Below are 144,179 nucleotides of genomic sequence, written 5' to 3' on the forward strand. Positions count from 1 at the left end.
AACAATTTATATTTATTAAAAAAAATAAAAGATGAATAATAATCATTCAGATTCGGTGTTTTCCTACGAAATGTATGAGAGCTTTCAAGAAGGCAGTAAGCTTGTTTATGTACCAGAAACATAACAATCGTACAAGGTAAAATCAAGCTCCTTCTTGTGTAAAAGGTACACGTGCTACGCTAAAAATTGCAAAGCAATTGCAGTGATACATTTCGGGAATGAAAACCTGTTGCGAATCCCCAAAGTAAGTGCTCCTCACAACCACACAACACAAGATACAATTTTTGAAAAATTAAAAGTTGTGAACCATATTAAAACCGAATATGCTAAGGCCTCGATTAAAAGAAGCGGAATTCACGACATCTTCGATGAAGTTTGCAGACGCGCTGAAAAAAGTAAGCCCTTGGTACAGTTTGGGAAAATGAGAAAACAATTAATCAATATTTGAAATAACGAATTTCCGAAAACACCAACATGTGCAACAGAAATTTCTCGTATGTTTAAAGATCAAAGTTTAATGCGTAGGTTCAGAATGTCACTTTATGATAGTAGTCAACAGTTTTATAGGTGTACTGTAATAGAGCCTACGTTTTCGTACACTGTTGTCATCTCACCTACTATAATTGCGGAAATAAACAAAATCCAAGGATCTAAATTTATAATATACGGAGGTATGCTTAATAACTTTTACTCCACAGACATTTCCTTTCATCTATATACTGATGAGTAATAAATGTGAAAATATGTATTACCATGCATTTTAATACATTGAAGCTAATTTTTTTAAATTGAAGCCCAGTGCTTTTGTAACAGATTTTGAAAAAGGCTTGAGGAATTCATTAAAAAGAATTCATGCATCTGCTGCAAAATATACCACATGCTGGTTTCATTTTTGCCCAGCAATTAGAAAAAAATCTGCGCATTTCACTGGATTCAAGCAATATTTTTTTACTCTTGCAAGACCAAGCTCAGCAAAGAGAAGTCAGACGATCGGTATAGAGAAATCATATGAATTGAAAGTTTCAATATTGATAATATTAAAAAGTATACACACGATGCCTATGTATGTACATCTACAACATCAAAGTTAATGGTTAAATATTTCAGTTTAAGTTTTTGAATGAAACAGAAATATTTAATTATTAGCCTTGATGTTGTAGATGTACATAATTAGGTATAAGTTCTATACTTTTTAATTTTAATCAATACTGAAACCTTCACTTTACGTTTCTTCTCTTAACTGATATTGGTCTTACCAGAATCAAAAAATGTAAACAATTTTAAAACAGAAATAGTAATGTTAACATATTAATAAAATAACAAATTTATTTTAAATGTGAGGAGAAAATGTTTTGTTAGTTCAATTTTGTTTTGCAAGAAAAATGAATTATGTATTATTCATTTTGGATAAAATAAAGTTTTTGAAAACCAAAGTTTTGTTAGAGGTCAATGCTTCCTAAAACACTGTTTTTTTTTGTATTTCAAAGTATAGAAAGTGTCATTGACACCTGGAGAAATCTAGATCTCATTTTTTTTTGGATTTTTTCTAGTTAAAATGCCAGCAAAATCTCAAAATACTTAGATTTGAGACTAAGATGTAATCAGTATTTTGCATAGGACCAAAAGTGAAATAACGCCGAATCGGCATCATTTCACTTTCAGATAGTAAAATAAGGCCGAATGCTAAAATTCGGCGTTATTTCACTTTATTAAAGTCAAATAAGGCCAAATTTCAGAATTCAGCGTTATTTCGCTCGGCGTTATTGCACGGCACCGTCAAAATCAACCCGTCCTTATTCGAAAACCCTTTATATTTAATTATCGTGTCACCTCGACAAAAAGTAAACTTTTTTTGAGTCATAAAACAAAACATCTAAATATTACTTTTTTTTAAACATTACCAAAAGCTTTCCCAATCTTAAATAATTGAATTACAGAGTTCTTAAGAAGATTACAGAGTTCTTAAGAACCAACTTGAAAACATTCTCTTGGTCAACTTTGACAATTTAAAGACTCTTATTTCACGACCTGATTTCCTTCAACAGAAATTTGTTACCTAAAAACTCATCACAAGTGCTGACAACAAGACAACAACGGACTTGTTATAAGTCCAAGAATAAATCAATAAGGAGAGATTGCGATGCTAAGGTCACCTAATTGACACATCTGTAGTACAATCATTACAGAGAGTAAAAAACTGTTAAAGCTTCGATATTTTTTCAAAAGCGTTTCCACTCAAATAAAACAAAATTTTAATTGCTATGCAATAAGTAACTAAGTTCCAGCCTTTTCATCATAAGTCTTGAAATGATATGGTACCGCACAAGAAAATCCACGCCAATTCTTGAGATTTCCACTCGAATGAATTTCCCCAAGGCAAGCTTATATCAATAAAGACATTAAAAATTAACTCTACAATATCATTGATCTGATGAAATGGGCGTTGTGGGCAGACACATTGCAATTTAACAGCACTTGATCCATACCCAATACTCGTACCTAAATTGCTTATTGAATTGATTGTCCGCATATCGGTCCGTTTGGTCGTCCAGAGCTCTATGATGTGGATTTTTCTGCTCTTTATTAAGTGTCAATAAATTAACAGCGCGCGGCAATAGCAAGTTAAAAAAAAAGCAATTTGATTGAGTATTTCATCAAAACCCTGTCTAACCAAAGCGATATTCAATAGAAATGTTATGTTGTATGGCTTACGTATGGAGTGTACGTAAAAGGCTTGTTGACAAGTTCAATCATTTGTTGTTAATACTGCATACATAGATTCAGGTACAAATGGCGTGGATAAATAGGTGACTTATTTTGTTTTATTTTTAATTTTTAATTTTTAATTGTGGATATTTTAAGGTCATGGTAAATGTTAAGCTTTGAAAACCTTGATTTTTAAAGATACTTTTAAGGTGTTCTATGATTTTAATTGCAGTTCTAAGATTTAGCCATAGCTGTGGTCTGTGGAGCTGTTAAGGTTAGTCACGCGATCACGAAAATAAGTATTTTTTTTAAGTTTTTCTTCTGCACACGTCTCGTCGGTCGTGTCAACCTTAAGACATCAGGTGATGATGTGTCCTTTCATATTGTCAATCTTAGAAGAAATGTTACATATTTTTTTGTCAGAGATCATGAAAATAAAACCGAAACTATCCAATCTATAATTTAATAAAATTAATCAAACAACTTATAAAATAAAAATAAATAAAAAGATGCAATAGTACAGAAATTCCCTCGACATTGTACAAAAAAATGGAAGAAAGTCGGAAATTGAAAAAAAGAAGTCTTAAAGGAATAATCCTCGCTTAAATGCATCGGTGTTATGTCTAGCGTACATCGGCGCCATATACTTCTTATTGTCCTTCTTGATCATTGACTGCACCAATCGAGCTGATGCGGCCGTTTGTTCGTCTTCACTCGACGGTGACGGAAAAACTACGGGGCCTTCAACTTCGGATGAAGGTTTTCGATTTCGGAAATTTTTCGGCTTGCGTTGGAAATAATTGGCATAATCATTTTGAGGTCTATGATGTTGTTTACTGTTATATTGTTTGGGGAATGTCGAGTAGTTTTTCAGTCCGGGTGTTGTGTAGACTCCTTTCTTTAAAACACCACCACCACCTCCTCCTCCACCATTATTATAATTATTTTTGAGATACTCTGCGTGGTGATTTCGCAGAGCTACTGGCTTCGAAGATATAAAGTTCGTATGAAGAACCTCGGTTTGAGGTTTCTTATTGGGATGAAGTAGTTCAGGGCGTTTCTTTGGTTTCTGCAGATGTGGGAGTTGTTCTTCGATTTGGAGATTGTCATTGAGATAAGTCTGCTTTTGGTAGTATTGATGTGGTATTGAATCGGCAGTTGCAATTGCCTTCCATTCGGTCTCATCAATATCATATGGCACTGCCTTGGGTTGGAATCCATATTCACTTTCCATATTCGTATGATATTCCTCCCTGGGGCTCTTCGGGTTGTCATTCATTCCTTGCATAACCATTTCCATTGGTATCTGTTTTATTCGTGCTTGAGGACGTAATTCAATCAAACTAGGCACTTTGGGATGGGAGTGTGTTAGATCTTCTAAGGGCTTTTTACCTGGGCTCAAATCAGAACTCAAGACTATGTGTTCTTGATCTTTACTGTAATGATTGATCTTAGACTGTGATGAGTCGTCGTTATTTCCCAATTCCGAATGAGGGGAATCAGTGATGGGATGAGAATTTGCTCCAACTGTCTTAACGACGGCATTGAATCCATTCTTAGAATCGGCTGTATAGTCAACCGTTCGAATTGATCCATCAGGCTCGAGAACACTATAGTGACCCTTGATCGTATCACCTTCCCGTGACTCCCATTGTGACTTAACATCACCAGTGTGCAAGTCTTTTACGCCATAGCTGAATGCATAGCCTGGATGATCCTGAAATAAAAGAGAAAAACAAAAGAACTATTAAGTTTAAAAGTTAAATTTTCGATTTTTATAAGACCTGTAACTTTCGAGAAATTAAGTTTTCAATAGAACAAAACTAAGAGTAGAGTAAAATAGCGATTTGAAAATGGACATGGATTGACAATTCTTTATTCACAAGTTGCCCTAAGTGGATGTATTAAATACTAGGACTTTTTTAAGTAAACGATTTTTAAAGGATAAATGAAGTAACACAGAATAGACAAAAGTCAAAAATAGTTCATATTAGAAAACTGCAATGAGGAATCGAAATGTGGAATTGGACCTCATCACTCAAGATATTACTAGTCGGAAAGGTTAACTTCCTGGAACCAATGGATGTGGCTATTTTTAATTGGCTTAATAAATGTACAACGTAATATTTTTGAGATTTTTGAGGCTATCTAAATTTAAGAAGTAACTTTTTTCAATAAAATCCTTGATGGTTTCCCAAATTTATATTCTTTTTCTTCAATAGTCAGTTTATGTACAGGGTCCGCTTAATACCTTTTTTTTGTAAATTCTATAAAAACGTTGAGTGTAGCTTCGGCTGTGTGGCACATTTCGCCGTCCTGCTTAAACGAAATAGTGCCATACCCGTCAAGATCAAAATGGGTTTCATCTTAAAAGATGATTTTTTTTGGCAAAATCTTAAGTCTTAAGCGTTGTTCATATATTTTTGTCATGCAGTTGTTTATTGATTGAATAGAAATCATCATCATACATATATATATTATTTCGTTTGCATGTCTCCCTTTTTCGGCTTTCATACGGAACTAATTTCAACAAATAAGGTGTCAAAACAAAGAGAATTTTTCGTAGACTATGCGAAATGCATTTTATTAAATATTAATTTTTATTTTATTGAAGAAACTTAATTTTTTATTAAAATAAAAATATGAAATACTCTGAAAATATTATGTTAAGGGAAATGGTTTGTGTATTTGAATGAACTTATCGAATACACAACATTTTTTGTCGGTAAGCTAGTTCAATCCCAAGACACAACTCATCCCAGAAATGAAAAATACTCTTAAGCATACTCAACGAAAACAATTGTATGTGTATTCAACTACTTCGTTCAAAGCTATTTTCTTTTTACAGCTTTATTTTAATTTCATATTAGAAGAACCAGGATGAAAAATAAATTATCTGAAGATGAGAAAGAAGCAGAATATGTATGTTTAAATTGTTAAGCAATCGCATAATTGGTTGTGTAATTAGGTAGGTGTCTAAAACGGATAAAGAATAGTTCATTGCCCTGTACAGTTTTATGCAGATAGATAGATAAAGACATGTTTATGATGATAATGAAGGAATGTTATTGGTAGGTAGAATGTACTTACTACAATCCAATCACTTTCCTTCTTTAATACAAGTTATCAGCGCAAACATGGAGCTATTACGTTCAGTTTATTTTTTTCGTTAAAGCTATAGTGCGCCGTTTTGATACCAAAAACTCGTTTGACCTTTAATTGAAAGGGATAGATTTATAGAGAAGCTTCATAGCGATTATATTAGAGCCATTTTGTCGCATTGCTTTGCCAAAGCAGGACATTTGCAGAGGAAATGGATTATCGTTTCACTTTCTCTTTGGTCACTACAGCTACGGCAAAAGGTGTTGTAAGAGATACCCAACTTCTCTTCATGAACACCTATAGGCCAATGTCCGCTACAAACCGCAACAATCCCGGCTATATCTTGTCTTGGCCTGCATAGAAGATCGTTTGTACGGGTTTTATTATAGGTGGGCCATATCTTCCTAGATATAATGGAGTTGGGTAAATTGCTCCACCTTCGGTTTGATTCAGTTTGGTAGATAGAAAAGATTTTACCCTTCAAAGCACCAATAGGAATGTTAACCATTTCCGCAAGTGAGCTATGAAGGGCCGATTCTTGCCTGGCTAGCTCGTCAGCCCGTTCATTTCCCACGATACCACTATGTCCCGGAACCCAGATCACGGTGACACCGAGGTTAGTATTCAGGCTCGCAAGCTCATCGCGACATTGCTGGACCAATTTAGATGAAGATATGGCCAAGTAAATGGCTTTGACAGCTGCCTGAATGTCTGTAAAGATAGCCGCATTTCGGTTTTGGTTTAGTTTTTGTTTAAGTATCTTACATGCCGCCCTTATTGCCAGCAGTTCAGCCTGAAAAACGCCAGCAAAGTCAGGAAGCCTAAAAAATTTGGCTACATTTAGGGACTCAGAAAAGATCCCAGAACCAAGTGGCAGTGGCGCTACACGGCCATCGTTGGTATTTATAATAGCTTTAGTTATAAAACATAAATACTCGTACGTACCAAATGCATTAATTCGGATAAAAGATGGGAATGTAATTAAAATTTTGTCAAAATAATGCGCTCTTTCGGGCTCATGCAGAGTGAGATGGGAGGGGGTTACATTCGATACAAGTAAAATAATTTAAAAATAAATAATTTAAGATTCAAAATTTTACCTGAAAAATAAGTTTTTCTTCAAAAATTTAAATGCCATTTTATAAATCAAAAAACCCTTGATTTTTCAATTTTTTTTTCGAAAATCGTTAGAGAGGTTTTTTAAAAATTAATTATTTATTTTGCTCTAAAAACATTTTTGGTATGCAGGTGTTAACATACGCTCTACATTTGAATTTTGTAAAAATAGTTGAACCGTTTTTGATATATAGAATTTTGAAACAAAAAAATCCTATTTTTTAAAAATCCAAGCAAAAAAATTCAATTTTTGATAAATATTGTTAAGGCAATAAAAGAGCTCATTAAAAAAAATTATTGAATTTGGAAAATTAAAAAAATCTATGGGTTTTTTGAGAAAATTTAAATTTTCGTTTTTTGGGAAAAAAAAATTGTATGAGCGTGGACAGACAGGCAGGACAGACGAGCGGAATCGCGGGACCCATTTTTTTCGACTACTCTACCATCGTAATATTATGTTTGACCTGTCTTACAAAAATCTAAAAGACACGCTTGACCAATTATGCTAAAACGGTTTTCAAAAGGAAGAGCGTTTTAAAAGTAAGTTGTTTTTGTAACTTATCTGTTGTCCAAGCAATTCTGTTAACTTGAGAGCAAATAGAGAACAAATTAATCAAAATCAGCACTAAAAATTGAGTTCATTTTTCAAAACTATGAAAAAGTTTTTTCAAAACTTTATCTTAATCATTTATAATATTTAGTGTTTTGTTTGTGAATAAGAAAAACTTAATTTTGCCGACCACTAATTTAGGGATGCAAATCTAAATCATTTCGTATGCATTTTACTAACCCAGCTAGCGAAGATACGGCATTTCTGATGATTTACCGGTTTGAAATGACGTCGTAAATGAACTTTGAAAGCGTTAAGACCTGAGACTTGATACAAATGTGGTTTGTAGAATGCCTTAAAAAACATCTGTGAGGAATCGACGAACCATATGAATTATTCCAACATCTTAAATTTATCAACAGTTTCATTATTGCCGGTCGAGAAAACAAGAAGATCCAAAAGTGATTTAGTTCTGCCAGCTGTGATTGGAAAATGTTTCCAATTCTTGTAGTGAATTTAAACGATTTCAAAACTTCAAATAGCGAGGTGTTCGAAATTAAAAATTACTTAATGGAAATCTCATAATAAAAAATACTGCGTTGTACAAAACGTCTTTGAGGTAGTTGAGGACTTTGTCTACCTAGGCATCGCTATAAACTCAGACAACGACACTGGTGATGAAATCGAACGAAGAATAACTTTTGCAAATCTCTCCTTCTTTGAACTTAGAAGGCAATTGAGAAGTAAAGTCCTCTCTCGAGCATCTAAAATCATCATCTATAAGACACTCATCATCCGGGTTCTCATTTATGGCGCTGACGCCTGGACCCTGTCAAAGAAAGATGAGAGCGTCTTCGAGAGAAAAATTCTTGAGGAATGGAGAAGAATATGTAACGATGACCTGTATAGGCTGTACAGCGACACTGACATGATTAACGGAATTAAAGTCCAACAACTTTGATGGACAGGTCATGTGGAGCGAATGGACATCAACGCTTCAGCCCGAAGGTCTTCGAATCCAATCACGAAGACGGCGCAGTAGAGGAAGACTGCCACTCAGGTGGTGCTTGCAGGTGGGTGAAGACTTCAAACAACTTGGCGTGCGAAAGTGGAGAAAGCTTTAGCTAGGGACCGAGCTGGCTGGAGACGCATGTTGGCTAAGGTCCAGATCCACCCCGGAGTGTAGCGCCACTTTAAGTTTAGCAAGCATTAAAATATATTTGGAACAGTTAGATCAGTTAAGCTCAACTTTGAAATTCCGTAATTTGTTGGTTCTGGGTTTTCCGGAAAGAAGATTTTAAAAAGCCTTAAGCGACTTCTTACAGGGAGCTACTAAACCTACAAAATTAGGTAACCACATAACATGTGATACTAAAAAGTTGTTGGTGCTTGTTTTGAACCCTGGGAGAATAACCCGCTGTCCTGTCAACTTATGTTCATTGATTGATTTAAAAGCGGTTACACCGCATCAACAGTTATATACAATTAACATCACTTTCAAAATAGCCGACACATTTGTCATCGCATATACACTCGTAGCTACATATCCAATGCAGCTCTTAATTTAATTCAAGCAACTTGTGTGATTTCGCTTTCATGTTGAGGGTCACCGAAAAAGCCAAACATAATGCCCATAAAAGCTTAGTTGTTGTTACGAGTTACGAGTACGTTAAAATATAAAACAAAACAAACAACTAAATAAAACAAAAATAACAAAAAAACTAACCTGTCGATTGTTCCCTGAGCGTAAAGCTACCAAATTAAATTCAGCCTTTCATGTAAAAATACCCAGAGATTCAAATTACATGTAAAACCCCATGCTGCTTATCTCCATCTTAATTCAGTCTTATAGTCGTTTCTGTGGTTAGGAGTATGGGGTTACATATTGCTAACACGACATTATCTTTTATGCATTCTAAATTTTGTGGAAAAAATAAGGCGTTATCGCTATTGAGTGAAAGGAACTTCTCGGTGCGTACACGCAAATGCTTCAGATAATTCGTTCGACTCCTGCTGCAGGCCCAAAACGAAAATGGCTTTTGTATGACTGCGACGCACGGACGTCAACCTGACTGCATGGTTTTAGTTTTTGCCATAAACCAAACGACATGGTAACAGAGCAAGATCGTCGACGACTACGACAACGACGACTATGACGACCCATAATATCATTGAACCGATTTAGAACGAGTTCCATGGATAAGCTAAAAGAAAAAATCAAATTTTCCGTCACCTTTCGTTAATAACATGCGAGTAAACTGCACACGACTCCCAACTCCCATCATGAACGTACCACACCGACCGACATGTTGCACGTACTCGGAGCACGTAGGTGTGGGCACAGTGCTGGGCTTGCCAAAATATCAACTGAACTGTGATCTAACATAGATTTATTAACTTCTAGAGACAAAGTCGGGAAAAAATGCTCCCATTTTTATTTTTAAACTCTTACCTTCCACGAGTACTTAACTCAAGCTTATGAGTTATACTTTTTTTCAAATATAGATTCAAGATTCAGAAAAAAAAACTTTGAACTTATTTATGGTCGATATACGAACCATTACCATTGCGATGAACGGCAGTTAATCTTGTTTTGTTTTGCTTATCAGAGAAACGATCTATCAAAAATCCCGTTGCGAATCTATCTTGAACGATATTGATTCGCTCAGATGCGTGAAAAATGTATGGCAACATAGCTCTGCAGGATATTGCATAAACGACTCAAAATGATGCTGTGACTATGAGCTTGGACATGTCTTTCAAATATAAATCGGTCAACGATAACTTTAAAAATGCGTGATTTTCGAATTCGGACATCGGTCGGGTGTGGTTTCATGAGCTTGGCGGCGAAGCACGGTTGAAAGAATTTTGAAAGTAATATCTATTTTTAGAATTAATAAAGAGATTTTCGATTTTGTATGATTGTTACTTTTAGATTCAAACTTGTTTGGTTTGATGGTTCAACCATTTTCAAAACCTTCTATAGCTTTCAAGTAAAGTCGTTTATATTGTTATGAATTCTTAATGGATTTCCTATTTGCAAATCTTCTCAACTCCTCTACCAAGCGATTCAATGCCCAGTAATCCAACAAACGGTGTCATCTATGGTTATGAACTTAGAGTTCCTTGGTCAATTGGATCTTGTATGGGTGTAAGCCTGAGTCCTGACCTAAAATTCGTTAAGTTGAAGTTTGCGAAAGGCCGAATTTTTGTGCACGGCGAGGAATAGACTGCTCTCGGGTTCTGCCATACACTCTTACGGACCGGATGATGTTCTCGGCCGATCTTGCGTTCCTTGAACGTACAGGTCGGCTGATGGTTTACTGAACCGGTCATCTCAAATTTGCCCCCTAAACGTTAAGAGTCGATGGTGAAGTTCCACCACGTGAACCGTAAAATGGGAGCAATGCGCGCAACGTTTGCGTGTACGAACACTAATTTTGATAAGAAAGTTTTATCATTTGAACGTGCTTTTCAAACTTGTAAATCGCCATGATAATTTGGCATACACAACCGAATAATGAACACAAGATCTGACAGATGTCACCAAAACAAAATCGCAGCCACGGGGCGCCAAAATCTACCCGCGCCAATTTAAAACCCCCATATAATAGGGTGAGCCATGTAGAGGCTTCAATTTTAACATTGACAGCTATTTATTTCAAAAAGAGTACTCAGTAGCCCAAACAGTGAAGTTTTGGTCAAAATGAACCCTCATGTTTTATGCAAGTTATTGCAAACATTTGTGAGACCACAGTCATACTAATGAACAACTTTTATAGTTCCCGTTCGGGGTACAGCGGAGGGGAATATGCCTGTTGTAACCGATACATGTGTGATGCTCAAATCACGAACGTCAAAGCACCATATCGATCTCAGCATATCAACATTTCACGACCTAGCCTCATTAGAATTCTGAATTTTGATGGATTCAGCAATTGAAGGTTGCAAACAATCATACGCTTTATTATCTCTTCGCAGTTGGTAGCCTACGGAAACTGACAATTGATAACGATTTTGGTGAAAAATCATCTTTATTAACGAACGTGAATTTTTTCTTTTAGTCAGCAACGTCAATTAGCAAAAACACTCAAGTTAAAACGTTTCTCGTCAAGGTTGGACGTTTCAGAGGACTGTAATTCACCTCCATCTTTGAAACTACTCGAACACAGAAATGGTTGATAGTTGTAAGTCACTAGACTCTGGTTCCACCGCCTAAATTATTTATTTCTGTATTTGTAAAAGTGGTCAGTCTATTATCATTATATTCTTTAATAATTATATTAAGTATTTTTGAGCTTCATCTGAAAAGATGATTTTTTTTTGGCAAAATCGGCATCTTCAGTAAGCGTTGTTCTCAGCGTTGTTCAAGCGTGTACACAACCATATTCGTTCAGCGGAAGGATAAAACTAATTATTTGTCAAATCAGACATGAGCTAAGTGTACCATTGACGAAATAAGCACGGGTTGGAAAAAAAGTTAGATGGGGACCCTATATTATTAACTTCTCCATTTTCAAAACGGTTTATTTATTTCTACTTGCGACTTTTAGCCAGCGTATGGCAAATATTGCATTCGTATAAAATTTGGAATTCGAGATTTTGATCAAACACGCCATTACGATGGTCGAAGTGGGTCCGTACCGATTCCGTCTGTCTGTCTGTCTGTTTGTGTCACCCCTACACCCCAAAACTAAAAATAATAGTAGTCCCCAAAACAGTAGTTGTCAAAAACGAATCGATATATTTTTATTGAATTTTCTTAAACATTCTATTTACATTTTTTTTGTTTTAAATTGTTTACGACATCTGTAACCAATCCAGTCTCTTAAAATTTCTTCACAGTTTTGCCAATTTCTTGCGTAGTTGGACGACTATGGTAAACCATTATCTCCTCTTAAAGCATGATATGTGGCTGTGTCAGAATCACCATTTTTGCATTAGGTTTTAACAATTTGTATGGGTTGTGTGATAGTTAAGCGATCCATCTTCGTAAATGTCAGACTTTCAAATGAAAAAAAAAACTGTTTTAACAACTTTGCTTGACAGTGATCGAATTTCAGCCTTATATTTAAAAAAAAATCTAAATTTAAAACCTGTTATTTTTTTAACTAAAATTGACTTTTTTTAAAATAAAAACGAAATGGGCTAAAGGTTTTCGAAAAAAAATTTAATAAGTCAAGGCTGTTTTGATAAATGAAATGACATTTATATTTTTTAAGACAAACTTATTTGATTGGTAAACTTTTAATTTTTAAAATTTTAAAATATAAGTTATATTGGTAAACAGAGTCTTTGGATACAGACGTAAGTTTGTGCGATCCAGTCGTGCACTTTATTTTATAATTTGTTTATAATTTTATTATTGATGAAGAAAAAGCAGTACCCATGGAGTGATGGGTAGTGCGTTGGTCTTTCATGCTAAGGTCTTGGGCTCAATACTTGTAACAAAAGTGGCGTAAATTCATTTGGGGCTAATGTCATAACATTTCTTTAATAATTTAATACGTTTTGTTATGACATAAAATCGATGGCCTGATTTCTATAACATTTAACATTATTCTTAAACACTTACAACCCGAAATTCTTAAATATCTTGAAAAGACGACACAAATAACTATCAGTGTAGGCTAAAGATTTATTAACTTCCCATAATAAGTTATGTATTTTAATGGGTCCGATTTGTCGAATTGAAAATGTTGACATTTCTGTACTTTTCAAGGTAGAATCGAAATATCTATATAAAATCTATATAAAAATCGTGCGTCTCTCACGAACCAATGACGCCAGAGACTTGAATTAAATTTTATATTATATATTGTAACGTGATACCAAACCAGTATATTTTTGGAAAAAATCCAATTAACGATTTTTTTTTAAATTAAAAAAACTGAAAAAAAAATTTGTCACCTGGAAATTTTACGAAAAAAAATGGTTTTATCTCCAAAATAATTTTGTGCAACGAAGAATTACGTTTTTAACATTATTATGGTACAATTTTGAAAAAAAAAAAACAAATTGACAATTTTTTTTATAAAAAATGAAAACCTAAAAATACCTTACTCAAAGTTGATAAAAAGTGAATTTCGACTCAAATTACTTTTTAAAAACTTGAGATTATGGCTTCAAACTTATATTTTTTTTTAAGAAATATTGTTTTCAACGTTTAGAAACATTTTGAGAAAAATCGAATTGACCGTTTTTTTTACAAAAAATAAAACCTTAAAAGAAAATTTAACAAAAGTTGGTAAAAATTGTTTGTCGACTCATATATTCATAAATGATCTTATGTCTGCCACTTCTAATCCATTAACCTGTTTCGCCGACGACAGTACCCTCAGCTTCTCATACTCGTTTATAGATTCACATCCTTGTCCTTCGGATGTGGAACTTCAACGGCAGCGTATGATAAGCTCATTAAATTCTGATCTTGACAGCGTTGTACAATGGGGAATCAAAAACCGTGTAGAATTTAATGCTTCGAAAACTCAATGCTGTCTCCTGTCGTTAAAGCGTAACATACCCCCGATGCCACTATCTATGAGTGGCACTTGCATCCAAGAAACTAATCAACTGTCAGTACTTGGTATGTGTATCACAGATCACCTTTTATGGAACGATCATATATTTGATATTGCCAAAAATGCTGCCAGGTGCTTAGGACTTCTCCGACGGTGCAAGAAATTTTTCACCCCTTCTGATCTGGCTGTAATTTACAAAGCCTTCATCCGCCCAAAGCTTGAATATAATTCGCATATCTGGGCAGGTGCCCCCAAAACAAGTTTAAATCTCTTGGATAGAATACAAAAAAGGGCTTTAAAAATGAAAGGCGATAGAACTATAATTGAAACATTTACATCGCTAGAACACCGCCGCAATGTTTCATGCCTTTCGTTGTTTTATCGATATTTTTACAAACAATGTTCTGTTGAACTAGCCAGTTGCATTCCACCCCTTAAACGATTCAGCCGTAATACTCGCACTTCCAGGAATGCTCATCAGTTTACCCTTGAGCTCAATTTCGGGCGTACTGTCAAGTACAGAGATTCTTTCTTAAATCGCACATCGAGAATGTGGAATGCTTTAGCCAACTCTGTTTTTCCCTCCCATTTTGATGTTCAGAACTTTAAGACCAATGTGCACCGGTATCTCCTTTGTAATCCTTCCCTATTTTCCTAATGCTCGCACTGTGTTTAAATATAAACATATAAAGGGTACTAATAACCCCTTGAGTGCCTGCAAATTATAAAAAAAAAAAAAAGCTTTTTAAAAATTAAAAATATTGTCTTCAAACTTTTTATTATATCACAGAAAATATTGGTTTTCCATATTCAGTAGTTTTGGTAAAAATTGATGTTCGGTTCTTGATATCTCTTAGTTTGTAACAACTAATTTTATGATAATTTTGGAAAAGAATACAAGTTTTTCTTATTTTTAGTAGAAATTCTCATTAATATGTACATATGTGTCTTCTTTCGATTCTATTAAGCTTAGGAAAAGGAACAATCGTTTATTTTCAGAGTTTAAGAGTTCGAACAATATTAGTTATAGAGTGAAATTCTGATGCGTGTACAAATTTAAAAAAAATATACACCCTTAACGTTATTCTGATATTTTTTCAATAAATTGCAAAAACTTGGTTTAAAAGCCTAAGTTGAAAAATTGGTTCGTTATCAGAAGAAGCAATTACTTTTAAAACGTTTGTGACTATTTTTTTTGTGAAGAAAATTATAGGCATAAATTGTCGGTGTTTCTTTTAAAGCACTTTATAAAATAGGTGAAACGTTTTGAGGATTTTTCAAAAAATGTTATGAATTGCTAGAAACATTTAAACGAAAAACTGAAGATGGGACTATATGTGGATAAGGAAAACCAAGAATACTACTTTTTAAAAAAGTTGATAACTTTAATTGATAAAGTGATTTTGATGCTTTTTCTTTGTAAGTAACGGGCCGTAAGGGGTTATTAATACCCTTTACATGTTTAAAGTTTAAACACAGCGCGAGCTTAAGGAAAATAGTGTAGGATAACAGATAAGATACCGATGTACATTGGTCTTAAAGTTTTGAACATCAAAATGATAGGAAAAAACAGAATTGGGTAAAGCATTCGACATTCTCGATGTGCGTTTAAAAAAGAATCTCTATATTTGACAATGCGTCCGAAATTAAGCTCAAGGTTTAACTGACGTGCATTCCTAGAAGTACGAGTATTAAGGCTGAATTGTTTGAGGGGGGAATGCAACTGGCGAAAGGAATGAAACATTGCGGCGGTGTTCCAGTTGCCTATCATTTTCAAACAAAATAGTTATAACAGCCAGATCAGAAATGGTAAGCAATTTTTTGCACCGTCGGAGAAATCCTAAGCACCTATAAGAGGTGATCTGTGATGTCAATACCGAGTACTGAAAGTTGATTAGTTTCTTGGATGCAAACGCCGGGAATGGCTTACGCTTTAACGACAGGAGACATCATTGAGTTTTTGAAGCATTAAATTCTACACGGTTTTAGATTCCCCATTGTACAATGCTGCCGAGATCAGAATTTAATGAGCTTATCATACGCTACCGTTGAAGTTCCACATCCGAAGGACAAGGATGTGAATCTAGAAAAGAATATGAAAAGCTGAGGGTACTGTCATCAGCAAAACAGTTTAATGGATTAAAAGTGGCAGACAAGAGATCGTTTATGAATATGAGGAAGAGAGTCGGAGACAAAACGGAGCCCTGTGGAACAAGAGCGCTTATTTAATGAATTTGAAACAATCCAATACAACTTATATTGAACGGTTAGAAAGGTATTTTATAATCCAATGAAGAAGGGATTCATCAATTACAAAAGCAAGAATTTTCGATAAGAGAGCTTATTGCCAAACTCTATCAAATGCCTTTAAAATATCAAGAGCGATAATCTTAGTTTCTCCCAAACTATGTAAAGATTTGTTCCACTGTTCGGTGAGATAAACTATGAGATCACCAGTAGAGCTATTGCTACGAAACCCATACTGCCAGTCATTTAGAAGCTTTCGTTCTTCAAGATATTTCCTAAGCAGATAATTAATCAGCGTTTCCATGACCTTGGAAAGAAGGGACGTGAGTTCTATTGGGCGAAAGTTGGAGGGGGAGGATGATTCGCCTTTTTAGGAACAGGCTGTTCAAATGCTGTTTTCCATCCGCTCGGAAAGAGACCTGTAGAGTAGGAAACATAGAAATACTTACTCATTCGTTTTGCAAGCGTTTAAGAACACCTCTTCAAAACAATAGAGGCACGCAGTTAAGGAAACTCTCATAATCAGTACTTGAAGTCAAAACATTACGAATAAACATGACAGTGACACTATAAATTTTTCTTCTAAACTCAATAGTCTGTGTCCCAAATAATAGTCATTTCAAATTATAAGAATGATGGAAACCTAAGAATAATAGGAATAATAAAGGACACATATGACCGCCTTCTGGAACACCAGAAGTTACCTTAATTTCTTTTGAGGAAAAGTCTCAGATCATTTCATCAGAAATCTTGATGACTAGTGAATCAGTTAAAAGTTTAAAAAACACTATAAATTAGTTCTTTTCTGACGTAGCAGTGTCTACAAAATTACACGTATGATCAAAAAAGCAGGTCTACTGTTTAAAATTGGGTAACTTGTACTTATAGAAACAACATTCATTTTTGCGGCATCAAAAGCTTTGTGGGCTTGTGCAATAATTATGTATACCCTACATAATAATTTTGGTCGTTAGACAAATGAAAAACAAAACAATGAAATAAGTAATTTTAAAGACTCTTTTTGCCTTACTGACAGTATTGAGGGGCTTACCGTTTTAGTCTTCTAATTTCTATAAATTGCATTAGAACAAGTTCTGGTCGTTACAAGTTCATACATTTCCATAAAGTATATGTGTGAGACACGATTCAATTATTCTGCTCCTTCAATAAAATATCACAGCAATGACCAAGATCACGAACTTATCAGCCACATAGTCCGATATACTTTTACTAAATATAAGGGACCATAGATGTATAAACCCACCTTTAAAATATAAGAATTAATATAAATTCAAAACTTTTCAAGCCATTGTTGTTGCGTAACCAAATTTCAGACATTTCAATACTGTTTTGAAAAATATTAACATAAGATTTTTGAAAATTTCCATATTTCCCATGATATTAATAATTTGTATGGACATATTACACAATAAGCTATCTTTATGCATACGAAGGGATCTTAAAGTAAAATAATAAGTATAACGCAGAACACCTTCCCTCTCTAATCGTCGTATCGTACATACCAACATACATGTCAATTAAAAAGTTGTACATATTTTAATTTGTTGGCGCCTACAATTATGTTCAACAGCAACTCAGTGCACGTTTATTGAGTGCAATATGATTTATATTCCAACTCTGCCATATCGATAGAATTTATATTGATATATTAGCAAGCCGAACACGCTTGTTCTAGCTCCTCAAATCCCGGCTATTATTTCCAAATCTCTTGATTTATTCTTGTTCTTTATGCAAGTAAGTTCTATCTATTATGTATTTGACTTGACTCAAAAACTCGTACGCAACAAATCGTCAAATTATCATTCCTATTCAATTCTGATGTGTTTTTTTTTTTGTTTTTTGAAACCTCAAGAGACTGTGACTACTTAGAAATTGTTATAAATTATTTGCTGCGTGATGCAGAACAACACAATTCTGGGCCAAAATTTACACACTTTTATACAAGTACAACTCATGATAGTGGTGGGCGGTGGGCGGTGGACAGGCAGTGGATGCAATTGGGCCGGGGGCAATTTAGCTACATATATGGACCTACCCAGAAAAACGCATTTTCAAAATTTTCTCAATCAATAAATCTTTGATTATGTGCTAAAGCAAAGCACGATCAAGGCGGTGCATGGTGTGGCCGTGCTGTAGATAGTATCCACGAGTATTGTCTGTAGATTAAGCTCTTTGATATACTTACACATGCTTGCAACCTTGGGAGATCAAGATTTCGATTACTATTGTTGCATTTAATGAGTCACTATATTGTTGGCTGCTGTAACATGTCAAGCTTTTTGGTCGGTGACCAGATCATAGCAAACCATACAGTGGTTCAGTTCTTGTTAATTAACAGCTCATAGAAAGAATCATTTATCGGAGTTAACTGATCCAAGAAACAGAAACAGAAATAAAAACAACAAACAGAACGAACAATCCAATTGATCGACATAGATCCGAATCGACTCGAAATCCAAGCCCTCGCACAATCTATTTTAATTAATCGGCTTATCAATATCGAATAAATCAATTTTCGCCGCTCATACCGATCGGTCAAGTCTCTGGTGCCGAAACGTGCACCTGACAAGCGACAATTATTCAAAGCTAATAGCCATCAAGCACTTTGAATTTTTTGACTGCATACGTATGTTTGAAGATATCGGTGGGTACCTATGGTGGCAACTTAGACGGCCAGCGGCTTGAGCAGCGGCTTGGCGTTCTCCAAAGCAAAAGACAAATGAACGTAAATCCGTAGTTTGAACGACAGACAGGTCGATAGAATCGTGATGAATATTTCGTTTGCGATTAAAACGCATTTTAGATTTTTTGTTCATTAATTAGCTTCACAAAAAGAATATTCATTTACGCGAACATATGTATTTACGAGTAGTATGTAGGTTGGGTTTAGAGTTTAGATTTATTGTGGACAGAACGAAATATTGGTCAATTGTAATTTGATAAAAGCTTTATTGTTTTAAATTAAATTTAACCTACAATTTCGCATTAAGAATTGTTCATTTTATAAAACTTATAATTGACAAACATAAACTGCTTTGGTTTAGTTTAATTGCACTCTTTAAAATTAAGATCAGTAAAAATAGATTTATCGTATTAAATAGTTTTTTTTTTATAAAATGTGTTGTAACCATTTTTTGTTTAAGTCAAAATTATTGTATGTTGATGTAATATACGAGAAATTAGTTATATAACCTTATTTTACTTACATATTTTGGAGCATATTCTTGTAATTCTTCCTCAGCTTGGGAACATTCAAAATGTAAAATGTAAACCAATATTATGATTAATCTTAAGCCGAAACAATGCGGCCGGATCTGAAACGAATTACAAACAAAAATATTTTATTTTAGATATGAATTAGTAAAATTGGTTTATATATTTTATAAAATACATTTCTGGTTATAAATACAAAAATTAACAGTGGCTTCATTTTAAATCTTAAGTTATTTTGACACTAACCCACTTGAAAACAACAGACAGTCAATAGCATGTCTCCGCGAAACAAAATGAATCGTTTTAAATTTGAAAACATTTGGAAACTTGTGTAAATTCACAAACGCATCACTGCAGATATGATTTGCTATCATCTCTGTAGCACGTGCATAAATACAAATAATTGGCATCACTTTAAATGTCAATTTTTCATTATTTCAAAGTTGGATAAACTGATGCGCAAATATATAAAAAAGCATCAAGAATTTTCTTAATAGTTGCTGATGCCGACGCGATTTGAAGCAAAAAGTGCGCAAAAAGACAATGAAAAGTATTTTAACAAATTCTAAATTGTTTATAAATTAATAAATTTGATGAATCTTATCATAAATTAAACTATTTATAGAAAAAAGATTAAAATATTAATTGCCGGCAGAAAAACAAAATCAGTATTGTGGAGAAAAGCTCTAGAGGAGATAAAATGTGTGGTTCCAGATTTTAATTACAACAAAAAACAAATCCATCAAAAGTTCTTAAATATTATGATAACCTTCCAAAAAACAAAAAAACAGAAATAAGGAAACTGGAAAAGATGCGACAACTTGGAAATATTTCGATAGATTGGACGAAGTGTATGGAACCATTCAGCCTCCTGTCCAGGACTTGCTCTCCTCAATACCAACCAAATTTGTATGAATGTTTGCATTCTCTTCAGACGTTTTACTCTCGAAATCATCTCTTATGACGAGGTGCATTTTCATCTTGGCAGCTACGGTAGGATTAGAAAATTAGGGTCTCATTTTTGTGAAATTAATTTCATTCCATAATTTCAAAAAAAGCACTTGCTACTGGACTGTAACTTTATTTTGAACCAAAAAATTGTAGAGTTTACATATTTTAGCTTGGAAAAAACAGCCTAAAGTGCTGTGGGCTTTTAGTCCACCCGCATTTTAAGAAAAAGTATGGTCATACTCGTTGGTTAGTGTGATGGACTGTCATGCGAGAGGTCTTGGGTTCGATCCTTGCCTATGCCACCTAAAGTTTTTTTTCACGGGTACTGCCTCTTGCGAGGAATTGACAAATTCTCCAAGAGTAATTCTTGTCATGAAATATGCTTTCTCAAATTTGCCGTTCGGATTCGGCTTAAACAATGCTCGCACACAGGAATGGTTGAGAGTGTCAGTCACTAGGCCCTAGTTCTCAAACGGACTGTTGCGACACCCAATAACTTCTCTGATAACTTCTAATTTTTAACCGCTAAACATTTTGAAATGGTATTTTTTCTAACGAGTTAATTTTATTATTCAGAAAAACTATTGAAAGAGTAGATATGCAATCTTGAACTTAAGTTTAAACTGTTTTATGGATCCAAGTATCACGTTCTGCACGATGCATGAAAGGTTGTCAGATGATTATGAAATACGAAGCGGAGTCAGACAGGCCTGTATTCTGTCGCTAATATTGTTTTGCTTATAAGCGATGTATTGCGTGCAGCTTTGTCAGGTAGCGGAGGGATCCCATGGACTTTTACATCCTATTTAAAGCATTTGGATTGCACGGACGATGTTTGCTTACTCTCTCATAAAAACATGGATCTCCATTAAGTGACAACAAGTGTGGAGAGAGAAGCCTAAAAATCTATTGTGGCAAAATACAAATTATCACCTTCGGATCCCGACCATCCTCTCTAATAAATATTTCCTCACAACCGGTGGAGAAAGTAGGCAGCTTCCAATCAAAGTATCGTCTTCATCGAAGGCGAAACGGAATAAGACGTCATCTGTCGCATCGGTAAAGCAAAAGTGGTGTTTGGTATGCTGTCAAAAATTTGGAGGAATACTCCTATCAGCTTAAGATCAAAGCTGACTGTTTCACACAAATGTCGAATTTGTGCAGCACCTGGAAGGTGCATTCTTCCATTACAGGGAAGCTTGCATACCTCCGTGAATTGATGTCGTCGCAACATTCTAAAGATTTTCTGCCCAAACCGAATATCCCATAAGCTTTTTTATAGAATGACAGGTCAGAAACCTATAGACTATAATATACGAAGGTGCAATTGGCAATGGTTTGACATACGTTTCGAGAAGGTAACGACTACATTGAAGGTTAAGCTATGCAGTGAAATCTGCTAACATAGGAAAAATTGCTGGACGACCCAGAAGCATATGGGGCAGGACAGTCGAGGAGGAATCAGCGTCACTATGCAAGATTTGGAGGAAAAATGTAAAAGTAATTAAGTAAGTTGTTGAGGAGTTGAATCAATATGTTTGTTTTAAAAAAAAAACACTGTGATTAAATATTACAAAATTTAAAGCCTACATATATCTGTATGGCATGAAACAACTTAGAAGTCAGTATCTTCTTTTATTCTCAAGATATTTTACTAAAATTGTAAAGTTCAGGAGCCCTACTATGTATCTCAATTATACTTTTGATTCTATTCCAAACATATTTCCGATTCTACTTTCAAATCGTACTACGTATAAAAGTAGAATCGTACGCTTGTTATACCAACTTGTTTTCAAAAAATTCTTTACTTTCGAAAGTGTATGGAGGTGTTTGACGGTTTTAAAAACAAAACAAAAATAAAACATCAAATTTTTGGGCAAGAATAATTATTACAAAAATGGACACCGTTGGAATTTGGTTTAATTTTTAAGGACATGAAGAACAGTACGAGCAAATTGAACGCAGAAGAATAAGAAATGATTCCAACATAATGGAGATGAGTGAGAAAAGGTTTGTACATACATATACATATATGTATGTATATGGTAGAATATTTGGACGCATTCTTAATGAAAAATATATATTTTTGTTTTGGTTTTGATAAGAACTATCGATTTTCTAAAGAAGGATTTATGTTCTTACTTAAGAGGCGTTCAATATATTCTCGGTATCGGGGTGAAGCTGTGGTTGTATATATAAATTGACTTATTTATCAAGTAATACTATTATTTTAGTGCATTCATGTAAAATTTCATATAAATGTGATTATTATTTACCGTTAAATCTCTATTTAAACAGAATCATAATGGCAACTGAGACGATGATGGTGAAAATTGAGCATCGCGCTGTAATTAAATTTCTCACTAAGCAAGGAAAAAGTCAAAAAACTATTCATGAAGAAATGGCGACAGTTTACCAGGGTTCCGCACCTTCATTATCAACTGTGCAAAAGCGGTCAAGTGAGTTCAAGAGAGGCAGAGAGAGCATTGAAGACGGCACCCGCTCCGGCGCCCGGCTAGTGCTTGTACGGGAGAAAGCATCAAAGAAGTCGAAAAACTTGTTCTCGAGGATGCCCGAATAAAGGTGAAAATGATGGAAAAGATCACCAAGCTTTCGACGGGTACCATTTACACCATCCTTCATGACCATCTTAACCTTTCAAAGGTCAGTGCAAGGTGGGTGCCATGAATGCTCACAGCGCCTCAAAAAAAAGTGAGAATCGCATGCTGTAGAGAGCTTTTGGAGATGTGTAGTGAGAACGCGGACGGTGTTATGCATCGGATTGTTACTGGGGACGAAACATGGGTTCACCACTATGACCCTGAAAGCAAACAAGAGTCCATGCAGTGGCATAAAAAAGGAACAGACCACCCGAAGAAGTTCAAAGTCACTCCGTCTACCGGGAAGCTCATGGCCACTCAAAGGGAATCTTACTCATTGAGTACAAAAAAAAAGGTGAAACCATCAACGCCAAATCCTACGCTTCCACTTTGCATAATTTGCGAAAGGAAATTAAAAAGAAAAGACGGGGTAAACTCGCAGCGGGTGTGTTGCTGCTTCATGACAACGCTCCTGTTCACACGGCGTGAGTTTCCAAGGCTGCTGTGCGAGATTGTGGTTTTGAAGAAATTTAACATCCACCCTATAGTCCAGACCTTGCCCCTAGTGATTACTTCCTGTTTCCGGATTTGAAAAAATGTCTTCGTGGAAAAAGATTTTCGGATGATGAAAAACTCAAGTCGGCAATAAATGGGTATTTTGAAGGGAAAGAGGAAACTTATTTTTTTGAGGGTTTAAAAAAGCTTATCTCAAGATGTAACAAATGCATTGATGTTAGGGGAGATTATATTGAAAAATAAAAACAATTTAAATTGAATTCGCATTTTCCTTCATAACGATACCGAGAATATATTGAACGCTCCGTAACACAATATCATCCGACATGAAATGAATGAGGAAGAGAAACAAAAGTCCAAACGCTGTTTTTGAAAAAATCACGAATTCCAGGTGTAATTGGGGTGGAACTTATATTCAACATTTGAAGTACACCTTGAAAAAAAACTCCCCTCGCAAACACATTTGTTGTAGAGTGATTATTTTCGATTTTTCCTTGTTTTGAATTCTACTTTCGAGTTACGTAGTTTCTCGTTTATTCGAAAGTTCATAAGAATATAGTTGGCACTTCTAGAACTATTTGATTCTCGTTCGATCGAAAGTAGTCAAAAAGATAAATAGTACCAATATTTCGAATTCGAACAATTTCATTAAAAAATAGAGTTGCATAGTAGGGTACCAGTACTTTTAAAAATTTGTATGTTTCAGGTTTTTATTTTTCCCCCAATTGGTAATAACTTTACAAAATTATAATACTTTTTTTTATAAAATGAAGAGAGTTTGACGTCAATAATTTGTTTTTATTAAGGTACAATAGTCGAAAACCAACTTTTACGAGTTCTTAGTTGTTTCTAGCACGCTTTTATTTTTGTAAAAAAATAACAATAGAATTTTCCACAAAAATTAAATAAATGCTAACAACAATCAAATAGTTTTTAAGTTGATGCTCTTATTTGTTTTCAAGATATTAGAGCTGGAAGTCAATGTTAGCTTGATTTTAAATGTATTTTTGCAGGTTTTTATATATATAAATAATGTTGTTCATTGCCTTTTTTTTAAATAATTTTTCAAATGGTAGCAACATCATTTGTAAAGTGAAACTATTTAAAGTAGACATTTATTTATCTTTATTTTTTCAATTTTCCAAACATTTTTCAGTTTCTTGGAACATAATTTTTATTATTTTATATTATGACTCAATACCGAACAAGTATATTTTTAGAAAACAATCGAAAAACAGGTTCTTTTTTATAAATTAAATCTAACTATAGATTTTATTTTTATAAATAAGAAAAACTGAAAAAAAAATATTCTCCTCGAATATTTTACTAACAAAAAATGATTTTATCTCCAAAATAATTGGCAAAAATAACAACGTTTTGAAAAATTTTGAAAAAAAATCGAATTGACACTTTTTTACAAAAAATAAAAACCCACAAAAAAAATACTAAAACTTATTAAAAATTTACTTTCGACTCGAATTTCTTTTTAAAAATTAAAAGTATTGACTTCAAAATAATTTGTTTATAGAAAATGTTGTAAAATGTATAAAAATCCAACAGTCAGCTTTTTCATAAAAATTATAACATATAAATAATAGTACGCAATATTGATAAAAGCTGAAGTGCGGTTGATGTCTCTTGAATAAATGATGTGATTGACTTCTAAATAATTTAAGATATAAAAACTTTTAAGAAATTATTCTATTAATATTGGTAAAAATTTGATTTCGACTAAAAATCGCGTTAACAAAAATAGATTTTACAATCAAACTATTTCATCATATGCAAAATATTGTTGGTAATTTTTAAATTTTTAAGAACAATTAAACACACAACTTTTTTAACAAAACTCGAAAATCTACAAACCCTTTAAGCGAGACAAATTGACAGACGGGATAAGAAGTTAGCAGTGTCGGTCGCTTTTAAGCCTCTTTTTTAAATTACTTTTGTAAAAAACCATAAACTTAATGATTTTAAAATGATTTTCTACATCTTTCGACTTATTATCTGTAAAACAAAATATATTTAAAGTTAATACTCAATGGCTCTTTAAGTTTTTGAGATATAGACGACGAAAAATAGTATCCCAAACATACGTACACAAGTTTAGATTCTAGGGATTTTGAAACATCAAGGAGTTAATAAGATGCATATAATTTAATGTTATGGCTAAGAACTTAGTTTTATTGCAAAGATAAGGGTTTGCCATTATGTTCAAAAGATGTTATTGGGTGAGTAGCTGACGCGACTGGCCCAATACAGTCGAGTCCCAATTTTGAATAATTTTTTTTTCTGCAATCGGATCCGTATGTCAGCAATAACTCGCCGAACAATCTTTTTCAAAGCATCAATCGTCTCAGTTTTATCCGCGTAGACAAGCGACTTCACAAAAAATACCCAGTGGTATAAAATCGCATAATGATGAGGCTACACCAAAACTCACCAAAAGTTTCGTCCAAGAATTTTTTTGGATGGATGGTACATGGTACATGGTTATGTTTTTCTTTTCTTTATTTTCGACAGTGTGATTGATTAAACACAGCGGTTAAGCAAATGAAGAAATGTTTCAGGTAAAATTTGTAAAAATTTTTAATAAAAGGTGTTACCATCATTGCATCTATAGATCCGGGGATAATATTGTAGAATAGTGATCTTTCATATTTATAATTTAAAATGCAGACACGTAGTACTTTTTAATAAGGATAAGAATACTTAAAAGTACCCCTTGGCTTTGACTGAATTGATCATGACCATTTTTCTCGCATTAGCTATTTAGAACTTATTTTAAAAATAAAAACAAGTATACGCCCTAATCCCCATCTAGGATTTTATGTTTAAACATCACTATCGCCCCTTACTTCTTTGACTATAAATGTTGCGAAATCATTTTAAGGGTAACATTTTTTTACAAACAAATTTCTTAAGAAAACTGGTGGTAAAATTTATTTAAAGGCCTTCAGTACAAGTGATTTCAGTATGAGTAATTCTGCATCACTTAGTCACCACCACAATGTTTGTTATCTTAACTAAAAAGGAAAGTCATCTTTTATAAAGTGAGAAAATTATATTAATATAAATTTTTTCACTTTGAATTCGGATTGGGATTTGGAATCTTGTTAAAAAATATGGCATTTTAAATAAACTCAAATTGCCTAAGGAGGATGAATAATTACGAAGTATAATGTCATACGCATGTTATTCATTCATCTGTTATTATTTCATGATTCCTTTTTGATAAATGACCGCAATAAAAAGTGGATTGCGTTCACTTCCTTGCTTTTTAACATACATATGCCTCGCATAATATATGGATTGCATACATATACGAAGTCGTATACAGTGTGTCTTTTGCCAGGAGCTAGGCTTTACCTTGTTTAATACTCTCCTACAACTTAACATGCGAAAACTAGTTAAAAATATACATATATATACTATACAAGCCAATAAACTATATCTCTAAATAGTTTATAGAAAACATACGACGCTTATTAAGTCCATGCCCAATGCGAACGTTTTTCAATTGGATATCTAGTGGATAGTGAATAGTGGCGTGGATATACTGGACATTCAAAATCAGATGACAATTTATTTCATAACCACTCGCTGTCAATATATCGGTTACCTTGCATTTGCTACTAAAGAAATATATCAATCTTTAATACAAACATACATATATAAAAAATAAAAATAGAAACAAATCAAATTGAAAGAAATTGTGTCGTTAAATTGGTCTCAAAGCTAAAAGAGTAAAACCAGAAGCCGGGCTGGGGACTCTTAAGTGATACTCGTAAATGATCAAAGATCCGACGTGTAATTTGTTTCCAGTTTGGTCTTTGCCCAGATGTTGGTGTACCAGATATATAGGTACGACTATGAAAACATACCCTACCTCCTCCTGTTATACATTAGGACGGATTTCTTGAACGCAAGCTTAGATTGGTTTGGCGACACAACGCATGGTATGGATGTGAACGGACCACGGACGGACTTTCAATTCAAACCCTCACCTCCAACTCTCCATTTATATATAGATAAGTGCGTTTCGTTCGTCCATCGCGTCGTTGCGTCGCGTAGCGTTACGGTCGTTCGCTTACGCAGTGCGCGCGGTCTCTCTATCGCTAGTTTGGAGCAGCTGAGATTTGTAGTACAGCATGTTTATATTAATTAAATTGTACAACGCTAGAATGTGCGATTTGCGCGTGAATTTTTATTTCATATGCCAGCAAACTTTTTGTCTTCTTATTTTCTATCCCAACTAGACTTAAGATACAGCTTCGTATATTTGTATAAATAAATTTGAATATACTTCACTCGTACTTTTGCATCTGCATCTGCATCCAGTTGAAATCGATCGTAAATCTTTCTTGCTGAAGTACCAATGACTTATCCTTAGTCAATACCTTTCACATATTTTTTAAAACTCTTGAATTCGCTGAATTTAAAACAACAACAACAACAAAAAAAGGAGCAAAAATAGAATTAAATGTCTTGTGACTTAAAGGTAGACTGAGTTGCACAATTTAATAGACAAAAGTTTAAAGTGTTAAGTGTTTTTCTAATCTGGTTTTAATTTAAAACAAATTTTCCTAAGGTTGCTATAATATAGAAGTTAATTGAAGCTAATATCTTAACAAAATGTCGTTTTGAAGAAGCGGGATGTGTATTTGTTAGTCTTCAAATTACATAAGTTTTTTGTGGTTCTACTTTAAATTTTGATATAAGTTAGATGCGTAAGTATCTATTTTTTAATTCTAAGGAGTTTTGTAGGCGTTTTGTTAAAATATTCTATAAGAATCACCATTGATAGTTTCCATTCTATTTTTCTAACTTTTAGAGATTTGCTAAATCTTTATGACATCTGTATAATTATTTTTAAAAGAGCAGTGGATGGAATGGTCCGTCAACAGTTGGGAATTCCAATTAATATGTCCATTTAATCGTGCTCTGTTTATGTTCACGAACTGTCATTTTTTTGACAGGTTTGGGTGCTCGTTTTTTAATAAAAGGTAATTAGCAATTTACTAGTAACGAAATGAAAGGTTTAAAATTTTGGACTCCCTTGCTAAATATTTAGCCAGTTGTTAACTAGTTAATTGTTAAATTCTTAACAATAGGTTGTTTAAAATTTTGTGCCTCTTTTTTTTGGAGAGACATGCAAATATAAGAAAGTTAATAGGGCTAGTTTTAACGGCAGCGTCGATTAAAAAATATTCAGCCTTGAGTTTAAGAGTTTTCAATTGGTTTTTAATGTGTGCACTTTTTTATAATTAACTGGCACTTAAGGGGTTTTTAATACAATTTACATGTTTAAAGTTTAAACACAGTGTGAGCTTAAGGAAAATAGGGAAGGATTAAAGAGAAGATACCGATGCAGCATTCAACATTCTCGATGTGCGATTAAAAAAGAATCTCTTTATTGACAATACGTCCGAAATTTAGCTCAAGGTTAGACTGATGTGCATTCCCAGAAGTTTCAGTATTACGGCTGAATTGTTTAAGGGGGGAATGCAACTGGCTAACTCAACAGACATTGCGGCGGTGTTCGAGTCGCCTACCATTTTCAATGCTTCTTTTTTCGATCCTGATGTGCAAAATACTTAAACTTGTTTTAAATACAGCCAGATTAGAAGGGTTAAAACATTTCTTGCACTTCCTAACCGCCTAACAGCATTTTTGGCAATATTGAATATGTGATCATTCCATAAGAGATGATCTTTGATACACATAGCGAGTACTGAAAGTTGATTAGTTTCTTGGATACAAGTGCCGCTCATGGATAGACACATGATCGTTTATGAATATGAGGAAGAGAGCCTGAGTTATATTGAACGGTTATAAAGGTAATGTTTAATACACCGATGAAGGGATTCATCAATACCAAAAGCACGCATATTAATAAACGATGCAAAGATTTGTTCCACTGTTCGGTGTGATAATTTATAAGATCACTAGGAGACTTATTGCGACAAAAACCATTTGTTATGAATTTGAAATATTGAGTCTGGTTAAGCACTCCACAAAAAAAAGAATCCCTGTACTTAAAAATACGTTAAAAATTGGGTTTAAGGGTAAACTTATAAGCATAGAAGTATGAGTATTAAGGTCCCATTGTTTGAGGGATGGAATGCAACTTACTATGTCATAAAAGTATTTCTTGTGAAAATATCGATAAACAGTGGTATTCCAGAGAAAATGTTTTAGGAAGAGAACGATCGACTATCATTTTTTAGACTCTTTCTATAATTCTTTCGAAAAAACTCAAGTATTTTATTGGACCCAGCCTTGATATAAATCTATAATCGAGGTTTCGACGAATAAAACCTTTGTAAATTGTCTTTCATTATTCAAGATAACTCTACAAAAGATGGTTTCTTATGCACATAACTAGAACTGAAAGTTGTTCAGTCCCCTCCATGAAAGTATCATCAATGGGTAATAGCATTGAGGAAGATTTACGCTTTTGAGACACTAAACAGAATTGGGGTTTTGAAACAATAAATTCTACACGGTTTTTAATTCCTCAATGCTGTGAAAATCAGAATTAAATAAGCTTATCATACGCTGCCGTTGGAAGTCCATATCCGAAGGACAAAGATAAGAATCTAGAAACGAATATGAAAAGCTGAGGGTACTGCCATCAGCGAAACAATTAAGTGTGTTTAAGACTCAGATAAAAGATCATTTATGAAAATAAGGTAAGTTTTGGAGTAAAATGTTTTTGAAAAAAAAACGTTGGGAAAAACCATAAGATCATCAGCAGACTTACTGCTTCGAATACAATACTACCTGTCATTTCGAAACTTTCTTTCTTCAAAACGTTTCTTAACCTAAAAATTATGCAGGGTTTTCATGACTTTGGAAAGAAGAAAATGAAATTGGATGATAGTTAGAGGGGCAGCAAAATAGCCACTATGCAAGCGATTGTAGCACCATATCTTTTGCATGTAATTTTTCATGTGGAAGTTATACATTTGTTGCTGTATATCCTCGATATTTCTTCACGAAACTAATTTGTAGGGTCATTCTCAAAATTTTTGAGCCTTAAAATGCTAAAATACTCTGACGTGAAAATGTAACATCGCAGAAGACAATTTTTCAATGATAACAAAGAAGTATTTCAATAATTAGCGAAGATACAACATTGCTAGTGATCAAACAAATTGATTTCTTGAAGTAACTAAACTTTAAAACCTTCACACCTAAATCTTTATAAAAAAAAGTATGTCGTTTACGATATTGGTAAAATCGAACAGGATGCAATATTCTTAACTGCTCTTGAATGATGCACACGCTCTCAATTATTTAAATCAATAACTTGTCCCAGAAGAAGATTCATGGCGACTTTAAAGTTATAGACTAAGTTTTGTAAACTATGACTGAAAATTTTAACATATTCCATGCTTCTTTGAAATGTATTTTGTTCTTATTTTAGTATTGGCGTCAAATGTCAAAAGATGACAGCTACAAAATTAGCTGATTATTCGAATTAAAATTTGTTGTTGGAAAGTAGTTTATACAATATATTTTAAATGTTTAATGAAATGTTTAGAAAAAACTAATCGGAAATTTTTCAATGAAAACCCAAAAGAAATATCGATAAACTCTTCCTCGACTCCCATATCTTAAGAACACACAATGATATTTGCTTAAAGATTATTTCATTTGATACAGAACTACAAAGTGTTAGAACGGTTGGATCCTTTCTTGTGACAGTTTATTTCATTTTGCATTGATACCGTTTTCACAAATACTTCGCCTTAATAGCATTCTCCATTTTCGACAACTAAATAATGAAAATAGAAATTATCAAAACTTTAGCAAAATATCCACTCGAAATAGTTGCTGATGGAAACCTAGCAGCTTTCTTTTTTTTCATTTCAATTTTCATTTCAAACTTTCAATCGAATTATTTTCTTCAATCACATAAATTATCAAAACAAATGCATTTGTATATTTTTCAAATAGTTCATAACGATCACCTCGCAAAGTGAGAGTATCCTTGAGAAAGTGAAAAGAAAGTTAAGCTTTCTCTCTCAATATTTAACATCAAATCAGAAAAAATATTTCGACACTTACAAAATATAACATCTTGTCCTTCAACAAAAATTAATCCTTTAATAGTTTGGTTTTATATAACAAAAACACTGAAGTTAATCCTTGATAATTTCGTACAGTTGTGAATGTCTTAAAACTTGTCCAAAGCTTCAAGGGAAAGCTTGGCTATAAAAATGTATTTATGTAGTCACTTTGTTGGTTTTGATTTTTCACTATAATATGTTAACGTTATAAAAATGGTCTATGTTCACATTTCAAGGACAACTTTACAATTAGATTTGACGCTAACCAAAGCGCCTCTATTTATAGTAAATGCTCTTTACTATTCGATGCTTCTTTATTAAAAAAAAAAAACAAAAAGAAGACAAGTTTCCTGTGCTGTCGGTTCGGATCTTAAGACCATCAGTTTCCAATGATTGCCGGTTTTCTATTTTCTATTTATCCGGTTAGTCTAGCGCGCTGGCTGCACTGTTGGCTAGTTGGGTGGTTATTTTTGGCAGGAGTTAGAGTAGAGATTCAAGCAAACTTAACTTAGCTACCTAACCTATGCTATACATAAACGATGCATTTCTTTCAAACACGACAAAATGTGTAACTTGCACTTTTTTCTCTTCACAATCATATTGAGTTCAGGGTCGTTGTCTGAGTTAAAAAGGAGGAAGGCGCTAAACAAAAGAAAAATAAATTAAGCTTTTTAACTTCATCTCGAGCTGTGTTCCTCATAATAATTGTTTTCAAAAATCAAAATTTAAACTGATTAACTGATTTGAATAAAGGAAATTCTAGAATTTTGGTTGACATTTAGAACGAAATATTTTGCTTATGTCAAAATATGGCTTAAGACCTCGATAAACGTCATACTTGTCAATTGTTGACATGAAAACTGATAAAGAGATACAAAAATCACAAGACCAAGACCAAAACAAGAATGAAGTTTTATTCAGTTATACAAAAAGTTATACAAGAAAGCAAATGTTTGATCTTACAAGACTGGACAGCCCTGACTAATGCCTTTTGCATTGGCTGCCAGTGAATGGACCCTTTTCAGTATTAGTTAAATTTATTCTAGTGAAATAATTTTTACTTTAGATACAAAATAATCACTTTATGTGGAAAACAAAACAATTGTGTAATCGGAATAATAAAGTTGACTCACTGAATGGTTTAAAGTTTTCAGAGTAGGCATTTGACACCTGTCATTTAAGATAATGTACTTCTTAACAGTAGAACAACATTCTAAAATTATTAAAACTTACTGCAAACGTTCTCGCTACTTTCCATGATATTGATATAAGAATTCTGTAAAACTTTGAACAAATTTGAAAAGATTGGAAGCGTTACTGATGTCGTAATACACTTTAAGTCCAAACACTGCTATAGGTGTTACTGATGATCCGAATTTATCGATTTTCTGATGTTCGTGTATGTTATGCACGTCCCTATATCGCATTTGGAACTAAAACTATGTTTACAGTCAATATGGAGCGATGAGGTCTAATGACAACTGTTTTTATTTTGTTAAGTGGGGACTGAAGATCATGAAGATATGTGGTTCGAACAAGATGATCATGTAATTCGACAGTTTCGCCACGACGGAAATCAGACACAAAAGCATGTCATTTGAAACCCTTAGTATTTTCATGGTGTGGCTATGAAAAAATACGCATTTACTTAAAAAATCCTCGATATAAATGCGAAATTATACTCAAATTATAGACGAGATATCGTCCGAAATGTTTGTAAAAGAGATTCGAAATTATAATTCGTATGATAGTGCTTTTCACACTTAATTATTTTATGATGGAATTAGACAATATTAGAGGAATTTTAACATATGTACTATTTTAAGGGAAAAAATCATTCGAACTCCTTCACAAATTATTAAAAAGATTGTGCTGTTGAATTTGTTTTCACTTTTAACAAATCGCCCCTTTTAACTAAGACCCTGTTTCCTCGCACACCTGATTTACTGCATATTAAATTGATAAAACAAACTAAAATGAAAAGTTAAAAGACAAGTTTTTCCGCAACACTGAACATACCCACTATAGTCATCGCGTGGTACGGTAAGGAATATCGGAATTGGGAACTACCATGACCGGATTCAGACAAAAAAACACTATATAAATTAGTGAATTACACAACTTCTAGAATGAAAGCTGCTTTGAAATTGATTTAAAATAAATACTTATATGTTAATTATTGTTATTAATGCTAAGATTTCTTTAAATAATTTGAAAATCTCCGAAAGCATTTCGTTTTATAATTGAAAATTAAATTGACAATTAGTTGACATAAATACTATTCGAGTGGTCCTCCCCTATAAATGCTGAGATTTTAACCGGCTTTCATCCCAATCACGGTTAGGCATGTAAAAGAATGCAGTCTTTTGGGAATGCAATTTTGTATGACCTCAATATAAAGATTGCATTCATTGAATTTACCTAAAGATTGTGACTTCAAATTTTACAGTCACCAATCATTTGATCTTAAAAAGACTTCAGTCAAGTAATTGCAGTTATTTGAGACTTTGGGCATTTGCATTCACTTTAAGTCTTTGCATTCTTAAGTATGAATGCAATCTTTTAGTGAATTCAATAAATGTTTTACTCGTATAATCGCATTTTTTTACAAATCTGCACTGGCAAGACCAATTTTGCTGCTGTTTTACGGAAAAAAATTGTAAAATTTTGGTTTCTTCTAGACATTTTGTTTAAATTCATAAAATTTGTAACCAACATGTAATGGGTGATTTATTTGATATATTCTTTTTGGCAACAATGACAGCTCACGGACTGTGTTCTGCGTCACTGTCAAACATCTTCAGTTTGATGTTTTATTTAACCATGTAATCGTTTTACAACGAAAGAAGGCTTGTAAATTATTGAACTTGTTTATCAAAATCCCCCTTAAAATCATTTTCAACCGTTCTCTCCGTGAAGGTTACTTTTTAAAACAATGGAAGAGTTCCTTTAATTATCCCGTTTTTAAATCAGGATCCAAAAATGATGTAACCAACTATCGTCCGATTTGCAAAATATCTGTGATCCCTAATTTATTCGAAAAAATTATTTATAAAAAAATATTGTTTTCTGTGAAAGAAATAATCTCGCCTTTGCAGCATGGTTTTATCAGTAGAAGATCAACTACAACTAATCTTATAATTTTAAGTAATAATGTACTCAAAGCTCTAGAACAAGGAAACCAATGTGACGTGGTGTATACTGATTTCGCGAAAGCGTTCGACAGAGTTGATCACTAAATATTAATTTCCAAATTGCATAACATCGGTTTTCATTCCAATTTATTGACATGGTTTAAATCTTACCTTATTGGCAGAATTCAATATGTTCGTATTAATAATGTTACTTTCAACCCTGTTTTTATTACTTCCGGTGTCCCACAAGGAACTCATTTGGGTCCTATTCTCTTTCTCTTGTTTATCAATGATATTCTCAGTTGTCTAAAAAATTGTTCTTGTTTGATGTATGCTGACGACCTTAAATTATTCCTGCGCATTAGTTCTATTTCCGATTGTATAAAGCTGCAGAATGATCTTAATAATCTTTCCGTTTGGTGTTCTAAAAATGATCTTCATTTAAATGTTTATAAATGTCATAGTATGTTATTCTGTCGCGGCACCTCTCCAATTATGTTTTACAGTTTATTTGGGTCAACCTTAACATAAGTCACTAAGAAAAAAGATTTGGGTGTAATCTTTGATTTAAAATTCAAATTCGCTAATCACATTGACTATATTATTTCTGAGGCCAGTTCTATGCTTGGATTTATTTCCAGGAACGCTAAAGACTTCTCTGATCCTCTTAGAGCCTTATATTTTTCATATGTTCGTTCAATTTTAGAATACTGCTCATCTACCTGGAATCCTATGTATGTATATAACTTATTCGGCGAGAATTGAACGAATTCAGAAACGGTTTACTAGAATTGCAATTCGGATATTGCGTATTTATTTCGATGTAATGCTTGTCACAGATTTAATAAATTATAAAATCAATTGCCCTCACTTGCTTTCGTTGATTGGCTTTCATGTTCCTTGTCGTGAATTACGTAATAATCGTTTATTTTGTGTACCCTTTCATAGGGTCAATTATGGAATCAATGAACCCTTAATTCGCTGTTTAAGACAAGCTAATTCTTAGTAGTCTTTAAGAGCAGTGTCTCTGCTTGATGATAAATAAATAAATAAAATGCGTACTCTGTTAAAAAAGTTCATCGCGAGCTTCCTGCATTGTATGGCCAGTTTAAATTAACTTTTGAACATTAAACCACCAACGCTCTTACGTAGAGTGTTAACTGAGAAAAATATCTCAGAAGTATCCAACGGTGTTAGTGATGACCGTGAAGTATTAATTCAACGCATTTCGCAGTAATTGGGCCTCTGTTACTCCACTATGCAGAAAATTCGGGCAAGGATTAAGTTTGAAGCCTTTTAAAATACGATTGAAGTGAAGCAAACTTTTGCTTGTGCTAAAAAGAAGACCTTGATTTACATAACAGGAGTGGTTTCAACAATAACATTCGGACCGAAATTGTGGAGGATTATGCCAAATTTAAATTAGGTAGATGGACCATTTGAGGTGCAGCCGAGACCAATATGTGCATGAATTAGGCTTTAAACATTGAAATATATCGATTGTACTATCGATTCAAATAAAGATTTCGTAACACAAATTTTTAAATATTTAAAACCTCCTCTTTAAAAATGAGTTTTAGAATGAGGGTTGACTCTTTGGTAATTTTACACGATATAAAGTATACTTTAACGCTAAATCACTTCTTTAACTTTAAAAGCAGAAAAATGCTTTTTTAACTTAACATACAACTTATTGTAATTGGTCAGATTTGTCAAATTGTAAATATTGACATTTTTCGACGTTTCAAGGTCCATAGAGTCCAAATAAAATATTTTTAGAGATATTGTTGTCTGTTCGTACGTCCGTACACTCAGGAAGCTTTTTTCGTCGTCCATATCTTTAGAACCGGTGCTGATATTGACTTCAAATGAATTTGGTTTTACAGATAATATTGCAGAAAGGACTCTCAAAAAATGAAGTTGTTTTTTGACCATTTCAACTTTAATAAAATACACGAACTTGCTTCTGTATGCAAAGAGTCTGTTTAAAAAAGCACCTTTATAAGATTCAAAAATATACCTGTAAAATAAGTTTTTCTTCTTTTGACAAATCAATGCCATTTGATTTTTCAAAAAAACCTCCACTTTTATAAAAACAAAATTACACTTCCATGAGCAGTGCCCTCCTGAAACAATACAAAAATACATTTTTTTACTAAAAAAAGCCAAGTTAGGAAAAAAAATAGATAAAATTTAATACTAATCAAAAAATTACAACACAGTATTGATATGGTGTAAATTTTGTTCAGGTGCAAAAGCAAATATTGCGCTTATGGGGGAAGAACATTTTTTTGTCGAGAATAGAAATTTAGTTTGGACGAATCATCACCATATACATATATATTATTTTGTTAGCAAGTCTCCCTTTTTCGGCTTTCATACGGAACTAATTTTAACAAATAAGGTGTCAAAACAAAGAGAATTTTCCGTAGACTATGCGAATTGTATTTTATTGAATATTAATTTATAATTTGTTGGACGAACTTAACTTTTTATTATAATAAAAATATGAAATACCTACTTGGAAAATATTATTTTTGTATATGAAAACTTTCATACACAATTTTTTTTTGTTAAGGAAAATGGTTTGTTTATTTGGACGTATACAGACAATTTTTTGTCGGTAAGCTAGTTTCCCGGTACTTCCTTTGTATTTACAAAGGCGCAATTCATCCCAAGACACAACTCATCTTAGGACAACTCATCCCAGAATTGAAAAATGCTTGTTAGCGTACTTAACGAAAACAATAGTTTGTGTATTCAACTAGTTCGTTCAATGCTTTATTTTATTTTCATATTAGAAGAACCAGGATGGAAAATAAATTATCTGAATATAAGAAAGAGGCAGAACATGTAAGTTTAAAATGTAAAGCTATCGCCTATTGGTTGTGTAATTAGTGTCTAAAACGAATAAAGAATAGCTCATTGGCGTGCTCATCTTTATGCAGATAGATAGATAAAGACATGTTTATGATGATAATAAAGGAATGTTATTGGTAGGTAAAAGGTACTTACTACAATCCAATTAAATTCCTTCTTTCCTACAAGTTTTCAGCGCAAACATGGAGTTATTACTTTCAGATTTTTTTTTTTAAACAAGCATACAAACAGGTACAAAAAAATCCTATTCATGTGTTGCTTACAGTCAGCTTAAGGAATAATATTTTAAAATCATTTACACAAAGGTACCAAGATATTGCTTCTTGAAAGACATTTTAAAATAGATTGTTGGTTAAACATATCCTTTTCGTTAATCCGATGCAGTGGCGCTACACGGCCATCGTTGGTATTCACAATAAAAAAATACATAAATATGTACCAAACGCGTTAATTTGGATAAGAGATAGAAATGTTATTAAAATTTTGTCAAATCTCTTTCGGAAATTTTACATAGGTTTTGATCTGGTGGGATGGGAGAGGGACACATTTAATACAAGTAAAATAATTAAAAAAAAACTAACTTAAGATTTAAAATTTCACCTGAAAATAAATCTGTCTTCAAGAATTAAAATGCCATTTCGTAGATCAAAAACATTTGATTTTTCAACAAAAAAAAATCGAAAATCGTTGGAGTGGTTTTTTGTTTTTATTAATTTTGTATATTTTTTAATTTTGTTTTAACAATATTTTTGGTACACAGTTGTTTAGTGATTGTAAATATACGATCTGCATTTGAATTTCGTAAAAAAATGTTGGACCATTTTTGAGATATAGAATAGAAAAAAAATTCAGTATTTTTTTTAAAAATCAAAACAAACGAATTTCACTTTTCATAATCAAATATTGTTGAGGAAATGTAAGAGCTCGTTCAAAAAATTATTATTGAAATCGGTTCATAAGTTTCTGACAAAATTAAATAAAATGCAAGACTGGGTCGCATGAACTTGCTCCTGTATTTAAAGAGTCTGTTTAAATAAGTTTGTCGTCAAAGATATAAATGCCACTTGACTTGTCAACAAAACCGCGCGATTTATCCCAAGACACAACTCATCCCAGGAAAACTCAACTTTGGTATTTACAATAATTATTGTTATAAAAATACATAAATATGTACCAAATACATTAATTTCGATGAAAGATAGGAATGTAATTACAATTTTGTCAAAATAATGCGCTCATTCGGGCTCATGCACAGTTAAAATAATCAAAAAAAAACTATTTTAAGATTCAAAGTTTTACATGAAAAAATGCCATTTTATAGATCAAAAACTACTTGATTTTTCAAAAAAATAAATTTGAAATCGTTAAAACGGTTTTTTTTTTAATTAATTTTGTATATATAAATTTTTTTAGTTTTGTTCTAAAAATATTTTTGGTATGCAGTTGTTTAGTTATTGTAAATATACTCAATGTTTGAATTTCGTAAAAAAATGTTGAACCGTTTTTGAGATATAGAATTTTGAAAGCAATTTTCAAAAATCCAAAAAATAAAAAATTACACTTTTGATAATCAAATAAGTTAAGTTAAGTTAAGGCAATATAAAAGCTTATTAAAAAAAAATATTTAAATCAGTTCATAAGTTGCTGAGAAAATTTAAAAACAAAATAACGGTTCTATGAGCGGTACCTTTTCGGAGCAATACAAAAATATGTTTTTCTTACTAAAAGAAGCCAGGTTAACAAATAAAATTTTGAGAAAATACGAACAAAAAATTATTTTATAACCAAAATAATTTTTTGGAACGAAGAATAACGTTTTTGAAATCTGGTATTTTGCGAAAAATCGAATTGACAGTTTTCTTGTAAGAAAATAAAAACTTAAAAAAAAAACTAAAGCTTTGTAAAAATTTACTTTCGACTCAAATATGTTTTCATTAATTAAAAATATTGGCTTCAAACTAATTTTACCTTTCAGAAAATATTGTTTCGAAATACAAATTTAAAAACGTTAAAAAAACTTAGATAGAAGAGATGTTAAAATTAAGAAAAATTTCAACAAAGACTTTTAAATAAAAAAACCTTTACCCTTTCGCCTTTATTGCTAAATCGAGAATTTTTAAAAATTTTGAGCCCACGATTTTTTCTAAATTGTATGCTTTTTTTCAATTTCTGATAGTTCTTAAGAGATCATTGTTTTGGTTGAAACTAGGAACTTTAGAACCTATGATAGTGACTTCTTCGTATACTGGCTCCATGAAGCGATTCTGCCAAACGTTAGTTTGGTTTTATTCCCATTCTTCTTCGAAAACTCACCAATTTTTTAAAGTCAATTAAAAATTGAGATATTCATATGAAAAGAGACGCCCGCAGAGGCCAAGGCCTCTCTGTAGGCCTAAAACGGCCATGAATACTGTACAATTGCCAACTACACTGATTGCGGTTACATTGCGTGTTTCTTTTTTTTAAAACTCACAAATGGAAGAGTATCTTTCGTTGTAAGTACCTCTGCAACAACAACAACAGCAACAACAACGAAAAAATCCACATTAAATAACTTTGACATTGAAAGTGAACATGTTATAAAAAAAATTGAAAGTAGATAGTTACCTTGATGAGAGATTTACGATAAACGGGGACGATGGACGAATAAAAGTATTAACAACTTTTTGTTTTCTTTCCAAACAAACATCTTCAAGTGATTTTCATGTATCATAGTAAATTTCTTTAACACATTTGATGTTGGCGGCGGCGGTAAATGGTGGCGTTGGAGGTGGCAGCAGCACTACAGTGCAACATTGCAAAAGTGATGTGGTTAATTGGAGAAAAGGAAACTCTATGCGTCGATGTCTGATACCATTTGTGTATATAAAAGCAAATTTGATTTAATTGGTAGAAATGAGACTTGTTTGTGATACTCATTTAATATTAATCAATCATTTGTTGATAATTTATGTGAAGTTATTTGAAGTGTTGGATGGACTGGACTTTTCCTATAAGTAACCGATATTAAAGAAACAAAAAATAACAATTAAGTTTCCTTGGACAATAAATTCAGGTTTTAAGTTAATTAACTTAACTTTAAAACTTGTAAGATTAATTAGGGCATATGTTATTGAAAGGAACTACTGATACAGATTGTTCTTTTTTTCAAAAAATTAAAAATAATTCAAGTTTTTTGTTTGTGGAATGTTGAAAAGTAGAGTCCTAGTATTTTGGTATTTTCTTGCGTGTATGCATTTTTACTTGCTACATATAGGAACTACATATATGGCAAGTTTTGCATTCGTGCAAAATTTCGAACTCGAGATTTTAATCAAACATGATATTACGATGGTAGAGAAGTCGAAAAAAGTGGGTCCCGCGATTCCGTCCGGTCGGTTTTGTCTGTCTGTCCACGCTCCTACAGCCTAAACCATTGGGCCGATTGAGGTCAAACTTGGAAATTAAGGTTTTGAGCAGATTCGCGTTAGGCGTTTTTTTCATTTTTTTTTTAAGATCAAAACTAACAGTGGCTCCCATACAATTTTTTTGGTCAAAGAACGAAAATTCGAATTTTCTCAAAAACAAACCGATAGATTTTTTTTTAATTTTCTCTAAAATTTTATTTTTTAACTTGGCTTCTTTTAATAAGAAAAACATATTTTTTTATTGCTCAGGAATGGTACCGCCCATAGAACCGTTATTTTGTTTTTTATTTTTCCCAGCAACTTATGAACCGATTTCAATAATTTTTTTTCTGAATAAGCTCTTATATTGCTTGAATAATATTTCATTATCAAAATTGCATTTTTTTATTGTTTGCAAGCAACTAAGCAACTGCATACCAAAAATATTTTTAGAGCAAAATTGAAAAATTTTATATATACAAAATTAATTTAAAAAAAAAACCGCTCTAACGATTTTCAAAAAAAAATTGAAAAATCAACGGTTTTTTGATTTATAAAATGGCATTTAAATTTTTGAAGACAAACTTATTTTTCAGGTAAAATTTTGAATCTTAAAATATTTTTTTTTTAATTATTTTAATTTAATTATTTTTATTTTTAGTAAATTAATTTGACAAAATTTTTATTACATTCCTATCTTTTATCCAAATTAATGAATTTGGTACAATTTATGTATTTTTATAACTATAACTATTGTAAATACCAACTATGGCCGTGAAACCATTATGATATGTTTAATCAACAATCTATTTTAAAATGTCTATCAAGAAGTATTATCTTGGTACTTTTGTACATTAGATTTTAAAATATTATTCTTTAAGAATAAGGTTGGTTAGCACATATTTTACTTGCTTTCGATTATATAAAAGAATAAATACTTAGTACTAGTTAAAGAAACGTACAACCTCTACAACTACACCGTGTCACTTCATAACTTAAATTCAAAACGCACAAGAGCCTGACTGTAACCAACACATGAATAGCAATTTCTTGAGCTTTAATGAAAAAAATAAACTGAACGGAATAACTCCATGTTTGCGCTGAAAACTTGTAGGAAAGAAGGATACCTACCAATGACATTCTTTCACTATCATCATAAACATGTCATTATCTATCTATCTGCATAAAGCTGAGCACGCGAAGTGAACTATTTTATGTTCGTTTTAGACACATACCTAACTACACAATCAATAGGCGATCGCTTTACAATTTAAACATACATATTCTTCCTCTTTATAATCTTCAGATAATTTACTTTCCATCCTGGTTCTTCTAAGATGAAATTAAAATAAGGCTATCAAATTGAACGAAATAGTTGAATACATAAACAATTGTTTTCGTTAAGTACGGTTACAAGTATATTTCACTTGCGGGATAAAATGTCCTAGGATGAGTTGTGTGGATGAATTGCTGGTTTTTTTTGACAAATGAAATGGCATTTATATCTATGAAGACAAACTTATTTTACAGATATATTTTAAAATCTTATATAAGTACTTTTTTAAACAGACTTTTTGCATACAGTAGCAAGTTCGTGCGACCCAGTCGTGCATTTTATTTTAAAACACTACGATAGTATGGAGAGGTCCAAATAGTTTATTTTGTCATACCTTTAGTTAAGTCTCTACCATATAAGACTCTTTCTACAAAAACACTATATTTTTTTTGAGGAAGAAAATAAATAAAATAAAATGGGAAAATGGAGAGACTTTTTAATTTTTGTCCATATGATTGATTTGGGTGAGCCCTTTTTGTTTGGTTATAGGCATCTTATTATTATATACAGACACAATTTAAAGAAAGATTTGATTTAATTATTTGTTTATTAACTTCCCATAGGAAGTTATTGTAATGGGTCCGATTTGTCAAATTGAAAATGTTGACATTTATCGAGATTTTAAGGTCCCTAGAGTCGAAATAAAAGATTTTTAGAAAGATGTAGGTGCGTGCGTGTTTACGTAAGTTCGTACGTTTGCGACTGTTTATTCGTCGTCCATAGTTCAAGAATCAGTAGAGATATCGACTTAAAATAAATTTTGTTATACAGTAAATAATGCAGAAATATACAGAAATTATATATTGTACCGCAATACTAAACAAATATATTTTTTTTTTTAAATCGAACAAAATATTTGTCACCTCGAAAATTGTAGGAACAAAAAATAACTTTATTTCCAAAACAATTTTGTGCAACGAAGGATAACTTTTTTAATATCTGGTAATATTTTTAGAAAAATCAAACAGACGGTTTTTTAAACAAAAATTAAAAACTTAAATAAATATTAACAAAAGTTGTTTAAAATCGATTTTCCACTTAACCATCTTTTGAAAAATATAAAAAGTGGCTTCAAACTAACTATATCTTATACAAATATTGTTGTCAACATTCATTAAAATTTAGAGACAAATCTAATCAACAGTTTTTTTTTTCAAGAAATAAAAACCTAAACAAACTTGGTAAAAATTTAATTTCAGCACAAATAGCATAAGATATTGCTTACGATATTCAGTAGATTTAAAAAAAAAACACAGCCTGTTTTTTCATCAAAAAAAGAAATTCTACAAAAAATTTTACGCAAATTTGGTAAAAATTGATACTCGGTTTTCGATATCTTGTGAATTCTTTTAATTTTTATTTGCTTATATAAGATATAAAAACTTTTAAGTAATGCTACTAAAATTGTTAAAAAATGGTTTTCCACTAAAAATCTATTTAACAAAAATAGATTTTGAAATCAAACTATTTCACCATATGCAAAATAGTGTTGAAAATTTTAAAATTTTTAAGAATAATTCAACTGACAACTTTTTTGACAAAACACGAAAACCTACAAAGTTTTACGCAAGAAAAATCGACAGACGAGATGGGAATTTATCTGTGTGGGTCACATCCCAGCCTCTGTTTTAAGGAGGTTTCAGCGCAGTAAAACCACACTAGACCACCGAAAGTAAGAGTATGGTCTGGAAAATATTTTTGAATATTAACATTCTATTATGCACAAATGTATAAAATTTGTATTAAAAGATTAGTTTTGTTAATCATGTTTGTCAAAAGTCAATTTCGCCCTACGTGCTTCCAGTTTTCAGACCAAGTGATATTGAAAGAGTTTAGCTGTTACGAAGTTTGTGGCAAAAAATCTGATTTTCTTCGCCGAGAAAACCATGTTGCTTGCGATTTTTGACCAATAAACTTGATTTTCCACTTATGAAAATATTTCTGTAGGGTATTAAATGAGCATTGTAGACTACTGAGAGACGAAGAAAGTGCTGTGCGCCACACTTAGATCAATAAAGGTCCAATGTGATATATACCAAAAATGAAAACTTATTAGAAAAGTTTCATAACAGATCCACCCAAATGGGTGGGTGTAGTTTCAGCGAGCTGTAGCTCGAAATGGTTTGTTTGTTGTCGCGAATGCTAGAAAATATTGAAAATGTATTTCCAATGTGAAGCAGAGCGTTTGCTGAAAAGAAGTTATGGCTAAAATGAAGTAGCCGCGGGAATGCTACACGCAAAATTGTTTATGAGATAGATGTTATTTGTAAGTACTCGTATGTTGTTGCTCAGTTCACAAACTCCTGCTCAACATTTCCGCTTTAGTCTGAGAGGAATTATACACAAAGATCTTGGATTATTTATTTAAAAGATCTGATACTTATTGTTTACCTTTCAGTTAAGAAAGTCGACAATTTAACTTTGGAGAGTAATTTGAACTTTTAGATAACAAGACTTTGAAAATTACTTAAAGATTTTTAGATCTTTGTGGTATTACAAGGAGCTCATTACTGTTTTAAGTGTGTTAGCTTTCAAGCCATCAGCATTTACGTTCAGAAATGTTCAGTATTTTTATCACCAACTACCCCTTGTGGATCGCGATTTCGTCAAAAATGCCGCAAGTCGTTTAGGTCTTATTCCCTTCTGATTTGGCTATTAGCAAACAAAAGTACAAACATCCAAAACGTGATTAAAGTTCTCATCATTGGGCTGGCCTTCCAGCAACTTACTTATAGCTATAGCATTCTTGGACAGTAAATAAAAACTCGAGTTTATAATACTTGTTGACATTTATATCCTCTATTTATTTACTTTACTTGAACACCGTCGTAATGTCTTGTGCCTCACCTTTTTGTACTTGTCACATATAGGAACTATATGGCAAGCCTTGCATTCATCAGAAAATCCAACCTCAAGATTTTAATCAAACATGACATTATGATAATAGAGAAGTAGAAAAAAGTGGGTCCCCCAATTCTATCTCTATCTATAGACCAAAACAATTGGGTCGATAGACCCAACCATTCGCGTTAGGCTTTTTTCAATTTTTTTAAGAACTAAAATTAACAAGAGTTTCCATACAATTGTTTGTTCAAAATTTTGAATTTTCTCAAAAACTAGCCACTACATTTTTTAAAAATGTCTCTAAAATTTGTTTCCTAACCACTGTCAAAATAAAAAATATGTTTGTATTGAACCAAAGGCGTTCCTAATCAACCGATAACATTTTTTTTTCTGTACAAGCTTTTATATTGTCTCAATATTATTTGATGATAAAAAATATCATTGTTTCAATTTTTGATTTATTTGAAATTCGATAGAAGTATATTTTGAAACTCAAATTGAAACACTCTTACTATTCTCAAACAAAACTTTTAAAAAAATTAAATTTTTTTGGAAAATAAAATATCAATTATATTTTTGAAAACAAACCTTTTTGCAGATATATTTTTAAATTCTTAAATACCAGAAATATTTTTAAACGTTTTTTTTTTTTTGGATTTTAGAGCAGTTTCTTGCGAAGAGAAAGTGCGGCAAATATGGCCCACCCTTCACATTTTTTTTATATAAAACCATAAATTTAAACCTATTTCATTTTTTTTTAACTTTCTAACAAAATATTTTTAATTCAGCTTTAAAAAACTTTAACTAAAAAATAAAACATAACACAAATTTAAAAACAAAAACTTAGAAGAACTTCATTTTTTAAATCATGAATTTAAAAAAGAAGTTACTAATTTAACACAAATTTTAATGTTAAAACACTTTAGAAAACTTGTCCAAAAATTACAACCAAAATAAAAAAAAAAACAAAGTGCCCCGTATATCTTTCACATCCGTCGCATCTCATTAAGCACAAAAGACTGAGGCTAAACCGGTTTGAACGAGTTCGTAATGCAACATTTTTTCCGCTCTGGCTTCCTGTTTCCAAAATACCGTTTTAGGCCAAATTAGCCACGTAGGCCGTTTTTGCCGCACTTACTCTACTTTTCTTCAAAATTTAACTGTAGGATTGTCGTTTCCAGGAAAGCTCATCAGTATTACCTCGATCATAATTTTGTTTAGATAAGAAAATAGTTTCGTTCTTTACCCGTACTACTTGAATGTAGAATACGTGTCTTTCAATGTCATTAACACGCCTTGAGTTGAAAAACGCCGAATTTATGATTTAGGTAATCCCCAAACCAATTGTATTTAAATCAAATAAGAAATCAAAATACCATCAAATGACTAAACTTATTCAAATCATACTTATCAAATTAACCCGACGAGTCATTTGGCTTGATCGTAAATAGCCAGCTTTACTGCACATTTCAAAACATACACAATTTTCCCTGGAAGTGGAAGTATTTTAATAAATAAATAAATTAGTTATTTCAACAGTTTGTTGAGAAGCAGGGTCTATAGTTTTTATGCCGATTCCGAAACTTAAGGTGACACAGCCGAGATTGAACCCAAAACCTCTTGCATGCCAGGCTTACACAATAACCAACACAGAACAACATACAATATTGTTGTTTAAATGATTTATTAATAATCTATAGTTTTTACAAATACTAGTAAAACTTAAATAATACATTTTTTGGTGCCTTGGTGATCCGTTTCCATATTTCCTCCTTCACTTAAATGTGATGCTTGACATTGACGTAACTACTAGCTGACCCATGTCCATGGTCATAGCTGTGTTCCCCGTGTCCACCAAGCTCATGGTGCACAGTCACGGCTGGATGATAAGCGTGACCGATATTTTTGACTACTGCATTAAATCCAGAGTGATCATCAGCTGTATATTCCACAACTCGAGTGGTACCATCGGCTTCCTTAAGAGTATACCCGCCTGTATTCAAGGAACACCATTTGGTTAGACAAAAAAAAAATCCTAATTCAAGTCAATTAATATGGTGTCAGTGCTTACCCTTGACGTGGTCTCCATCACGGTGTTCCCATTGACTCTTTTGATCTCCGGTATGGGCATCTTTTACACCATAATCGAAACTGTACTTGGGGTAATGCGTTGGCTCGTAGTGCTTAATATGTGCTTCGACCGGTGCGTGACCATGTTCCAAGACAGGAAGTATATAATTTCCATGAATAGGGTGAGGAACTTCATGTTTGGTCAAAACAGAATAACTTGTTGCTCCAAGATGATGTCCTGCCCTCACTGCTCCCAACAAGCACAAGACGATAATACTCAATGAAGAAGTCATATTCAGCTAACTATGTTCGATTCAATCGGAAGCGAGGAACTGATACAGATTTTGAATTTTCTTCAAAGTTTTATACCATAAATGCTCCCACCGCTCACTAGCACTGCGCTCACCGCCATAGTTGAATAGGAAACGAATGAGTGTTGAAATTTGAAAACTGCACTTTTTTGATGCACATAAGCAGAGATACCTTAAACACTTTTTGACTAAAGCTATTCAAGCATGTTAAGTGCTACATTAGCAAATATTTTATTGGTCAAAAAAATTAATTTACCTTTTATAATAAATTATAATGCTTTGCCATCGACGGGCGGCGGCGGCAGCCAAATAATATCTATAAGAAGTCTTTTTTTTTGTGTTGTTTCACTTTAGAATTCAACCATGAATTACATTCCAATTATATTTGTATACAGAATTAAGATTGGACGAACGCCTTTTTTCTGTTCTTCATCAGTGAAGAAACATAATTCAATGGGTTAAGTAATATTTCATAGTTTTAGTTTTTGAATAATTCAAATGCTCGACTGATTTTATTAACATTTACATAAACGAAGAGCGCGCTTGAAATTCATAATGTTTTGTTTTCAATAGCGTGTAAGATTAATAGGTATTTAAAAAATACTTGACTTACTTGTGTATGTTTTGTTTTTGATTAATTAATTAGAATTTCAAACAAAAGACATTCAAAAAATTGTATAGTTGCCGGTGTTAATATTACTTAATTACGATTAAAATTTATATTTGTTGCTTCCCATCGGAAAACATTGTAATTGACCTTATTGGTCGAACTAGGCACAGGACCGGGTCGGATCAAATGATCTTTGTGCCCAGTTCACATCACCACCTTAATGCAGTGGGCTAAATGTGTCATCAACTGTATGAAACGTAAGGAAGTATGAACAAATGTTGATGTATTATATCACACGCTTAATATAAAGATGAGCTTTTGGGCACCGCTTGAAAATGCTCTGTTGGTTTTGGAGGATGGCAAAATTAAAATCACATAATGTTACACTTACATATTTTAAATAGTAAATGGACTTCTCGCTATATGTTAAATTATTCTAAGATTCCAACTAATTTCTAAATATACTCTATCTAAGAGCCTATAACAAAAGTTTAAAGTAGGTCTTGGATGCGTTTTATTTAGAAATGTTAAAAATTGTGCCAGACAGGAATGAATAGAAAGCAAACAAAAAATAAGATACAAAAATCAAATATAATACATAGTTGACGTGCATTCACCCAACCTTGAACCTACCACAAATTATATAAGTAGTAAACAACCGTAATTGTAATTGGAGAGTTTCCCCTTTGAATTCGTTTTCGGATCACAAGTGGATTCTTTTTCAAATCCCAAAAGAACTGACTGGACGAAATTCAGTCAAATTGCTAATTCCAAACTAAGCTACTTACCGAATCTCACTGAATCGATAGGAGACCTTGAATCAAAGGTGAAGACCTTTGAAACTTCTATAAATAAAGCTTTTAGATTCTCTTGCCCAGTTAAATATAGCCGTAAAACCCTTCCTTCTTGGTGCTTCATTCCACCAAGAAGGAAGGGTCCAGTCTTAGGAAAATGACGAGGAAAATTTTCAATATCTGCACACAAACATAAGTTTTACCAACCGTATAAAGACTCTCTTAAAATTTACAAGCAAGCTCTGCCATCAGCCAAAAGACAAGGCTGGAGAGAATACTGTTAATCAATCGAAGACATAAAGGACTCCGCAAGGCTCAACAATTTTTTATCGAAGGAACATTGTAATCCTTCATTTCTAAAAAAGCCTGATGGAACCTGGACAGCCTCTCCAGCCGAATCTCTTGAGCTACTGATGAAGACGCACTTTCCGGGTTGCGAGAGTGATAACCCCAAATTGCTTGAAACCCCAGAGCTAAACGTAGCTCATGTGGAGCAAGTCAATTCCGTTATAACCAGAGAAAATATTTGGTGGGCCATCAATACTTTTTCTCCATATAAATCCTTAGGCATGGATGGCATACTACCAGTTATACTTCAAAAGTTGCATGATGTGGCAGCTCCATGGCTGGAACAAATTTTCAAAGGATGTCTCCTTCTCAAACATGTGCCTATGTCGTGGAGACAGGGCGAAGTAGATTTTATCCCGAAAGTAGGTAGGCGCGGTCACGAATCCGCGAAGGATTTCAGAACAATAAGCTTAACATCTTTTGTGCTTCAAACCTTGGAGCGCATTCTTGATTACCATATTAGAGAAATCCTAGTTGGACGATCTCTCGAAAGCTTTACGCACTACCTCATGGAGGGCTCTCTCTACGGAGACTGCCCTCCATGAGGTAGTGCGTACTGTAGAACAAACAATCCATTGCCACCTTCCTAGACATTGAAGGTGCTTTTAACAACGTCCTTACCGAATCCATAGAAGAATCGCTCGTTAAGTTCGGTAAAGAAGACTTCATTCGAGAATGGATTATTTCCACGCTCAGTGGTAGGAAGATTCGAGCTACTCTAGGCAATACAATCGCAACAAAACAAGTGAGTAGGGGAACAAACCAGGGTGGTGTCCTTTCGCCTCTTCTATGGCTTCTGGTCATGGATCCAATTCTCGTTAATTTAGAGAGATTTGGAGTGAAGGCGGTAGCCTATGCGGATGATTTAGTGCTATTGGTGTCAGCAAAATGCACCTCTGTGATTAGTGAAATCACGGAGTCAGCTTTGAAGAAAGTTAGCAACTGGGCCACGAGTTGTGGACTAGGAGTTAACCAAAGTAAAACTGAACTGTTGCTCTTTACCACCAAAAGTAAAGTACCGCCTTCACGCTACCGCGACTCAACGGTCAAATCCTATCATTGTCTTCCAGTGCAAAATATTTGGGAGTTATACTCGACCCTAAACTAAACTGGAAACTAAATATTGAAGTAAGTTAAGAAGGCCTGTGTTGACTTCTACGCCTGCAGCAAAACTTTCAGCAAGTGGGGACTTCAGTCGAAGATGATTTTATGGACGTACACAGCCGTAGTACGCCCAATCTTTTATACAATTGTTTTTGTTCACCAATAAGCAAAAGTTTAGTGCTTTTTAACTTCTCGTATTAAGTTATTGTAATCGGTCCGGTTTATCGAATGGAAAATCAAGATCTTTAGAGTCGAAATAAAAGATTTTTAGGGAAATGTCTGTGCGTGTGTGTTATAAACGTTCGTACGTTCGGGAATTTTTTTTTCGTCGTCCATAGCTCAAGAACCAGAAGAGATATCGACTTTAAATAAATTGTGTTATACAGATACAGTTGTGTTCATAAAAATAGCAGCGCTCTCAAAATAACACAAAAAGGCCTTCAATATCAACGTTATAATATATTTCATTAAACTTCTAATAACAAACTAAAATATTTTATTCATAATAACAGAAAATAAGTATTATAGATTTTTAACCGTTAGCTTTGTCATAGTAAAAATAGTTTTTTAAATATATGGCTGTTCATAAAAATAGCAGTGCATGACATAAAGTATAAGATCTATTACGTAAGAAGTAAGAAAAATTGTAATAAGTTATATGAAAGTGTACAAATAATAATATCTTACAATTAGTTTTTTGTTGCATAACCATTGTTATTTATGATGCTTCGCATCTACGTGGCATCGAGTCCACTAAAACCTGATACCTTTCGACTGGTATTGCGTTCCACGAATCACGCACTGCTTCCCACAATTATTTTAAATTCTAGGGTTTTGCTTTATGAACACATGCGTTCTTAACACCACCCCCACAAATTTTCGATGGGGTTAAGGTCGGGGGATTGATCGGGTCACCCCATAACGGATAACTTCTTCTGCGCGAAATATGGTTTTGCCTTTTTTGACGTATGTTTTGGGTCATAGTCTAGTTGGTATACCCAAACCAACGGCATTTCCTCCTCAGCATAGGGTAACATAACCTAATCGAGAATGTGCACATACGCGATTGCATCTCTTATATCCCCCATGAATTAAATATGCCCGACCCCGTAATATGAAAAGGAAGCTCATATCATAATTTTTCCTCCACCATGCTTCACTGTGTTTAAAGTGTACCGTGGATAGTATGCTGCATTTTTGGGTCTTCTCACATATTATCGACGACCCTTGGACCCAAAAAGGACGACTTTGCTTTCATCGCTTCACAGAACATTAATCCATTTCTCTTTTGCCCAATCTTTTTGTGCTTTAACAAGCTCCATTGTCTTTGCCACTTGCCTTTTCGTCAAGAATGGTACCTTGTATGGACTTTGGGCCGGTAGCTTCGCTCTTAAATGACGTCTTCGTATTGTGACCGCGCTAACAGACAGTTGAAGTCCATTTCTTATTTTCCTAGAGCCTATGAAAGGGTTCTGTTTTGTTAACTGAACAATTTTTCTGTCAGTTCTTTCAGTATTCATCCTTTTTGGGCCTCACGTTTTCGGTTTATTTTGCCATTTAAAGGCGTTAGTGACCATTTTTGCTGAGCAGCCTAGGATGTCTTAAATATTTTTGTAGGTATTTCCCTCGAAAGGCAGTTTTCGAATAAGTTTTCTAAGTTCTTCAGTGCAGTGCCTTGACCGTCCCAATGGTTATTTTTGAGCTAATACTATAATTAAATTATAATTTTGTATATGCTAGTATAGTACAAATACTTTAATACTTTATATAATATAATATTTACTTACTGAAAAATAAAAAATTATAAAACCAAAAGCACTGCTATTTTTATGAACACAACTGTAATACAGAATTACCATAGCAGCTTTAAAAAAGGTGAACATTTTGGATAACCCTAAATACCTCACGAACCAATACCGCTAGAGACTTGAATTAAATTTTATATAATGTTTTGTAATGCGATAACAAACGAAAATTTAAAAATTTAACGAAATATAAACGATTTATCTCCAAAACAATTTAAATTTAAATGCCATTTAATTTCACAACAAAAAAATTAATTCTTCAAAATTTTTATTTGAATATTGTGCGTTCTTTTTTTAAATTAATTTTTTATTTATAAAATCTTTGAATTTGAGGTTAAAAATATTATAAGTGTTCAGTTATTAAGAACTTATTCATGTTATTATTAATTATTAAAATTTTAATCTCGTACTAGAATTTCAAAAAAAAAATTATTTAATATTTTTTTTTTAAAATCAAAAATAAAAAGACCTTGTGCGGAAAAAATATTTGAAATCGGTTGTTTAGTTTTTATATTTATTTCATTGATTGCTTATACAAACTAAGATACAATATCTTATAAGTTATTGCTAAGCTTAAATTGAATTTATAATTACTTGAAAAAACTTAAAAAACAAATTACGGTTCCTTCTGAAGCAATACGAAAATTCTATTGTTTTATTTAAAGAAGCTAAAGTAAGAACAAAATTTAAGCGTACATTTAAAAAAGTTTATCGAATTGCTTTTGAGAGAGTTCGAATTTTCGTTAAGAAAGTCTAACACTCCTTATGTGCACCAAGAAATTTAATTGGTAACCTCTTCTTAAAGGTTTTTTCTTAAGAATCTTAATATTGGCTATTTCTTTTATAAAAGATCTTATTAAAATAATTAATTAAGCATTGCTTCAGGTCTTACAAGTTTTAAATTTTGTGAATACTTATAAGACTCTTGCAAATATTTTTGTTGTTTTTGACACAGAAACCTCTTTTTTGGTTAATTCAATTTATCTTTGCTTATTCAACTAAACTGTTTGAGCCGACACTCTCATATGACCCGTCATGGATCCTCAATTGGTTACAATTTCATGAATTTAGGTAGGACGATTAGAATATCGATGGATTTCTGATTCATGTTGAGTTCTTGGTCCAGTCCTAAGTTACAAGTACCTCTTACAGCAACAAAATCAGAAGGTACGTAAAACCTTAAAAAATTTAAAAAAATATTCTCCCAAGTCTGGGGATCTACACACCCAATACAATGTACGAATATTAGTGTCTAATTAACGGTTGGACCCAACATAGGCCTTATCGCAGCTCACAGTTTGTTTGGATGTAATTGGCCTTAAGTGTAGTTGTTGGCATAAAAAAATCGGTATTCTCCCATTTTGAGAAAAGCTTTCGTTAGGAGACTTATTTCGTCCTACGAACTTAATTTAGGTAATTTCTGTCAAACTTTCGAACGGGAAATATCTTTGAGTGTCAAAGTAACCTGTGATTTGAAAAAACAATCGAATAAATGGCTTTTCCTGTATACAATACAAAACCACGTTTTATCAAATCATAAGTACAAAAGAAGCTAGCATAATTTTTCTTTTCACCACTTTTGTAAATCAGTTTTACTTACACCTACCGTATGCATTTTAAAAAGCAATGAAGTAGCAAATTTTTTTTTTTTTTAATTTTGACCTCGAGATTTTAATTAAACATAGCAGTAAAAGAAAAAGGTCCCACGAGTCCGTCTGTCTGTCTCGCCCTTACAGCCTAAACAGCTTATTTTGGTCGATTGAATTTAAAATTAAAAGTTATTATTTAAGCAGATTCAAGTTAGGCTTTATATTTGAATGCATTAAGATCCAAAATGACAGTACAAATATTTTGGTCAAAAATTGAAAATTCGAATTTACTCAGAAGCAAACCAACGATTTGTATGACATTTTTTTTTCTTAATTTGGTTTCTTTTAACAAAACGAAAAAAATAGGTATTTTTGTATTGTTCTAAAAGCGAACTCTCAATAGAACCGCTACCATGTTTTTTTTTTGTTTTCTCAGGAATTCATGAACCCATTTCAATATTTTTTTGTCCGCACGAGCTTTTATATTCGATGATCAAAAACGACACTTTGTTTTTATTGCATTTTAAAAAATGGACATTTTTTTCAAAATTCGACACCCCGAAAACAGGCCAACATTTTTTTTGTGGAAATAAAAAACGAAATGTATATTAAAATGATCTAAGAAACTGTATACGTAAAATATTTTGACTTTAACATTAAGTATGAACCAAAAAGGTTATTTAAAAATCAAATGGCATTTAAATTTTATTTTACAGGTATATTTTTAAATCTTAAATTCCACTAGTTTACAAAATTATGTTTTTCTGACCTACAAAGAAAATAATACTTTTTTTAAATGGTTAAGATTTCCTAAATTCGAATTTAGCCTTTGAACTTTTTTCACGCATCAGATATTTAACACATGTGGCTTAAAAAAAAAAAAAAAAAAAAACAAAACAAAAATTTTTTTTAAGACTAAGATTAAACTCAAAATATCTGGTACCAATAAATTGTATGATGATTTTACAAAGTACAATATTTTTTCTTCTAGAAAAAATTTAAATCATTTTAGTATCTCAGTTCATTTATTATTATATGGAAATACTCATTAGTTATAAAAGTCTTTATTAAATTGTGACCAAACCTTGAATTTAATACTTAAATAGTTTTTAAAAATACGTTTTGGGCTTAATTTTTAGTGCTGATTTCGGATCCAAACTTTGAATTTTCTATTTGCTCAAGTTTTAAAATAATAGTTGTCAACATTATTCTTATAATTTGAATAAACATTTTTTGAAAACTTGCTATAAAGAATTGTGTAAACAACAAATTTCTAAATCGTTTGTTAACTTCCCATAGGAAGTTATTGTAATGTGTCCGATTTGTCAAATTAAAAATTTTGACATTTCTCGACGTTTCAAGGTCCCTAGAGTCGAAATAAAAGATTTTTAGAAAGATGTCTGTGCGTGCGTGTGTACGTACGTTTGTACGTCCGTACGTCCGTACGTCCGTACGTTCGCGACGTTTTTTTCGTTGTCAATAGCTCAAGAACCAGAAGAGATATCGACTTCAAATAAATTTTGTTGTACAGATAATAAGGGAGAAAGATTCAGAAAGGGCTCTCAAGAAAATTGCGTGGGTGGTTTTTTTACCATAGCAGTTTTAAAAAAGGTGACAATTTTGGTTAACCCTAAATACCTTTATAACCCTTATATAATTTATTGTAACGTAATATCAAAGAAGTATATTTTTTGAAAAAAATCCATTTAACTGTTTTTTTTTTATAAATCAAAAAAACTGAAAAAAAAAATGTGTCACCTACAAAATTTTACGACTAAAATATGATTTTATCTCCAAAATAATTTTGTGCAACGAAGAATAATGTTTTTGACATCTGATAAAATTTTGAGAAAAATCTAATTGACAGTTTTTTTTTCATAAAAAATAAAAATCTAAAAAAAACATTACTCAAAGTTGGTAAAAATTAAATATCGATTCAAATATCTTTTCAAAAACTTGAAATTTAGGCTTCCAACTTATTTTATCTTATAAGAAATATCGCTTTCAACATTGTGAACAATGTTGAGAAAAATCGAATTTACAGTTTTTTTACAAAAAATAAAAACCTAAACAAAAATTAATAAAAGTTGGTAAAAATTGATTTTCGACTCAAATATCTTTTCAAAACTTTGAGATATTGGCTTTGATTTACTTTTATCTTTCAAAAAATCTTGTTGTCAACATTCAGTTAAAGTTTGAAAAAAATCAAATTGACAGTTTTTGTACAAAAAATTAAAAACCGAAAAAAAAATTAACAAAAGTTGGTAAAAAATGATTTTTGACTCAAATATCTTTTAAAAACTTTAAGATAATAGGTTCTAACTCAATTTTTCTTATAAAAATATTACTTTCAACATTAGGACAAATTTTGAGAAAAATCGAATTGACAGTTTTTATTACAAAAAATAAAAACCTAAAAAAAATGTATAAAAGTTGGTAAAAATTGATTTTCGACTCAAATATCTCTTCAAAAATTTTAAACATTGGCATCAAACTAATTTTATCTTATAAGAAATATTGTTTTCAACATTTGGTAAATTTTTTAAAAAATTCGAATTGACAGTTTTTTTACAAAAAATAAAACTCTAAAAAAACAATACTAAAACTTGGTAAAAATTTACTTTCGGCTCAAATAGCTTTTCAAAAATTAAAAATATTGGCTTCAAACTTTTTTTATTTCACAGAAAATATTATTTGCTATATTCAGTAATTTTTATATAAAAATCCAACAGTCCGTTTCTTCATGAAAAATAAAATCTACAAAAATAGTACGCAAATTTGGTAAAAATTGATACGAGTACACATAGACAAACTTTTAAGCAAGACAAATCGACAGACGGGATGGGAAGTTATCAGTGTGGGTCGCATCTCAACCTCTTTTTTTTTTGTTTAAAACCATTTTAACATCTAAAGCTTAGACTTTCTGTTAGATTTTTGTAATTCAGGTGAAATCTTACAACTCATGAAGATTGTTTTAATATTATACTACTATAATATTTCAACTGAATATTGAAAAATTGATTAAAGATTTCGAAAACCATCACAATTTTATTGAAAAACTACTTTATACATTTTGAAAGTCTTAAAAAACTTTATATACGAGGTTTTTTTTCGAATTTTAAAAATCTTTTTCCCTGACGTGATACATTGATTTTGAAGTAGGATTTAAATTAAGGCCATCAATGCCAGGAAGAAAACCTTGTTACATATACAAATTTTGTTCAGACTCTTTGGGTATAGGAGCAGAGCCTTATCTTCGACTATAATTTGTCACATCGCAAAAACAACGGTGTTCAGTCTTTTTGTGGTTGAAATTCGTGTTCACCCTGTGAATAATGTAAATGAAATCATAAGAGGACAATCCCATACAATACAAATTGAAAAGGGCAAACAAGAACAAAAAAACACCCCAACAAGCGATTTTCATCACTCACTTAATTAACATGCTTCTCCTAGGGTTGAAACCACAAAATGTCTGCCGGAAATGGGGTTAGTACTTAACACTTTCACACGATACAAAACTGTTGCTATACTGTTGGCCCTTTAATTACATACATATTGAATATTTGACAGACCATTTAATGACAAAACTCGATGAAATGAGGAAAATACATATACACGAGAATCTTTTGATACAAAATAAAAGAGGGCAACGGTATAGTGACGGTAGCGGCGGCGCTTAATTATTTTGTAATTGCTTATCTCTGGATAGCAATCAATCAGCAGCTTTTACAAACTATCGTCAAGTGCAAGGAAAAATGCTTTCGTCATTCTTGTCGTAATTTTGTTTTTTGCTAAAGTACATACATATATATAGCTTCACGTTTTTATATATGTATTTGTGTGCGTTCAAGTTCTTCATCGTCTCGTCAATCACTTTCTGTAATCGATAATTTGCTTTACGGTCGAAGAGGTTAGGATATATTTGAAGGGAGTTTTAAATGGGGTTTGATAAATTGCTAAGCGAATATAAATTAATCTTATTTTAAAGCTTGTGATATTGAGACGGCAGTTAGTAGTCGGTACGGTGTACTACTTGGAGATTAAAATGTTGAATGAGAAGATCAATATGTTGTCTGATTTTGATGTTATCATTTTTTTCTGAGGATTCTTAAAAGTTTAGAATTAATTTAAATTGTTTCTTTTCACATAACTATAACTACTTCTAGCTGCTAGGATGTTTACTGGCAGTAGGATCGGGAAGAGAGATGTTAAGTCGTGTTCGTGGGTTATAAGTGGGCTCTTACCAATTAAGGTACAAATGTTATTTACTTGAAACTTATATTAAAATAAAAACGTTGACGACATGACATTAACAATCCTTGAAAGGGCTTTTGTATATGGACAGTGTGTTTCACAAGTTTGGACTCTGGTATTGAATCAAACAACACTTGTGCATTGACCGTCAATTAACAAAAAGGAGGATTCTCTGAAAACATCACTGCTGTCTTATTCAGTCGAATTTATGGCAGTTACAAGAAAACCGTTTTTCTAACCACTATCTTTTATGTCTTACGTCGATACTTGGGCATGCATACGGTCTAAAAGAAATCCATAGAGCAGTTGAAAATCCGGCATACTAATTTGCTTTACTAACTTACTTAAGATGGCTCTACAGTCCGAGACTGACCTGGGCCTCAAACAATATACCTCAACCTTAACTACCTCAGAATTAAAGCTGTTCATGGTGACGTTTGTCCAAGACATCGTCGTTTAATGTCATTTTTTGATATCAGCATATACTTGGTCTTGTTCTCTTTGACCACTAAAACCATCTTCTCCTCATCTTCCACGATACTCAAAAACGCACCCGCTTTACGCTTTGATCTTCCAATTATGTCAATATCATCTACGTGTCCGAGTAATTGAATGGAAATTTGGAAGGTTGTTCCTCTAGTGTTGACGATTAAGTTTTGTACAATTGTTTTCAGAACAATCTTGAAGATGTCGCATGACATACCATCGCCTTCTTCAATTAAAAATTTCGACATATCTAGACGTTTCAAGGTCCCTAGAGTCGAAATAAAAGATTTTTAGAAAGATGTCTGCGCTAGTATGTGTACGACGTACGTACGTTCGTACATCCGTACGTTCGCGGCGTTTTTTCGTCGTCCATAGCAAAAGAGATAGCTACTTCAAATAAATTTTGTTAATCAGATAATAATTAAGAAAGATGCAGAAAGGGCTCTCAAGAAAACTGTGTGGGTGTTTTTTTACCATAGCAGTTTAAAAAAAGGTGAAAATCTTGGTTAACCCTAAATATGTCACGAACTAATATCGCTGGAGACTTGAATTAAATTTTATGTTATACATTGTAACCAAACCAGTATATTTTTGGTAAAAATCCAATTAATGCTTTTTTTATAAATCGAAAAACTGACAAACAAATATTTGTCACTCGAAAATTGTACAAATAAGAAATGATTTTATCTTCAAAACAATTTTATGCAACGGACAATAACGTTTTTAACAGCTGGTCAAATTTTGAGAAAAATTGAAGAGACAGTTTTTATAACAAAAAATCAGAACCTAAAAAAATAAAAGTTGGTAAAAATTGATTTTCGACTCAATTGTCTTTTCAAAAACTAAAAATATTTACTTCACACTTATTTATCTCACAGAAACTATAGTTTTCGACATTCAGTATTTTTTTCATAAAAGTTTAACAGTCAGTCCGGCTGCAAGTACAGCAGCGCTTTAACTCCTCCTAGAGCATAGGGCAGCAACAAGATGCTTCTACCTATCCCGATTCACCGCAACTGACCTCAGCTGAGGCCACGATTGAATACCTTGATACCGAGCCTCCTTCAAAACTGATGACCTCCACGTTGTCTTTGGTTTTCCAACGCGTCTATTACTCTGGGGATTCCATTGGAAGGATTGTTTTGCTATATTGTCGTCCGGTTTCCTCAGTGCATGGTTTATATAACGCCATTTCCGTTGCATTATGTCTACGTCCAATTTTTTCTGTCCGCTCCTATTCCACAGCGGCTACCGGATCTTCAGAATAGAGCGTAGACAACGGTTAACGAAAGCTTGCAGTCTGCTAGAGATGTTGGCAGAGCATTTCCATGATTCAGAAGCATATAACAGCACTGATTTGACGTTGGATTTGAAGAGTTTCAACTTAGCTATATTTTGCTAGAGTTCCACACAGGAGAAAGGATTCCAAAGGCACTACGGGCTTTATTTATTTAACTGTTAACATATAGGTCCGTTCCGACATCGAGAGCTATAAAACTTCGCAGATAATTAAGCTGCTCGACCTCCTCTATGGTCCCTTGCCTTAGAATAACTTTTGGCTTTGGCCCGTGGTCATTACTTTGGTCTTATTTGTGTAATTCCTTAAGCCAGCCACCTCTCCATTCAACAGCAGAGCAGCGAATGACACATCTGATTTAAGCCTGCCGTGTTGTTTGCCATGATACATATATTGTCACCATAATCTTGTGGCTTACTTGTGAAACAGACTCTATTGGATACCGTGTCTTTTATTTGTACCCACCGTGGCAGTCATCACATCGTCAATCGCCAGCAAAAACAGAATTGGTGACAAGACATCTCCTTGTCTCACTCCTTGACGCACATCGAAGGAGTCGGAAAGCTGTCCATTATGCAACACAAAACACCTAGCGTTGTTGTACGATTCTTTAATAACAGCGACAATTTTCTCAGGGATTCCTCGCGCAATAAGCGATCTCCAGATGCATTCACGATTGGCCCGATCAAACGCCTTCTCAAAATCTACAAACATTAGGTACAGCGGTGGTTAATTTTCAGATGATTGTTCGAGTATGATTTGCAAGGTGTTGATGTGGTCGACGCACGATCGCCCACTGCGAAATCCCGTTTGGTGCCTATTGAGGGTAGACTTGATCCTGGACTTAATTCTCTCGAGAATAATAGTTGCCATTAACTTCGGAAAAACAGACAAAACTGTGATACCGCGCCAGTTATTACAGTTTTTGAGGTTTCCTTTATTTGGTAACTTAACAATAACTCCATCCACACAGCCTGCACGAGTTCTTTTAGGAATCAAGTCCAGCTGCTTCGTTTTTCTTTAGAAGATGAATTGCATTATTTATGTCTGCACTTGTAGGGGGACTGGCGTCAACATCCCTACAAGATCTGCGCATGTTGTTCAATTGTGGATTCAAAAAAAAGTGCTCCTTCCATCTTTGTAGCTGATCTTCTATCGGCACTAATAGGTTGCCGTTCAAATCTAACACGGGATGGTTAGTGTTAGTGCTACTACGCTGTCCGACAATGTCCTTAGTGAATTTATACAGCTCCTTTGCGTTCCCTTCTCCTGCAGCATGTTCCGCATTTCCGCAAGTTTGTCCATCCTTGCCCTTTGTCACATCTCGCACACCGCTGCACGGTCTTATGAATTTTTTCATACAAAATTAAAATCTACAAGAAAACCGTACGAAAATTTTAAAAAACTGATGTTCGGTTCTCGATATCTCGTGAAAAATAGAAGGTATTGATTTCCAAATAATGTCGTTCATCCAATTTGTGTTTGTTTATATAAGAAATAAAAACTTTTAAGAAATTCCACTAAAATTAATAAAAATTGTTTTTAAACTAAAAATCTCGTTTACAAGAACGGATTTTCAAAATCAAACTATTTCATCAAATGCAAAATATTTTTGGTCATTTTTAAATCTTTTAGAATTATTCAACTGACAACTTCTTTAACAGAACACAAAAACCAACAAACCTTTTAAGCAAGACAAATCGACAGACGGGATGGGAAGTTATCAGTGTGGGTCGCAACTCAGCCTCTTTTCTAAAAATCTTTTCAAGTTTGACAGGAATGCATACAACTTGTCATATTTATTTCTCATTGGTGAATCTAATTTATTGATCGTTGACTACGTGAGATTCCAAAACGATCAATACCTCACATAAAGTAACGGTTTATTAAGGATTTCCTTGGAATAAGCTCAATAGCAGTCCCTCATCATTTCTAAAATGGAGTTATAAAGGCAATGCGAAAATCAAAAGGTCTGAAATATCCGCTTACTTAAATGAATCGATTATAAATTTGACTAAAAAACACAAAACTCGCACCTCTGCAAATATGTGGGACATAAGATAACATTCCCTGCAAAACCACATTAACTCTTAACCATTCTTGTGCGAAGTTCTTTGATGCCAACATCGTGCAACTTTTCATTCCCTTCATCTTTTCTATACATCAATTAACATTTTAACAACAACCAAAAACAGAGCAATGAAAAATCCCTTTTTTAAAACATCAGCCCAACCCTCAACACGAGATTCATTATGGTCTCACAAAAAAAGAAGACAACAGAAAAAAACAAATAAAATCCATGTCGTCTTTAGGTATTACCTTATTATGATGACTTGCCAGGGCTATACTCGTATAGCTCTTAGGGTTTTTGATTTTGTCAATTTAATTCAATTTTAAGTGATTCCGAAATCACTGACACATTCCTAATCCATATTTGTCTCTTTGGTTAATCTAATTTCGAATGATTTATCGCCGTTTATTAGAGGTAAGGGTAACTTTATCTTCCCGAATTCGAATCCGAAGAAAGTCAAAACCTCTCTCTTTGCTGTAAACAAAATCAAATGGTATTTACCTTGTTCGAAGCGTCTTCACCTGAGGCGCCAGGCTTGTCGGTCTTCGCCACCGCCACCAGTCCCTTGTTTTTCCGAAATCCTTGGATCAAAGAGGTGTCCCGCTTGCAGCGCTTCTCTAGTCAACTCTGTATGGGGATGGAATAAGGTGTAAGTGAGTTTGTGTATTTGCATCTGTGTATAGGTATTTGTGTCTATGATTGTATCTGTGTATTTAATTCACCGAGCAATGTTCGTATTGGAATATTTATGATTGTACATAATTTAGCAAACAGAAATCAATCGATTCCACTCGTTAAATCCGTTTACCTCTGAATACCTGGAGGTAAACATTTATGCTTCCCGTCCTCACACTTCACCTCCACCACCCCCACCATTACCACCGCCCGACTCCTTGCCCCACTATGCTGCTCTAGCTGATGATTCACCAAACGAAGCAGAACATTCGCTTTGGAGTCTCTCAACCAAGCGCAACGTGAGGATGCGGACTGGCTCTGGATCTAAAGAAGATGATGACGGTGGTGCTGGAGCTGGGTGTAGTATACTGCTACATTGTGGATCAATGGTGATGTGTCGTTGTCGGCGAGTCGTCATCATCATCGCCAGTGTTGTTGAATGCTGAATATGAATAAACATCAATCAGGTCAACAGGAAACTGAACAGATTTCGCAAATTGCACTTTGCTGAAAATCAATCAATTAGTGAACAAAGCGGTGATGACGGTGAAGCGACGCACCGTGAGTCAGACACCCCCTGGAGCCTTATATTCGTGAAATATAGGTATGGGTATACAGAAGAAAGAATTTTTAAACGATTTACAACAACAAAACAAACCAATTTACCAAAAGGAGATCGGGATTTTGGAGTAGGTCCCTACATCAGAGTGGCTATCAGATACTTTTGTAACATAAGGGTTGCGATTTATAGGTTCCCCAGAAATAAAAGACCCATCCACAGTCCACACGCCCTCCACCCACAATCGTCCGCCCCAATCTTTCCAAAACACAATGAAGGATTTCGATAAGGTAATTTATGTCCAGCAATTGAGTACAATTTTCCAACGGAACGGATGCGAAGCAAAGGCTTGCTGCTAGTTTGGGTTTGGGACGAACGCAATCACACATACGCCACACATGGTGAACGGTACGCGCTTGCCGCTCCTTTAAATTGCTGATGCTGACACTTAAGCGTTCTATTATGCTTTCGCCATAATTTTATGGGCTTGACTGTCGTATTCATAGTCGATAAAGATCCTTTATTGTGCGGGCGGGCGTACAAGCGTACAAGCGTACAAGCGTACAGGCGGCGTGTGGGCGTGAAGGTGTGGGTGTGGTCCACAAAATTATGTCGGGTAAATAAACCAAATTCAAATGAGTAGTGTGAAATTATTATACGACCCAAGTCGAGTATATGTTTATTATATGTTTGGTGGCTCCCCCACTCCTAGTTAGGTCCTCAATTGGCTCATATGGTGGACTTAAAGGTTTTGTCATAAAGCATTTTCCCAGCTCTACATTATACGAGTAGGTACCTATAGAATTTTATGAGGAAACATATTTTGATAAATGGTTGATAAATTTGTGTTATTTTTGTAGATCTGATGGGAGCACGTTTAGGGTTGAATATACGAGTGAAGTAAGGGAACTTATAGGTTTAAGTTATTCCATGATGGACTGCCGCCACCATTTGTTTTTTTTTTTATTTTGTTAGGGTTCTTTTTTTAAATTAAGGGTGTTCTCTTGTATGTATGGATATATAGGTAGTATTAAACATGATGAGTAATGTTGATGGGCTTGTTTTGAGGTTAAAAGGAAAATGAATTGACTTGTTATGCTTCATTTCATTCAAAAGGAAAATATTTGGATGATAATTTAGTTTGATAAATGTTTTATTATTTTTACCATGTGTAATATTTGTTGGGGTTTATTATATAAAAATGTTTAATACATGTTGTGGAGCTTTTTGTTTAAGTGACAAGGAATAAGTAATGTATGAAAACGTTTAAATGTCAAGGCAATTTGATTTGATGAAAACACTTTAATCATTTACATTTGAAAAGTAGATACATATATAAATGGATATGTATGTATAGTATAGGTAATCAAATAGGTACAAAATTAATAGAAATGCAGATATCAATCATCAATTTATTTATTATTAGGGTCAATTTTTACTTTTAAGTGAATGAGAAAGAAAATATTGAAAATTTGTCTTTGATTAAGATAATTTTATGTCAAAATTTTAATAACATAAAGTGTATTGGATATTTTGTTATTAATTTGAAAATCTTCTTATGCCTTTATTTTTATTAAAAGAGATCCCATAAGTTGCAATTGGTGCAAAAATTTCAATGTGGCTTGAGATATGATGAAAATGATTTTTCGATCAAAATAAAATCCGTTAAACAACTGATCCAGTAGAGTCACGTTTAAAGTCTTTGATCGTTTATCTTCAACTTCTGGATAATGTTAAATTGAACCGTGTGAGCCGATCTATGAACTGTGCTGAAATTTCAAATTTTTAAATGCATTTATTTTTTAAAACAGAGTGACCAAATTATAACTTATGTGGCAGATGCAGAGCTTCAGCAAAATAATTGCTGTCAACTGTCAAAGTTCGAAAGTTATCTTTATTTCTATATAAAATGTCAACTTGTTTGGATTGACTAAATCACTTGTTTGATGTTTCATTCAGTAGTTAGGATCTTGTTCTTAAAAGGCAAAATGCCAAAAGAAGTGTTTACCAACATGGTCAAATAAGCTCCAAGACACTGTGCCTCAGTGATTGTAAACCTTTGAGCCCTTCTTAATAAAAAAGTCAAAGCCAATTGGGTAGACAAGACTAATCATGAAGACAAAAATGCTTCAAAAGTAATGAGCAAAAACAGTGGTACCTTCAATTCCAAACTTAAAAGTAAGAAAAGCCCAACGTTTGCGACCAATGTATTGTATATCTGTTGTGAATTTTGCAAAAAGATCTTGGCCTTGGCGGTATTGGCCAGGGCAGCAATCCACAGTTTTATGAACAGGTGAAGCGAAATTCACAAGTACATTAACCTAGAACCGAAAGCTGCAAACACGAAAGTGGAAACATCATAATGGAACCGTGGTCAATGCTGAGGATATGAAAGGACCACTTCTGCGGACTATATAACGGTGACAACGAAAAGAATTCCGCTGTCAGGCAGGATGATCCATTCAACAAAGACCACGAGAGCAAACAATCCCGTCCTCCCGACTTAGACGAAGTAAAGATTGCCATATCTAAGCTGAAGTCTAACAAAGCCGCTGGGGCAGATGGCTTAAAAACCGAGAATCATCAGGCTACTTAACATCGCCTATAAAATCTTCTCTGCCGTAATATGTGAACGTCTAAAGCCCATCGTCAACAACCTGATAGGACCTTATCAGTGTGGTTTTAGACCAAAAAAGTCCACAGTTGATCAAATATTCACATTACGGCAGATCCTGCAAAAAACTCAAGAACACCAAATTGACACCCACCATCTTTGCATCGATTTCAAGGCCGCATATGACAGCATCTACAGGGACGAACAGTATAGAGCCATGTCTAGTTTTGGCATCCCTGCCAAACTCGTCCGTTTGTGCAGGATGACCATGGAGAATTCACGCTGCTCCATAAAGGTTGGAAACAACTTAACACCTTTTGATGTCAAAAAAGGTTTCAGATGAGTTGATGGGCTGTCATTCGGTTTTTTTAACATTGTACTTGAAAGAATAATGCAGAGCTCACACGTCCACACTAGAGGCGCTATCTTTCAAAAGTTTGTCCAATAACTAGCATATTATGCTGATGACATTGACATAATAGGAAAAATGGGGCTTTTGTGAGTATTAATGCAGAGGCGGCGCAAATGGGTTTAACGGTTAATGAGGGCAAAAAAAAGTACATGCTGTCGTGAAGAAAGGACATATAACACCGACGTCTTGGTCAAAACGTCACCATCGACAGACGTAACTTTGAGGTAGTCAAGGACTTCGTCTTCCTAGGCTCCTCTGTAATCGCAGAAAACAACACCAGCGCTGAGATCAAACGCAGAATAACTCTTCCTAACCTCTGTTTTTTGTTGGGCTAAGAAAGCAATTGAGCGGTAAAGTCTTCTCTCGACAAGCAAAATGTCGTTATATAAGACCCTTATCATCCCCGTCCTGCTATACGGTGCAGAAGCATGGACTATGACAAAAGCGGATGAAAGCACCTTGGATCGGTTCGAGAGAAAAGTTCTTCGTGTGATCTACGGTCCCATATGCATCGAAGGGGAGTGGAGGAGAAAATGGACCGACAAGCTGTACGGGCTGTACAGCGACGTAGACTTAGCCAGAAGGGTAAAAGTCCAACGAATAAGATAGCTGGGTAACGTAGAGCGCAAGGTAACCAGGCCCGGAAAGTCTTCGAATCGACACCCACAGGACAGTGCAGTAGATGAAGACCGCGAATCAGGTTGCACACACAAGTGGAAAGTGACATCACCCAACTTGGAGTGGGAAATAGTAGACATCTAGCTAGGAACCGAACGAGATGGAGAAGTTTGTTGAGTGAGGCCCTAGTTTACACAAGACTGTAGCGCCACCTTTAGTAAGTAAGTAAGTAAGCCATTCTATGAACTGTGCTGAAATTTCAACTTTTTAAATGTATTAATTTTTTAAAACAGAGTAACGAAATTGTAACTTTTGTGGCAGATGCAGAGCTTCAGCATAATGGTTGCTGTCAAAGTTCGAAAGTTATCTTTATTAAAACAAAAATGTCAGTTTAAAAATTAATTCGAAATTAACTTGGATTGACTGAAACACTTCTTTGATTCAGTAATTACGGTCATGCTCTTAAAAGCCAAAATGCCAAAAGAAGTGTTTGAAAACATGGTCAAGTCAACTCAAAGAAACTGTTCATATACTTCCGTGATTACCCGTGTTTTGTTGGAAAATCTATCAATAGTATAGTATGATTTTCCACGAATAACAAAAACAATATCTGCAGTATGAATACTACCGATAAAAGTTAAAGTAGAATCTTACTATGGATGGGTTTTTTACATTTATACGAGTCTCGAATGTAATTTATGGGATTTCGTTCTCAAATGTTCGTACGATTGATTTTGCATCTGTATCTCGATGGCTGTGTTCGTTAATAGTTGTGCATTTGGAATAATGTGTTTTCCATTGGGGAAAAAAATCAGTCTGTTAATATTAATAATATTTAGTTTTGTTCATAAAAATGGCTTATTTTTCAAGAGAAAACAATAGAAAATATAATTAAGTTTTGCTATGTATGTTTGCTCCAAAGGTTTATCTCAGTTTAGATTAAATAAATCTTTTTGGTGTGTCCACAAATGGTGTTTCGATTTTTCTTATGAAGTGCAAGTGAAATAGTTTGATTCGTGTTAAACAAAAAAGAACTTAATAGTTCAGCATCATATTAGAATATGCTACAAACTCCATGTGTAACTATATTTTTTGTACACAAACATGCAAATAAACGTTCCATAATGAATTATCTGTAAAACCAAAAGGTTATACTTCAAAGTTTCGACTCGATTCCGGTCGGGGAATCAAGCTCATTTCAACTCGATTCAGGTATATAAAGAATTGAACCGAGCTTAAAGAACGCTTCAACACCACATGTAAATGTAGTAGTCCAGGAAGAAACTACTTGAAATTTTTATGTAATGTCAAATTGTTTGGTTAAAACTCTGAAATCGACTATCACTATACATATACGTACATATTTTCTTTATTTTGATAGTCAACTTTAAAAATCAGCTTACCCGATTTTACCCCTGGTCGGAATTTCGCTTTTTTTTAAATTTTTTTGATAAATTATTCTGGCAAATTTTCAATTGTATCAACTTTTAAATGTAAAAATTGGACTACTGTTTTTTTTAGGCAATTTCTCAATTCCTCTTTTAAGAAACCTTAAGCTATCGATTAATAAATAAGTCAAAGCTAAGGTCGAGGACCTTAAGAAACTGCTTAAAATTCGGCGCGACTTTAAAAAACCGCTAGAAATTAAAGGCTAATTGAAAAATTTACTCAAAAAATATTTAACTAAAATAAATACAGAGTTTTTCAACAGGGACACCACAAAAAATATTCCACAGGCACAGTACAAATAGTTCCCATTCTTAAGGGAAAGAAGTGTCCGCAGTTTCGAGAATATTACTGCCGCTTAGGCTTCAGTTGCAGAAAGCCCAAATGTATCTCTCATACGTCGTTCTCAAGCATTGGGCATCTCTGTGACGTCGTTCTTTCGAATTTTGCGAAAAGATCTTGGTCACATGTACTCTATGAGACCGGCACGTTACAGTGAATGGAGATCGCTAACCATTCCAATAGGATGAAGCCACAAGATACACAGCGAAGGTCACAATCAATTTATTGGAAACCAAGATTGGAGAACGTGTTATCTCACAAAATGGTCCAGTTTACTTGGCCACCTTGGTCGTGCGATTTCACGCGTTTATATTATTTCCTGTGGGGCTACGTCAAGTTTATGGTCTAGGCCAACAAGCCAGCTAAGTTTGATGAACTTCGTACGAATATCGAAAGTGAAATTGCAGCAGTATTGGCCGATTTATGCTTGAAAACTGTCGAAAATTGGGTTCAGCGTCTGGACTTCTGCAAGCTTGCCCGTGGTGGCCATGCAAAAGAAATCGAGTTCTCCACATACTCGTAATGGCATTATTCATTGATATCCAAAACCGTTTTTGTTTTATTTAAAAAAAACTTTTGTGGCTTAATATACCTTATTGAAACCCCGATACCTTTGTCAGTTCTTAGACTGAAACTTGAACAATATTTTTCATGTAAAAATGGTTGCAGTTTCTGAAACTGCAAATAATCTTACCACGCTTGAAATTGTACATATAGTTTTAAAATTCTGCATTGCTTTATTTTTAAATTGTAACAAATCTGGGACCTGCAGTAAAATCATATTGTGATTTGAGATATCTTAGCGTTCTTATTTCGCAAAAGAATTTTGAACACACAAATCATAGGTTATTTTGATACCGATAGCTGATGCTTCCTGCTTGAAATCAGTATCTCAATTCTGCAGAAGAATATAAGTTGCTTTATTCTTTTACAACGTTAAGAAGTATTGGACCTTTATATCAAAAGTGAATGTACGACAACAGTAACCGAGCGAAGAACATAAACTCAACAGCTCAACATTTCACGTAGAAGAGTGAGGACAATTATCCTCAATAGAATGGAACGGATGGTAAAGTGCTAATAACACTGTACCTTTTTCCTTCAATGAGGCTGGGAATAACTTTTCGTTCTTGGAAATCATGTCAATCCATGAATACTGGTTAATGAAGGTTTACACAAAGCCCATGTCAAAATCGATATTCAGCTCACCGAATTAACTAATTCGTTATCAGTTGTCTTGGCGATGACATTTGGATCAGTGATTCTATTATTTTTGATTGTAGTACTTGAAGGATCAAACACTTAAGGCTAGTATAATCCAAGCAATCCCATTAGTTTCAACCCAAAGTTTTTAAAAAGAGATCTTAAAAAATTGAACTGAAGCCATACGAGGCAGCAATGTGATTGTTTGCTGTCTTTAAAAAATCTTAATTCATATAGTTTTTTTTTATTTTACTTAATTTTTAAAAATAATCTATCATTTAATTTGACCCACCATTTACTTACTCGAGTAATGAATGAGCCTCAATTTTTCCTCTTTTTTAACAAAACAACTTTCTCAAAAGTGTGTAGGGCCAAGTTTTTAAGGATAACTCATTAGAAACGCGAAAAGAATGCACCTTTTAACTCCTCTTACGTCATCCTTTTAAATGTTAATTCTATATCCTGAGGAGCACAAAGAATCCACTGAGATAAGATTACGAGGTGTTTAAAGTTGTAAACATATGAACACCTACAAAACTTAGTCCTTATTTTGCAGATCACCTCAACTATACTCCCACCTATATATTTAATCCTGATATCCAAGGAAACTATCTATCATTGTTTTGTTGATGTTTTTCAAGCCATCAGAATAAATGAAATTAATTGGACATTTTTCGAGTGATGGTTCGTTGTTGTAGCCCATCAGTAGTCTAATGATAAGATTACTATTGATACATTATATATTTCCAAATAAACCCCCAACAGTCAATAACAACAGATAATAGCATAAGTTGAGTCCTATTGTCCAGTCCGTCGTTCAACATGATGTTGTTTTCACTGTGCTATTGAGTTATTCACACGATTAATTCCGCATCAAATGAAAAATATCCTGAAACAATTCTTTTACTATATTTTATATCCGTAGTCCGTACCAATCAATTTATCTTCTGTCTACTCTCGACTCGCCTCGTATAGAAACTCCTTACATACCGGCTGCTGGGCTATTAATTAGACATAAGTTTCAAAAGGCAAACATAAAATGACATACGGATTCAGTCTTTAAGCTCGATCAATAACCAATAGAACGTCTAACCTTCGATGACACAATGTATAAGATAATTCTTGTATAGGTACGAAGTAAATAACACAAGACCTCTATATGTACATTCAAGACTGATGAATTTCCCCTCAGCTCTACACAAAGTATAGGTAGGTACTTTTAGTTCGAAATGAACGTTATAATACGACACCTCAAGAAAATTTATCGTTTTCATCCCTCACTGAACAAACAAATTTAAGGGTTACTATGAAATCCCCCAGCGCCAGAGCCAGAGCCAGCCAGCGATGCCAACCGATGATGCGGACGAGGCAAGGAAATAAGGAAAAGGGGAGACCCAAGACCATCTAAAGCTTGAGGATCTGGAACTGTAGATGTAGCTGATGTATATTTGAAGCTGAAGGAGAAACAAAAGCAGGAGTAGGAGCAGGGGTTTTGGAGCACACATAACGAGTTGGTTAGCTTGAAGTTATATCCTTCCATAACCGATTTTCTTTTCCTGAAAAATTACCCAACCGTATTGAAGGATCAGGATATGTTGAAGATAAAAGTTTATTGAAGCAAAATGCATTTTGGTTGGTCTGGGTGCTTTTGCTTCTGATGCTACTTGCTACTGCTTCCATCAACTACTATTACGGCACGGACGGTTTTGTTCTATTTTATTATATATTCGATATTCGCATCGCAACTTCTAGATCTATGGAAGTATTGCATCAACCAAACCAACCACCCTCACTCTACTTATGACTGAACTTGCCACAAGCACACAGACAAGAGACTTATTAATGAGTTATTGTGTCAGGCAGCAATAGCACGGATGTCCTTGTGTTTCCAACTTTATATCCCGCAAACAAAAAAAAATTAAAAGAGGAAGGGTTAACTCCTTCCTAGCTGTTGCTTTTTTTCTGCTATTAGCCTTTCAGTGACTTTCTCGGAAAAACTCACATCAAGCGGCTAATTATTGTATAGCTCACACAAGTGTTGTCCTTCACGGTTGACACGACTTGTAGCCAGAAAAGATATGAAGCACTTACCGCCATCGCCATCATAGTCTCATAGCTACCATAACAGTTCCAGCTTAAGAATCCCCATTTCACCTAACTAGCTGTGGCTATGGCTGGTTGTGGCTGTGGCTGGTTCAACTGCACAAGGAAACTTTCCATTAAAACGAACTTCAAAAATTAACACAAAATTGAACAAGTTGAAGGCATTAAAAGTTCGATTCCCTAATTCTTCAAGATTGTACTTGAAGTTTATGCTGCTTATTTTTATGGTTCTCTTCTTTTTTTCCGTTGGTGTATTCCTTGTTTGTGCGGTGCTGCTCATAGCATTTCTTCTTTTTCGTGATTTGTAGGTATGTACTTATTCCTTAAGTTGGTGCAAACTTTTTTGTCCATCTTTGTCGTCCTTAGGACAGAAGTCGAAACCGAAGCTGAAGCTGAAACTGGGTAGAATAAGCAGAAACCTATATATAGGCAAGGCAAGTCAAGCTCCTATCGCGGTAAAGAAGATTGAAGTGGCTAGAATAAAAGTATAGGGGTGGGAAATAAGGACTAAAAAAACTATAAGAGGAGAGTAATCTTCAAATGCTACTTGACTGGTAGATTTTTCAAAGCTAATTTTACAGCTTTTAGATCGTAAAGTTAAGGATTAAAAAGCTTTATGGTCATGGTTGTGCTGCTGTCGAAAGAAAATTAAAATGGCATGATGCATCTACATCTGCACACAGGACAACAGTCCACGAGTCAGTGGTGGTGGTGGATGTTTGAGTAGTTGTGGTGCAATACATATTAAAAATGTATGTTTAAATGAAAACAAGATCCTGTTAAGGGACGAAATTAAATTATCGCATTTTAGGGCAGGACCTATACTACAAAGTAGGTATAGCTTAGGATTTGGCTATGTTGGAAAAAAGCCAGAGAAGAATCGGAGAGTTGGTTCGCTTCGCACCATCATCATAGGCCAAGTCAAGCCAGCCAAGCAGTCAGCCAGCCAGTTAGCCAGTCAGCTAGGCTAAATGCGAAGGCCAATATTGTTGAAACGAAACGAGGCGAGGTGAGGCAAGGCTAACCGAGACGGGCAAAGCAAAGAGAAGGAAAAGCGGACTTACAATCCCACATCAGGCGGGAAGTGGAAAGCTAGAAGCAAGAAGCGGTAAGCGGGAAGAAAAAGAAGCAGTCTTTTCCATCAGTGGTCACAGTGAATGTGAGAAATTCGCATTTAAATCTAAGAGAATATAATTTTCATATAAACTGCAATGGGAATGGACAAGTTTAAAATATTTATGAATAAAAGTTGACCTCTTTTGAATAAATTGTTAGGAGAGCTCTGTTCTGTTCTGTTCTGTTTCTGTTCTGCTGCTCTGGTGGACTCCGGGACGTAACGTATACAAAAACTTGAAAGTTCCTTGCAGCTTCCACTTGGCTGGCTCTGGGGCTCTATGGCTCTATGGCTTGGCTTGGTTTGGCTCTTGCTCTAGCGTTGACTGGCTGGGTGTTATAGGTACCTATGGTATAGTGCGATGATGGTGTTTTCTTCTCTTTGTACAGTAGTTAGGTTGATGATATTTTCTTCTTTTTTATTTTAATTTTATTTCTTATTATTTGTATGCTGCATGGGTGTCGTTTTCTCGTATTTTACCTAAGCCGGAGGTACTTTGCACTTACTTTTAGCATATTTAATGAAAAAATCTGGGTGAAGTTTGTCGTTGGTTAAGAGAGAGAGATTTTGTTCTTATTTATACATTTAAAAGTGAATACATATAGAATTTAAATAATACAATATGGCAAACAGAAAATAGGCTTTACTAGAAAAGATATAACAAAGTTGTCCCTTCTCCTACTCCCCTCAGCACGACACTCTGGTGATATTAAATGGTAATATGTGTGTAACCTTTTGTAATATTAAGGTGTTGAAGAAGTCTTTCAAAAGTACATATATTTAGTTACGGTAGTTATAAAGTTGTGTTGTTTGTGCATCGAAATGGATAAACAGACAATTTAATTTTAAAAAGTGTCATCGGCCATGAAAAACATAGAAATGTGGGTACATTATAAATATTTGTTAAGAAATGTGGTTTTCTAAATATAAGAGTTTTGAGTGCTTTTTCTGTTTATGAACAGAATGAAGACAGTGTAAATAATAAGTATTGTAGATATAGCAAAAAGCTGTATTAACAAAACACTGTTTTGGATAATACTGTATCACAATATTACCTACCATAGAATACTGTATCTTGAAAAAGGGCAATTTTGCATACTTTCGAAAATAAATCAAAACTCTATTTAGATATTGTTTACTGATTATCAGAGCCTAATATATAAAAATAAAAATAAATAAGGTGGCGGAACAGTCCATTGTGAACTAAGGTCTATTGACTTGCAACTCGCAACCCTTCCTATGTGCGAGTACTGTTGTCAGGAGGCGACCTACAGTTTTAAGCCGAATCCAAACGGCTAATTTGAGAATGCACTTTTCATGACAAGAACTACTCCTGGCAGATTTGTCAATTCTTCGCAGAAGGCTGTATATATGAAAAAAAACTTAATCTTGCATAGGCAGGAATTGAACCTTGGTATATGACAGTCCAACGCACTAACCATCACACCACGGGTACTACACCCTTCCTTAGCAACATAGTTTTTTAAATACAGATCGTTGAATTTGTGTTTTTTACCTCTGCCTTACAAAAAGGTTACAAAGTCGAAGTTATTTAAACAGTTTTCAGTAAGGCATTTGACAAAATCTCTTATAGACTAATATTATTTAAATCATCCATACTTAGTTTTGAACCCTCTTTTTTTAAAATGGCATTCCTCTTACCTGGAAAACCGATATACTCGTAACAGCGTTCGTTTCAGACCTCTTTCCTCATACAATTTCTCAGCTACCTCTGGTGTTCCAAAAGGCATCCACCTAGGGCCTCCTTTGTTCATTTTTACAATCAACGAACGAAAAGGTCATGCAACATTCTTTTACAAAATTTTTTCAAGACCATTTTATCAATACATGACTTTTTCCTTATTGAAAATGATCTTGAGAGTTTTTTAACTTGGTGTCTAAAGAACTGCTTGGAACTTAATAATGCCACATACTAATCAATCACTTTTTTAAGTAAAAGCTCAAAGATAAACCAATTCAACTTTAACTGACATAATTACGTCACTCGAATACCGCTGTTCCCTTTTCAAAGTATTCATATTTCCGAAATCGAGAGCATTTGTGGTTTAGGTTAAACAAACCTCTCTATGTTGAATGCCTGAAACTTCTTAACTTGAGATAGTTAGGAGATCGTAGGCAAAGTTCAGACATGTTCTTTATTCCATTGATAGCATTTCCCTCTTCAACTTTATCTCTTTTACCGCTTACCCACGTAACACAAATAATCCAATCTTTTATGCTACTATCCTTCAAACCTTTTAGGTCTCCTTCCTAAAAACTCCATCTTCTGAATCATCCTTCCCCCACAATCTGAGGCTTAGTTTTTACTTTGTTTAATAAAGATTAAGAATTAGCTTCTTCGATCCCTGTTTATGCCACCTAAAGTTTTTTCACGGGTACTGCCTCTTGCGAGGAATTGACCAATTCTCCAAGAGTAATTCTTGTCATGAAAAGTGCTTTCTCAAATTTGGGGTTTTCATCTTGCATAAAATGCAACGAAAAATAATGTTTTTGAATTTTGATAAAATTTTAAGAAAAATCGAATTGACAGTTTTTTTTTATATAAAAATAAAAATCTAAAGAAAACATCACTCAAAGTTGGTAAAAATTGAATATCGATTCAAATATCTTTTCAAAAACTTGAAATTTAGGCTTTAAACTTATTTTATCTGATAAATTATATTGTTTTCAACATTCTAAAAAATGTTGAGAAAAACCTAAAAAAAAATTTAGTAAAAGTTGGTAGAAATTGATTTTCGACTCAAACAAACTCAAACTCTTATCTTTCAAAAAATATTGTTGTCAACATTCAGTAAAATTTTCAAAAAAATAAAATTGACAGTTTTTTTACAAAAAAAATTAAAAACCGAAAAAAAATTAAAAAAAGATGGTAAAAAATGATTTTCGACTCAAATATCTTTTCAAAAACTTGAAATATTGGCTTCTAACTAATTTGATCTTTTTTTTACCAAAAATTAAACTCTAAAAAAAACAATACTAAAACTTGGTAAAAATTTACTTTCGACTCAAATAGCTTTTCAAAAGTTAAAAATATTGGCTTCAAACTTATTTTATTTCACAGAAAATATTGTTTTTGATATTCAGTAATTTTTGTATAAAAATCCAACAGTCCGCTTTTTCATAAAAAAAAATAAAATCTACAAAAAATAGTACGCGAAATTTGGTTAAAATTGATACGAGTACATATAGACAAACTTTTAAGCAAGACAAATCGACAGACGAAGTTATCAGTGTGGGTCGCATCCCAGCCCCTTTTTTTATAAAAATCCAACAGTCTGTTTTTTATACAAAAATAAAATTTACAAACATTTTTGCAAAAATTGATGTGTGGTTCTCGATATCTCGTAAACAGTAGAAGATATTGACTTCAAATTAATATCATTCATGTAAGAAATAAAAACTTTTTAATTTTATCAAATGCAATATATTGTTGGTAATTTTGTCCATGGTGATGTTTTGTCCAAGATTTCGTCGTTCAGTGTCCTTTTTTGATGACAGCATATACTTGGTCTTGCCCTCATTGACCACTAAACCCATCTTCTTCGCTTCCGTCGCAATGCTCAAAAACGCTGCACTAACATCACACTTTGATCTTTCAATTATGTCAATATCATCTGCGTATCCGAGTAATTGGATGGACCTTTGGAATATTGTGCCTCTAGTGTTGACGGTTAAGTTTTGCACAATTCTTTCCAGAACGATGTTGAAGAAGTCGCATGACAGTGCATCGCCTTGTCTAAAACCTTTTTCGACATCAAATGCATCGAAGAGATCTTTTCCGACATTGATAGAGCAGCGTGCATTCTCTATCGTCATTTTGCACAAACGGATAAGTTTGACAGGGATGCAAAAACTAGACATTGCTCGGTAGAGCTCTTCCCTATAGATGCTGTTATACGCGGCTTTAAAATCGATAAAGAGATGGTGGGTATCGATTTGAAGCTCCTGGGTTTTTTCCAAGATATGCCGTAGTGTGAATATTTGGTCGATAGTGGATTTTCCTGGTCTGAAGCCACACTGATAAGGACCAATCAGGTTGTTGACGAATGGCTTTAAACTTTCACATAATACGGCAGAGAGGATCTTATACGCAATGTTAAGGAGACTGATGCCTCTGTAGTTGGCGTAGTTTAGAGGGTCTCCTTTCTTATGTATCGGGCACACTATGCTGAGATTCCACTCATCGGGCATGCTTTCTTCCGACCAAATTTTGCAGATGAGTTGGTGCATGCTCCGTACCAAGTCATCGCCTGCTGCTTTGAATAGTTCGGCAGCGATGCCGTCAGCTCCAGCACTTTTGTTTGACTTAAGTTTAGATATAGCTATCTTCACTTCGTCAAGGTTGGGTAGGCGGAATTGTTGATCTGCGTCGCCTAGGTTGAGTGGTTCTATCTCCCTTACAGCGAATTCCGTTTGTCATCGCAGTTATATAATTTGGAGAAGTGATCTTTTCATATTCTCTGCATCGACTGTGGTTCTACTACGATGTTCCCTTGATCGTCTTTGCAGGCTTCGGTTCGTGGCTGGTATCCTTGGGAGGTTTTTTTTACCTTTTGGTAAAATTTACGAACCTCATTCCTGTTGTGACATCCCTCTATCTCCTCGATCGCGCGCTTCTCATGCTCTCTTTTTTTCCGTCTAAGAAGCCGGTGTTCCTCTCTCCTCTTCTGCTCGTAGAGCTCGCGAGCAGCTCTAGTCCTTTTGTGCAGCGCCGTTTTGTACGCCTCTTGTTTCACTGCGTGCGCTTGCCGGCATTCGTCGTCAAACCAGGGGTTTCGCTGTGGTGGCCGTGTTAAACCTAACACTTCAGAGGCGGCATCTCTGATGGCTGCTAGGCAATGTTGCCACTGGTTTTCAATGCTTAATGCAGGAAGCATAGGACTCCTTAAGAGGTTAATAGGGACTCGATCGGAAAAGGACATGGCAGTCCCTTGAGATTGTAGCCGTCTAACGTCGAATCTTCTCACAGTACTTCCTTGTTTTGGCTTGAATCGGGATATCCGTAGCCGTACCTTGGCTACAACAAGGTAGTCCGAGTCAATGTTGGCCTGTCGGAATGTTCGGATATTCTGGATACACCTCGTCACTAAAGATGATTTTTTGACCAAAATTGAGGTCCTTTTCCAAACGATTCGAAACCCAGTCAGCGAACAAACAGCGTTGTCTATGGTCATGAACTTTAAGCTTCTCGGTCAGTTGGATCTTGTACGGGTGTAGGCCCAAGTCCCAACGCCAAATTCGCCAAGTTGAAGTCCGCGAAAGGAAGAGTTTTTGTGTACGGCGAGGAAAAGACTGCCTCGGGTTGTGCTGTACACTTTCACGTACCGCGGCGATGTTCTCGGAAGATCTTGCGTGCCTTAAACGTGCCTGTGAAGGGCCACCACGTCTAACGTAAAATGGGCACAATGCGCGCAACGTTTGCGTTAATACGAACACTCTTTTTGATAATAAAGTTTCATCATTTGAAAGTGGGGTTTAATCGTGTAACTTGCCATGATGATTTGGCATAAACAACTTAATAATAAACAACAGATTTGACAGATGTCACCAAAATAAAATGGCCGGCAAGAGGGCTCCAAAATCTACTCGCGCCAATTGAAAACCCCTTTAAGAAAATAATGGCCTAGAAAAGGTTGCCAGTGAACAGAGAACTGCAATATTATATAAATGAAAATCTTCAATTTCAAAAAGTTTTGAAATTTAACAACTTAATCAACTGAAAGTATGCAATTAATTGTGTCATATTTTTATATTTATTTAAAAAAAATGCGTGTTTTTTTTTATTTTCTGTATAACGCTTAATTGATTATTTATTGTAATTAATTCTAACTGCAGATACGTTATTTTTAATTGTGTTTAGAATGAATATTATGATTTAAGCTTAAAAGATCATTATTAAAAAAAATCAATTATTAAAACGCATTTCACATATGACTTAATTTCAATTTCACGCAAATTAATATTTACTATGGGTTTAATTGCAATCAGCAAAAAAATGTGTTCTTTTTTATTCCCATATGGCTTGCAATTTGAGTAACGAAAAATATACTCATGACATGGCCTTGACCTAGGCTATTCAAAAGTATGTGTTTTCATTAGGAGGGTTGTTGTTTTTTTTTTGGTAGAAAAAAAAAAATAAATATGAAAACAGAAAAGTGTTGATGAGTTGGGGTTCATTTAGGACAGAAAAAAGTTCCTCAAAAACCAATATGTGCTGGTTTTTTTTAACAAATACTTCTCCCTACAGAAATAACATAAATTGAATTTCTTGGAAATCATTGTTCTTGTGTTAATTTCTTGGATTTAAATGAATATTCCTTTAAGTCTAAAACCGAAACAATACCCAAAACCATAAATACAAAGCAAAAAACAATCAGATTCAGTTTTGCAAATCCAAAAATCTCTTCCTGAAATAAATCGATAAACAAATAGTACACACAAACACACACAAAACTACTGATGTCGTGGTATTGCGTCTTCTGTGTAGGTTTATAAATTGTGTCTGATGCCCGCACATACACTTTCACTTCGAAAACAAATGGGTGCTTCTATGAATAAAGCATATCTTAATTTACATTCAATTTGAATCTTGGCAGCAGAAACCCCCTTTTGGTCCCCTGCCTTCTCACACACATTTGGGAGGTTCCCACAACAGACGACTTGCCTAGCCTAGGCCGAACACTGCTGGCAAGGGTGTTTCAATTTATTGCCCAAACCCAAGCAGGTAGCTATGCAAATATAGACGGAGGCTACCCCTGTTGCCCGCTCATTAAAACCTTACCGCTTTTATCAAGCTTGCCTCCTTTAACCAGGGTCATCACTGTGCTTACTGGAGAATATTTTGTGCATGCAAAGGGGGCAGGGGCAGGGTGCAGGGATAGGGGCATGTATACGTGTGGGAATGAAGAGGGAAGTGTATTCCAATATACGGAATCGAAAAAAGATTAAGAGGATAACGTGTGCGCACACAAATAAGGGATTACGGTAGGAATTTTCAGTTTTCAATTTGCGACCAAATGGTCAACAATTTATTTGGAGCAATTTAAATTTGTGTGACCCCAGGGAACACCATCTCGGAGCAACATATGTTTGTTTGAATTTGCTGTCCAGCCCATCACCACCGCTCGTCGTACTCTACCACCACCACCACCACCACAGCCGAGGATGACTCGACGCCCCCGGCCGCAGTGAGGCCGAGTGTATAAACATTATTGTGTTAAATGGAATTTGTGGAATACATTTAAATTGAATGAGCTCTGTTTCGGAAACCTACCAAAAACCCGAGAACTGAAAAATGAAAACCCTAAAGAGAAAGCAGAAGAAGTTCTATGTAGCTTCAAGTCAGGACTAATAAACTTATTTCTCCTTTGATCTGCAATTGAATTCTTCTTTGCATTTTTACGAAAGCCAAGCAAATTACATTGTGCATCACGTCCGGTTTGTTCGTAACGAAACGAATACCTATTACGATATTGGTGAAGTGTTGTTGAATGCTGATATCTACGGGTCGGGTCTACGGTCCATACTTTACTGGGTGCATGCATTTGGGAGAATAGGTCCGTCCTATAAGAAAAGTAAAATGACTCTCAATTGAATTCAATTTATATCATTTTATTTATTTAACTTGTGCAATTGTGTTTCATTTCGAATCGTTTCGTATCGAAAGGACCCACGAACAACTCAACTGAAATATATCTCTCACTTGTAATTTCTATAGATTTTCTTTTCCTTGGCATTGGGCTTGAACTATTGGGCATGTGAAGGCGGAGGCAAACGCAATAGCAAAAGCAAAGGCAAAGACGAAGACCAACAAGAAAGGAACCTTTATCCGGAGGAGAGGACTGTACTACTTTTGTGCGTCATTATCTATGTTCGATGAAGTGAAATGTTCCAGTTGCAGTTACATTTTATAAATTTACACTTACATTTACACATACATTTACACTTTTCAGTATGCAGGTTAGGATTGCTGCAAAAGGTGAGATAACGATTCAAAAATACATATGTTCAAAGTAGAGTAGAATGAATACAAGGTCCTTTCTTATAATACAAAAATGCAAAATGCTATTGAATAAAATAAATTGATACATGTATACATGTATTGGTGTCTAGCATAAGAACGATGCCATATGGACACAATTGACACTCTTTAAAAAGGAATTTTCATTTCTTTTGTGATGCTAATATTTATGCCCCTGTCCATCTGGATAAGCTTTTTTAAGAGGTTTTTGGATTTTTTGTTTGTACGGGGATATTCAACAGGGACGCTACAAAAGTTGAGCAACACGGACAGCAAACGACGCCATATTTTTGCCGCTCTTTTGATATTTCTCTTTAGTAAGGTTTATCATTTTATGACAGAAAGATATACGAGCAAACAACTAAACGAAATTATTACAATTTGTTAACGAAATTCGGAGTCAGTGGCATCAACGTTAAGAGCGCTACGTCCAATTTTTGGTCATCATAATCATCCAAGCAGATCAGCAATTAAACGTCTAGTAGAAAAATTTAAATTCACAGGCACAGTAGGAACAAATGTATCCCGTGACAGTGAAACAAGGAAGGCTTCAGTTGCAGAAAGCACAAATGTATCTTTTACACGTTCGTTCTTAAGCGTTGGGCATCTCTGTAAAGTCGTTGTGGCTAATTTTGCGAAAAGATCTTGGCCTACATCCTTACAAGATGAAATTGACGCAAGAACGGTATTGGTCAGGCAGCAATCCAACCGTGCTCCATGAATCATCATTTCATTCTGAGCAAATTACGGATTGGTGTGGTTTATGGGCTGGCGGCGTCGTTGGACCGTATTTCTTCCTTAATGAACAACGCCGGTTACGTTACTGTGAATGCGGACCGTTACTGTTCAATGATAACTAAACATTTTTGGCCCAATTGGATGATTTGGACTGGGAAGATATGGAGTTCCAACAGGACGGAGGTACAAAACACACAGCGTATCTTACAATCAATTTAATAGAAACCAAGTTTGGAAAACGTGTTATCTCACAAAAAGGTCCAGTCGTTTGTCCGCCTTGGTCGTGCTATTTGATGCCGTTAGACTATTTCCTGTGGGGCTACGTAAAGTCTATGGTCTATGCCAACAAGACAGTGACAATTGATGAACTTTGTACGAATATGGAACGTTCAGCGTTTGCGTCTTCTAAAAGTTCCCACGATAGTCATCAAAAGAAATTGAGTTCCATACATAATGGCATTAAACGTTCTTTCACAGAATTAAAGAATTTCATTGATATCTAAAACCGATTTTGTTTTATTAAAATAAAAACTTTTGTAGCGCTCTTATTGAAAAACCCTATATTTGAGGAAATATTTATCAGTTTGTCATGATTTAAGGATTTTATTATCATTAACTATCTACTTAACAAAAATTATTAGTAAAAAGTAAAAACTAAAAAAATACTTTCAAAACTGTGATTTTTGGTCAGTGAAAAATTATTTTGTTTAGCTCAATTTCAAAGCTAATTTCTTAAGGATGTCTTTATATCCCAAAAACGGCTATCTCTTGACACTAAGCTATCTTTTCTTTTAATTATACTAGCACACTTTTATTTTATGGAAAAAGAAAAGACTATGTTTCAATGATTAAGCAATATTTCAAATTCATGTAAAGCCTTCAAATTTTGGGCAACATTTTAATTAAATGCGATAAATAGAATCCAAATAGCAAGTATTGTATACGTTTTTCGAACTCGAGATTTGAATCATGAAACATGAAATTACGAAGAGTCGAAAAAAGTAGGTTTCCGATTCTTACCGTCTGTTTGCCTGTCTGTTCTCGCTTTTACAGCCCAACCCATTGTTTCGACTGAGTTCGAGTTCATACTTGGAAGTAAAGGTTTCAATCAAATTCTCATTAGGCGTTCTTTTAAATTTCTAATAAAATCAAAAATTACTCTAGTCAAATTTATATTAGTAAAAAATTGAAAATTAGAATTTACTCTAAAACGAATCAATAGATTTTTATGAAATTTTATTTGATTTATTATCTGAACTTATATTTTTAAATCTTTACTATTTTTTTGAGTTTGAGTTCAATATTTTGAAATTTCTCAATTTTTTAATATATTGACTTTGAATAGATTTTGATGTATTGAATATAATTTCGATATAAGCGGAAATAAAAAAAAACTCTTTTAGTATTGGAATTAGTGCCTAAGCAGCATTTTTTGAGAGGTTTGAATTCTTCGTTTATATCGTTTCAGAATTTGGTTTTTGACATTTGGGAAGATCTTTTTAAGCATTTATCAAGCAAAAAAAAAGTAGATCATGACCAAATAGACCTTACAGCTTTTTTGTATGCAATTATTTGAATAGATTTCAATGATTTTTATGTACGGAATTTTTTAAATAAAAAAAATTAATTCTTCAAAAACATCAAATAAAAGTTATTGAAATTTTTTAATATAACTTTAGTTGAGTTTCTATTCCGACCGGAATTGTTGGAGATTTGTTGAACATTTTTGCAGTTATAGAATACACAACAAACCTACAAACTCCACCTGTTACCTTAGGGCCAGGCTGACATTGAATTACAACTTTATGTCTTAATTTGAAATTTCTTAAGAAATGTTCAAGTCAAACCTTGATTGCTGTTTTGTACAGTGATGTTCAATCAATTTAAAATAATCAACAATACACCCCCTGAATCCAAAACTATTAAACTTTCGTGCTTATGTGTTAATTAAGAACTTTACAATGATAAAAAGTACTTGAAAATTTTGATGACTTCTCAATAAGTCTTATACCTAGGAATTATTTGTGGTATGTGAAGGTTTGATTCTGTGAGGCGCATATTGTCGTTTACCAGCTTAGAAAATATTGAGAATTTAATTTTCTGTAATTATTGACACTGAAATTAAAAATTGTTCAAAAATGAGTTTATTTAAGTTAAAAGGGATAACTCTTAGATAATTTTCCAAAAACAATGAAAAAGTTTAAAAAAGGGAAGATTTTGTTCAACAGAAAAAATCCACTATGCATTACTAAGATGTTGCTCAAGCTTTTATCAGGGTTTGGCACTTTGAAATTAAGTATTAACTACATACATTGCCTTCCTAGGCAATACCTCGGAATACCCTAATCGTTTTTAAGGAAGCGACACTTTTTTATGTACGGTACGATCGAAATGAAATTGAAAATAGTTTTTAGGCAAGAAGTTTTTACGTCATAAATTTTAGTTCGACAGAAATACATAACATCATTAAAAAATTCAAAAACTTCTTCCTATGATTTGATTTCCAGTATAACTCACAAAATAAATTATATTTTTGATATCTTATGCTTCATTTTGAATCTCTGCTTAAAAAAAAAAGAATAAATTTGGTGGCGCGACAGTTCGTTGAGAACCAAGGCCTCTCAATTCCTGTGCGAGTAATGTTGTCAGGAATGGAGGGGACCTACAGTTCATATGCCGACTCCGAACGGCTAATTTTGAGAAAGCACTTTTTCATGACAATAGTTACTCTTGGAGAATTTGTCAATTCCTCGCAAGAGGCAGTACCCGTGAAAAGACTTTAGATGGCATAGGCAGGGATCGAACCCAAGACCTCTAGCATGACAGTCCAACGCACTAACCATCATGCCACGGGTACCACCACTCTGCTAACAAAAAGGAATTTTCCCTGATGCTCTCAAAAAAACCTTAGTTATATCTATTTATAAAAAAGGTGCCACCTTAAGACTAAATGATTCGGCCCAATTTCCCTCCTATCAGTTTTTTCAAACATTTTTGAAAAACGTATAAAGTTAAGAATGGTATTAAAAAAAAAACAGACTTTATCAGTGACTATCAATTCGGTTTTATGACTGTTAGGTCTACAGAGGATGCTGTTTTAAGACTCTCCGAGTAAATTTATTGAACAATTCTGAGTTACCTTCATCTCAATCCATTGACATCACTAAGGCGTTAACATTTATAATTGGCTGAAATCTTATTTAATGAAAAGAAAGCAAAGCGGCAAAATTTAAGATAATATCATACAGCTCAGAGAGAATTTGTAAATATGGGTGTCCCACAAGGATCCGTCTTAAGACCGATCCTTGTTTTATCTTTGTTAATTCGCTTTTTGTTTAACCTTTTAAAGGTAGTATAACAGCTTTTGCTGATCATACTGCTCTGTCATTTTCTTCAAAAACTATTTTCGACTGTTTAATGATGTAAATAATGATTTAGAAATCCTGCGAAAATAGTTTTTTACTCATCGTCTCCAAATAAGAGACAAAACAAAATTTATGATTTTCAACATAAGAGGTAACATCTGCGAAGATATTACACTAGGTTTTCATTCACCTTTATGTATTCGATATCGACCTAATATTATTTGCCAGCATGATCCTACCACTTCCTGTAATAAAAACCTGCTTTGCTTGGCTGGTTGCTTTCAAATTGAGCGCGTTGAAAGTTTCAAATACCTACATAGGTACACTTATAGACTTTCGGATGACCTGGAAAAACCATACCTCTAACTTAAAAGCTTATTTAAACAAAGAAGTTAGGCAAATCTACCAACTGAGCCTGCTTCGTAGTTTGCCTATCCTTTAATTAGTATACAATGGTCTATTTAAATCTTAGCTACAATATGGGCTTTCTTGTTGGGGTGGGACGATTTATAACAAAATTGAAATATTACTTATAAAGAAAAACATGCTATAAGAATCTTAGCTAGAGTTAATCATGGAACTCCAAGTTTTGGCTAATTCAGGAATCTTATATTCGGCTCCCGGAAATTACGCCAGAATTTTTTATGGAAAAAGCGCCAGAAAATTCTTCATACCAAATTCTGGCTTTTTTTCCTAGGAAAAAATCCCAAATTTTTCTGGCAAAATTTCGGAATTTCAGGCATTTTTTCCTAAAAATTTTCTGGCGTTTTTTCCATTTACAGAAATGTAAAAAAGGCAAAAAAAAATATTTGGAAAAAAGCCAGAAATAAAATTTCTGGCGTTTTTCCTAAACATGAAAAGGAAAAAACGCCAGAAAACTGTATTTTGTATAAATTGTTGTAATAAATAAACAGTTTTACTACACATTCTTTGTCTCTATCATCTATTGTAAGAATTATTGTTTAATTGCTTTCGCGAATTCATCATTGACACTTGACGTTGTGAAAAAAACATGCGACGTTGTGTTTTTGCCGTGCAGTCATATGAAAATATGCTCGGAGTGCAACTTAAAGTTGCAGATTCAAACGAAAATTACAAATGTTCTGCTGCCGGGAAATCGTAGCAGACACTTTGCAAGTTTACGTGGGAGCCACGCGCGCCGAGCCGTGACAGTGCCGGCCCACGCCGCGTCCGCAACGCCGCGCCATGGCCGCTCGGTTTTCTGGCCTAATTTCCAATTTGGTTTCTGTTTTTTTTTCATTTCTGTCTGGCACAATTTCCAATGTTTCTGGCTTATTTTCCACACAAAATTCTGCTTCTTACTGATGAAGTTCTTCAGGAAATCTTTAATGAACGTTTTGAAGGTAATTTGAAAGTAATAGGCCGCGAAGCCCATACTTATGTTGAGAAACGTGATGAAAAGCGAATCTCACGTAAGTGATGCCGTGAAATTGATTCAAGACAAACAAAAACAATCTGCTTTGAAAGAGTTTCAAGAAGAAGAGGAAGGAATACTCTATGGACTAGGCATCGCCGATTGAAAGGTAAGTTCATATTTTCATAGTTAAGAGGACTTGAGACTTTAAAAGAGTTTCTCTCCAAACTGTGTTTTTCAAACTTTCCTCCATCGTATCTCAAAAGCGGCATTACCGAATGACTTTAATTTTGATGGGTTGGATTCAGCACATGTGGACGCATGGATTAAACTATCAACATACAAAAATTCCAAAAAAAATCGATTTTTTTAAGCAAAAAACAAAACAAAAACCGCAAAATTCGCGGAATATTTATTTGATGATAGTTTATCCCATGCATTTAGGCTTACAGATTAAAACGCAGTTTAATTTTTTTTTTGATAAGCCAATCAGCTGGAATCTGGAGGAAATGCGAGCCCAATTTTTCGAGGTGGAGTTGTTCAAACCGGTGTAACTCGTGTTCCTTACAATATTTTATTAATTCAGATTTTTTTTTTATAAAACTATGTTAATAAATTATAATAAACTTAATAAAGTTGTATCTATTTACTGGCCGTAAAAAAAAGTCCTAAAAATTCCATAAAATAAAGGCCATCACATGGGATGATTCCCTTAAATCTTCATGGGAAATAAAGTCAAAACAAAAAAATAGTCGAAATTAAACACAAGTGCAGCTGGTATACCATAAGGAAGTTTCCTAGGACAAACCTTTTACCTTTTATAAACAAGAGGTATTCCAGTGGATATCAATGTTACCATAGCCATCTTTGCTGATGACATTACAATATTGGTGCTAGATAGATCCGTTGCAAAGCCTACAAAAAAATGCCAAATGCAAAAACTTAATAAAATAAAATCGGACTCACGTCATCCAACTATGTATCTGTCAAAAGAAAACAAATGTTGAATAGCCCGTCTGAAAATTCCAAAACAAAGTCCTTAGTTATCTACATCGGGACCTTCAACCGTAATACGGTATTACACAATCATGGACTACAAAGTCATACCAGCTTCGAAGTGTAGACCGTCTTGAATCTAAGAGACAATAATCGGACATGAAGAAGAGCCAACTTTCATGAGCTTTGAAAAAGTAATACAACTATAAACTTCCCCTAAAATGAATTATAAATTAAGAAAGAAAAATCATTTATGGATCTTTCATAAATTGGTCTTGATTAAACGGTGGTCTTAATGTGGTAAAAGTCTGCAACTATACTTGGTAACCGAGTGATGTCCTTTGAATATTTCCATCGGATTGAAAAAAAAGTACTTACATATTTCATAATGCGTTATAAAGTATAAGTTCATACTTTTAATTTACAAAATGTACCTTCATGCGGATATTTTCAGTCCGCTTTCACTTTAAACACTATTTCCCTATATTCTAATATTTCTGATGAAAATATTTTGCCCCATCAGCAGTAAAATGTTTAATTACATAAATGAATTTGCTATTCCCTATAAATGGACTGCATCGGAAGCGGTACCCTTGATATAGTACCATTGACGGTGTCCACCACACTCATGAGTGTCATCGGGCAAGATTGTCTTCATATTTCCGCAAATGCATGTTTGTATGAATGACGTATGAGAGAACTTCTGATGCACATTCCAAAATGAATGCTATACCCGCATCACTACTTGAAGACCTCTCCAATCTCCATGCATATTTTCAAAACCACATCCGGCCATCCAGGGTGAAATTTGAAATGCGAAATGTGAAACGTTAGAAAATTCATTATGCGTTATGATTGTGAGTAGTTTTTCCCAGCATCAGTAGCAGCAGCAGAAATAGAAGTATGAAGCCGCAGCGGCAGCGGGAGCAGCAGCGGTAGCAGTAGCACTAGTATTAAGTTTTTAAATTGAAATTTTTCATTTGCCAAATCAAGTGCCCGAAAGGAGAGCAGCGCAAAGGCTGGATTGGCTGAGGGCAAACAGTTTTTGATGTTAAGAAAGTTGTGTTGAAACAACCACTTGCGATTATAAATGCCAGAGACAAAAACAACTTTTGTATGCGTCCTTCCTGTAGGTAGCGAGGAGAAGACGAGAGGGCTTGGGATGGAATGGCGAGAATTGTGAATATTGTGAATGGCGGGTGGCGAATAGTGGTGCAAGAGTGGGTAAGGGTGTTGTTAAGAGTTTGCCCCATTTTTGTCTTGAAATAGTTCTTTTTTTCGTCTTCTCTTTTTTAGCCTTATTATTATTTAACTCAGTTTTTGATAGTGTGAGAGAAAGATGCTGCGGGTGTGTGACCTATATTCATATAAAACTACTCAAATTAGCAAACGTTACATATGCATTCAAACCCAAGGGCGCATGATAGCGTACATACGGCTATACGGTATAGGGCGGCATATATCCTGGGGCTTATATAAAAAAGGCTTTCGGAATTCTTACAGTTTTCCTTGATGCGTTTTATGTTTCTAATTCTTGTTTTCTATTTGTTGTTCTTACAAAAAAAAACAGAAAAATAGAAAAATAGAAAGAAGGTTGAACTAAGGAAAAAGTTTAACCCTTTAGACGCTTATTAAAAATGTAGTTTCACAAGCGCAATTAAAACCATGAGGTTTATATGAGTTTTAGAATTATTCAAATCAAATTGTTAAGTGCAAGCCAACGGTTATGTACTGAACTGAACATGGGTAGCTATAGTTAGGTCGGCTTTCTACCATTTTTTGTAAGCTTTAAAATATAATTTTGGAACTAAATACATTTTTAATTTTGCTTTCATTGAAATAAGCATAAATAATAGCTGGTGATTGATTTTAATTTGAGCAGATGTCCTTTAAAAGTGAGAATTATTTTTGAAATTCATTCATTTTAAAAAGGCTAATGCTGGATGATTGCTTAAGTAATAAAACAAAATAGTTGCGATTAAAATTTCGCAACTTGCTGTTTCTGATATTGTATCAAAAACTGAAGCTATTGTTGGTGGAAACGTTTAAGGAAATTAATCTATATCCCTCATTACATCTTCTCAATCAAGAAGCGTGTTCGAAACTGAACTTCTGGCCATCAAAGCGGTATTTTCTTGGCTCAGAAATAACGCGATATCGACCACTTATATACGCATCTTCTTAAATAGTCAAGCTGTCATAAAATTATTGGACTCTGTCTCAATAACCTGACTACTACGAAGTTGTCGATCATTTCTTCTGGGGATTGTAAAGCATTTCAACTTTCACCTTATTTGGATGCCGGGTCATAAAAACATTACAGGAAACTGCAAAGATGACGAACTACAGATAGTCTAATACAATCACTTGTCGGTCGCTAAATTAATTTAGCCAATTTTGGATACCTAACTATCTAAAGGCTCATTTGCAGATCGCTCTTCCTCCTTACAGGACACTGCTTAATGAGTTGACATTCTTTTCGATTTGGAGCTATTGCAAACAATTTTTTCAGAAGTTGCAAGAATGAAGAAGAAGAGGAAACAGTCACTCAATTTCTATGTTTATGCCCTGCCCTGTCACAAAAACGAAATATATACCTTGAAAAATTCAACTACATTGATCCTAGTAATTTAAAAAATTCCGACATCTAAAGTGGTGTTCTAAAAATTTGGTCAAACATTTTATTACCCTTTTCGAGATCAGTTCTTGGAATTTGGGAACGATATGTTTTTTTTTGTACTAAGTAGCAAGATGTCATTCAAACACTGTATAAAAGTTGATGTTATTATCAATAAGAGCTGCATTACAATACCAACCGAAATGATTTTGTGGAAAAAAATAGGAAAAATCAGTTCGGAAAATAAAGCCAATATTTTGTGTCTGTCACATCTCAATTTGACATCACGTGGAATTTCTAAAAGACTAAATATTGCTCAACAAACTGTGCCATAGAATTTGTACTGTTAATAGGAAAAAAGGCTAAGGGAGGCCAAAAAAGACGATCCCAGTGGAATATCGTTTGTTGGTGAAGTACAGTAGTCAGCATCATTAAAATGATCTATGTTGAGCTACAAGCGAAGTAATTTCGTCAAGCTCAGTGAGTAAAGTGCTTCGTTAGAGCAATCAACCCGGTACTAAAGCCGAATTTTCCAAGAAGAGTCAAAGAAAAAGAGCACCTAAATTGGACTCAAGACATGTGGAACAACATCATCTTTTAGGACAATTCAAAATTCAAGCTCCGTATGATGGAGATGGGAGGACCTTTGCGCAAAGAGAACCGAAAGAAAGACTAAGCTTTGATTGCATTTTCCGGATGCCTCCGAAAAATGAAGGTGTGATGGTGTGGAAATGTTTCTTTGAAGATGAAAAAGTTAGAATAAGCTTTCTGGAATCTAAAGTCAAAGCAAGAGTTAGCCTTCGAGTTCTGAAAAACGTATTGGAACCCACGATGCTAGAGCCTTTTCAGAATACTTGAAGTTTCATTATTCAACAGAAAAATGATCCTTGTAATATTGCCAAAATTGTAAGTATAAACTTGTTTTTCAATTTTTTCCAAGACTGACTAATACTAAGCTTTAAAAAAAACTTAAACTTTTATGACTTAAAATAATATTTGTATTTTTTTTGTATTTCTAGTTTTAAAAACTACATCGAAAAAATAAGATGCACTAAGGTGGCCTCCCTACAGTCCAAATCTAAACCCAATTGAGAATATTTGGTCTAAAATGAAACTTAAAATTGCGAACAAGCGCCCAAAGTTAGTTGATGAATTTAAAAAACTGCTTACCCATCTCATAACATATCTCCCCAATGTGCAGCCGTAATAAAAGCAAGACGAGGTCCAACAAAGTACTAATTAGATACAACATGTTTCTAAGAATCAATACGAAAAAAAAAAAACAAAAAACTGGACCATTAAAGTATTTTTCTTAAATCCTTAAAAATGAGGTACCTGCCTAAAAAACTAACTTTTCGGTTTTTTTGCTCCCGTGACCACTTTAGAAAAAAAACGATTTCAATAGCATATAAAAAAACCTGGGATGCGACCCACACTGATGACTTTCTATCACGTATGTCGATTTGTCTTGCTTAAAACTTTGTAGGTTTTCATGTTGGATTACAAAAGTTGTCAGTAGAATTATTCTTAAAAATTTTAAAATTACCAACAAAATGTTCATATCAAGAAATGGTTAAGTTTAAAAATCTAGTATTGTTAAATAAATTTTTAGTCGAAAACAAATTTTTACCAATTTAGTATTACTTAAATTTTTAAAAATTGGATGAATGAAATTAATTTGAGAGATATCAAGAACCGAATATCAATTCTTACCAAATTTGCGTACTATTTTTTGTAGATTTTAGTTTTTTTTATGAAAAAAACGGACTGTTGGATTTTTATAAAAAAAAAACTACTGAAAATCGAAAACAATATTTTCTGTGAATTAAAAAAAGTTTGGAGAGAATATTTTTAATTTTTGAAAAGCTTTTTGAGTTGAAAGTTAATTTGTACCATGTTTTGGTATTAGGTTTTGTTGCACTTTATAAGTTAAGAAAAATAAAACGACGAGAAACCGAAACGCCATCGGCACACAAGAGAATATACGACTGATGAATTGGTTATCAGACGAATGTCAAACTAAAGGAAACGACGATAAGGTGCTTTCGAATACGAAATGCAACAGGTAGCACTTCCAACGCTATCACCACGGCTAGATAAAAGGGGTGGGTTACACCAATTAATGTTATGGGTTGAATAAATTATTTTAATCGATCAATTAAATTGATCGAGATGAGGTGTAAGACCTGAAAAGTAAAAAAAGGGCACCTGCAATTATTTTTGTATGAAAACTTAAGCAAATTGCAAACCTTCGGAGGGGAACCGACGTTGAAAACACTTTTAAATAATAAGAATAAATGTATATTCCCGAAATGTGATTTAAACTATTTAAATAGGAGTAAAACCCAATATGTTTTAAAGAACAAAAAAAAGAACAATGGAATGTTTGAAATAAACGAAAAATGCACTGCTATTGCTCTGTCCCGAACGGACAAAAGAAAAGTGTAATGGGTCACGCGTCTCGTAATTTCGAGACAAATTTAACGGAACACCAGCCAACCGATTTCTGATGTTTTTCTAGAATTTTTCTAAAATATAATAAAAAAACGATTTTAATGTAAAAATGTAATACAATAAAAACCACTATACTTAACTTTTTTTTCTTTGCCAGCTATTCCCTCTTTGATTTCTTCTCCCTTTTGTTTTTGCACCTTTCCTTTCTTCACCCACACTTCCTAGTTATTTTCTTCTCGATTTTTCTCCTTTCCCTCACAAAATTTCTTGACATTCGTTTTTTTTTCACTTATAACACTCGAAATAAAATTCTTACACTTTGGTACTTTTCTCCCTAATTTTCTTTCTTTCTTCAAAATATGATCTTGGTCTTTTTGTCACCAGTGATGACAGGGTTTTTGATGTCTCTCCAAACCTCTTCTTTACTCATACCCCAATGCTTTCGGCCAATCGGAAAACGTGGACTTCGATCACGTTATAACTCAGCATCCAACAGCTTATTTGCTGAAGTGAGCCGACGCTCTTGAAATTGAAATCCAGCCGTCCTACCAACTCACACATAACTCCCCGGCTTATGCACAGTCATCGTTGAATTCGCCGACCGCTGTTGTCAATTCCAGGGGCGGCAAACTCAATGAGCGGGTAAAGGAATTTTCCCACTATTTTTACTAAATACCAGGATTCTCTGCTGGATCAGACCGCCCTTCTGTCCGTCACAATCGGGTATCCACCTTCAATATCAAGATCGATATCGATGATTCTTGTTTCGTTAAAATACTGAAAGAGTAAACCAATGGCTGATGGACCATGGCTGCCCTTCTCTCCCTCAGTACATTGACGAAACACCTGAAGAGAAAAGAAGAAATGGCAAGGAAGGAACAAGGAATGGGATAAATGAGAGAAAGACTTTTGTCGCGGTACATTTTTACCGTGCCAGTTTTTATTTTTTGTTAACAAAAAACTGTCCATTCAATTTTTCTCAACATTTTTCCAAATGTTGAAAACTATATTTCTAATAACTTAAAATTAGTTGGAAAAGATATTTAAATCGAAAATCATTTCTTACCAACTTTTGTTAAATTTTCTCTTAAGTTTTTATTTTTTGTAAAAAAAAACTGTAAAATTGATTTTTCTCAAAATTTTACTAGACGTTACATAAAATTGTTTTGGGGATGAAATCATTTTTTATTTGTAAAATTTTCGAGGTGACACATTTTTTTCAGTTTTTCGATTTATAGAAAAAATGTTAATTGGATTTTTTCCACTGGTTACTGGTTTGGTATCACGTTACAATATATAATATAAAATTTAATTCAAGTCTCTAGCGTCATTGGTTCGTGAGATTTTTAGGGTTAACCAAAATTGTCACTTTGTAAACCGCTATGGTAAAAAAAAACACAAACGCAATTTTCTTTAAAGCCCTTTCTGCATTTTTCTGCATTATTATCTGTATAACAAAATTTATTTGAAGTCGATATCTCTTCTGGTTCTTGAGCTATGGACGACGGAAAAAACGTCGCGAACGTATGTACACACGCACGCACAGACATCTTTCTAAAAATCTTTTATTTCGAGTCTAGGGACCTTGAAACGTCGAGAAATGTCAAAATTTTGAATTTGAAAAAAACGGAACCATTAATATAACTTCCACATTTGACAAAATTCAAAAAAGGTCCGAAAAAAAAAGTTGTTTTTTTTCAAACGGCACTGTATGTTCTTTAAAGTGTCATAGCTAACTCTAAATGGTTCAAAGATAAAGGTAGATCTTAAGATCCAAGTGGTATCACAATAGACCAGCTAATGATCTACATGTGTATACATTTTTGTAAAGTATTAGATATTTTGACAGAAGTGCTCGTAATAGGAAGTTATTAGGGTGGGTCGCATCCCAGTCTCTTCTTTCGTCTTTTTAAATCCATCGAACTATTGTAGAAATATTTCAATGAATTTTTCAAGCTTTCAATAATTTTAACATAATTTTTAAAACAATAATTTTTCCGTTGAATAGTTACCATTTTTCAAAAAATGTTGGTAATTGAGACCCGGCCTACAGACCTATACACAAACCCGTAACTATTCATTAAAGCATCTTATCATTTTGTAGACATATTCCTGTATATAAATTTGTATCTGAAAAATAAAAATAAAGGAAGAAATTTACCAAAATCTTACAATAAAATGGCAGCCACAATTGTCAAAATTCAGCAATGCCTTATGAAACTACCTTTATCAATATTTTAATGATCAGTTTCCTGCAAAGCAACTTCCGGTGCTTTCAGCATATCTCTAAAAACACAACCTAAAGTAAATACATAATTTCCTTGAATTTTCTTTTGCATATTTATCAATATCCATTAAAGATCATAATAAACGCCAAAAAGGTTCAAGGTAGGTATAAGAATACAACAAAGAATTTATAATGAATTATTTCATAAAATAATTGCTTCCCATTTTTTGATATGCCTTACATACATATATACACATATATTGTGTATATGGGTTGTAGGTAGAGGTATCTCTTACATGCGGTGCATGTGGGTTGGGTTGGGTGTTGGGTATATGGGAAAATCTACATTTACCTTGACTTTGTTCTCATTAAACTTCAAAGTGCTTGCTCACATGAGTGAGAGTGCTTGCTGTACATGTGAACTCATCCAATTGCTGTTCCTTATTAACAACTGGATGAATATATAAAACGAAACAAAAAGCATTAAAGAGCACACTAAAAGCACCATCCGCTGGTCTTTATACATACACACATACATATAAATAGGTAGGTATGATGACTGGCCAAAAAGGGGTTTTCGTTTTGTGTATAAGCCATGTCCAGTTGAGTCCAGTCTGGTTGAGTTCGTATATATTCACCCTCCAACATGGAACAGTAATTAGTGCCTTCTATCCAATCCTTAACTGCCCTTCAATATTCAAAATTAATTTTGCCGCTGCAGGAAAGACTTCTCCGGCGCGGCGCTCTTCTGCTCGCCATTCAAACCTCTTCCCTTCCTTTCCCAACTTCGTCACTTCCCGTTTAAATCGGCAAGAACCGACCAATTTTACTTTAGATCCAACCATGACGGGTGCTATATCCCTCCTTTTTGGATCTGATGTTGATGCAGAACTCTCTGGAACTAGGGCTGGATACAGGGAGAGCACCATCAGCTTTGGTTTATTATTTCTTTTGCATTGTATAGTCCGTCGTCATCATCGTCGTCGTCGTCCATCGTCCATCGCCGCCGTCGATCGTTTTTTCTTCTTTTTTTTGTATATGCAATTCGTTTGCTTTGAAACAAGGACAAAACGGTTGGTTAAGTCATACACTGGTAGCAGTGGTCGCCATCACCATAACCATCACTATCACCATCGCCATGGTCATTCAAGACAGCAGACCGACATCCTATCGGGCAGACCGGAATAGGAACTCTTTTGGAAAAACAAACCTTATGCTGAACAAACTTGACCGGAAATTCAAACAGGAAGAACAGAGTTCTTCAAAAGTTTTGCAAGGATGTCCAGGAGAGTTTTCTTTTATTTTCCATTCTTTTTTCTTCTTGTTGTTGTGTCCCTTTTTTTCTTTATTCCTGTGTGTCTCATTTTTGTTTCTGCCTCTATGGGATGCTCTCCATTTCGTTCGGTCGTACGTACTCCGTCTGCTCCATCCGTTCTTATGGTCAGTCTTACACGAAAATATATAATCATTCAACACCCCCCCGGCCCACACCTCTCCTACTTTGAATTTCAGCTGGGTCCGGGAGAATTGTGTATTGTGGCCATTTTTCGGGAGTGTTTGCAGCATGTTTTCTTGTGTTCGAAGAGTCAAATAAAATATATTATACTACGAGAAAGCCTCAGAGAAAAAAATGTAAATCAAAGGAATCAGTTTATTATTTTTAAATGGCAAAAGGACCTCGCTCGCCATTTTCTTTTTTCTTTTCTGAATTTTCTGGTAGCTGACATACACCACCTCAACGCCACAGACAAGTGTTGGATTTTGCACTCGAGTTCATAATAAAAACGGGACATGGGAAGTGAGAGTTTTTCCCTGGATAAGCCACTGTTGGGTGCTTTTATGGCCATGTTGCAGGGTTATGGTTATGTACGGTGTAGTATATGTACATACTATAGGAGTATACAGGGGGGGTATTGATAACTCTGGTTTTCACTTTATAGTTCATATACAAACAAGTCAAAGCCAAACTTTCGGTAAGCAAAAAATAATAGAGCTATAACGGATGGAGCTTGTTTGAGTGCTTACTTGAAAGCAGCGTAGCTCGTAGTCTAAAAAAAAGTCACTAGTGTTAGGTGATGTCTGCCAATGAATGTGTCAAAACCAAAACCAAAGCAAGTGAGAGGCTCTTTAGAATTTCAATATTTATGACAGGTTAGTTGTGTGTTGTGTACCTAGGTGTAGATATAGCTGGAAAATTCGGTATTATAGGTGTACTATGGATGTCCTGTTCCAAACAGTATTTAACTGGAGTTTTTTGAGAGAGGTGAATCAATGAAAATATGTCAATTTTGGGCTCTAACTTAATGCACATTAGCCATGCTTAAGTAGTTCGACATGGGTAGGGCGGGGAGGTTTTAAAAACAATGTTTCTATATAGCTTGGGTTTATTGTATTGTCAGTATTTAATTCAATAAATGTGTGAATCGCAATGGATACATTTTAATACACAAGATTTTTAAAGTGTGAATATTTTGCTGTCAGTATTTTTTTTGGATAATACCTTTTGACATCAATAAATGTAAAAGTCATAGAGTGTTCGTGGTCGAAAATTACTTCAGATCATCAGAATTGTGATTTTTAGAACTCTTCTGTTCTTTAAATCCCTTCGTATTCAAAATTAAACAATTGAAGAGAAAGGAAAGACAAATCGTGTTTTTCGATTTAGAGGCGTGGTATGCACCCACTCTCTTGTGCAATATAAATAAATAAATAAGTTAGATGGAGGACCAGTCCGTTGAGAACTAGGGTTTTAACAGTTTCAACTCTCAGCCATTTCTTTGTGCGAGCAATGTTGTCAGTAAAAGAGTGGACCTACAGTTTTAAGCCGAATCCGAATTGGAGAAAGCAATTTTCAGAACAAGAATTACTCTTGGAAGATATCTCAATTTCTCGTATAAAATGAAAACATTTAAGGATCCATTAAGCTGGAAACATATCTGATGCACAAATTAAGGGCGTTTTTTTTTGACTAATTTAGTGCTCTTATACCGACTTGTTTCCAAATCCTTTACTTCTCATACTTGTGGTGATTCTATCTTATCGTCAAGCTGTAAATACCACAAATCAGGGCTAAAAATCTTTAAAAAGTAATGATCTGATAATTTTAAGATATTTTTTGACTCCTTGCTTTGCGAAACTTCAAATAGGCTGTCAAGACCTTGCCAAAAAAAAATAAGTGGAAAAGCTGACATATTTTCTTAATTACTTGAGGTGGCGCTACAGTCCTGTATGAACTAAAGCCTCACCCAACAAACTTCTCCATCCAGCTCGGTCTCTAGCTAGATGTCTCAAGTTTCGCGATCCAGGTTGGGTGAGGTAAATTTCCAATTGTGCGCAACACCTAATCTGCGGTCTTCTTCTATTGCGCAGTCCTGTGGGTGTGGATTTGAAGACTTTCCGGGCCGGAGCATTGGTTTCCATGGTTCTACGTGATCTAGACATTTTAGTCGTTGGATTTGTACCCTTCTGGCTAAGTCTGCGTCGCTCTACAGGCCACACAGCTCGTAGTTCCATCTTCTCCTCAACTCCCCTTCGATGCATAAGGGACCGTTGATCACAAGAATAACTTTTCTCTCAATACGACCCAAGGTGATTTTATGCGCTTTTGTCATAGTCAATGCTTCTGCACCGTATAGCAGTACTGGGATGATAAGGGTCTTATACTTTGGTCCTTGTATGTCCTTTCTTGACGACAACATGTACTTTGTTTTGCCCTCGGCCTCAATACTCCCATCACGCTGAGTTCTTCCGACTATGTCAATGTCATCAGCATATGCTAGTAATTGGACAGACTTTTGAAAGATAGTGCCTCTATTGTTGACGTGTGAGATCTGCACTATTCCTTCAAGTACGATGCGCATGACAGCGCATCACCTTGCCTAAAATCTTTTTTGACATCCAAAGGTTCTGTTAAGTTGTTTGCAACCTTTTTGGAGCAGCGTGAATTCTATATACTCATCCTGCACAAACGGACGAATTTGGCAGGGATGCTAAAACTAAAAAATGGCTTTATACAGCTCGTCCCTGTAGATGCTGTCATATGCGGCCTAGAAATCGATGAAAAGATGGTGAGTGTCGATTTGGTGTTCTTGGGTTTTTCCAGGATCTGTCGTAATGTGAATATTTGATCAACTGTGGACTTTCCTGGTCTAAAACCACACTGATAAGGACCTATCAGGTTGTTGACGATGGGCTTTAGACCTCAGGAATCTCAGGATCGGGCAAACAATACTGAGGTTCCATTTAACGAGCATGCTTTCTTCCGACCATATCTTACAGATAAGTTGATGCATGCTCCTAACCAAATCATCTCCAGATGCTTTAAAGAGCTCGGCATCCAAGCCATCCGCTGTAGCGGCTTTATTAGACTTCAGTTTAGATATGGCAATCTTTACTTCGTCTAAGTCGGGAGGACGGGATTGTTTGCTTTAGTCGTCTATGTTGAATGGATCATCCTGCCGGACAGCGGAATTCAGTTCGTCGTCGCCGTTACACAGTCTGCAGAAGTGGTCCTTCCATATCCTCCGCACCGCGGTTCCACTATGATGTTTCCTCTTTCGTCCGTGCAGCCTTCAGTTGTAGTTTTATCTACTAGTGATTTTCTTTGAAACCTCTCAACATATTCGACCGCACGCTTCTCATCCTCTCTTTTTCCTTCTGAGAAGTCGGTGTTCCTCTTTCCTTTTATACAGCGCCGCTTTGCTTGCTTGTTGTTTGGCTGATTTTTCTTGCTGACATTCCTCATCAAACCAGGAGTTCTTGCTGGTGGTTGCTTGAAACCCAGCACATCAGAGACGGCTTCTCTGATTGCATCTTGGCAATGTTGGCACTGGTTTTCGATACATTGTGTTGGCGGCAGAGAACTTCGAGAGAGGTTACTTGTAACTCGGTCGGAAATTGTAGCCGTTCGAAGTTGTATCTTCTCCCACCATCTCCCTGTTTTGCATTTGGTCGGGAAACCTGAAGTGCTGCCTTGGCCTCAACGAGGTAGTTGTCCAAGTGGGTGTTAGCTTCTCGGAAAGTTTAGACATCTATGTTGCTGGAAGCGTGTCTGGCGTGGAGCGCAATATGGTCAATCTGGTTGACGGTAGATTGATTTAGTTGTTGAGGTGTGGAAAACGCGTACTGGCTACCATGAAGTTTCGCCTCGCAGCAAAATCTATGAGCCTGAATCCGTTGTCGGAAGTGTTATCGTGCAGACTGTTTTTCCCGATTATTCCACCAAAGATGGCTTTCCTTTCTTGTAGTTACGATAAGCTGACATATTTAATCGAAATTTAAGAAAAACAATATTTAGGGGGAATTTAGGGTATTTTTGGGCTCCTTAGTTTGCCAAACTGCAAATTAGTTTCTTAAGCCCTAATCCGCAAAATTTAAATCGAAAGTCGAAATGTTTGGAGACTATCTAAATCAAACAATTTTTTTTTTAAATCAAGGATCACCTATAAGGTTATTCTTGGTCTGATGAAGTGCTCTAATCTCAGCTTGGTTCAATAACCCTTGTAAGTAATACGATTCATTGAGTGATTTTTGGAAAAAAAAGTTTGGCTCTACAATTTAAACTTGAAAAATGGTTCCAAAACTTAAAAATGTCCATTAATTAGTTGTATTTAACTGTATGCGTTATAGTTTTTCCAGCTTGACGTCAAGCTTGGATCAGCGCAAATTCCAAACTTCTCCAAACAGATTGGTTCAAAATGTCCACACAGCTGAAAACATCAAGAGATTAAGTTAAGCGAGTCAGGTCAGATCGGCGGAGCTTAGCGCTGCTACACGAGTCATTTTTGGGAAAAAAGGAATTAGTGGGTCAAATGTAAAGTCAAGATTTAAATTTTCACCCGTAAAAGCTCATGATGAGGCAAGCATAAAAAGATATCTATTACAGAAAACGTTAACTCTTCGGTCCGCAATTGAAAAATAGTGAAATCATTTAAGGTAATCTTTTAAAAAGCAATGAAGCTCGATGAACCTGAAGAAATATCAGAGATTACCCCGATAATGTTACAAAACGTTTCAAAAATGTTGTCAAAAGGTTAACAAATTTTATAATTCCAAATGGGATAATACTTCAAAAATGATTTGTCTAATTTATATTTCTCACTCTTTTCTTACGATAGTCTTATTACATAGGATCCAAAAATAAGCTCATTTTTAACATCTATGTTCTTGGAGTCACATTATCTTTCTGCAAGGAACTTTTTTGAACTTTTAGCTGTTAAATAAGTAAATAAATATTTTACGGATTATAAACAACATTAATTTAATTTGTCATCAGGAAAACATTTCTTATATTTATCTTCGTATTCGTATCCTAATTTAAATCGAAATGAGACTTTCTGGTGTTTTAATTTTGGGTGTCTGTCTTGAATTTTCCAATTCTATGAATGTGTGTTCTTTTAGATATACGTATAGCCTCAATGTGGGACGCTATCAAAAGTTAATTGAATTCAACGAATGAATGCACTCCAATTTCTTGCAGGCGACAAAGAGATCGCGTTCTCCAGTTCTCACCTACTTACCATAATTATAAAACAGGAAATTAAATGTCTTCATTTCTATTCAAATTTCCTGTGCATCCTTAATACATAAAACGTTATACCAAACACAGAATATCCAACAGATTCACTAGAAATATCTTCCCTTACACGTACAATATACAAACAGACCTCATACCGTATATGTGTAGAAATCTACGTGCATCCACGCGGATCTAAATTTTGTAATTCTAATTAAAGTTTTCCGGTAAACTTATGCACTCACACCCTATCAAAGAGACCGTATGCATGGACTCCAAGAAAACAGACATGGTTCTTTCCTCAAAAAGAAAAAGGAACTTGAGCATATTTGCTGAATTGCTAATATGTAAGACATACCTTATATATACTCCTATACTCGTTTGTATGTCCTTATTTGAGGAGGAAAAAATGGAAAGCTCAAAAGTTGCAGATAATTTGCTGAAAGCAATTTAAACTTTTTTGATTTCGATTTGTTTCTCATACCAACTCATCGATTGTTTTATTATTTAACCCAGAAGACGCACAAACATAGACTTTGCTTTCGCGACTAACTAAGGATGGATTACCCACTTACCCAGCCAGAGACGTGTGTACATCCTTTCTTTTACAAAATAACTGCGGCATTGTAAGGTATTCGAGTGGAAGATGTGATATTATTATGCGTAAGTACTTGAACATGCAAATGAAGATTTATGTTTAATTGAATTGTTTGATAATATGATTTGAGTTTACAGTCAACTGATCATAAATTAATACCAAAAATGTCAAGTTTGCCAGTAAATAAACACAACATTTAAATTTGAAGTCATGTGTTTGGCTTAGTATTGAAAATACTTGAGGGTTTCAAATCAAGCAGTTTGCAAATCTACACACAGTACAAGTAACCTTTTTTTATAAAATAGCTGGTTCGACAGTCGTTCTTCAATTAAACTTTTTACGAAAAGTGCGTATACGCCCCAGTGAACATTTGATATCTCGTAATTTTCAAACCTGTTTTATACAATGCTGATTCAACTGTTTGGAAAAAGTTTAGAAGTCTAGCTTAGTTAAAAATTAAATTATATATAGCAGCGGTTAAGTTCTTTCCTGATAGGACATAGTTTTTTTTTTGACTTTTTATGAACATATAAAGTACAAAAAGCCGGCAATAGTGTTCACTAGTGGCTTTTTTCAAATTAATTTTATAAGCACTTGTAAGGTTTTTAAAACGGGCAAATCCGAAGAAAGGCGAATCCAGCACTCCCTCTAACTATCGTCCAATTACACCTACGTCAGTTCTTTCCAAAGTCATGGACACGCCGATCAATTTATAGTTTAAAAAATACCCTGAAGAACGAAAGATTCTAAATGACCGGCAGTATAGATTTCGTAGCAATAGTGATTAGTGGAAGTATAGTTTTTCGTCGGCTTTTTTGGTCACTGTAATTTTCGCAATAAAACAATTAAGTTACATTTACTTTCCCAACGTTTCGGCAGGGGTTGCTGCCTTCTTCAAGGGAACTTTATTAAAACATAAAATATAACGCAAAAATGTTTTGTGTGTCTTGTATTTGTTATTGAGGATATGTAATGTTTCTAACGAATATCGTTTTGAAACATGATTCTCTGTCTGTAGAACTTCCACGCCTTCAAAGTTTAGAGAATGACCGCTTTCAATGCTGTGACTGGCAAGGGCTGTCTTCTAAGAATGTTTTAGTTTTATGTCTGACTTATGATTCGGGAGCAGTTGTTTTGTGGTCCCAATACAACACAGGTTACACGATTCATTTGATTTACCATTGCAGTTAATTTTGTAGATAACATCTGTTTGTTTGTTCTTATCAGGTTTTGTCTTGAGTTTAGTAAAACAATGGTCAAGTGTTTTGTTTGATTTGAAAGTAAGGCGGACCTCTGTCAATTTTTTGGAAATGATTTTTTTTGAAGTTTTCGGATAAAGTTGGGACGTAAATCATGGTTTTGTTGTGCGTTCTAACGGGTTCATCAATATTTTCTCGTGGAATTCGCATTTGTATTTTAAAAGAAGACTTTGAATTATGGTAGCAATAGGCCCACTAGTGATATTATGGTTTATCTCACCCTACAATTAATCAAATATTTCATAGTTTTGGAGAAAGTGGGATTATTTCACTCGATAGTTCAAAGGTATATTATATAGTTTGGTTCGAAACTCTCTTATCAAAAATACATCTATTTGGTATTATCAAATCTCTTTTCTTTTTTGGGGAGAAATTACTTTTCAGACCGCTCAATTCAAGTAGTATTAGACGGATTCAAATCTAATATCGACAAAATAAACACTAGTATGCCCAGGGCTCTGTTTGGTGTGTGAAACTCTTCCTATTATTTTTATAAATTTACTATTTTCTAAAACTTTTATCAAACTTAATTGTTTTACTGATGAAAATAGATTCCCATCCTTGTCCTTCGGACTAAGGGACTAACAATGGTAGCGTTAATTCTCATTAAATTCTGATATTGGCAAAATTCAATACATCGAAAACTCAATGCTGTCAAAAGGTGTAACCCTCCCAAAGTACTTCTATCCAATATCCATGGACGGTACTTGCATTGAGGTGACTAAACAGCTTTCAGTTTAAGGTATGTGCACCAAAAAACACTTGTGGGGTAAGCACATATTTGAAGCTGCCAAAAATGATGAAGTTTTGTGATCTGGCCATAATTTTTACTCCAGTAGTACAAGTGACATTATAGTTATTACATAAGACTGTCATGTCAGAAGTCTTGGGTTCAATCCTTGCCTGTGCCATCTAAATTTGTTTTTTACGGGAACTGCCTCAAGCAAGGAATTGACAAATCCTCAAAGAGTAATTACTGTCATGAAAAGACTGTAGGTTACCTATATTCCGGCCAACAGAACTTGCACGTTCGTTTGTCCGTACGTCCGTACGTTCGCGAAGTTATTTTCGTCGTTTAAAGCTCAAGAACCAAAATTTATCACGAACCAATTACGCTAGCGACTAAATTACTAAAAGTTGGTAAAATTCAAAAAATCGAGATATTGACTTCAAAATAATTTCATCGTGTAAAAAATATTTTTGTCAACATTCAAAACAATTTTGAAAAAACCGAATTGACCGTTTTTTATACAATAAATAAAGACCAAAAAAACATAACTAAAAGTTGTTTTCAACATTCGGTAAAATTTTCAGAAAAATCATATTAATAGTTTTTTTGTACAAAAAATAAAAATCTAAATAAAACATTTTCAACACAAATATATATTTAAAAATATTATAGATTTTGGCTTTATACTAATTTTATCTTATTGAAAAAATTGCTTTCATCATTCGGTAAAGTTTTAAATCGTATTTACAATTTTTGTTTACAAAAAATAAAAGCATATTAAAACATTACTAAAATGTGGTAAAAATTTAGTTTTCAAAACCTAAAATTTTTGGCTTTCAACTTATTTTATCGCACAGAAAATATTGTTTTCAATATTTTAATTTTAAAAGTTTAGTATTTTTTTTTCATAAAAAATATAAACATTTTAAGCAAGGCAAATCGACAGACGGGATGGGAAGTTTATCAGTCCCAGCCTCTTTTTAACTTCCCATAGGAAGTTATTGTAATGGGTCCGATTTGTCAAGTTGTAAATTTTGGCATTTCTCGACGCGACGTTTCAAGGTCCCTAGAGTCCAAATAAAAGATTTTTAGAAAAATGTCTGTGCGTGCGTGTGTACATACGTTCGTACGTTCGTACGTTTTCGACGCTTTTTCGTCGTCCATAGCTCAAAATCCAGAAGAGATATTGACTTCGAATAAATTATGTTATACTGATAATATTGCAGAAAGATGCTCTCAAAAAAATTGCGTAAAGCAGTTTAAAAAACGAGATGAAAATTCTGGTTTACCTCAAATATCTCACGAACCAGTGACGCTAGAGACTTGAATTTAATATTATATTATATATATTGTAACGTGATACCAAACCAGTTTGTTTTTGAAAATCAACTAACGTTTTTCTTTTTATAAATCAAAAAAACTGAAAAAAACGTGTCACCTTGAAAATTTAACGAATAAAAAATGATTTCGTCTCTAAAACAACAATTTTGTGTAACGAAAAATAACGATTTTAACATTTGGTAAAATTTTGAGAAACATCAAATTGACAGTTTTTTTATGAAAAATAAAAATCTAAAAAAAAAATTACTCAAAGTTGGTAAAAATTTAATTAAATATTGACTCAAATATCTGTTCAAAAATTTGAGATTTTGACTTCAAAGCTATTTTAACTAATAAGAAATATTGTTTTTAACATTTGAAAAATTTAGAAAAAAATCTAATTGACAGTTTTTTTTACAAAAATATAAAATCCTAAAACAAAAACAATGCTAAAACTTGTTAAAAATTTACTTGCGACTCAAATAATAAATAAAATAAATAAATTGGGTGGCGCAACAATCCGTAGTGAACCAGGGCCTAGTGACTTACAACTCGCAACCATTCCTGTGTGCGAGTACTGTTGTCAGGAATGGAAGGGACCTACAATTTTCGGCCAAATCCGAACGGCTTATTTGAGAAAGCACTTTTTCATGACAAGAATTACTCTTGAAGGAATTGTCAATTCCTCGCAAGAGACAGTACCCGCGAAAATTAATTTTTTTAAATTAAGGTGGCACAGGCAGGGATTGAACCCAGACCCCTTGCATGACAGTCCAACGCACTTTTTTTTTTTTTTTTTTAAATTCATTTTTATTTATTCCATCTTAAACCTATCTTAAAGCTAGACAAAAATTCATAAAACTAGCCTAATTATCCATAACTTACAACTAACTTAATGGTCCCATACGGACACTCTAAGCTAAACTATAACACTAATGACTAATGCCTTTCGGCCTTAAGATCTATTTTACTTCAATTTAAATTTTATTTGTTTTGTTTTTATTAGAAAATTTTGAAAAAACTAATATCAATAACCTTTTTTTATTTATTTTTACTTACAAACTACTTAAAATAAGGTCCTTAAATAAAACTTAAAAACTAACTTAAACTACCTATTCTACCTATAAACTACTTAAAACTAGAACAACCACAGCAGCAAATCTAACTATCTAACATTTTTGTTTTTCATATTTTGTTGTCTATTTTTTTTTTTTGTTTTTTTTTTTTTAATCCATGTTTTTTTTTTTTTTTTTTTTAATGTTCTTTTTTAATTTTTTTTTTTTTTTTTTGTATTTTTTGTATTTTTTTTTTCTATTTCTTTTCGTGCCACCATGCCTATTCTACTTAAAACTAAACCCTAATACTATTAAACAAGTATGTAAGCCGGCCAAGGCTTAAAACCCCATCCCGACTACCCACTATCAAGTGCCGATTGAAGCCACCAAAACTGGTTCTCCTGCTTCACCCTATCAGTTCGGTCCCGTTCGGACACAGCCCTACTGAACCGAAGGAGCTCTGCTCCACCTTGTGCCATGACGTCCCGATTGTACAGGAGTCGCCTATCCACGGTTCTTCGTCTGACGTGGTAGATTAACGGAACTGCCAATCTATCCTGTATCAGACCGCATTTGTCTAAAAAGAGGAATGCCTCTGGTGGAATGAACCCGCTCAAGCGTGCACTTTCAAAATACTCGTCGTTCGGATAGAACGCCCAAAATATAATAATAATATAATAGTCCAACGCACTAACCATCATGCCACGGGTACTACATTTCGACTCAAATAGCTGTTCAAAAATTCAATATATAGTCTTCAAACTTATTTTATTGCACACAAAATATTGTTATCTATATTTAGTATTTTTTTTATAAAAGTCCAACAGTTCGGTTTTTCATAAAAAAATAAAATCTACAAAAAATAGTACGCAAATTTGATAATTTATTTAATTCATTCAATTTGTAAAAATTTAAGAATTGCTACGAAAACTAATAAAAATTGGTTTTCGACTAAAAATCTCGTTAAAAAAATAGCTTTCGAAATGAAACTATTTCATCGACAGACGCGATGAGAAGTTATCAGTGTGGGTCGCATGCCATTCTCTTTTTATTCGCTCAAAACTCAACGGTCCAGTGAAATAGAGAGTTGCATTCCTAACTTCAAACAATTCAACCGTAATACCCGTACTTCTAGGAATTCCCACCAGAAAACTTTTGAGCCAAATTTCGGACAATTGTCGAACTGTGACAATTAGTACAATTTGTATGCCCTCGATAGCTTCGCGAATTCCTTTTTTTAAGTTCCTGAATCTTTTGTGAACTATTGTAAAATAGGTCATGGACAATTTCAAGAATAGGTTATGGTGCTGCAACAGAAATCGTGAGATTGTTAGCAAATTGAATAATATTGTTTTCCATGATAAACACAATGTCTGCCTTATTTTATAATTTGAAGTAAATATGCTTTGATTTCTCACTAAAAAAACTTGTTTTTTTAATATCAAAATAAAACGTTTTATTTGAAATAGGTATTTCTTTAAAATAAAATTTTTTTCTGAACAAATTACGAGCAACTTGTTTCAACCACTTTTAACATCAACTCGTCTTTATTGGAAAGAGAGCGTAATTGTAATAATATGTTTTAATCGTTTAAATATAATTATATCTCTTATTTCTTGCTAACCTAATTAAATTGCTTAACATACAAATTTAAAACGAATGCTTTAATTGAGACCCCATTCAACTGTTAACTGTTACAAGGAAGATTCCCTAAGGCTTTAGTTCATTAGATTATCAAGTTATATCAAAAAACATTAAAAATGTTTGTGTTTTCAAGAACTAATAGTTTTTGTCAGTGTCTTGTTGCCTTCTTTGTGCAAATCAAAATATAAGTAAGTTTTATTAGAGAAATCTCACTCAAAGAAGAACACAATATTTGTCTTGTATTAAAACTTTTACTACAGCTCATTATATTAATATACTAAATCCATCTCAAGCTATAAACTATTTCAACTGCTGTCCATAATATTGTAGACCAATAAATTAACACAACATTCATTCAAATGTTTTCCTTTGATCACACAAACAATCAAACATCCCAAGCATCGTGTGTTTGTTCGTCCTTGAGGGGATATAAACTGAAATCATGACTTCCGATGGGGCAAAAAGACACTCATTAGAGAAGTCACTTATATTTGAAAGAGTCTGAGAAAGAGGGAGAGTAAGTCATCACTTGTCCGACAATACTGATGAAATAAAATGAAATTCCAACCACCCGCTCCCCTTCCGTCTCATGATGTCCTACTTTAACTGAACTTACTCGTAGATGTGCGGAAGCAATAGAGGGTGAGGTAGATGTAGGAGGGGTAGTGCTAAAATAACTTGGTTATATGCGGAATGACAATGTTTACAAGAATTCCAACACTAAAACTTTTCTTGTATATAGCTTGTTCCAACTTCCATGATGCTAATGCTTATGCTTATGCCGTTGGGTTATTACGTAGCAAGACAAACAAATTTCACTAAGTGCGACATTCCATAAAATTCTGAGCACATAACTGTCGACTTCCATCACTCGATGTTGAATTACACCAAGAACAGCAGTCGAGTCGTCGTAACGTTATAAACTAACCCAAACTAAGCTCAACCAAACTAAACACTACACACTGCTTCATCATCATATAGCTCGTTAAAGGTACCTATATCCTATGCTCGTACCGGTCGGTCGGTAGTACTGGAAGAAGAATGTCTTGATATAGAAATACAGGAGTATTGCTGTGGAAGCACCTCACTCTCTGACGCTCTGACTCTCTTTAAGCCCCTAAGGGTCTCAGGCGCTTTTGAAGGACAAATGAAGCATAAATATTTCATCCTGAGATATGCGTTGAAATTTGTCGAGCAATTGGAAGTTTAACTAAAAGCTGAGACCTTAAACGAGCAGGTTGGTGCTGCGCTACCGTCCGACCAACCAACCAAACGACCACCCGACCGACATTGATGGCAGTGATAGTAATGGGACTGAGACTGGGGACTAGGGTGGTAGCTGGTGGCGTATACGTAACCTCATAAATTTTCGTTTCCAAGTAGGAAAGTGAGATTTTCACTCTAACTGACAGAGATTGTTGCAAGTGCACGATTATTTGCTGTAAGCACGTTTTGGATTCTTTTGGAATTCCAATTGCATTACACATTGCAATGACTGCACCCAGGTATCTTTAGCTTCTTATTCCTTTGGGTTTTTTTTTCGTCAAGTCTTTTGGATTGTCAAACCAATGTTCCTTACTCCGACTGAGTTTAGTCAAAGAAAATGGCAAACGACAAGGGAAACAGCAATCAAAGTCACAAATAAAAGATGTTGTTTATCCTGCATGTATGCTCCTTTGAATTAACATATACAAATAATAATATGCTTTCCTTGGCAATACGTCCCAATAAAGCAGCTTAAATATACGACTTGTGGGTTGGGTTGGGTTAGGTTGGGTTGGATTGGGTATGTCCTTGTGTGATTTTGAGGTTCATCCATTTAAAACGAATGAGTGCATTTGGTTTTGTTTTAGTGTTTTGCTATATTCTCTCATTCATATAAATTTAAATTTGCCTTCACAATATAATAGTTCCTACATACATACATATATGGTAAGGTTCAAGAGTATTTTGTCCACTATATGCAGATACATACATACATACCCAAAAATGTACATAACATCAGCTAAAAGCTATAAAGGTTTTTCATTTTTTTCAATTTTACTCTGTAAAAAATAAATATCGACCTCAAGAAGGTTTATATGGCGGGGACGAGAACGATGACGGACGACGATGACGACGACGGCACGGAATGCAATCGTATACCTACGATGACTTAAATACGTACATATGTTAATATATATGTAAACGCAATAGTTATATGAAAACTGAAAACAAGAATATTTGGAATTCTTTTGGTGATATTATGGCTGGATGATGTTGAATAGATTTTCCTACATGTGGTTGAATGATTTTTGGATTTATTTGCTCTCAATTTTTCACATAATAGAACAAAAAGGAAGTTTTGTAAATTCTGTTCAGATGAATTTAATTTAATTTAATTTCAATTTTGTTTTTTTTTTTTATTATTTTACTTTCCATTTTATTTTATGTAAAGGTCATCAAAAATTCTTTGGAAGCAAAATTGCTGAACTGAATGCGAGTCGGAGTTTTGTTTTCTTTTTTTGCGTATCTAAGCATTTGAAAACTTTTTGGGAATTTCTAATGGATTACTTAGTTGCAATGAAATCAATAGGTTGTTATAGAAAGTTTAAATATGCAAATTTGTTGGCAATTTGTCAAACGTTGCGAATAAATTTTTGGGGCAGAGACCACAAGTGATTTAAAGTTAGGATAATTATGGATCAATTAAAAGAGGTTCTAACAAATGATAAGCATTTTTTCAAAAACTCTTAGTATTTTGTTTAGTGACTTAACAAACTTTACTCTATTTTAGAGAGAAGTTTGGTTGTTAATTTGTTTTAAATGAGCTTTGAAAATTTCTATTGGAAATATAAAAAAGAACCGGATACAAATTCTAGTGTTAAAAGGTTCATTTCTTAATGATAAGTCGTGAATAAAACGTATCTACTTGAAATTTGTCATGCGATGCTTAATGAAGGTCTTAACAAATTGAAAAAAAAAAATATTGAACATATTTTAAGCCAGTTATTTAATGGTTAACAGCCATGAGACAAACAAAATTTTATTGACTCAAACGGAACAGAGACAAAACAAAAATTTGATGATTTTTGATAACTTTCGAATTAAGCTTAAGTGTGATAAAATGCCTACCTTTTTAAAAATTTGAGAGGTAAACATAAAAATAAAGTATTTTAAAGGCTTCAATTAAATTCTGAAAGCATTCATTAATTTGTAGCGAAATTGGCAATACCTTTCAAATCTTTTTTTAGCTAAGAATAAACTGCCTCAAAATGTTATTAGAAGTCTCTCAATAATAAACCGATAATGCAAATTTTCGAATAGATCGTCGTTAGGGCTCTGACTAAGTGGGCAGCGGACAACAAAATAATTACGGATAATCAGTTCGGTTTCAAGGCGGGTCATGACACAATTCATGCTGCGTCTAAACTCGTTTCTGATATCCAATGGAATAAATCAAAACAACAATGCACAGGTGCTGTTCTGGTTGATTTGGAAAAGGCCTTTGACACCGTATGGTTAGAGGGTCTTTACCTAAAACTGAGCAGGCTTGGCATAAGCAAGCCATTGTTGTATATACTTTATGATATGCTTAACGGTAGAAAGTTTGTTGTCAAAAGTGGCAATGTAACTTCTACCACAACATTCTCAATTAAAAATGGTCTTCAACAGGGAGCGGTGAATTCGCCGATTCTCTTCAGCATTTACACCAGCGATCTGATAGGTAGTCTTACAAATTAAATTGCGTACGCCGACGATCTAATTGCATACAGAACGGCCCGAAAGGTTGAGGTTATTAGAATTCTCTTGCAGAGTGATTTCGACAAGATTCAGTGATATTGCGACGACTAGAAACTGAAAATAAATGTTTTGAATTCGTAGACAATTCTATTCCGAACTTCGTTGACTAGGTCGAGGGATACGTGCAAGAATTGGCGCAAAATCGTCATCGTTGATCTTCATGGGCAGCAATTAGCGACTAAGAGTGTAGTGAAGTACCACGATAGAGGTACCTTTAGATAGATGGGGTCTGATAGAGGATGTATTGGCAGTTCCGCTAATCTACCACGTCAAACGACGAACCGTGGATAGGCGACTCCTTTACAAGTTTTATTTAAGGACCTTATTTTAAGTAGTTTTTAAGTAAAAATTATATTAGCCCGGAATTTCAAAGCTAGTCAAGGTTTGCTACACAAACTTGTGTTGTCATGTAATAAATCTGCAATTAATCAATTTTTGGAAAAACTGCATGAAACAATACTAGAAATGTCTCTTACTCTAAAACAAATTTATAATGCGGATGAAACCGGTTTACACTGGAAGCTTCCTCGTAAAATTCCCGTTTTGTCTACTGAACATAGATTACCGAGAAGAAAAACTACCCAAGAAAGGATAACGTTTTTGGCCTGTACGAACGCAACTCGAACTCATAAGCTTACTTCAATCAGACCTTTTAGGAATGCCGTCGTAATCGGGAATTTTTACGAATCCCTAAAAACTGTATTATGAAATCCGTTCGTAATGCAAAATTGTATGAGATTTTCACTACGAACGGATCTCATGATACAGTTTTTTGTCCATAGCCAAAACCAGTGGAAATATCGACTTCTTATAAATTTTGCTATACAGAATATAAGGCAGAATGATGCAGGAAGGGCTCTCAAGAAAATTGCATGGGTGTTTTTTCACCATAGCAGTTCAAGATTAGGGTAACCCTAAATATCTCACGAACCAATAATGCTAGAGACTTGAATTACATTTAATATTATATATTGTAGTGCGTTTTTAAACAAGTACATTTTTTTTATAAATCAAAAAAACTGAAAAAAAATTGTCACCTAGAAAATTAAAAATTAAAAAAAAACTTTTTTCAAAGTTGGTAAAAATTGAATTTGGGCTTAAATATCTTTTTTAAAATTTGAGATTATGGCTTTCAACTTATTTTATCTTATAAGAAATATTGCTTTCATCATTCTGAAAAATTTTGAGAAAATTCAAATTGAGTTTTTATTTCCAAAAATAAAAACCTAAACAAAAAATATAAGAACAGTTGGTAAAAATTGATTTTGGACTCAAATATCTTTTCAAAACCTTGAGATATTAACTTTAAACTACTTTTATTTATTAAAAAAATATTGTGGTCCAAATTTAGTAAAACTTAGAGAAAAATCAAATTGACAGTTTTTTTAAAAAAAATAAAAGCCTAAGAAAAAAATGACTCATAGTTGGTAAAAATTGAATTTCGACATTTTGAAATTATTGCTTCAAACTTATTTTATCTTTTAAAAAATATTGTTGTAATTATTGTGAAAAACTTTGAAAAAAATCGAACCTAAACAAAAAAATTGATTTTTGATTGAAATATCTTTTCCAATTTTTGAGATATTGGCTTGAAACTACTTTAAGCTTTTAAAAATATTGTTGTCAATATTCAGGAGAATATTGAGAAAAATCGAATTGACAGTTTTTTTTAACAAAAAAACTAAAAACCTAAAAAAACATTAATCAAAGTTTGTAAAAAGTGATTTTCGAATTAAATAACTTATAAGAAATATTGTTTTCAACATTCGGAAAATTTTGACATAAATCTAATCAATAGTTTTTTGTACAAACAATAAAAACCTTAAAATAAACAATACTAAAACATGGTTAAAATTTACTTTCGACTCAAATGGCTTTTCAAAAATTTAAAATATTTTCTTTAGACTTTTTTTATTGCGCAGAAAATTGTGTTTTCGATGTTCATACAATAAAGTACAAAATCAAATCAATCAAATTCATCGATGTTTTAATGTTCAAATGTATATACTCAAACTCAAAACAGGTCTCCCTACCGGAACCCCAAAAATATTCAAATTCTAATTAAAATTTTTCAGTATTTTCTGCCCACAAAGTACTGATTGACTTAAAAATAACTAATTTAAGCCAAACTTTCTATAGAAAATTTTAAAGGTATAAAACTAGTGCAAGCCAAAACAACATAGCACAAAAGATTTTGTTTACAATAATGGAGGAATTTTTCCAAACACTTCTCCAAGACTGTCCAATGAATGTCGTCAAGTTTATGTTATAACTTCTAACTTCAAGACTGCAATATAAAAATAAAAACAAAACACTCCCAAAAAACAAATGTGCCTCACAAAAAACTAAACTACCCTTCCACCATCATTTCAATACCCATTTTACCAACCCTTCACATTATTTGCTTCTTAATTTTAAAAGTTTTCATTTCTATTTCAACTGGAATCGGAGAAATTTCAAAATATCTTATAAAAGGTTGCCATTAACTGCAAATGATTTATCTATTTGAAAATTTTCGAAAAATTCCAAAGAAGACAAAACAAAAAAAAAACACACACACAACAAAAGTTAAAAGTTTTGCCAAAGAGCATCATCACTATAGACATAGAGGACGAAAGAAGACCAGCTGCCGGAAGCAAAAGGCTTAATAGAAATACCAATTTCACTTGGACTTCTCTTTATATATGTATGCGTATATGTATAGAGATAAATAGTTAGTCATACTTATAGGTAGGGTTTTCAAGCCTGATGTTGTATCTATATACAAAATTCAATACCCCTCTGTCTCCTCCACCCACAAAGGAACAACTGAAACTTTTCCAATTTGGCAATAATAACAGAACAAATATTTTCACACTAGACAAAATGGCAATTGTCAAACAAAACATAATGTATCGAATTGCAAGCGTCCTCCCCAGCAGTGCAGAGAGGCACCGAAGCAACGAAGCACCCACCCCTTGTGCAATTTAAGCACAAAAGCCTTTCCTGCATTCTTGCTCTGAACACTGACAACAACCCACGTTATTCTGTGCATCTGCATCATCTGCGGTACATTGGCCACCGCGTCAGCAATTCAACATCCAATTCTCGCACCGAAATCAATTATGTTCCATCATAAAACACAGCACACAACAAAATCATCATAAACTTTGCGATATGCCAGTTGTTGTCACCGCGAGCCTTGTTGTTTGGGCGTGTCACCTCCATAACCACCGACAACCACCTCCACATTGCCTTTGGTCCCAATTCTGATCCTGATCCCAATCCCGACCCCAACCTGATGACATCAGGAGGGAGAAGCAGCTCAATGAAAATTCTAGGGGTCCTGTATACCTACGTTTAGATCCATCCGAATGTTCGTCGGAGTTCCTTCTGCATCACTTGCACGCCAAAACCGCAACGAAAATTTTCATTTTTACTGGTTCACTCTCCAACCTCATAAATAAGTCCTCTTCGCAGCATAGAATTTAAAATACTCACCATCCCTCGCATCCCTTATAGAATATAATGTATACGTAAACATTGGAATGGTGTGATGACGACAACGACAACGACAACGAAAAGGACGACGAACGGAGGGACAGGACACAGGCACAGTGTTACATCTGATGAAACTTTAGTTAAACTAGCTTGGCGCGGTGGCATAACAGTGGGAATGGGCACAGGGTGGAACGTGGAAGGTCGACCCAACAACCAAAACAACTTGGTAGAAGGAAGTGCCTCAATGGACCAACAACTAGATGCAGTTTACACAGGGAATGTGGCACGCGCACCAAACAGCACTGCAGCGCGCACACATTATCCTTCCCTTGTTGCGACATTAAAAACTGGAGCGATAGTGTTGCAATTGTGTTTAACCGACTTCAAGTCCTGGCAATAAATTATACAACATTTTTTGAAACAAAGCCGTAGAAATGGGTTCACGTTTTGTTTGTTGGGCAAAAACGATATAAAATGAGTACTAGAAAAAAATAAAAATAAAAATAAAAATAATAAACAAAACAAAACCGCGGCCGCGTCGGGTTCTTTGAAAGCTATGGTGCATGTAATTGGACATCTGTAAAAGTTGAAACCAGCGAGATAACATGGTTTACGGAATGAATTATAAACACAAAAATATGTAGATTTAAAATATTTTATGCACATGTATGTGTGTGTGAATTTTTATTTGTGTGTATATTTGTGCTGTGAATATAAAATAAAGGAAGAGGAGATTGATGACGGAGTCATTTTTTGATAGCGTCAGCCAAGAAACGGACTAGACTAGAATAATATATTTTTGCGTGTTTTCCTGCTGCTTTTGAATACACATAACTCACCTATGACAGACTTTCTTTTGTATGTGTTTTGTTTTATGTGTTTGATAAATATTTTAATGTTAAGGGAATTAATTACGTCTAAAATTATTAATAAAACATAATTTATACGGATTAGTGGTGTTTTAGAGGTGGAATTGTAATGTTTCTCGTTTAAAACCAATCATAATTTGTCAAATAAATTAACGCATGTATTTAGAAATTTGTCAGATTATCGAAAAGGGCGTTTCGTCTTTTATGACTGGTACAAGTAAAACCAAAGTTTCAGAAAGATTAGTTGTTTTTTGTTTTTAATAATAGTGTGTTGTAAGTTTTAAACCTTAAAAAAATTGGGAGCGTTGGAATTTTCATGTTCCAATAATAGCAGCAGTATTTCGATCAGCAATGACTATACTGGTTGACAAGATTTTTAAATGGCCGTAAAATTCAAGTTTTTTAATTGGTTTTGATGGCCTTAATTTAAAAATGACTTCAAAATTAATACATCACGTCAGGTTTTCGAGACATAACTTTTGAAAATTTTAAAGAAAAACATACATAATTAAAAGGCTTTTAAAGGCTTTATAAATAATGGTTTTCTAAATCTATAATCCCTTTCTTCAATATTCAGTATTACATTATTAACTTCCCATGGGATTTGTCAAATTGAAAATTTTGACATTTCTCGACGTTTTAAGGTCCTTAGAGTCGAAATAAAAGATTTTTAGAAAGATGTCTGGGCGTGCGTGTGTTCGTACGTTCGTACGTCGGTACGTTCGCGACGTTTTTTCATCGTCCATAGCTCAAGAACCACAAGAGATATCGATTTCAAATAAATTTTGTTATAGAGATAATAATGCAGAAAGATGCAGAAAAGGCTTTTAAGAAAATTGCGTGGGTGTTTTTTTTTCCATAGCAGTTTAAAAAGAAATTGAAAGATTTGGTTAACCTTAAATATCTTACGAACCAAAAACGTGATATCAAAGAAGTATATTTTTTTAAAAAATCCATTTAACGGTTTTTTAAAAAATCAAAAAAACTGAAGAAAAAAATGTGTCACCTACAAAATTTAACGACTAAAATATGATTTCATCTCCAAAATAATTTTGAACAACGGAGAATATTGTTTTTGACATCTGATAAAATTTTGAGAAAGATCGAATTGACAGTTTTTTTTTTTTTTAAATAAAAATCTAAAAAAAACATTACTCAAATTTGGTAAAAATTGAATATCAATTCAAATATCTTTTCAAAAACTAAAATTTAGGCTTCAAACTTATTTTATTTTTTAACAAAAATTGCCTTCAGCATTATGAAAAATGTTGAGAAAAATCGAACTGACAGTTTTTTTTACAAAGAATAAAAATGTAAAAAAAAAATTAATAAAAGTTGTTAAAAATTGATTTTAGACTCAAATATCTTTTTAAATCTTTGTGATATTGGCTTAAGTTTACTTTTATCTTTCCAAAAATATAGTTTTCAACATTCAGTCAAATTAAAAAAAAAATCGAATTGAAAGTTTTTTACAAAAAATTAAAAACCATAAAAAAATTAACAATAGTTGGTAAAAAATGATTTTCGACTCAAATATCTTTTCAAAAATTTGAGATAATAGCTTCTACCTAATTTTCACTTATAGGAAATATGGATGTCAACATTAAAACAAATTTTAAGAAAAATCGAATTGACAGTTTTCTTTCAAAAAATAAAAACCAAAACAAATTTTTAACAGTTGGTAAAAATTGATTTTCGAATCAAATATCTTTTCAAAAATTGTAGATATTGGTTTTAAATACTTTTATCTTTCAAATATTCAAAATATTGTTGTTAACATTCAGTAAAATTTTGGAAAAAGTCGCTTTTACAGTTTTCTTACAAAAAACTAAAAAACCTACAAAAAATTAATAAACATTTAACCTTTTTTGCTTAAACGGTTTTCAACAGAAAATGGCAAAACGGTTTGAATTTAAGTTTTGTTCTTGTAACAAATCTGTTTTCCTAACAATTCTGTTATATCAAGTTTTTGAAAAATATAAAAAAAATAAATTGGGTGGCGAAACAGTCCGTTGTGAACCAGGGCCTAGTGACTTACAACTCGCAACCATTCCTGTGTGCGAGTACTGTTGTCAGGAATGGAAGGGGCCTACAATTTTAAGCCGAATCCGACCGGCTAATTTGAGAAAGCACTTTTTCATGACAAGAATTACTCTTGAAGGCATTGTAAATTCCTCGCAGTACCCGCGAAAATTATTTTTTTAAATTAAGGTTGCACAGGCAGGGATTTAACCCAAGACCCCTTGCATGACAGTCCAACGCACTAACCATCATGCCACAGGTACTACGTTTTTGAAAAATATATTAGAAAATACAAAAATTTTGTTATTTAATTTGAGCAAAAAGTTAAAATTAAAGCTTAGATTCGAAATTAGCATTAAAAAATTATTTCATAACTTTGAATGTGTAAAATTTAAGGTTTGCTATAAATTTCATATCATATAAAAAATTATAACTAGTGAGAGTTTCCAAAAATTTAGTAAGATACTTACTTACTCACTTAAGGTGGCGCTACAGTCCAGTGTGAACTAGGGCCTCACCCAACAAACTTCCCCATCTAGCTCGGTCCTTAGTGAGGCCACTTTCCACTTGTGCGCGCCACCTGAGCGGATCCGAAGACTTTTCGGGCCGGAGCATTGGTTTCCATGCGCTCTACGTGACCCAGCCATCCACATTCAAGTAGTACAGTTAAAGAACGAATCTCGGAACAGTACGACCATAGTTGGGGTAGGGGACAAACTGATGAGCGAGTATCACGGTTCAACTGTTTAAAGGGAGAAATGCAACTGGCAATTTCTGTAGAACATAAACCGTTAAAATAAAAGTTAGACAAGAAACTTTACGAAGATGTTTTCGTGACGTGAATAAACTAATGACTATATTAGAGCCAATCATTTTAAATGATCTATGTTCAATACTGCCCAAGAGGTAAATTGCATGATTTCCAGTCTAGAGATGTTAGTTTTACTCAAGTTTTTGACGCATACAAGTCTTGTCCATAACTTCTTGCGTCGCTTTAGGAATGCACCTAAACATCTTGAGGCATTTTTAGTGGCATCGTTCCACGAAACGTTATTGGTGATACACGTTCCGAGAATTAGAGATGTTTAGTTTCAATAATGCAAGCGCCAATCATTAATAATGGCAAGAGGGGTATACCTTTTACGATACAAGACAGCATTGTATTTTCGAAACGTTAAATTCCACGCGATTTCTTATTCGCCATTGTATCATATTTTGTCGTTGCAGTTCAAAGTCGGAATAAGAGGGATAATAGTCTAAAAACGAACACGTAAAGCTCAGAGTTCAATAAAAATAGTATTAATAAAAATGAGAAAGAGTGTTGCAGACAAAACAGATCCATGGGGCACACCAGCACTTACTGTGTGGTTTTCGGACTTGAACTCATTCGATACTACTTGTATTTAACGATCCGAACTGTTACAAATACAATGAAAGAGGAATGGAAACCGGAGACACTCATTTTTGATAAGAAAGTCTAATGGCAAACGCTATCAAATACTTTTGATATTACCAACTGAAATGATCATACTTTCTCCAAAAATATGTTAAGATTTGATCCACTGTTCGTTGAGATGATCATCAGTGGACCTATTGCTGCGAAAGCCATACTGCCGGTCATCAAGAAGATTTTGATCATCGAGATATTTCTTGAGATGATAATTTATCAGGGTTTCTATGACCTTGGAAAGAAGGGACTTAAGTGCAATCGGTCCATAAACTAGAAGGTGAGAACGATAGTAGAATACCAATCTTAGAACTCTTTCCACAATACGAGTTGCGGCTTTAACTTTTTCTGGCTCTTCTTTGTAGGGTGTGATTTATAGCAACAAAAACTCTTTTTTTTTTAACCATAGGTACTAAGGTAATAAACCCTATTTTTAACTTCCAGTAGGAACCTATTGTAATGGGTCTGATTTGTCAAATTGAAAATTTTGACATTTCTCGACGATTCAAGGTCCCTAGAGTCGAAATAAAATCTACAGTTTATAGCGAAACCGCCTTTTTTATCCTGTATCAGATCTTAATTGCCTTGTCTAAATAGCGGAAAGCTTCGCGCGGAATTTTACCGCTTAAATGTGCTCTTTCGTAGTACTCATTGTTGGGGTTGTAATCCCAACTAAGCTGTTAGTCCTATCAAGCTTCAGGAAAAAATTATTTATTCTGTGGCTCTGTTGTATAGAACCTGATTGGAATAGTAATGTTTGTACTCCGACTTTGGTGTTCTGTGTAGTCCAAGTCAACGTCACAGACATTGTCTTTAAAACATCCGAATCTTTTCCATTTGAGATGGGCAACGTAAAACTATACCGGGGACCCATAGGCAATCATCGGTTGAATAAGGACCATGTAACTAATCACCTTCACTCTGCTGTTAAGACGGGTGCTAAACAACCGTTTTGACAGGGCAAAAGCTAAACTAGCTCTGGCAAGAGCAGCGCTCAAGGTACTTTACTACACTTTTATTCTTCAGTGTCTTGATAAACTCAATTTTTGGGTCAGACTTGCTATCAGACTACTGGTGTAAATGCTGACCGCTCCCTGTTAAGCATGTCATAAAGTATATATACAAAATTGGTTTACTTATGCAAAGTCTGGTCAGCTTTAGATATAGACCTCCTATCCATACGGCCTTCTCCAAGTCAACCAGACAAGCACCCGTACATTGCGCTTTAAATTTGTTCCACTGAATATCAGAAACATACTTAGACGCAGCATGAATAGTGTCATGTCCCGCCTTAAAACCAAACTAATAATCCGGAATGATTTTGTTGTTCTCAGCCCACTTGGACAAAGCTCTATTTATAACCTTTTCGAATACATTACTGATATTGGCCAGAAGACTTATCGACCAGATATTCCCCGGATCGAAGTTGTCCTTACCATTTGGGAAAGGACGTACCACAGCTATCTTTCAACGGGCCGGATAAAATGCATCATTAAGAATGTTTTTAAACAGAATGAGTTCAAAGTGACTGTTGGATTTTAAATTATTTGTAATTGTTTAATTTTTTGTATAAAGCTACGTAAAATACCTTACACGAAAAATTCCCTAAATCTTTGAAGCATTAAAACCCATCATTACTGAAGTTATGACTGAAATAACGCCCATATAGAAGTCCAAAAATAATACCGAAATACAAAATAAAAATTGTTGGGTGCTTTATTTCCCTTTACTTTCGAAACTTAAAACTAACGACCCTAAAATTTTTTACAGAAACATTTGGAAATGATTGTGAATGAGAGTTAAAGTTACAAATTCATAAAAATAGTGAATTGAACTGAGGTTTATCCTGATACGAGTTTAATCAAAAAATGTTATCGTCGGAACTAATTCATCCTGCGGCAATCTTCGAGTTGCTTACAGATTCAAATGGTTTCATATTGTCAGTTTTCGATACGCTACCACTCCAGATGAAGTTATTGCATTTGTTTCCAATAGAATAGATGCATCTGTTTTTGTGTGCCATAAACTATCAGGTAACGCAGATAAGGATCGTGAGCATAGTTTTGTCAATTTTTGGTGTTCCGGTGGATGTTTCATCATTGGTCTTTGCGGAAAATTTTTGGCCGATAGGTGTCAAAATTCGACTTTTTGTATACATGGCAAAAAAACTCCTTGGGGAAAGACGTAGGGACAACAACCTAACAACGAATGGTTTAAAGTCTACATTTGTTCGTCTTTCGTTATTAAAGATTTATTTCCACAATGCAAGTGGCATCCGAACCAAAGTACCCGATCTATTTAAAAATACATGTGTTACATATTATGATATTATCATCATTGTTGAGTCATGGCATTATAACGGAATTGTCTCTTCAGAACTATTTAATTGCAGTATCTACGACGTTTATCGTAGCGATCGATGTAAATTATCTAGATATCGTGGAGGAGGGATAATTATCGCTGTTTGATCCTACATTTGCTCTAAAGAAGTTATTTTATCAACCTCGGACATGGAACAAGTTTGCATCTCCGTCAACTTAAATGCTTTTTCCAGAGGAAATGTATTTTTTATTGTAAGTTATGTGCCGCCAAGTTCTGGACCAGATGGCATTCCTTGGGCAGTGTTGAACAATTGTTGTGATTCCATCTGTGCTCCTTTACTAAGCATATTCAACAAGTCCCTACAAGAAGGTATTTTTATTGATGAATGGAAACTTTCTTACTTGGTCCCTATACATAAATCAGGTTCTAAAAATGATGTAGAAAATAATAGGGGTATTTGTAAACTCTCCGCAATTCCCAAATTGTTTGAAAGCATGGAGAAATTAAAGCTTGATTTTCTGACAAGTGAATATTTATCAGAAGTACAGCATGGTTTTGTATCCGGTTGATCATCTGTTACCAATTTAACTTATTTCACTTCGTATGTCACTAATGCTATGGAACAAAAATTTCAAGTGGACGCAGTATACACTGACTTTAGTAAAGCCTTTGATTCTGTGAACCACCAAATACTTCTAAAAAACTTGAGATTTTTGGTTTTATTCTCACTTTCTTCGTTGGTTATCGTCATATTTATCTTGTAGAACACAACAACTTATAAGATTGGAGAAAATTCAGTGTACATCAGGTGTCCCGCAAGGTAGCCACCTAGGTCCGCTCCTTTTCATAATGTTCGTTAACGATATTGTCTCGGTCTTTAATTATTGTGCATGTTTATTATATGCTACGATCTAAAAATATTTTCAAAAGTTTCGAGTTTGGACGATTGTCAACTTTTGCAATCTGACATTGATTCTTTATCAAATTAGTGTCACATCATTAGCCTTAAATTGAATATCAAAAAGTGTAACACGATTTATTTTTCCAGAAAATCTCATATTTTCTTATTCAACTATGCAATTGAATCTGTGGATTTAGATAGGGTTTCAAGTATTAAACACTTAGGAGTTATTCTTGATTCCCAACTTTCTTTTAAAGGTCATTTCGATTATTTGGTTCCTAAGGCCAACTCGCTAGCAGGTTTCATAAAACGAAATGGAAAAGACTTTAAGACCCTTTTGTGTTATTATCCCTGTATATATCTTTCGTCAGATCAATTTTGGAATATGGTGATTATTTTTAGTCCTATTTATATAGTTCATTCTGATCGGATTGAAAAGATTCAAAAACGATTTACAAAATATATATTTGGGAAAATTGGTTGGAACTTTAGTCCTAGTTATGAGTCTAGATGCCAATTACTTGGAATAAAGTCGTTACAATCAAGAAGAAAAATTCATAGTGTAATGCTTATTAGAGACTTACTATGCTACCATATTAAAGTCCATCTCTTCTTACCTTGGTACCGATCTATGTTCCCGCTAGGTCTATGAGAGCTAGATTCTTCTTATTCCAAAGAATTCACATGACAAATTATGGTAGTAATGAAACTTTATCAAGATCTATTATAAATTTCAATGAAGTGTCTTCATATATTGACTTTTTTAATCTTAATAGTAATAAATTTAAAACTGAAGATTTATATTTATTCACTTTTTAATTTTCTCTTGGAGTGCTTATATCTGTTAGCTGAAATATTGCTTGTAGATTAAATAAAATAATCTAATAATATTTTGAATTGCGTATAGATTAGCATTTAGAGTTCCTAAGATCTGTTGATATCTTCAGAAAAATAAACGCAGATTCAGAAAAATAAACATATAGCTTATATTACCATCAAAAGACAAAATCCAACTGATGCGTTGAAGCAATAAATACATAAAAAAAAACTGCGTTCCCACGTGAAGATTATAATTTTAAAAAAGTTTCAGCTCTTGAAAGCAATAATTTATGTGAATGTGATAAATATTTTTGAGTGTACGAGTACGTTCGTACATACATAGTTTCTTATCACGAAATGTCCTTCAAAAATAAAACCATACATACATGAAAACCTACCTTTTCTTTGAACAAAGCTTATAAAATATTGTTGGTTGGTCTTACTGTATACGTAGATTTATGTATCATGGAAATATAGGTCTAGGGTAGATGATGAAGATAATATGCAAACAAATGAAAGAAAAAAAAAGAAAATCAAACAAAAGCGATTTAATATTGTAAAATTTCTCAATTACGCATTTATATGAAAAAAGACAGAATAATTATCATTAAAATAAAGCTCATCCAATTAAGATATTTTAATCTTTTATCTGATCCGAAATTTTCCCATTTATATGTCCTGTGAATTTAATAATAATTGTCCTCTTTTCATGTTTTGTACTTTAACTGAAATTGCTCTACTTCCCGCTGCATGTTTCTGCTTCTACTTCTCCATACTCGTATATAGAACTCTACCTACCTCACAACTTCCCTCTTCAGAATGGAAATTACATAAAAATAAAAAAAGCAAAAAAAAAAACAAAAATAATGGCGAACGGATGTTCCTGAAACGAACTTCAACTTTGAAAATACATATGTCCTGTGTACTGTATGCATGTTAAAAACGCTTCTCATCTCTCTCTCTCTCGCTCTTTGTCGTTCTCTGATGTTACTTGTCCCTGATGCTGTTCAATCCCGCATGAATAACGTTGTTATATGGCGTCGTCGTCACATCCGATCCGAAGCTGAACCAAACTCTATTGCATTGGTCCTGTTGACGTTGTTGTTGGTTTGCATATAGTTGAATTTTGAAACTGTATTTGTAAAGTTGGTCCATCTATATGTATCTATGTCAGGATGTATGTAAAGTTTGGTTTACGAACTGTGAAATAATTACACTGTCGACGCTTCGACTTATTGTGTTTTTATTAGGTGTTTACACGCTGAAGTGTTGACCATTTCGAATCCATGTTTTTCAGCCAAATAATTCCGGCAGTAATTGAATTTTCACAATGTCCAATACCCCAAACCACCCCCACTTACCTATCGAAATGTCTGCCTGATGACGCCCAACACCACTTCTGGGATTGTTTGAATAAGGCGCTCTACAACCAGCACCCGTTTATCCTGGCTTGTATCCTGTTTGCGCAAATAGAATCGTCATCCCTTATTTCTGAAATTAGGATTCTGCTTAGGGATGCGACATCAAAATCGACATCGACAGTGTAAGCTACAACCATCGCATAATTTCCAACAACCAAATCGACGCATTTAATTGAACATATTTTAATCGATGTACAAAGACGTCGCGTCCTCGTCGTCCTGATGCAACGCGGAGGGGGAGTAGATTTTGATTGCTTGATTGGGTCCGAATGATTAATCAGGGCCAGTTAAATAATAACAATAATTTATTTGGCAGCTAAGCATAATAATTAGTTTTGCGGGTGGTGTGGTGGTTGGTCGGCTGGCTGGTTGGTTGGTTTGCTGGCTGATGGTTGGCAATAAGAGATGAGTGTTTTCCAGTGTATGTACATATTCATATTCGTGGAAGCTTCGGATCTGCATGTGTAGTGTACCTTTACCAATTCTGCATAGATAGGTATACGAATTAATGTTTTCAATTATAAATGATGGCGGGTGTAATCGTGGCAGCGGTGATTATTTTGAAGAGTTTAATTAAATTGGCCAGTGAGGTTTCGACCATGGTACGCTACACTGAGCAGCAATTTCAAATTTCAATCGAATCCATGAATGGACAATTATTCCTGAAATCCATTGCCATTGCATTCCACCGTCAACCGTTATACCCATTTACCATTCACCGTCACTGTCGTGGCGGGCGTCATCGTCATCCTATGATGTCCTTTTTTTCGATCTTCCTCCCCTCATCCACCCTGTTCCTAGTCACGTTTCTGTTTCTGGATTCTGAAATACTGGTACTGTTTGTCGTTTTCTGATGGCTCTGTGTAGGGGGGGGGTATATGTGAGTGTTGGGGCTTCGGGGAAAGCATTTCAATTTAATATTTTTTCGTTCATTCAGTTTTTCATCCCGCTATAGTAGATATGCAGTAAATATGAAATGAGACTGCATTTATTACACGTTAATTAAAGAAAATCCACACAACTTCACCTCACCCCTCCTCCTACTTTCTATACATACACATTCATTGAAATTGAAATTGAACCAAACTTTAATGGCTATGAGCAAAATGATTGTAAAAGAAGCATCACCATCTTTAGATTTCCAGTCTCCCGCTCCGTTCCGCTCCCTTTCAGTGTAGGTTAGGTAAGGTATATGTACATATAGTATCTAGAAGTTGAGGGCATTGAGCTAAGGATGTCAATTCACTGAAAATGTCCGTTCTCGTTAGTCGTGTTGTAGATGAAAGTTTATGATGATGGTGCAGAGGCAGGCATAGGGTGTATGACAGTTCTCTGTATGGATGGGGAGTGTATGGTGTTGAAAGTAGTTGTAGGTGGAACACTAGTTGGAAAATGAGGTTAATCCTTTTTTATTTTGAAAACGAATTAAACAAAAGACACAAAAAAAAGGTTAACAGTACAAAGGTAGACTTACAGGCGACGGTGACTAGTTTTTACGAGGACGAGCGACCGACGAAGACTTCAACTATAGACACGAGCTTAAACATAGACTGAGTAAAGGATGTTATGGTATATAGGACTAGGGCTAAGAAAAGATGAAAAGGTTTATTATATATATATCTAATCGTGCCTTCTGTTGCTGCAGTTGGTTTCATTTATGCCATCCTCATAATCACCAAGTCTCCGTCTTCGTCTTTGTTGTCCTTGTCATTCTATTCTCTGGTTCTCTTTGGGAAGGATGGCAATTATTTATCCTAAGCGAAGCTAATTAATCTCCTTTTCTTACATTTACCGGCGGGCGTCAGAAACAATAATAGCAAAATGAAGGCATAAACATTACAGTTAATGAGAATGCTTTGTGTGGAACTTTGTTTTTTCTCGTTTTTATTTTTCTATCTTTTCTCATACTTTTCTTTGTAGATCTTATGAGAGAGGGACAGTAAAAAAATTGATTTCAATTTTCATTATTGTACTCGTTACCTATGAACTTATATAGAAAGAAAATTTTCCAATTAGTGATATTTATCTATTAAAAAGGAGACACTAAGAAAAACGGTAGGTACTGTTGATTGGTAAATTTTTAAAATTACGCAAAAGGACATTAATATACTTTCTGTAAACGGTTACCATGGTTAAGAGTCTAGTGTTTCTAAAAAAACTATTATTAGCAGTACGTATCCTTTTATGATTTTATGAGGACCGATTGTGTTTGAAAATACTTTGTCTACCTGGCTATTGGGATAAGTAGATTGTAAGAAGACAACCTTATGTGAAGTTGTTGATTGCTGATATGAAGGTTGGCATTAGGTGCAGTATTCAAAATAGACATACAATTATAGAAAGTTCTTAATACTGAATTTATGTGACTCTCTATAATAATTACATAGATCCAAGTTATTTCATTTTTTAAAAAAGAGTCTGGGATGCGATCCAAACTGATAACTTCAAATCTGTGTCCGTCTTTATGCTTGTATTAACCTTTAATAAAAAGTTAAACAAAATATTTTAGGTGCGATACAGAATTTAAGTCAATATCATTCTTTTTTCCTAATACTTAAGACGAAAACACTTTCTTATCAGTTTTTTGTTGTTTTTTTTAAGATTTTGGTGTTTTGCATTATGATAAAATAAGTTTGATTTTAATATTTCTATTTGCTACCAACATCTTTAGACGAAAACAAATTTATATCAATTTTAGTAGCATTTTTTTAAAGTTCTTATTTTTTAAAAACAGATTAGATATTTCTAACATCATCATCTTACGTTAGAGCTAATTAGGATCAAAGATGTAAGTTTCTGGATTAATAAGGAAAATCTTACTGAGGAAAACCGGAATAAGTTCGGACAGGCTAGAAAGACTTGTAACGAACCCATTCGACGCATTAAACTTGTACATGACTAGAAATTACGCCAAAAAAAACAACGATTTTCTAAAGGTAGTAGAAATTTTTGGTCATTTGTAAAAAATATGCGCAACACTACGTCATCGTCAATTTCAACGATCGTGTCCAACGTTAGCAGTTAATTCGATGCTGCCCATAAGTGACACAACTCCTGCTGTAGTTAAAAGGATAAACGATTCTATGGGACGAATCTTTTTTTGAACTCGTTTAGTTGCTAGAGTACTAAAAGGTATTGACATTCACAAATCCGCTGGTCCGGATAGTATCCCAGCTATTTTCCTGAAGAGGTATTCTTCAATGCTGGCAAAACCAATGCGTACATTTTTCCAACTGTCCTATTCTACTAATCTCCGAGTGGATGGAAAACTGCATTTGTCCTGTCTGTCCCTAAAAAAGGTGAATCCTCCTCCCCCTCTAACTAACGTCCAATTACATGGATGTTTACGAGGTCATGGAAAGCTCTGAACAATTTTCAGCATGAAGAACGAAAGCTTTTTATGACTAGCAGCTTTCGTTGCAATAAATCCACTAGTGATCGCATGGTCTATCTTGCCGAACATTGGAACAAATCTTTACATCATCTTGGAGAAAGTAAAATTATTGCACTTGATATTTTTAAGCTATTTGATAGGTCTCTTATATCGAAAATGCGTGTTTTTGGTATTTATGAATCTCTTCATTGTTGGGTTAGAAATTACTTTTCGGTAATTCAAGTAGTATTGGACGGATTTGAATCTGATAGCCACAAAAGAAATGCTGGTGTGTCCAAGGGATCCCTTATGTCACCGAAACTCTTCCTTATTTTTATAAATGATCTTATGTTTGAAGCTTTTAACCCTCTCTATTGTTTCGCTGATGACAGCTCCCTCTCATCCTTATTCTTCGGATGTGGACTACCAATGGCAGCGTATGATAAGCTCATTGAATTCTGATCTTGAAAGCATTGTCGAATGCGGATTTAAAAACCGTGGAGAATTTAATGCTTCAAAAACTTAATGCTGTCTACTATCAAAAAGCGTAACCCTCCCATAATGCAACTTTCCATGAGTGGCATTTGCATCAAGAAGACTGAACAACTATCAGTGCTAGGTAAATGCATTACAAACCACTTGTTGTGGAGAGATCACATATTTCACATCGCTAAAAATGCTGCTTAGTGCTTAAGATTTCTCTGACGGAATAGCCAGTTACATTCCTCCCCTTAAATAATTCAACCCTATACCAGCATTGCTAGTATTATACCCATATTGCTAGTATTATACCCGTACTGCTAGTAATGCCCATCAGTTTGGACGTTTTGGTAAGTACAGAGATTCTTTTTTTAGCAGCACCAGGCTCATAATAATATAATATAATAATTTTTGTTTGTTAAATATTCAAGGTGACTAATATTTGTTTGCAATATTTTTGAGCAAACGAGAGAAGGGGGAGAGAAGTTTCCACTAAGGCACCTCTCCTTATCCAGACGGCAGCGGACGAATTCTTGAGATGGAATCAACGTTAGCGTCTACAGTTCCAGTAAGGTTGAACTACTTAGTAAACACCTTATAGGGATTCTTCGACATATTCGGAGCATAGGCCAATAAGGAGCCTATCCGGCTTCCCTCTTCCTTTTAATTATACTAAGGATCTGGCGCTACAGGTTGGGGGTTGTGTCGTTGGGGTGACTTCCTGGACACGTAAAAAATACCTTAAGTTGCAAAGCACCAACAAGCCTCGGATACGGACAGATTCACTGTTGACAACCCACGCAAACAAAATAAGGACAACGAACTTCGGATATGTACGTCGAATGTTAAGTCCCTTAACAGACCACGTGCAGCAGAACAATTAGTGGAAGCCCCAAGCAGTGCGATGGGATGGACCGGGCAAACGCTAACTAAAAGACAGCGATATATGCTACGGCGGCTGCTACCGAGAACAAAGACAGCGTCTATTTGGGTGTGGATTTGTTGTTGAAACTAGGCTCAGGCAAAAAGTCTTGAGTTTCAACAGTGTGAATGAGCGTATCACGACAATCCGCATCAAGGCTAAATTCGCCAACATAAGCCTGATATGCGTGCATGCCCCAACAGAGGAGAAAGATGAAGACACCAAAGACATATTCTTCGAGCTCTTGGACAAGACATATGAGCAGTTCCCTGGCTATGACATTAAAATTGTCTTAGAAGATTTTAATGCCAAGCTAGGAAGAGAAGCCATCTTTGGTGGGATAATCGGGAGATACAGCCTGCACGACACCACCTCCGACAACGGATTCAGGCTGGTCGATTTCGCTGCGGGGCGACACGTTCTGGTAGCAAGCACGCAGTTCACACATCTCATTATCCACAAGGGGACATGGAAATCTCCTGATCAATCAACCGTCAACCAGATTGACCACATTGCGATCGATGCACGACACTTCTCCAGTATGCAGGATATCCGAACATTCCGAGGGGCCAACATTGAATCAGACTATTACCTCGATGTAGCAAAGGTACGTCTATGGATATCCCGATCCAAGCCAAAACAAGAAAGTATTGTGAGTAGATTCGACGTTAGGCTACAATCGCAAAAGACAGCCATGTCGTTTTCCGATCGAGTTTCTAATAACATAGGAGTCCTACGCTGCCTGCATTAAGAGCTGTTCGCGAGCTCTACGAGCAGAAGAGGAGAGAGGAACACCGTCTTCTAAGATGGAAAAAAAGAAAGCATGAGAAGCGCACGATCGAGGAGATAGAGGGATGTCACAACAGGAATGAGGTTCGTAAATTTGACCAAAAGGTAAAAAAAACTCAAAAGGGTACCAACCACGGACCGAAGCTTGTAAAGACGATCAGGGGAACATTGTAGTAGAACCGCAGTCTATGTTGACCACTTGGAAAGACCACTTCTTCAAATTATATAACGGCGATGACAAACCGAATTCCGCTATAAGGGAGATAAAACAACTCAACCTAGGCGACGCAGATCAACAATTCCGTCTACCCGACCTTGACGAATTGAAAATAGCAGGCTATACCTAAACTTAAGTCAAACAAAGCTGCTAGAGCTGACGGCATCGCTGCCGAACTATTCAAAGCAGCTGGCGGGCGATGACTTGGTACGGAGCATGCACCAACTCATCTGCAAAATATGGTCAGAAGAAAGCATGCCCGATGAGTGGAATCTCAGCATTGTGTGCCCAATACATAAGAAAGGAGACCCTCTAAACTGCGCCAACTACAGAGGCATCAGTCTCCTTAACATTGCGTATAAGATCCTCTCTGCCGTATTATGTGAACGTCTGAAGCTATTCGTCAACAACCTGATTGGTCCTTATCAGTGTGGCTTCAGACCAGGAAAGTCCACTACCGACCAAATATTCACACTACGGCAGATCTTGGAAAAATACCAGGATCTTCAAATCGATAACCACCATATCTTTATGGATTTTAGAGCCACGTATGACATCATCTATAGGGAAGAGCTCTACCGAGCAATGTCTAGTTTTGGCATCCCTGTCAAACTTATCCGTTTGTGCAGAATGACGATGGAGAATACACGCTGCTCTATCAAGGTCGGAAAAGATTGTGCAAAACTCAACCGTCAACACTAGAGGCACAAAGATGAGAGTGTCTTAGGATGCTTCGAGAGAAAAATTCTTCGGGTGATTTTTGGTCCCGTACGCATAAATGGAGAAAGGAGGAGAAGATATAACGATGAAATGTACGGGCTTTACAGCGACACTGACCTAGTTAGCAGAAATAAAGTCCAACGGCTTAGATGGCTAGGTCATGTAGAGCGGATGGAAATTAACGCTCCAGCCCTGAAGGTCTTCGAATAAAATCCCGAGGGACGGTGCAGTAGAGAAAGACCGTGACTCAGGTGGCACACCCAGGTGGGAGAGGACCTCAAACAACTTGGCGTGCGAAGCTGGAGACAGCTAGCTAGGGACCGAGCTGGCTGGAGACGCATGTTGATTGAGGCCCAGGTCCGCCCCGGACTGTAGCGCCACCTTAAGTAAAGTAAGTAAGTAAGTAAAGTATTTTTGATTTAAAAAAAAGCCATAAGTGACTTTTTTTTCAAAAACTATACTAGTTTGGTTTCACGACTCATAATAAAAAAATTTTTTTAGTCGCTAGCGTTATTAGTTCGTGAGATATTTTTCACCTTTTTATAAATTACTGTAGTAGAATTTCATCACCATTGACTTAACAATGAAGTTATTGCTTTTTCCAGCTTAGGCAATTTACTTGGTTCTTTTTTAGTAATATTTCAACATTGAGAGCTGTTTCACGCATATCGCTATTGCTTCGCCTACTATCATCTTTTCTAATGAAGCTAATTTTTATCGTGGTGATAAAGTCAACACAAAATTTCAAACTTTAGCTTGAAGCCATCAACAACTAAAAAAATGGCTTGGAAAATTCCAGTAACAGGATGCCCTTGCCAGTGAAAGCATATTTGAGCAGCTATTTTAAACATATTGTTATTTATATTATTGCATTATTTTCTATGTATTCGATTTGTCTATTTCCAAACTTAAAGTTACTAATTTCAGTGCTTTCTTTATTTAAAATAAATAAAACAACTAAAATGTCTGTGAGATATTATTAAAAATTTGTTGCGTTTTATACAAGTGGTCTTTGGAGGTTGCTTTAGATTGTAGCTTATTCAAATAAACTTCAAAAAACTATCCCCTCAAATTGATCTACATGCCGCATGTAGTTGGAGTCCATATTTTCCAATTCAAGCCAAAAGTCTGAGTGGGTAGATCTTAAGTTCCGTCTACTTTAAAATGTCAATTAACCCTTGACTTAGCCAGTTCTAAAATTATGTAAAATAATATATAATTATAACGAAAAAGAACGAGAGTTGTTTAACGTTGAACAAGAAAAACACTACCCTACAAATAGATATCTAATATAATTGACAAAATAGACTGTATTAAAGGCATCCATTTTTAAAATGGATCTTACTTTCATAGTTAAAACACCAAAAAGTATGCCACATTTTTTTTAATTTTCAAGTTAATCGTGTTTTTTTTAAACTACAGTATTCGGAGGAAAAACCTTTGTGAATGCAATCTTTTATGTTCATTTAGAGTCAAAAAAGTCTTGTATCAAATACTTTTAAAATCAAAAACACATCAATAAGCCAGTTAATGAAGACATTAACTTACATCTTTAAATTTATAAAATTAAACTACCCATGTTTTAAACAATCCCAGTAAAATAATAATAAAAAAAAAACATTTTAAGGTAAATCAGAGCACAGAAGGAAACCATTTTAATGCGCAGATATTTTCCTAATTTTTTGTTTGTTAAATTGAGGCTGAGTATCTTGTATAATACGTAATTTACACACGCAGCCAACTACAAAAATATTAATTAACTGTTTTGCTACATTATAGCATTTATAAACCTACATACACACCTCTTATATACGTAAACATATACATAATATCCTCGTACATCATCAAAGGCTTTACCAAACAAAATATCATAATAATAATAATTAACCACGCATCATGTGTTGTGTGTGTACTGTGCATGTTTTCGAAAGGTTTTATAGGTACATGTGTAGGTACATACGCGTATATACTACTCCTCTGCATGATGTAGCTTTATTCACTTAAAAATATTATATTCGTGTTGGAATATTTGCAAATTAAAATTCCATGTTAACTGAATGCATTTCCTTTATAGCCTTTAAAGTACCTTTTAACTCATATGCTTCAGCTACACCGCAGGAGAAAAAGGGCCTTTTGATAGTAGGTAGGTAAAATGCACGACATTGACGCACGTACATACATACATATATTGAGGAACCTTATATTATGTCAAAATTCTTCCCTTCATGTGCCTAAACTTACAAAGTGTTAAGTCCGAACAATGTAAAAACGCTTTTCAAAGGAACGCCCGACCCGGCAGGAGTTCTTCGTCATATCGTCGTAGTCGTCGTCGCTAGTTGTCCTGAGTAACCCATCACAACAAAATATACCTAAAAACATTATAAGCATCCTTAACATCGCCTCTGATGATGTTATATATGAACTTTCAGCGTCAAATCTGTGTATACAGCTACGGACAAAATAAAAGGAACAGTTCTTTCGTTTTAAAGGAGTTTTGGTCTGGAATTGATTTCAAAATGATGTTTTCATTAACTGTTAAAAATTGCAATCGATGCAGCCAAACACTTCACTACAAATTTCTTGAAGTCACTGCATAATTAAGAAATATTTATAAATGAGATCGCGAAAGTAGACTGAAGGTCTGCAAAAATCATATACCTAAAAACCGGAAGATATCCTTTTAAAAAGGCTTTTAGACACTGAACAACTTTAATGAATTTAATGCTAGTCAATTTTGTATTCTACGTTGATACGCAAATCAGCTCTGGAATGGTTATTCGTATCCTGCAGGAGGCTAACCTTAACACACAATCTCTATATAAAGTGCAATTGCAAAAAAACCAGACATAACCAGAACCGGATACATACTACTAAACTATACTATAAAAACCAAGAAGCTTTTAAGGCATGAAGGAAGTTCAAAATGCATTTTAAAGTGTTAAAGCGAAAATTAAAATGGTGCCGTGGAATAAATTTTACCTTCAGCAGTTTAGTTTCCACCCAGAACTGATAGATAGATATTTTATTGTTTACAAAAATGATTTGGTAAAATCGTTAAGGCTTTGGCTATGCTGTCTGCCTTAAATTAAAAGTCTTTTTACATTTTTAGCATTTATTTTATTTACTTTTATTAATATTTAAATAAAATATCAGAAAACTTTTATTAAAACTTCTGTTTAACACATTTAGTACACATTTTAATTTGAGGGCCTCCACAAATATTATCAATCAAATAAGGTACAGGGTGATGCAGCACCCTTTGTAGGTTTTGAGGGTTAACAATGTTTATCTAATGGAAGTTTTTTTTTTGTTGGAATTAACATTTAGAATATAAATTAAATAAATTTAAAAGGATTCGTTTATGATTTGATTGCAGTTTGAAAATAATTAAATAATTGATTTACGTTTAATTCACAGTTGAGGAGGACGACTATTTCTTCTGTTGACTTCACATTGCTGCTGAGCAATAAAATTGGATAACATGGATCACATCTTCCCTTAATCTCAAGCAACAAAGGCTACAGTAGATAGGCAGATCCTCGCGATGTGGTATATAATTAAGACTTATCATTTCTTCTCTCATTTTGAAAATTGCCGATATGAGCTGCTGTTTGTTCTCGTTTCGAAAGTAGTTACGTTCGCATAAATTGTGATTTAGATGGTTAGACGTAGCTTCTTAATAGCGTCGGCTCTCATTTTTTCATCCAAATTTGAAATAAGATTCCGGAGGTCCTCGTCGCAGTATTTACTATTTTCATCCTCTATTTGGAAGTCCGTTCTACAATAGGCAGCATGGTCCTCTAGCTTCTTATACCACAGATTTTTCTTCTCAAATGTTTACGGTGCCAAAATTTGTGGGAGTCTTTTATCTGACATATTAAAAACTTTTTTGATATAATCAACATGCCCTTTAATAGTTTTGATGAAGAACGGTGATAGTCCTGTCTCAATTGAGATCATATTATAATTTGGGATGTTTTTCAGTAAACGAAAGCATCTTTTAAAGAAGAACTTCTGAAGTTTTTCGACTGTTTTAAACTTCTTCCCTCCTCATACCTGTGCTGCATACATCATAATAGATTCCGAAACTGCAACAAAGACATTATATTCAACACTATGTGGTATTCACTGGTTTGAGAAGCATTTCTTAAATGTTGGTGATATTGCACTTTTAGATATAATCAGCCTTTCTTGAAGGTGTGTTTCCATATTAAGATTGCATCCTAGATTTTTGTAGGCTTTAACTATCTCGATTGGTTTTATCTGTCATAAAGCTATTTTTCATTCCTGGCTGTTTTACCAGAATCATTCTGGAATATCATCACCTTGCTCAAATTGACTTTCAGATTCCTTAACCGGCAATACAAATTTAGTCGGTTAATAATCAACTGCAGTGTTTCGAGCGATTAAGCAAACAGTATGACGAAAAAGCAAGGCTTTGATGAGTGCCTCGATATTTAAATTCCACCAAGAAGAAAATTAATCAGGTTATCTATGAACAAAGCAAAAAGATTTGGGCTTAAATTGCATCCTTGCTTGACTTCCATCTTCGATTCGAAACTCTACGACTTTTCGGCACCATTCCATACCACTGCCTTATTTTCGTCATAGACGCTTTCTGGTACCTGCCCAAATTTGTACGACATCCCATAATTGTAAAGCTTGAAGAATAGTGATCGTCATCAAAAGTTGCCTTGAAATTCAAAACAAATACGTAGAGCTTCTTTTTATGTTCAATAGAAGTTGCCGCTATGCTTTGCAGTACAAAAATATTGTCGATAGTCGAGTAGCCACTTCGAAAACCTGCCTGAAATTCCCCAAACAACTTGTTATCGTGAAACCAACGGGTCAATCGGTTACTTAATAATGTAGCTGGCGTTGAGGAAGGATATTCCGCGGAAGTTAGATATGCAGTTGCCTTTCTCATCTATGGGAAAAATTAAGGAATTTTTTGAACGTTTCTGGGATACTTCCAGTATTCCAAATTGTATTGAAAGCCTTAATTGTTAGCCTTTCTGTTCCATATTTAAAGAATTAAAGTGGTATACCATCCGGTCCTGAAGCTTTTCCGTCCTTCAATTTTACTAATACGGTTTTAACTTCGTAATGAGTTATGACACTATCCAAAATATCATTCGAGTACGAACGTTTAGCATATTGGATAGAAAGCGTAAGACTCTCCGGGTTCAAAAGTAACTTGAAGTGATATCGATATTTACTTTCAAATTGATTTTTGGTCTTGATCCATTTAATTCGTTAATCGAAGTCCAGTATTCTTTGGAATCCTTGCAGTTTGTAAGTTTAAGATCCTCGGTTTCATAAAACTTTGATTTTTTTTCCTTGCATATTTCTTTGAATTTTGCGTTTGCTACTAAAAACATACATTTTTTTCAAGCAATTGCATCTGAATTTTCTAAAAGCTTCTAACCCTTTGAATGATTTTTTGCGTGCTTTTTCGCAATCTACGTCGAACCACTTACTACTGTAAGGGTAAATCGGTGGAAACAGCGTTACACACTTTAGTACGCACCATCGAATATTCCCTCTATCATAAAGAGTTCACTATGGTTGCTTTCCTTGACATCGAAGGTGCCTTTAACAACGTGGACACATCTGCAATCACTTCTGCACTGACATCTCTAAATGTAGAGAGTTCGATCCGGGAGTTAATTCATTTAATGCTTACTAGCAGAATAATTAATTCAAAACTGGGCAACTCTTCTAGCAGACGATTCGTTAGTAGAGGGACACCGCAAGGTGGTGTTCTATCCCCTCTCCTCTGGAACCTAGTGGTGAATGAAATCCTAACTAGTCTGGATGCGGAGGGTTTCAGAGTGATAGCCTATGCGGACGACGTTGCTATAGCAGTTTCAGGAAAGCATCTTAATATTCCATTTGTCAACCCTCCTTACATTAAAGGAATCCAATTAAAATTCTCAGACGAGGCCAAATACCTAGGTCTTGTCTTAGACAAAAAACTAAATTGGAAACGCAACGTACAGGAAAGAGTCAAAAAAGCTACTCTAGCTCTCTTTTCTTGCAAAAAAGCTATTGGTAATAAATGGGGTTTACAACCCAGAATCACGCATTGGCTATACACATCGGTAATCAGACCGATTTTAACGTACGGTGTAGCAGTATGGTGAACTGCTTTAGAGAAAGGTATAAACAGGGATAAGTTAAATAAAGTTCAACGTTCAGCCTGCCTATGTATAAGCGGATCGCTTCGCACGACCCCGTCTGCGGCACTGGACACCTTGCTCTACCTTACACCTCTTGACATATTTAGTAAACAAATAGCTGCAAGCTCTGCTATCCGCCTCAATGCCTCGTCGCAGTGGACTAACAACAACATTGGCCACTCCGTAATTCTAAGGTACTTAGAATCAATTCCAAAGCACACAGACTACACCATCCCCCAACTACAATTCGATAGGAATTTCCAGATTTCTATACCTACAAGATCTTTTTGGGAGGATAGGACATTCTTAGAGGATGAGTCAATCCACTTTTACACAGATGGCTCAAAGACCAAAGAAGGGGTTGGTGGTGGTGTGTACTCTGAACGACTGAAATTAAGTCTCTCATTCCGCCTTCCCAATCATTGTAGCGTGTTCCAGGCGGAACTTTTGGCGATTAAGGAAGTCTTGTCTTGGCTCAAAGAAAACGTGATATCAACATCTGATATCTGTATTTTCTCCGACAGCCAGGCCACTATCAAATCTCTGGACTCAGTCTCTACAAACTCTATAACAGTCCATAACTGTCGATCATCTCTAATGGAGATGGCGCAACAGTTTAATATTCACCTTTGCTGGGTGCCGGGCCATAGAGACATTCCAGGTAACTGTAAGGCAGATGAACTCGCCAGGAACGGTACAGTACAACCCATCCTACCACGTTTGGCAAGTACTGGCATTCCAATCGCTACTTGTAAACTGCTACTAATGCAAGACGCTGTGAGGAGGGCAGGCACCAGGTGGACCAACATCACCACGTGTCAAGCCACAAAAAACATCTGGCCAACACTGGATTTAAAACGTTGAAGGTGCTTGCTCTCTCTAAGCAGATAGCATATAAGCTCGATAATAGGTGTCATAACCGGACACTGTCTAATAGGAAAGCACGCCATGAGACTAGGCGTATTCTCAAATGACTTTTGCAGAAGCTGTATGGACGAGGAAGAGGAAGAAACGATTCTTCATCTTCTCTGCACATGCCCTGCTCTAGCTCGAAAACGCAAGAATTACCTAGGAGAATTCTTCTTTAACGATCTAAACGATCTAAATCATATCGGGATAATCAGCCTCTCACGTTTCATAAGAGACTCTAACTGGTTCCATTGAGCTTAGGAGGAAGCCTCAAGATTCATGTGGTATCACAATGGGCCATTAAACTGGCCTAAGTGTGTCCGTTCCATCTTGAACAGCCACTATAACCTAACCTAACCTAACCTAACGTCGAACCAGTTTTCTTTAATTTTAAGAATTTTTCCACGGTATTTTTTCGATTCCAAGCATTAAGGTTTTATAATTTTTTCAATGTCTCCTATTAAAATTTGAGTCACCGTTGGAAGATTTCTTTCCAGGTTGCATCAGTACTCGTGCGCTCTGTATTCTTTCCAATTTAATTTTTGTGGCAGCTTTAAAACCATTATATTGTCTTGCTCTATTAAGTTAGTTCGGAATTCAACTACTAACTGCAAATGATCGGAAAACGGGACATTTTTGACCATGACATTTAAAATTATAGGAATCCAATTTCCCTTTATTAGGTAGTAGTCAAGCATTAAACTACCTTTCTGGCCTACGAAGGTGTACTCTCACACTTATCAGACTCAAAAACGCCATTTCATTTTCGAAACCCAAAAGCATCACAAACATTTAAAAATTTAGTTTAGTGTCTTTCGAATTCCTTATTTTTTCCTCAAATCTGTTTTCTTTTCCACAAAGATCTGTAGTGCCCATAAACGGTATAAAGAGTACGTGTGAACATGCTACACCCTGAAAGCACCTTGCTATTGCAAGCTATATGATTTAGGGAAGGTGTAATAAGGCCTATTTTTAAAAGTTGATCTCATTTAACTTGACTTTAATTCACTACACCAAATATTATTTGTTTGAAATGGATTTCAAATTTCTGTTTTTGCAATGTAAGAAACTTCTTGCTCCAAGCTCATGAAACAGATGTTAAAACTTAAAGGTGACAGCGTCTAAATTTTGTCACAGCAGTCCATAGAGAACCAGGACTTACAATTCCTATTTTTAAGTGATGTCAGCAAGTGATGTCAGGAGAACCTACAATTCGTATGACAATAAGTCTGATTTGAGAAAGCTAGTTTATTGATCTTGGAGGATTTTTCAATTTTTTCGTGAGATGTTTTGGTGGCAGAGGCAGGGATTGAATTTAATACCTCTAACATGACACTTCTACTCAACAAACTTTCACACCACAGGTTACTGCTCAAGAAATGTCAATACCTAGTTATTTGACAATTTTAATTAATATAATAGATTATAAAATATGAGCTATCAACAAATAAAACTAAAAGACAGTTTTTCTTGAAAGGTACTGTTGTTTGATGTTTAAATCAAGCATTCCTATGTTTTTGGCCAGCCTATAATCAAGTCTACTGCAAATGGACTCCAAAACTATTTTATTGGCCAACAGGTTAGAAAACACAAGTGCAAAATTCCTAATTAAAAAAATTAAGTTCTGTTGTTATTATTTTCGCCATAGCTGTACCTAAACCTATGCTGCGTAGCTCTTTATAGTGTAGGCGAGTGTATTACTACCCAAAATAACAACGCTAAAAACAACAATGTACAACAACACACAAAAAACAATAACAACAACGGCGAAAACCAAAAAAGAACGCCCTAATTAACAAAGTGAAATTACATATTTACTAAATTAGGTTAATTACTATCTTTCTCTTTCACATACAAACACACATTTGGTACATGGGAGAAAAAAAAGGGATACACCAGGAAGAGTGATAGTAGAGAGACACCATACGATGCTAGCTCCACCTAATGTCATAATACTTGCTCCGCATGATGTTAAGCTGAAAATTTAGGATGGCTATTACCCCCATATGACGTTCGGTCGAGCTCCAAGATGACTCTTGTGCGGCACAAAGATGAAAGGATATAATGGAATATTAAAGTAAAAGCAGCCATTTAACGAGCGTGTACTCTATAATAACCATATTCGCCTCTGCTTGCTAAAATCATCACACTGAGGCCTCATATACTATACCATATCATACCTATCTACCTACCTACCTACAACTTGTTGTTTTTTGGTCCTTTGGGCGACAGTCTTTTTGAAATACTTAATCATACCTTGATATCATTTATGTGAGTATTTGGGCTCAGAAAATGTATAATGGTTTCTGTTGCTACATATGTAGGTACACTTTTGCTCCTTGTATACGTCTTCGCCCGCTGCTACCGTCCTCATACTCAAGTTCAATTTTTAATGACTATTACATTAAATTAGAAGTATGTACGCCATGGAAGAAAAATTATTTTGCAAGACCTTGAGTGTCCTAAAGAGATCCTGCTAGATGAAAGAGTACAATCTGTTTGTGTGAATAGACTTTAAAGATGAATAGAATTTTCCTGACCAAGGATAACAGAGGAGGAAGAGATGAGCGCGTCTCTAAATGACCAATAAAAACAGTCTGGTATTAACTCAAGGGATGTTGTCAATGTGGCACAGCATTTTAAATATTCGTAAATATTATATTAATTCTTACAACGGGTATACCTATACAATCTAAGTTTGCGCGTGTCATCTTTTATAAGACACACTATTTCTTCTATGTTCCGCTAATTTAGGTTATATTAATTTTAATAACTATACAAGCTGGCCCAGTAGATTTTGTACTGTCTTTTAATATAATGGTTATGTGATAAATAAACTAACTTTACGAACTTACGATCGACAAAACTAAAGGAAAATTTCATTTGAATGAAAAAAGTACGTATACGCCCAGTGTACCATTTTGAATATAATCGTTTAAAAGGAATAAAACGTTGCAATAATTTGTAGATTGATATAAATTACGAGTAACGTTACAATTATTAGTGAAGGTCAATACGTTTAATTAGCACGATTAATTGCATAGTAGCATCTTTTTAAATAAGACGGTCACAGGTTGGTTCTCGGTCTGTAATTGAATGTATCAAAATTGGGGATTTGCGTCGATAAAATGTTAATAAAGTTCCATATAAAGTATGCAGTTATATTAAAAATGTCAACCAATATTCTTAAATAATTAAAGACAAATTTAGGGTTCTTTAATTTTGTGTATCAGATGGTATGGTGCGTGACAGTCATTTGCGCAAAAACGAAAATAAATAGGCAAAAAAGGAAGACCTAGTGACCTACTATTTCAAAAGAATCCGTGCGCTAATCATAATGTTTGAAGAAAAAAAAAAAGATTGAAGAAAATAAGAGTAATAAAATTATGGAAAATTTATAGCACACACCACCCATTATAATGTATCTCGTACATTATAAACATTTTATGTGATGTATCTTACTCATTCCGCTGATGCACATATTATAACCCATACGAAGAAGAATATACCAAGAGAATGCGAATATGGAATTTTACATGGAAATCCTTTCATCCAAATGACAAAGATTCATGGACTTGATGGGATATTCTCTTCTTTACAGTTAAAAACATACATACACACATATTAATATACAATACATAGTACATTTGGAATTATACAGAACTCGTTAGTCGATGCTAGGAAATTTTAATTGGTTGATTTATGGCTCTGATGAGATTCTTAAAATACCAGCTAAAAACAAAAACAAGAGAAACAGAAACAAGAAAAAAAACAATAAATTAAAAATATATGTCATATAACGTATGTACACATAAAATGTGTGAATTTTCAAGAAAACATAGATTCTTTTAATGGGAAATTGGAAAATATCCTTATGGAAAAGTAGCGAATATATAAATGTTGTTGCTATAAAAATAAAATGGAAAATTATTTTCTATAGCTGAAAGGTTTTGAAATAAGATATTAATTAAAACACTGTTAGTATCACGAATTGATATATAAGGTGTATGGCATAAGAAATCAAAGAAAATGTAGAAAAATAAGTCCTGTAATAAGGACATCCACCCACATTTTTGAATGTACGACTTTCTTAAAACTTACTATAATAGAATCTGTTTTGTCAGTGTTCATATGAATTTTCAAGTTAGTTTAAAAAAAAAAATTATACTGGCTCTAAATTCCTTGTTTAATCTACCAAATAAAAAAGGATTGAGAGGACACGTTCAGAAAAATAAAAACGACGAAAATGATTTTTATAAACAATTATAAAAATTGTTTTTTTTTTTCGAGCATATTTCGAGCATTTTAAGATTGCCAAAATCGTCCTGCCACGCATACTATTCGTAAAGTATGGTTGATTTAAGTATTTAAATCCTGAGTAATTAATCAACCGGTAGTACGTTAGTGCGTTGGACTATTATGTCAGAGGTATTGGGTTCGATCCCTGCCTGGCCATCTAAACAACTTTCACAGGTACTTACTCTGGCGAGGAATTGACAATTCTTCCAAGAGTAATTCTTGTCATGAAAAGTGCTTTCTCAATTATCCGTTTGGATTCGGCTTTAAAACTGTAGGTCCCTAGTTTTCAATGGACTATTGCACCAACTTGTTAACTTCCCATAGGAAGTTATTGTAATGGGTTCGATTTGTTAAATTGAAAATTTTGACATTTCTCGACCTTTCAAGGTCCCTAGATAGCTCAAGAACCAGAAGAGATATCGACTTCAAATAAATTTTGTTATACAGATAATAAGGCAGAAAGATGCAGAAAAGGCCCTCAAAAAAATTGCGTGGGTGGTTTTTTTACCATAGCAGTTTGAAAAAAAGGTGAAAATTTTGGTTAACCCTAAATATCTTACGAACCAAAAACGCTAGAGACTTGAATTAAATTTTATATAATATATTGTAACGTGATAATCAAAGAAATATATTTTTTGAAAAAAATCCAATTAACGGTTTTTTTTTATAAATCAAAAAAACTGATAAAAAAAAATTTGTCACTTCCAAAATTTTACGACTTAAATATGATTTTATCTCCAAAACAATTTTGTGCAACGTAGAATAATGTTTTTGACATCTGATAAAATTTTGAGAAAAATCGAGGTAACAAAAGTTGGTAAAAAATGATTTTCGACTCAAATATCTTTTCAAAAATTTGAAATTGGCTTCAAACTAATTGTATCTTATAAGAAATATTGTTTTCAAAATTCGGTTAAATTTTTAAAAATCGAATCAACAGTTTTTTTTACAAAAAATAAAACTCTAAAAAAAAATCCTAAAACTTGGTAAAAATTTACTTTTGACTCTAATAGCTTTTCAAAAATTTAAAATATTGGCTTCAAACTTCTTTTATTTCACAGAAAATATCGTTTCGATATTCAGTGCATATAAACAAACTTTTAAGCAAGACAAATCGACAGACGGGATGGGAAGTTGTCAGTGTGGGTCGCATCCCAGCCTCTTTTTTAAATTTAAATCATTTGATTAACAGTTTAAGTTATATAAAATGCTCATTCGACTTAAATCTTCATTCTTTTCATAGTTAGTTCTTTGGATATGAA

The 144,179-nt window shown here is 34.1% G+C and overlaps 2 protein-coding genes across 2 annotated transcripts; both read right to left on the reverse strand.

Moving 5' to 3' along the window:
* Window positions 1–3,155: 3,155 nt before the first annotated feature.
* Window positions 3,156–63,036, reverse strand: LOC129945171 (uncharacterized). Its single transcript, XM_056054830.1, has 4 exons — window positions 62,871–63,036; window positions 62,445–62,560; window positions 19,470–19,577; window positions 3,156–4,423 (listed from the first exon to the last, which is right to left on the reverse strand). Exons 1-4 carry the CDS (start codon window positions 63,034–63,036, stop codon window positions 3,290–3,292), a joined length of 1,524 nt encoding a protein of 507 aa, XP_055910805.1. The 3' UTR covers window positions 3,156–3,289.
* Window positions 46,893–47,623, reverse strand: LOC129948134 (cuticle protein 19). Its single transcript, XM_056058990.1, has 2 exons — window positions 47,273–47,623; window positions 46,893–47,194 (listed from the first exon to the last, which is right to left on the reverse strand). The coding sequence occupies exons 1-2, from the start codon at window positions 47,562–47,564 to the stop codon at window positions 46,980–46,982; spliced, it is 507 nt and encodes a 168-aa protein (XP_055914965.1). The 5' UTR covers window positions 47,565–47,623; the 3' UTR covers window positions 46,893–46,979.
* Window positions 63,037–144,179: the final 81,143 nt, after the last annotated feature.

The sequence above is a fragment of the Eupeodes corollae genome, chromosome 2 (genome assembly GCF_945859685.1).
Source record: "Eupeodes corollae chromosome 2, idEupCoro1.1, whole genome shotgun sequence".
Classification (NCBI taxonomy): domain Eukaryota; kingdom Metazoa; phylum Arthropoda; class Insecta; order Diptera; family Syrphidae; genus Eupeodes; species Eupeodes corollae.

Bases quoted from the DNA above. Each gene is read 5' to 3' on its own strand.
- LOC129948134 (XM_056058990.1), bottom strand. From the start codon at position 47,564: ATGACTTCTTCATTGAGTATTATCGTCTTGTGCTTGTTGGGAGCAGTG. The intron at 47,195-47,272 runs GTAAGCACTGAC...CCTTGAATACAG, and splicing joins TGATGGAGACCACGTCAAGG to GCGGGTATACTCTTAAGGAA.
- LOC129945171 (XM_056054830.1), bottom strand. From the start codon at position 63,036: ATGACGACTCGCCGACAACGACACATCACCATTGATCCACAATGTAGC. The intron at 62,561-62,870 runs GTGAATCATCAG...AGAGTTGACTAG, and splicing joins CGAATGTTCTGCTTCGTTTG to AGAAGCGCTGCAAGCGGGAC. The intron at 4,424-19,469 runs GTAAGTAAAATA...CTTTTATTTCAG, and splicing joins AAGAATATGCTCCAAAATAT to GATCATCCAGGCTATGCATT.